Below are 144,179 nucleotides of genomic sequence, written 5' to 3'. Positions count from 1 at the left end.
CTGAATATTATTTGATTGATCATATTTATATGTATTTTATGTCAACTACATAATGAAAGGTACACATCACTTCACTTGTCACACATAAACATGTCTTCACCAAACATTATGATGCACACATTTAACTTTGAAAATGAAGAAAGCAAACAGCACACTGGTAGAACTGGTCTGCCTCTCATCTCTGTCTTATTCTGCCGCTCACTCTAAACACCTCCTCACCCCTTGCCTTTGCTCACCCTTTTACCCCTCCAGTCACCTCTTCCCTTTCCGATTTCACTTGCCCTCCTCCACCCTCTTTCTCTGCTTCATAAAATGGGGCGGGGAGACGGGGGGTATTACGCTGGGATTAGGTCTCAACCAGCTTTAATTCCAACTGCTGAAATGAGATCCATGCTGCAGCCAAAGAGACGGCTGCTCACAGCCCTCACACACGTACACACACACACACACACACACACACACACACACACACACACACACACACACACACAATGCAATAACCTACTGTCCTCTATTTATATCTATGCTAACGGTTTGCATATTAATTTGTAGCTGGACATGTCATCCTCACATCAGAATATTTCAGTCAAACTGTCATATAATTTAAAATCAACACATTTCACTTGGTGGGCATTGAAATTATTTTTTCTCAAAAATCATGGGAAGTTGACACTTGGACTTCAATATTCATATTGTCATATTGTCCCATCTACTGTATTTTTACAAAAAACAAAAGCAAAACTAGAGGAACAGCGCTACCATTGGTTGGCTAAAACAAACATATGGATGGTTGTATAAGTCACAATAAAATTGACCTTTATTTTATGTAATTGTCAAATAATGTAATTGTCATTTTATTGTAAATGTCTGATGAAAAGATTAATTTAAAAGAAAGTAACAAAACAGTGAAATTATGAAATTTCAAATAATTAAATTTGCCTAAATCCCAGAAAGAAAAAAACCCCTCAAACTTCTGTAAATAAAATGTTCTGCTACATAACACCCAACCTAAACAGCTGGCAGTTTTATGCTGATTTCCCTTTAAAACCATCCACACAGACCACTGCAGCAACTCACTTGGCAATACTCTGTTTAAATGAGGAATGGTGGAACAGTCACTTCCGCTTGGCTTCGTGATTTATGACGAAATTAATGTGAAGCTTTTAAAATCAGGCTGTAGAAAGTTAACTTTAATGGAAACAGTCGCAAAAATTGAGACATTGAAAAGAAGATTGAAGAAACTTTATTATTTTAAACTAAAACATTTAAAATACTTACAGACTACCATGTATTCAGTGTGTGTAAGTGTGTGTGCATGTTTGTGTGTGAGAGAATGAGAGGGAGTGGGTGTGGAGACGTTCATACAGTGTTATCATGTGTGAACATGTGGAGTTTTACTGCCCCCTAGTGGCAACATACAGATAGAGCGTTGACTAGTTATAAAGCGAGAGTGAGGGTGTGTGTGTGTGCGCGCATGTGTGCGTGTGTGTGTTTGTGTGTGTGTAGAGAAAGATGGAGTGAGATAAATTCAGGCAGAGAAGCACAGAGGGAGTGTGCTTGACAAACAGAGCAAGAGAAAAATGGACAGAATAAAAAGGCATTTTCAGAAGAGCAGCAGAAAAAAGCAGACAGACATTCGGGGTACAGGCTCAGTCACACTTGAAACAGCCTCTGCAAACCTTCACCTCGACTCTCATTCATGGACAAATGCAGGAATGTCTTTCCCTGTGGCGGATATAGTGAGTCCATTCAGTTTGAGAGACAGAGTGAGGCTAACCTGTTGTTCAGGTAAAATATTGATTGTTGTATCGTTGTTCATATGAGCGTGTGGTGAAAGAAACAAGCAGCAGACATGCTGTGTGGCTGGATGTGAGTGCAGAGACGCTGATAAGTAAAGTAGGCCTGAGCAATATGGCTTAACAGTTTACCCCGATTGTGACGCTTCATATTGGTAGATATTGATAATTATCAATCATGTAGCCTTGACTGACAACATGTTGATGCAGCAGAGGTTTGTTGTATAACCGGTCTTGATCGGGAAGCTATTCCTGCAGACATTCCTCTCCCCAGTGCTGCTTTACAGCTCCTCCACCTCCGCTGACTCTTTCTCCCTGTCCATGTCTGAGTCGCTCACCCTCCAATAGTGGTCCGACTTAAATCAAACAACAAAAAACTGCCATACTGGCGAGCTGACCTGTCTTTTTTTTTTCTTTTTTTTTTTTGTTAGCTGCACTCATTTTGTACACTGTTTGTTATCTCACGTGTGACTCCACGCTGTTTTCTCACATGTTGCTATTTGTGTGTCACTAAAAGTTCCTATAGGGATATGATTATATGACGGCTGTTTACGAGCCAGGGTGTATTTGTGACTTACTTTCATGGTGGTTTATGTATAATGCATTTCATTTTATCATTTTATCATTTTATCGTTTTGTCGCCTGGGCCTACAATAATTCTAGGAATGCTCTACCTGTGTCTGAGTTTTGTCATGTCAACATTTTGCTTGCAATTTTATTGTTCCCTGCCAGTTCTGACCATAGAATAAAGGCAGACGGATGAGACAGAGCCAAGCGAAAATATATAAATATGAGGTAAACAATAGAGGAAAACAAAGAAAGGAAGACACAGGTGCTGAGCCAGAAAACAAACTGAAAGTCAAAACTGAGAGTGAACCAGTGAAAAAAGTGAACCAGAATTGTTTATATAACAGAAGGAAGGAGAGAAAAAAAACCTGTACATGCATCTGTATATAAATACTGAAAGAGCTGAACCAAGAGTGAGGGAGCAGATGGAGGACAATCACTTCAAGGGATTTATACCCAGCAGTGTTGGTGACCCTTTAACTTCAACAGGCTGAGCAGCAGACACACGATACGATACGATACGATACGATACGATACGATACGATACGATACGATACAATACGACTTTATTGCCAGTGAACACTGAAATAAATTTTGCATCCATTGGCAGCTCAAGAGATTACACACAGATTAAACATACAGTGCACATACTAGACAGCAACAATAAAGACTGACATTTTAAAAAAAAAGGAGGGAAGAAATTGGTAAAAACATGAAAGGAGTCAGAAGAGATACTCAATACACCTCAGTATCCACTCTTTCTATTTTCTTGTTAATTGTGTTTAGGACAGTGTGAAGTAGTTTCGGGAGCACTATTCACAGGCGTTAATTGATGAGAGCAGGTGCAGACATTGTGTTGGGGTTTACGGTAAGGTGAGACCAGTGTCAAAGCATTCAAAGTGTCATGGCGAGGTGCCAGAAGAGGAGCTGAACTCATCTTTATGCAAATTTTAAGTGTCTGCAGCAATTACACGGATACAGTAGTGAGTGACCACTTGATTGATGTGTGTTCTGTCTAAGACCAGTGAGTTCAAACTTACATATTACTACCAATCTAACCTGATATGATACATCTCTACAGGGACACAAAGACATTAAGAGCAGCTCTACAAACACAGCTCTCCAAATCATGTAATGCTGCCTGGCTACAACTAGCATAGCTATTCTAATGGGGTTTTTTTTACACTCTAGTGTTGGTGTGTTTGTGATTTGCTTATGTTTTTAGACTTACAAATTGCAATTCAGATGTAGCAGATTAAGGTGTTAAAGTTACCAGATCTGGCTTGGACCAATTTGATGCCCTAAGCAAGAATTTAACAGGTGTCTGCTGCAAGATTCTAGTATATTTGGAAATAGGATAATGAAGGTTAATAAATTAAAAAAGGGAAAGAAAGAAAAGTAAAAACAAGAACACAACAGGCTAGGTGGTGCTCTTCTTGTTTTTCTGTCCTGGGCACCAGAAGGCCTTGATCCTTTTCACATGACATATGGCTGATGTTAAATGTAAAACTTTCACCAGCTCATACTCTTCCATCAGGTAACTCTAGCATGTTGACATTGTGACGTTAATTAGACAGAGAGAGAGAGCGTTCAGTGGTGAGTGATTAAGGTAGAGACTGAATAAAGTGAGGGAACGCTGGTAGCGAGAAATCCGGTAAATCAGAGAAATAAAATGTTATTTTCTGTGTGTTTCACAGCGGTTATGTTCTCAGCACAAATAATAACAGTAAACAATAATAGCCTATTAAAGTAGTGTTAGGAAAAGATACAAACAGTTACTTGTTCAGATTTTTTCTCCCCTCATTTGGGGTGCCTGTTTAGATGGTCAGCACACCTAGCATTTTATACTGCCTATACCAGGGGCCTGAAAGCCACACATTGCATTAAAATAAGAACCTGTGCTGACTTTGAGAGAGAAATATAACAATCCCATATGAATTTCACACCCAATCATCACTTATTTTGCATAATGAATTGTAAGTGAGCCAGTTTGAATGTATAACCTTGATTTATGCAGGAGGTGTGCGCTTGGGTAAATCTAAAAACAAGACTGTTAAAGCCACTTATTTATTTAAACTTTCCTTTTAGACCATTACCACATTTAACTTGAGAGGTCAGAGGTCAAACCCTGCATCGGCTTGTGGAAAACTGCTTGAGAGACACTTTGACAAAGATGGAGATACAGCACTGGCAGTTGTGTTTGTCCCATCTTGGATCAGCTTCTCTCTCTGCTGGGGCTTCCTGCCATCACTCCTTGTCAAGCTGTTTGTCGCTGTGGCGCAGCAGCAGTGGTCTGATTAGGTGCATAGGTTGCCAGGTTGAGTCGTGAAATACAGAGCAGAGAGCAAAGCCAGCAGACAACCTTTACTGGCTGGGCCAAGAAGCAGCTACAGCTCTGAAATTCCCATGTTGGCAGGAGGGGAAGCCAAGCTGCTTGTGAGTCTGTCAGCTCTGGATCTCTGGCAATTTGTTCACATGTCCAGATGTATGTGTTCGTCTACAGTCCTGCTCATTCAGATGCAAATATTGCCTCTGGATGTCCTGTGACTTTTAGCAGCTGTGGAATTTGTCAGCAATTTTGAATCTACACATGTAGTTTGCAAAGTTCTACCACAAATATTTCGGATTTAATAAGCCATTGAAAAACAAGAATCGATGTTGAGGTTATGAACATTATTTAAAGGACCAGTGTGTAGGATTTAGTGGCATTTAGTGGTAAGCTTGCAGATTGCAAACACAACATCTCACCCTCCCCCTCCAAGCATATAAATGAAACAAGAGTGTGTTTGCAAGTCCATTCTGGGGCAACTGTAGAAACATGGTGCCCTTGGAGGAAGATGACATTAAAAACAATTTTGAATATTATATGTCCAATCCACCATATTCTCCCCCCTACAGCCCCCTAAATCAGTGGTTCCCAACTATTTATCCTTGGAGTTTTTTTGTTTTATTTTGTTTTTATGTTTAAAAACCTGTCACCATTCACTTATAATGTTTGGGTGATTCTGCAACGCTGTTTTCCTGTAAAACTCCAGCAGTGTTTTGTGGACTACAAAACTAAACCCAACCTTCAATGACTATCCTTCAGAATGAGTACATAATGACTGAATTTTCACTTTTGGACGAACTAGCCCTTTAAAAGTGGTAATGGAAATGCAAATCATTGCACCACGGGATGACTCGGTGTGGTCAAAAGTATCAATGGAAAAGCTGCCTCCCTTAGTTTCCGAACCACTGCCATAAATCTTACACACTGGACCTATAAATGATTTTGAGAGGAAGAAAGAAGAAGAGTAACAACCAGATCACAGGACGGTCATTCTGCTACTGGGACGTTAGCGTACTTGATGACGTCACCATCTCACCTCTTCTTGGCTTACCCACTTCCAGTTATTTTCACCATTAATGTATATTTCAAATAAAACGAAATATGATATAAAACACAACCATGTATCTTTTGGTTTAAATGTGTGGAAAACGAATTATATCTCGTTTTACTCCTACACGCTGGGATAAGGCTGTTTTTAGCGGGGTAACATGAATGCTAACCGCCCGGTCATCTTGCCAGCTGGCGAGGTATGCTGGTCATCCTGTTAGCAGGACGACACATCTCCGAAAACTTTGGAGCAAATTTTAAACTATGCGCTATCATGATGAATCGACCACAGATTTTAAGTTTTAATGTCTACTTTCTCACATAAAATAATCTTAAAATTAGTATTTCAACACTTGTAACTTAAAGTTGTGGGTCCTCTCCTCTGCCATTGTTGCTACGAAATGCATTCTGGGATGCATAGCTGCCCCAAGTCCACACAAGTCACCACTCGATGCATCCTTGATAAAAAGGGCGGGGCAAGAACACATCTGGGTATTTGACTGTACTTGACGAGATGCAGACTTTTGAATTGGAACAGTACTTGGACTGAGACTGATGACGTTTCTCAAGTACACAAGAACAGAAATACAGAGAAGAACGCATATTGAGAAAGGGCTATGTCACTTCTGGTTCCAAAATCCAAGATGGCGGCAACCACGATGCCAACTTGAGGCTTCTAAATGGTCGTCCACAAACCAATGGGACATGTTTACATTTGCTTTTTATTGATGTCAGTTTGCATTAGCAATAGTTTAAGGAAGTTCTGACAGGGAAAGTGAACAGTAAACAGTGAGACGATTTGAATCCCACATGGGAATGGCAGACTCCGCCACAAACAGTGGAAACTACAATGTAGAGATGTAGTAATGGAATTGAAATGGAATATAAATAACACTGAATGCTGACCATAAATTGTATCAAAATAGGTTTCAATTTCATGGAAGGGATTACACTTTAAAATGTAGGTTCACCCAAATCACAAAAACACATTTTCTCACCTATCCCTGTTACATCTATATGCTGATGATTCTCTGTAAGCCTCACATTCAGCATCTGGTGAAACAAAACAAACCAAACAAAAGTTGAAATTGGGTTTTTACTTTAAAAACAAACACTACATTCCCTCAAGGCCAAAAAGGCTTGTTGCTGCCACCTTTTTTAAACTTGCTGGACTGTTGGGATCTTATATACATGCATGCATCCTCACACTGCTGATAAACACTGGACACTGTCTGCCATGGTGCTCTGAGATTCATCACAAACCTCTCGCTCACCACTTCTTTCTTCATGATTTGTTGGATGGTCTGCCTTGTCTATACATAGACTTAATCACTGGCACATTCGTATTTATAAGGCTGTCCTTGGACTGCCTCATTCCGACCTACAGATCCACATTCAACAAAAAATGTATGAGTTAGTGTCTTCACACCCAGGACATTAAGTCCACTTACTATCCCTAAAATCTGTAGTGAAATGGGAAAAAGGGTGTTTAAGTATGCGGCTCCCTGAGCTTGGAATCAGTGACAAAAATCACCTAAATCTTCTGGGGCTGGTCTCATTGGATACTTTAAAAGTGAGTCTGAAATACTTGGAAGTAGGTACAACTTGTGGTAGATGTTTTGAATGCTTTGATATCTCATAATTCTGTATTTTGTTCTTTGTTTTCAGTTTTGTTATCTTATCTAACTGTGTTATCAGTGCTACTGCCCGTCTCAGACAGGACTGTCTTGAAACAGAGATATTTATTTTCAATGTGTCTTTTACTTCTGGTTACATTTAAAAAGAAAAAAAAAACATATTGGTAGTCCTTAGATGTCACTGCCAAACAGAGTTGTAGTGATCCATAAATGCAGTTATGTATGCCGTTTTTACACAAAAATTAATGTATATGTTCTCATCATTACCAAAAGGCGATTTACCCTTCACCCTTGCCTGGTTAAACAGGTAGATCTGTCTGCCTTTTTTTTTGCTGATGTGCATTGGAAAGCAGAGACTCTGTGTGCTCAGCTTTCATTACTTTCATAGCCTTTAACTGATTCTCTGTGGTTTGACGTTTAGTTTCTTTCCTCTGTCGCTGTTTGTACTTTCAGGTATCTACTTTATTAGACCATGTCAAGTTTGCTGCAGAGGAGTTGTGTTTCCGCTGATGAAAACATAACATTTCCTGATTTTACTGCTTCACAATAAAAGTTCTTTGATAACAAAATTACAGGGACTTTTTTATATAGAATTTCCAGGAAATATGTTTATCCATCATTCAGAATCTCATCTAAAGACAAGCATTTTATCAGTAAATACACTAATTCTGCTGTGTGTTAGTCAAGTCAAGCCAGCATGTGTATGAAAAATGAGCAAAAGAGCATGCGCACTTGAATGATGATGAATGATGATGTCATGTTTCCATTTGTGTGGATCGGAGCTGAAGGCGATAAATACCTGACTACTGCACTTGACCAGGTGTCAATTGTACCCTTTCCCCCTGAAGAAAAAAACTTGACATTAGTGGGTGTTGGTGGGTTTTTTTGTTCAGTGTAAAAGGGGCTATGGTGTACCTACCTCTGGGGCTTATATTTCCCTAAAAATAGATTAAGATACAAATGGCAGCCAGAATATACACACCTGCCAAGACACCACTACACTATGCTGTCAAGAATTTTCACTGGGTGTCTTCCAATAGAGATCATTATCCATCAGCCAACTGTTTCACTGAATGCAGGAAGGAAGTTGATTAGTGAGATATTGACATATTGAATGAAAGATTTTTGACAGTATGAGAGGCCTAAAAATACGACCAGAAGAGCAGGCAAAAGATAACAGGACCTCACATCAAATGATCAAAAGAAAATATAAAAGAAATTACACTCCACATTTAACTCTCATTACATTTGAAACTTCTTTTTTGTGACCGGTCATATAGTTTCTCCTTCACATTCACCTCTTGTGGTCAACTTTAAAGACTATACAGGTAAAATTTCTTTCTTGGTAAAATGCTATCAAAGCAACTGTGATGGTGAGCAAAATTCAGCAGCTTATCACCTCTACTGTTTCCAAGCAATGCTCTTGGTTTAAACAGCAGAATATTCAGGAAGAAACAGAAGCAACATTAAGCTGCTTTGTTCTTTCATAAGGCAGGATTTGGGAGGTTTGGGGCTGGATTTTCCATGAAAGCTGTAAATTCCTTTCCAGCAGGATGTTAAATAACATTTTCATTAGAGCAGAGAGGAAAAGAACTGTGAGTGGCATTTCAAAACTGTTTCAAATGGTAAACAGGGCTTCTTTCACTTTGTAGCCTAAAAACATGAAGCTATAAAAGCATCTTAGTGGTGGCAGGGACTGGACTACACAAACATTTCAGACATGTTTGATTTTCAAGACAAAGTAGGAGTAAAATTGTTTTCTGGCAATTAAGGTCACAGCAGACCTGTGATTTCCTCGTTCACCTGCTGCCACCTGAATCTCATTTCAGCTGTGATTTATGAGAGGAGAACATGAGAAGTTCTCAAGAAGAATTACTTGTTTTACTAAAATATATATGAAGTGAGATGATGAAAGGTCTCATAGTCTGTTGATTAAAGCTACAGTTACAGATTTAAAAAAGTTTGAAAAATCCATAAAAAAAAATCTGCTGCTCAGTTTTCGATCATCATAGTCGATAAATTTTCAGAAAACAGGCCAGAAAATAGCATCACCATTTTCCCCCAAACCAAGGAAACATCTTTAAAGTAATTATTTTGTTCAGAACTCAAAGATGTTCACTTTACAATGCTAGAAAATATTTAAAAATACAGTATATTTCAATTATGTTTTGCATCACTACTATAAAAAATATTAAAACCATGATGATGTGACATTTGTTGGGGTCTGTACCCCCAAAAAAGCTTTCTTGAATCAGTAGAACAGATCAGCAGAAGATTTGTAGGATTTTGATTTGATCCTGCAGCCCTACAAAAAAGCAAATTATCTCATTCAAGAAGCTGGAACTAGAGAATGCTTCCATTTTTCCTTGCTAAACTTCTAAGAATGATTAATAGACCATCAAAATTGGTGTATATTAATTTCCTTATTGACTTTTCTAAGAATTAACCAAGTAGGCAGCTTATTATTTCAGCATTCATTCAAGGTTCAGATCTACACGGGCTCCTAGGATGGATAATTACTTCATAGACGTCACCTGTGGGCAGGTTTTAAAAACCCATGAGCTGTTGCTTTCTTCTGCTCACTTGCTGACGTCTCTCCCTCCTGTGCTGATCAGTTCACTTATCCCTTGCTTTGACCTTTCTTTTGTTTTGTATTTACATCGGCTGCGCAAACTTTCTTTATTGTTTATTTTGATTACTTTAGTCTGATTTGTTTAGAGCACTTCTGCCATTATACTTAACAAATCAAGTCAACCATTTTTTAAACAAGCCTAACAAGCATGTCTTTAGCTTACAAGGCCGAATTAAAGTAGCAGCTGTTGTCTGCAGTTAAAATAGACAGACACATCATCAGGCAGTGCACATCTCTGCATCATTTACAACCCTTATGATGAGGATTATTAAGATTGCATATCCAAGGTCTTTTCATGAATCAATGAAGCTTTATTTTCTGCCAAGAATCAAATCTTAAGCTACAGTCTGTAATTTTTAACCACTTTCCCCTTCTTATTCTGAATGTTAATTTGACATGAACAGAAAAATGTAATTAAATATTTTTTTTTCTGCAGAGTAGCTGTGTTTGCCATCTGCTCCTCAGCACCTGCAGCGGCTTTCAGGACACTGGTTAGGACACTGAGCTTCTGAGTAGAAAAAAATGAGTAAAAGTTCTGGGGTAAAATCTTAATCAGCTGAGAGAAGGGTGAAGTATCACTACACTTCCTGCCTCATGGAGCAGTCAGACTGACAGACTGAAGGCCAGGTGAAATGTACTTGTTACGTTATGTGGCCAAAAGCAGGAGGGGGCAGGAGTTGGTGTGGGTTGTAAACATAAACTGATGGAGCTAGCATGGCTAGCGGGCTAGTCATTAACCTCTGTCACTGTCCTTCCACTCATTGTTTGTTTTGGTTTTTTTTAATGCATGGATTTGTGCATCAATTTATAATGGCAATATATTTATGTAAAGGAAAACACAAAATTCAGGGTCAGCGAGGTGTCAGACAGGCTGTTCATCAAAATAAAAGTCCTCTGTTACTTTTACGATGTTGGGTGACACAAACGGACGTGTTCTAAAACTTGTATGGGAGCCCTGTCCCCTCCACACCACCCCCAAAATCTACACCTAAAGCGTGACACAAAAAAACAGATCAGTTTGTACCCAGAAGGTAATGGGTCAGGTTTTTCGACAGTGAACAGAGACAGTGAGTCTTAACTTAAAGGTAACCTATGGAGGTTTTAAGTACTAGCATGGAACAATATTTTCACAAGAGGGTTCTGTTTTTATTTGGTCTCATGCCCATGGGTGGTGCAGTGGCAATTTATTAGCTACACCTTTCTAATACTATGTAGAACGTCTCTTTCCCCCCAGAACAACCTGAATTCTTTATGGCATGAATTCAACAAGGGGTAAGAAATATTCAGTAGACATTCATGTTCACATGGTAGCTGCAGATTTATCAAATGCATGTTTATGTTAATTTCCTGTCCCACTATAACAGTGTGTTCTATTGGATTGAGCTCTTTTGACTGTGGAGGCCATATGAGTTCACTGAGCCCATTGTTATGTTTGTGGAACCAGCTTGAGATGACATGTGCTTTGTGACGTGACGTGTTGTCCATCTGGAAGTAGCCGTTACAAAAAGGGATGTAGACTGTGTCCATAAAGGGATGCACATGGTCAGCCACCACAGCCTGTGACATTTAAACCATGCTTAATTGGTGTTGAGGGGCATAACGTGTGCCAGGAAGATATTCCCCACGATAAATTCTAACCTCACCATCTGCGTGTTGCAGAAATCAAGATTCTTCACACCAGACAATGTTTTCCCATCTCTTTCCGTTGAGTTTTAGTGAGCCTGTGTCCACTGTAGCCCCAGATTACATACAGTGATCATTTCAGTCACAATTCTTCATCATTCTGATGTTTGGTCTGGTTTGCTTCCATGCATTGAATTGCTGCCATGTTGTAATGTTGCTACATTTCTGCCAGCCGTTTCATGCTACTCTACTAATCAGTAAAACAGTAAAGAAGCATAGCCATAGTGAAGGTAGAGATGACTGCAAGCGAGCAAACAACAATGTTAATAATGCAGAATTAGTAAATGCATTCAGCATGTTAGACATTTTGGTAAGAAACACATAAAAAACTTGCTGCAGTGATATAGAAGTGTACTCTAGGGTGTATCGGTATACTGTGCCATCACTGTTGGGTACGGTTATGGATGTAATAACACACTTTTGTTCAGTTCCAAGTCAAACTTGCCAGAGAAGACCAAAACCCAGATTTGAGTACTTTCTTCATTCTGACACTGTTAAAGTTGCAGCGTAAAATGCTTGATTCCACTATAGATTTTCTAAAAAAAAACAAAAAACAAAAAACATGGTGATGCATGTTGCATTGGTTGAGGTTGCAGGAGCAAGTGAAAATTGCAAAAGTTGCTTCTTGTTTTTTGTGTAATTCATTAAAAATGAAAGGCAGCTTGTTACAGGGGGAATACAACCGCACTCTGCTCTGACTGTTCTAAGTAACCTCATAAAAAATTCTCAGGCATACAAAAAAAATTAACAAAACACCCTTTATTTGTAAATGAAGAAGTGCACCTGGGGGGTATTCCACAAAGAAGCAAAATCTCCTGAGAGCTCAAACTTGGTCAAAACAGCAAGCACAAAATTATAAAATATGAAAGTGCACTGAGCCTTGATAAACATTAAGACAATGACAAACCTTGTTTTCTCTTCAGTGGCCATGAAAAGTAAAAATACAAACATAATAGATTGAATAGATAATGTGACAGAAGCAAAGACTTATCTTCTCAGACATTAAAAGTTTAATGTATTTGCGACTGAGACATTTGTGATTCAAGAAGCCTTTTCTCGCAGACAGACAGCATCACTTTCTGTTCTGTGAGCAGCCCTCTGCAGCACACGATGAGCAGTGTCCTGCTCTACAGCTGGGAGGGACGACCAGCCAATTACATCTTCTTCCCCTCTTAAGTCCATTAATCACCTCATTACAAAGGCCTCCCTTCCCTTAAAGGAGAGTTCCGTCTTGCTATAACACTTTATCACATTAGTGCTTAATTAAGAATTATGTCCTAGCATCTTGGTTTTAATTATGTGAATGCCCGGCTCCATTTGTAAAGTGTGGTGACATGCAGCAGCAGCAGCCACCACTGCAGGAAGGACGGGGAGGGAAAACAGGCTGTGGCCTTTTTTGTTGGAGTAATGAATTTAGCTTTAATGATGGAGGAATAGAGGGCAGAGCTTCAAGGCAACTGTGGCTTATTAGGAAGAGTGAACCTTGATGTACTCGCAAGTAAAAGGGGATGTGAAATATGTGTACATGTCACCATATGAGGCCAAAGCTGAATGTAGATACACAGGCGAGAGTTTCACTTGCTGACATTAACTGCTGTTATACTCTCAGTACGATAAAAAGGCTGTCGCAAAGAAGACGTCCGTGGCTCCTTCATCTTTCTTATATCAACATGTTTGTTTTGAAGAGGGAAGATAAGAGTTATTAATTCACAGGGAAGCTGATGCGGCTGCCGCATCTTTGTCAGGAAGGTCTAGTCCTTCAACACTACTCCATGCAACAAATGCTCAGAAACTGATTGTGTTTAATGTAGCAGACAAAGCAGCAGCAATAAGCCAACAAATATCTCTTCCTTCATACATTACATACCATGTCCAATTAGAGCTGTTTATTTCTTTGCATGGACGCCTTTTGTTCAAAAGCAACAATGATTTAGACAAACATTACAACTTTAATAGAAGAACAGTTTAACTGGTAAATGATACTCAAAATGAATCAATGCTCAAACATCCCATGAGTCAGTGCAGTAAGAACTCTAGAACCTCAACTGGAAGAGAGAAGTCTGGTTCCCTCCTGGAGCCTGCTGGCGAGCATCTGAAGGGCAGGCCTCGATCCACGAAGCTCAGCCAGACACAGCCCTGAGAGATGATATGCAAAATGGTGTCGAAAATTTCATGATCCCCAACCCTGCTGTGACAGACACATTTTACTTAGTCAAATATAGTCAATTAAGTTTCATTCATTTTAAAACAGCTGCAGCGGTAAATAGAAACTGAGCAACTTTTCCTACAAAAAAATACTCGCCTCTGATTGGACAGCGAGGTCCTGTTTCATTACAGATGTTGCAATATGCCAGTTACATAAATAAACATGGATAAAAATATATCAAATTATTCATGTTACTTCGGTAATAGCGGTGCTTAATTAGTATTTAAAATCAATATTGAGCCCAGATTTATTTATCTAATTTAATGCAGTGGTGATTTATTGATTAAGTGCTTCAGGATTGGAGCTGATGAGCTGACATTATGAAGGTTACGACAAAGTTAAAATCAGAGTTCATATTTCCAGACATGATTGAATATTTGTTTTTGTAGTTTTGTTTCTGTTTTTTATGCTGATTGTTTCAGTTTAGTTGTCTTGAAGTTCTTGTTTGAGCTGTTTTGCGCCAAAAATTTGTTGACTGTTGACTAATGGCGGCCTATATTTACAAGCATGAATCTGCTGAAGACTATTGACTGTCATCTGAGAACTAATAGGAGTCTAACTCAAAGAGTGAAGATGTGAGGCAGCGCGCTGTTTCCACAGAGAAATGACTACAGTCTCTTGAAGTTCCTCCACATAAAAGAATATGAGGTCCAGGCTTGTTTACATAAACTTCTGATGTTCTTCGTGATGCAAGTTTTAGGATTCCGTACCGGGAAAAAGTAAACAATAAGTTTGTAGTTTTAGTTTGAGGTGTTAGAAGAACCCACGAGGAACACCTCACACTCACAAAGCGAGGTGAGTTTGCATCAGAGGGGGAGGAAGTGTTTTTGTTACTTTCAATTAGCAAGAACAACAACAGGATCGTCACTGAAGGGAGCCAAGGTTTGGCTGCTGGATGTGATAATGATCCAGGGGTTGACGCAGGAAGAGACGGTCCAGGAGGGAGGGCTGATGAGGACAAGTCAGACAGTGAGGGGTGGTTTCTCCTGAGGTGCACTTCTGTCAGATGTTTTAAGGAGGGACAGCCAATCAGATATGGTGAAGGTTGATGTCTCCATTTTCAGTTTCCGCGCTGCCGGCTCATCATCTGTTGCATCAGCGCTGCAGATGTAGCTCTCTGCACAGATTGATGCTCACGGCGGCTTTGATAACAGCTGGAGTAAATCGATTCATGTATGGATCGGATGTTTCGCTTTGTGAAATGAGATCTGCCATTTGAATGAGATGTCACCTACGCTTCCAAAATGATGGATTTGGCCCTATTTTATACTGTTAATACATCAAACATGGTGTTAGCCTGATAGGTGTGTGTGTGTGTGTGTGTGTGTGTGTGTGTGTGTGTGTGTGTGTGTGTGTGTGTGTGTGTGTGTGTGTGTGTGTGTGTGTGTGTGTGTGTGTGTGTGTGTGCGTACTTGAAGGAAGATGAAAAGTAATTTTTCTTTCTGAAATGAGATTGTGACACCTGCTCTAACAAGTAAAACTGAGAAATTGTGGTTCATTTTTATGGATCGAAACATACTGAGGTCCTTTTTTCTGGCTTTTGGAAAAATGTTAGCACTTCTGCCGAGTCTTTTAATGTTTCAGAGTTACTAAATAATTAATTAAATGATGGTTGTTGCAATGGGGTGTAATTAAGTGTTGTAATAAGATGCTTCATATGTACAATATGTGTGAAGTAACCTGCACACTGGGAAAACTGAGGACAGTAGTTGTTAAATGTCCAGTTTTTTAAATTTAGTTTTTGTGGAAGGTATGTGAGCAACACATTAACCTGTATTGGATTTAAAGACCACCTTCTTGAATAAATGAGAATAAAATATTAACAAAATAAATAACATGACGAGACCAAAAAAAAGTGAAAAACTGGGCTGAGACACGATTTTGCCACATTCAACATTGTTTTCAGCTCAGCATCGCTGCCATTATGAATCCAAATTTAATGTATTCAGGGCACAGGTGTAACTTTGTGTTGAAAAGTGGTGGGGACACGAGGACTCAGATGCAGGCAATGTAAGACCACGCAGATGGTCCGTATAAGGACAATATACATGGATACGGTGAGTCAAGGGGAAAAAAAACCTGCACAACAGCGCATCCAAAGGGCATAGTGCTACTTCATAGTCAACAACACGAAAACACTTCTAAACTCCCAAAATGCAAAACATCGACAACACAAATAACAACCATTAACCACATCCACAGCTACAAACACCATGTCAATCAATCAATCGATTTCATTATCACATCTACTATAGAAACATCAGTACATGTCAGTCAGCTCAGTAATAACCAAAATCAACTGTCCTAAAAACATGACAAAATAGAAACAACTAAAGGAATCATTCTTCAGCACATTTAGATATAACAACAATTAGCTTTTTAATTACCAAAACAAAAGGTATTTTAATCTAAGCATTTGGAAGTGCCACTGCGTCTGTGGCTCTCTAGATGGCGCTCTAAGGCCCGTCAGTGGTTGAGAATTTCTGGCTGTAGAGTGTTTCTGGACAGACATTTTAAGGGAAGAACAGAGATGAGAGGTAAAAATGTACTTTACTTACTATAATGTTTTCCAGGTATCTGTACTATACGTGCGTATTTATATTTTGGGCAATTTTTTACTTATATATATTTGTTTATACTACTTACATTTTCAAAGCATGCATTTGAGGGGAAATAGTAATTATTTCATTTTGCATCGTCATCACTTTGCAAAATAATTCCTTGGTGTATCCATTAGTCAGTGGATGTAATTCAAGGCAGCAGAACCAAAGATGTTGTCTTTTTATTCCAGGCATTCTTCTTCCTTGTCAAACCTGGTGCTGACAGCTCAGTCAAAGGTTTGGGTGTGATGTGCTGGTAGCAACTAATTGATCTTCAAGCCGCTATCAAGCAGAGAAAAGGAGCAAGCTACAGAGGTCTAGTTTGCTTGCTTCTTCAGCTCTACATCCCCCGATTTTTTTTTTTTTTTTTCATTTTTAAACTTCAGACCCGACCGACGTTCAATTGAGGCAATTCATCAGACTTCACAGAGCTCCCTCTGGAGCCACAAAAGGCTTTGCAGTAGTACTCCCTGTCTGTAAACAGACTTTGATGTGTAAAATCAGTGGAGTTCCCCTTTAATTAGTTCCCTTGAAATAATCATTTGTGTGCACAAACATAAATGATCCTGGTCCTCAAATGACTCGTCGAGCTATTGTAGCAGTGAAAACTGAGGTTGCATTTCAACATAAAACACAAGAAAATGGAAACTATCAGCGAAAATCAGACATCGCAATCACAATTTTGACATATAGGCAATGTCACATTTAGATGAAAAAAAGAATTACCACATAATGGCTATATGCCTCTGCCAACTTACCAAGTTTACATCCATGTCTGTCCAGACTCATTATGTCTACATAAGATTTTGAAGAAATGCAATTAAAATGTGTTTAACATATTTTTGACCAAATGGAAATACTGAAATGTTTGAGTCCAGTGAATAATCTCCAATGAGAAACATGCTTTCTTCTCTTAGAGACTATTTCATACAGAGGACTGATAGTTATGTCATTGTGAAGTTGACCTTTTACCTTTTGGATGATATGAATGAATGAATTCCTGAGTTATTGGCAAAAACATCTTTTATGAGGTCACAGTCACCTTCACCTTTGAACTCAAAATTCTAATAAGTTCATCCTTGAGTCCAAGTGGACGTTTGTACCAAATCTGAAGAAATTCCATCCAGGCGTTCCTTAGATGTTGCACTCACGAGAATGAGGCTGTGCTTGAGGTCACGGTGACCTTTGACCTCCAAAATTTAATCAGTTCATCAGTAATTTAATCAGTTTCAGTCTGAAAATGGCACTGTGGGCTATGTCAAAAATAAAAAAACACAGATGTGGAAATAAAGCTGGAAATAAAGGCTGGTAGAATTTGTACAGGCTTAGAGAATAAAGAACAAGAATAACATCCACCAGAGGAGAGAGATTTGGTAAAATTAAGATTTTTTACAGGCTGTCCAATCCTCAATCAAATGAAATGGTTTAACAATGATTTTTTTTTTCTTTCATGGTGTACAGTTGATCCTCTGGCGCCCTCTGATGGCTGGCAGCCTCTGTGAGACTTAGTCCCCAATTAATCAAATAAATTTATCTGGTTTTGTTGATGAGAGAAACTCTGTCAATGGAACAAATCTGTTCTTCTGTTGTTGTTTGGTTGTTAATATTGACCCTCAGAGCCTCGATGGCACCCACACACACAATTTTATCTGTGACGCTGATTTAATTCTGTTTTTATTCAAATGAAATCCTTGCATCAGCGGCGCAGGTGTGGCGAGCGAGGAGAGGAGGAGGATAATTAGCGGCATTAAAGTGTTCCCGTTCCTCCTGCATCATAGCTTTTTTTTAATTATGGGAAAGAAATCTCTTCATGCTCACACAAACACACACAACTATGCAGGCACACACACAAACACAAACACAAACACATGGACAGGAACATAAGGTCATACACAAATATGCAGAAATACAGATGTGCAGTAAACACTCTAAAGTTCAGAGAAAATACAGACACATTCGTCACATCAGGGTTCACCATCATGACCGAGTTGGTGTTATGTTAGCTCTTTTTTTGTTTTGTTTTTTAAGCTGTGAACCAAAGGCACTAAAATAAGAACTGAACCCAAAGCAACACATCGCCACAGCAATCTTAAAAGGAAGACAGACAACCACAGCTGCACATTTTTCTACAGATATGAAAAGTGGTTAGGGGTGAAAAAAGGTGAGAAGGATGAGTGAGCCGAAAAAAAATAAATAAACAAAGACCCACATTTTTCTGATAACTTACAGGATTATTCTCATGCTGGACTCAAGTTAACAGAGTTCGGTGACTGAGCAAAACGGAGTGCAAGAAAGTAATAAATGTTATACATAAACACACTGTTTTTTGATAACAGTTGTTGTTTCTTCCGATCTGATCTCTTACCTCATGCTTTCCAAATGGCAGGTATTTTTGCTAAAAGCAAGCAGAGTTACTGTGCAACAAAGGACGGTTGAATTGAGTGTGCCAACTCGCTCTTTCTTGAGCACCTTAACAGTCCTTCAACATCTCCCACATTCATTTCTTCTTGCAGTTTTTGCTTGTCTTTTGTCTTGTTTGGCATCCCATACTTTGTTGGTGGCAACTAGCTGTGCTTTTTTCAATACAGCACGTCACATGATGGCCGACTGTCTGGGCTCACAAATTGATTGGCTTCATCTCTACATGTGCTTGCTGCTATTTTTTTGTTTGTTGTGTTGTTTTTTTTCCTGACAGTCTGCACATGCATCCACAGCAACAGGTGTTCATGCTCTATTGTCTTTAGGGAAGTTTTTGACTCAAAACAGCACATTTTGGCTGCCTGTTTCTATTTTGTATTTATGCTTCTTGACTTGCAGTCCTTACATTTTTTTTATCTTTCTCTATATCCACTATAAGGGCATCCAAGATTGGGGATGATCATCCACCAGTGCTTTGCTGATGATAAAGGTTTGCAAAGTATTTCCTTGGTGAATGACTCAGTTTTGTTCTTGACTAAATGGTTTTTTCATTTCAGGCTGTTGCTTAATGCCTGGAATTCTCTGTAGGATCTCGATGAGAAATTCTGGCATCAGGTCTGGACAGTTTATTTTAGATGGATCACCTCTGTGCAGAAAGATGTTTCTGGAGACTTGGAAGGAGATGTGCATCAGCTCTCGAGTCTGATCTGAACCTTGTGGGGTTTGGCGAGGAGCTGGTTTTGCCTCTTCTCCCCTGTCCCTATGTCTTTTTTCATCATGCAAAGCCTGAGGAGCACTTGGAGCGTTATTACTGCAGGTTGTCCAGGTCAGTTGGTTGTGCAGACAGATTTTTACAGGGCAATAAAGCTGATCTCAGAGGAGAGAAGTGGTATGGGGTTCAGATCAGCACTTGACTTGCATCCACCTGTTCTCATGACAATTTCACTTACAGCATCCTCAGACATCAACACTGCATCAAGTCCTAAAATAAACTTGATATTTCTTCACTGGCATGGAGTTGAAGGCTTTGAAAAATAATGTAGACAATTAAGTAAAAAGAATACATATAACAGTTCAGATCATCACCAACATGATGCTAAGTTACAAGAAGACCAAAAGCACACGTTTGAAGCTTTTGGCTTTATAATTACAACCCTCTGTAGTCCGTCTATTCTTCTGTGAATACACAGATCATTATTTATTCATAGAATATAACTTATTTATATATTGATGAAGAAAAACTTGTACTTCTGGTCAGTCTTCACTTTGATGCAATTTAGCAAACAAGACAAGTAGTACAATTTTTCTGCTCTTTCTCCTGAGCCACACAGGGCAAGATGAAGGAAAAGAAAGTGATTTCTCTTAACTTAACCAGCGTCTTTCTATGTTGGAATCCTGCCGACAACACCAAACTGACAAAGACAAACCTGTGGTCGGTCTTCACTTTGAACAAAAAAGAATAAACTCAAGGAGCCTCAGTAGTTCTTAATTGAAAAGGCACAAAAATTAGTGGGGATAAAATCACTTTACATATTGAATGTCCTGTTTTTAAAGACACCTGTGTCATTTTTCATGTATTTTGGGTTTTTGTCAGCTGTATAAATGATCAGACTTATAGCTGAACTTGTCCTGGGGGGAAAAATATCAGGACAGTTTAAAAGCTGTCTTTGCTAAACAAAAATGAATGTCTGGAAAGTTGGCAAAAGTTAACCAAAGTGAAGCTTGACTCCAGAAGTTACTTGCATCAGAAGTGTGCAGAAACTCGCCTTCTTCATATTTGGTGGCCCTGGGGGAAATTGGACTAATGACCTCAGTATTAATCTCAGCTACAGCCCCGTATGATGCAACATCTGCTCCTGACATTACTTCTGCCTGAAATACACCCAGTGAGCATCAACCAGGATTTCAGTGTTGATTTCTAGTTGAGAAATGGATTGATATTCAGTTTGAGGACCTCTTAACCCCCTTTTCCAAACATAGTTACAACATCAACATGTCACAAAAGACTAAATTTATTTAATCATATTGATAATTTGATAAACTGAACAAAGTTTATAATAACAAGATTTTTGCTTGTAGTAGTGTTAGGGCTGAGCGATATGAACAAAGTGAAATATTTTTTATCAAATACTTTGAAGCCCATATTGCAGAAATATTGTAGGAATTACTGCTCATGCTTTAAACACAATGATATTATTGACAAATAATTATCAGTAATGTGGATACAATGACTAAATGGGTAAAGACAAATAATAGAACAGTGTAGTGAGTTCAGAAAATTACATCACTTTACTGTAATGCAGCCTTTAAAACCAGGAAAACACAACAAGTATATCCAAAATCTAAGATGATATCTAGAGTCATATTGTGATATACAGATAATATCAATATATCGCCCAGCCCTACTGGGAGTATAAGAGCGACAAAGCAGTTCTTAGTTATGAATGAATAGACTGCTGTGGTGGATGAGTGGGTTTAACATTTTGATGTAGTTTCTTAGCGAGGGTCCAAAGTGATGATGGGATTTTATTTGCACATCGAGGAGGATGAAGAATGTCACTCTCGATCACTCTCAGGGAAATATGGTCTAAATGTAAACATTCAATTAATTTCTTCAAATAGTCGGTAATAAAATTTTCACTGTTGAACGAATTCTGAACATCTTTTTGGGATAAGATTTTGGGGTTTTTTAAGTATCTTTTGGATGGAAAACTGGGCAGAAACAATCGTACCCACCTCACCGCTGCTCTTTCTAAAAAGTTCACCCAAAACTGAATTAAATAAATCCTCTAAACTACACCATTTATGCCATTTCCCTGTCCTTTCTTTCCTCACTTCCCTGTTTCTCACCTCATTTATGTACCTGTCAGTATCTTCTTTCACTCTTTCGACGGAGCCTCCCCTCCTCTCTCTCTCTGCCATCTTCTGTGGTTGATTCTGGATTCCTCACCTTGTGGCAGCCGAGCTCTCTGTGCATAATTATCCTCATCTTTGCGAGCACACGCCTCCCAGCCTCCTCTCTGGATGTACTGAGATGTTCCTGTCTTGCTCAACACCCTGCACCGTACTGCACTGCACAGGAAGTAGCAGTAGAAGACCCGGGACGTGGTAGACTTTAATCTGCCGACTGCTCGCGCATGATGACCTGAAGCTGAGTGACGACTTTTAACTCTAACATTTTGCTTTATATCCTCTTAGAGTTTGCTTTCTCAAAGCCATCAGATCACAATTCCATGGATAGAAGAGACTCGCACGACTGACTGAAGTTACATGAAAGTCCTGGATAACTCTGTCAAAATCCAGTTGAGACTTAAACCGTATCCTAACTCTGTTCTAACCGTATACCAACCTTTTCTTTCAGTTCTAATAGTGGATTCTAGCTTATAGTCATAGGATTAACATTATATGTCAGATTGATTTGATTGATTTTTATAGCCCAATATCACAATTTGTCTCAGGGGCTTTACATTCTGACCAGTGTGCCACACCCTCTGTCCCATAGACCCTCAAACGTAAGGAAATACTCCATTGCCAACAATAAAACTTCATGGAGAACGATGGGGGGGGGATCCTTCCTGGACGGACAGATGTGCAATAGATGTGATGTGTTCAGAACAGAACAGCAAAAATCACAAACACAGATTTTCATGACAAAATACCTGATACTTAAAATCATGAAATGTATACAAACTTTGAAAGTATATCACTTAAATGAAATGGAAAAGTAAGAAATACAGTTTAGATATACACTAAAACGTTCTGTTTTACATTTATAACAAAACTGGGCTACAGCTTCATGTTCACTTCAGCAAGTGATAATTAAAAACACTATCATCAAGCACTTTATGTAACTTTGTTGTGAGTTTGCCTAACCCGAGAATGAATTCAGTGTGGGAAACCTGCTGTTAATGGATCTGGTGTGATCATTTTATTTAATTTCTTATTTCTACTTTATTTTGGGATGAACTGTGGCTTCAGGGTTGTTAGGATGTGTTAACGGTTGCATTTAATCTTCAGTTTCAGTTCTAGTTAAATGTACATTAATTATATTGTATTTCTCTCGTCAGGATTATCAGCAAACAAATAATTTGTGACCAGGAGTGACCATAAAGCAGGTGCAAGTTCTTGTTCAAGGACCCTTCGACACTGGCTGCTGTGAGACTTTGCACCATGTTAAAGGTAGAATCAGAAGGATTTGTGCTGTTTGAAAAGACGCCAGAAAGATAGTTCTTTAAGTCTCGTTCCCATTATGTCAAACCAACATTTTGGATTGGTAAAGCTTCCTGAGCACTGCAAAATACTCAACCAATTGGAATACACAGGCAGGGGCTCTGCAGATACAGCTACCACCACACACTTCTACAAAGTGAAAAGTGATAATTCAAAGGGATTATGTTCATATGAGCCTATACGTCTTTTGTTTTTTCTTTTTTCTTTTAGACAAATGTTGCTTAATATGCTCTTAAATTTACTAACAATTAAAAAAAAAAAAGACAACACTGGAAAACTAATAAAAAACGTTTAAATAAATGTTGATGTCATGTTCAATAATGCATCAATTACTCCCAAAATGACCATTTCCAGCCTAAACCATGTGAGGTTTGTCAAGATTTAGCCTCAGAAAATGCAATAGACATTCAGATTTGATGATGAACTGTAACGGCCATTATCAACCACACTTCAAAAGCCTGTGATGTTGAGGACTCTGATGAAAGTTGACAATAAATATAATCAGGTAGCTGAAAGACTTTCCCCTCAGAAAAACTTCAGACGAATCTGGTGAAAAAAAAAAAAAGTACACTTTGTGCACGTACCCAAACAAAAATTACCCAAATGTGCATTTGAAAAATAAACCCATTTAGAGGCAGCTGCAGAGCAGACACAGTAAAATTATGTTGTGACTAGCCTGCAAAATAAAAATGATGAGCGTCCTCGTTTTGCAAACTCTGCAGTTGAGAGTTTCACCAAAAATAAATAACAGCAGCGGGGCCGGGTTCTGCTGCAGTGAAATCTCTGCCTTAAAATGTAATTAAAAAAACTTGTGGCAAAGGAATGAATTAAAGGCTCCCAGTAGCATTGATAACCCTGGCGTGGCGTGGGCTTTAACAGTCTCCTAATGGGCTCGCTAAAAGGCCCTTTAATATGTTTTCTCCTGTAAATGATCAAAACTCCTTTTCAGTAACCGCAATAATGATCTTTATCGGGGAGTGAAAGAGGAAATGTTCACAAAGGATGAAAGGAAAAAAAACACCACAGGCGACGGCACTTGGATGGGCTAAAGGCTAATTGTGTCGGAAATGAGATTTTAAGCGGCTGAATTAGCAGAGGGTGCGGCGCGTGGCAGCTGAGAAATGGAAGGAAAATGGAGGGAAAATAAGCGCAGGTCACATACAGATAAGCATGGCAGCTCTCTGAGAGTCTGACTGTGTGTTTGTGCAGCTCTTTAAACCACACAGGACGCCGTCTGGTGATTAATTAGGCTGACTTAGACGAGCAAACCCTGTCATTACTCGGCGTATTCATCTTTCATTTCAGTCACTTAGACACACTGTTCTGCCGAGGCGTTTACAGTGAGTCACAGGATGAGATTGAATTCATAGATCAGCAAATAAAAGTCGCTGCAGCCTGACAACAGATGGAACAAAATCTTCCTGAAAATGATTGTGTGGGGTAAAGAAGAGCAGGAAGCAAAAGTATTACAGCAAGACAGGAGTGTTTTAGTGCAAGCAGAGAGAAAACAAGTGAACAAGATGTAACAGAGCTGCTTGAACAGATGAGTTTCCAGGTTACCTGTGAGGAAGAGGAGTGATGCGAGTATTTACACACTTAGAAGTGAAGAGCCTAACTAGAACTGTAAAGGGTTCTTCGGCTTGTCCCCACAGGGGAACCCTTTCTTGGTAGAAGTTTTTATAAAAGTTCCACTTGGAACTTATTCAGGGGGATTCTACTGAGAATCCAACATAAAGGGTTATACCGAGAACCATGATGATCCAGAACCTGTAAAAGCCAAAACCCTCAATAATAGGATATGAAGGAGAACTCCTCTATGTTGTAATGTTTCTACCCAGAACTCTCTCTGGTTGGTTCTATCCAGAGTCTTTCCACCTACTAGGGGTGCTGACAAGAACCCACCTAGAGGGTTCTACTGAAAACCCTTTCATATATTGAGGGTTTTATGTAGAACCCACCCAGAGGGCTCTACTAAGAACCCTCTTATATTCCATGGATTTTATCTCAGACCCATCCAGGGGGTTCTACTGAGAACCCTTTTATATTCCAAGACTTTTACCTGGAGCCCACCCAGGGGTTTCCAGATAAAAGAATCTGTTTGTATTCAAATGATTTCATTAAGAACACAACCCCGCGGTTCTACAGAGAACCCTCATATATTCCAGGGGTTTTATTTCATACCCACCCAGGGGGTTCTGGTGAGTAACCTTTTAAATCTAACATGTTTTATCTGGAGCCCCCCTTGGGGTTTTACTGAGAATCCTTTCATATATTATATTTTATGGAGAACCTACCCAGGAGTTCCACAGAGAACCCTTTCATGTCCCAAGGGTTTAATCTAGAACACACCCCCATGGTTCATCAGAGAATCCTGTCATGTTCCAGTCATTTTAGCTCGAACTCACCCAGGGGGTTCTACTGAGAACCTTTTTATACCCTTAAAACTCTTTCAAAAAGGGATTTGGATTAAAATGGTTCTCAATGGAATCCTTAGTCTCACAAAGAACCCCTGTTGAACCCTTTCTTCAAAAAAGGGTTCCTCGCAAGCAAACAGTTTTGGATAGAACCTTACCCCTTCAGAAAGAACCTTTTTGGAACCCTTACTTCTAAGAGCGTAGATGACGGAAGGAGAAAAAGAAGACGGGCTCAAGATGTGGAGAACAGTGTTTATTGCACAAGTAAGGGACTAAATATGATGTAGCATCTCCAGCTGTGCACTCAGCTCTGTCAGCGTGTGCGGTCGGCATGCAAATACGGTGTGATGGATGTTTTTGGTCTGGTCTAAAGGGAACAAGCCAAAGATGGGGGGAAAAAAAAGGAGGCTGCGGTCGCTCGAAGACTAATGGGCCGATTAAGAGCTTCAAGGGGGCGGCCATTTATTTGTTGTGTGTGACTGGATGAAGATTCACTTCATTAATAAGGCCCGGCACTTACCAACATTGTGTTTTTTTCCCTCCTGCTCTCAAACAAGCCTCTCTCCTTTTCACTTAATTGTGTCTGGAGCAAGAGAAAACAAATGAGGAGAAAACAGCGGCATTAAGACATTCGAGACAAAAAGTTTCCTTCTGAAATAAGGGAAAACTGCCACATTTGAAAAAGCGATGTTCGCTCTCTCGAACAGTGATGATAGATCAAACTGCGATGCATTTTAGAACAACACATAAAGGAACAATTAATCCATACAGATCAGTGTATGAGGTACAGCCACTTCTATCTATTAGTATCCCTGAGCCGACTGCTCACCTCAGTGACAACTTATGGTGCTCTTCCTGTAAAAAGCCAAACAATCCATTAAAATCCATCATCGTCTTCCATTTACAACCCTTTTAGTGGAACGTACATGGTCATAAAACATACTGTAGATACAAGTGCAAACAGTAGCCAATAAAGAGATGCAAAGAGGAGATACAAATGATAAACCAAAAAACATCCATTGAAACTGATGTACTCCTCATAAGACCCGTGTACTTTAGAAAGGCCTCGTAAACTAGCTGGTTAAGAAACAGGCCTGTCAACACGCAGGTTGTAGGTTCAAATCCTGCAGCTACAATCCAGATGTTTGCATTAACAACGGTTGTTCTATGTGTTGGTCGTTCTTACTGACGAATCCACAGAGAATTGTCATCGGACTCTGCGGTTCTCTTCATGGAGCTTCATAGCATCTTTCAGCTCATTGCTTTGGTTTTTACAACGTTTGGTGGCACAGTTTTAATGTTTTGTTGACTCTCACTGTTCTCATCGACAATGTTTTCAGCTGCAGTAGGCAGCTGTTTCCAGTGAAAAAGTTCTATATCTGCTGAGCAGCAAATGCCAGATAAAGCTGGCCACTGGTTTATGAATATAGTGGAGCATTTAACAGCTAAAGAACCTGAAATCACCCTCAAGAGGTGGTGAAGACTAAAACGGAGCTAAAAGGAGAGAGAATATTGAGCTTACCTTCATCAGGTGGCCAAAAGTACTAAGCTTCTATTTATTAAACATTTGTAAAACCTGCAAAATATGTAGTTGATCTATTTTAACTACTGTTGCTATCACTGCTGCTATAGCACACTCACTTATATTTATGTTTTATATTTTTATGTTTTTATTAACTGCATGGAGAGAAGACTTGCAACTTGCAGCCTTGTAGAGAAGATTTGTAATTTCACATTTCATGATAATAATCTTTCTGATTCTGAAAATGTGACTCCAAATCAACAATAATTCTGCTCTATATCTGCTGTGTGTGTAAATTGGCTTGTTTAGCTTGTTTCCACTGCACCCAAGTGGCCAAAAATTACTTAATTCGGGTTTAATTGCAAGAAGACAAGAAGAAGAACAAGAAGAAAATTCTCTGCAAATCCAACCAAAAGAGGAGAATGTAGATGTCTGGATGTAGATGAATTATGAGCATGAATTTATCCATTTAGTTTGAAGCATTTACATAATTTATCAGTGACAAACTGGTTTCTTTTGTTCACAAACACATGTACCATTACTATATAAATGACACTTACACCTAACATGACCCTGTACCAGTGAAACACTCACTTGCAGATGTCACGTTCAGTACCATCCCCTCACCAACACATCTGTCTCACTAGTGAAAAGTATTTGTAGTGGCTTGAGCAGTTCCCAGCAGATGTCGCCCCCCCCCCCCCGTAAAAGTGAAAAATGAATATGCCGTTGTGCTTCCAACATCTCTGCTTGACAAATGAACTAACATACAAACCAGCTGTGTCAACAACAATGCAACAATGGAGCTAACTAGACACAAACAGCAGGGAAAATTAACCCTTAAAATTCAGTTGCTTTTGACTGCTTTTCACTGTCAGTGTTGCCCGAGAGCTGATGACCAATATGGCGTCCAGAGACTGCTAATAAATGCACAGTTCAGTCATTTTAAAGTCTTCTGTCCTCTATGGAAGTTAATAAAGATCAGAGACCTCCAACTTCTCAGTCCACTCCCCTTGAACACAGGACAGTGTTGACAGACTGAGCTCCACTAAGTCATTATGGTAATTCTGCTTCAGTGATGTGATTTACTGGGCAGAAATGTAATAAAAGCTTAAGGCTATAATGGAGTCTGTCATATCAACCAGCTTGTCAACTTAATTGCCACTTCCATCTGCAATTAGATCCAACTGCATTCACTGATCTCCATTTCAGTGCGAGCCATTCAGCTTTCTGATAGTCATCCTGCAGGTTAGAGGTTTCATTCTCGTCCTCAAGGACGTTTTAGTGGAGGCGGAGTCACACTGCCCGTCACGAACTTTGAACTTACAGATATGTTCACGTTCTCCACAGCCACAAGGATTCATGCTACAGTAATAGTCTTGTGGTGGTATTGTAACTAGGTATGTCAACAGTTCCAACCATTAAGCAGTTAACCACCAACAATTTTTTGGTTACACATGTTGGCCTATAGGTTAATTTGCATACACACACACACTCTGCTGTCTGTTTCACCAGCTACAATTCTGAGGTAAGAATGAAGCTCAGTGTGGGTCCTGTCCCGGCCCAGTACTGATGAGTAGTGAAACTTGACTCAACATCTGCAGGACACGGGAGTAGAAAAAAATGTTAGCCTCTAGCTCCAACCACCAACCACTGGACAACAGTTCTCACAAATGAAAGGTACGTCGCAACTGCCTGTCACTTCAACAGTGCTGACTGGGAGATGCAGTCCAGCGTGCTCCTCACTCAGAGCCTGTCCATCTGCCATTTCTGTCAGGTGCATGGACAACTGTGGACACCATGGACGAGTAGTGGTCCGGCCTCTCCGTCTGCAGGATACTGTCTTGCAGAGAAGCTGACTATTGTGGTGGAGACACTGGAACAACAGGTGCTTCTTGTATTTCACATCATTTTGCATTTTTCTTCAAATTAAAGCTGCTGCAAGGCACTTTCTTTTTTTTTGCTGATTTTGGAGGCCCCTGTGGACAACATTGGTAGCATTTCCACTGTGATGACCACAAAAGATAACTAAAAAAATGTCTTAATATTCTCCTCCTGCTAACTTACTACTCACTGTAATGGGAAAATGTAAACACAGGCTGGCAGGAAATGATAATAACTTTACAGAAATAAACCATGTAATAGCTGATCCTCTCACAAATGGTCTTGCTTGATTATATAAGTCATATAGAGGCATCAATATTAAAATGAGACTGTTTCATAACCAGTTAAACTTCTTATAGTACCTTTAACAAAACTGACGTCCCTACTGGTAACGTTTCCTGTTCCTTTCTCAACTAAATTACAGCTGGGTCAGCCTAAACTTTTTTTTCCTTTGGAGTCCTTTTCCTCACGTTTCTCCTTAGTTTTACCTCTGGCTGGGTTCAACTGAATAAAGAAATCAAACGCTGGAGTTGTTAAAGTAATTGCCAAGCTGGCACATCCCCAGTTCCTCTCCAAAGACACAGCGGGCACTTCAGAATGTTAATGGCCACCGTGATCCAGTGAGGGCAATGTAGCCTTGGCATAAGCACAGCTAGTACTGGGTGTGTGTGTGTGTGTGTGTGTGTGTGTGTGTGTGTGTGTGTGTGTGTGTGTGTGTGTGTGTGTGTGAGCACATGCCCACATTAACGATTTGTCCATAAGACACAGATTTCTTGTTCTTTCACTGACCTTCTCTCTCTCCACTTCTGTCCTCTCCTCGTTGGGTTCCTTCCAGATTTAGAATCTCCTAACACTGAAGAGTCAAAGTGAATCCTGTTAGTCTGAGGACATGAAGGAGGAAAACACTGATGGTGTTAAAAACAGCTCCTAATCATCCCATTGTGTTGGTTAGTGGTGTATTTTTATCCTCTGGCAAACGTGGACGAATTGACGTCATTTTCTTTTCCAACAGCTGCAGTGGAGTCTGACATCAGTGAATGCTTCTGGAATATAAATCAGTTTTGTTGCAAGTTCCTCCGAATCAAAGACGAGGCGTGTTCGCTGTAGAGCCAACATTTCCACCTGAATTATTAAAAATATTACTTTTATCATGGATTTGTCACAGCAGAAGTGAAAACTACACATTGACTATCGGGAAATAGACAAGGGGCCAATTTTTCTTTCTTTCTTCTTGCTGATTTTGTCCCATTTCACTAATTAATTCCTTAAGTCCTTAGGACCAGTGCGAGCATGAGCAATGAGCATGTGACCGCCTTGTAGGACTTGAACATTTATTACCTCTGCCAAGAAGATTATGTTTTCGATGCTGTTAGTCAGTTTGTCAGCAGGAATACAGAAAAACTACTGGCCTGATTTTCATAAAACTTGGAAGGGTGTGGAAGGAGAAACCCACAATATTTTGGAGCAGATCTGAATCAAAGGCAGATTATTTTTCACTTTTGTAACATTGCGAGAGGCATTTGACCATGGTGAAATAAATGCCTTGCATCTTGAAATCCAGAACCCGATTGTAAATTTCAATAGTGACAAAACAGCTGTGGCAATATGATGACATTACAATCCACATTCATGGGTACCAGTTATTCTCTGGGGTAGCCTTTACATGTAGCTGCTCAAACTCCACACACAGAGCAATCTTTATGGAGCACTGGGAGCACTGGTTTCATGGGAGAACCAGTATAACTGTAACATCAACAAAATTGTAACAGCACTTTTTTTTTTTCCTGGTGCTTGTGGAAACGCTCGTCATGCAATTAATTTTACTCACATCCAAAAGTGAACTGCCTGCAATAAACTCCATCAGAGATATTATGGAAAAAATGTATGCTTCTTGAGAGCCGTGAATTTTTGGCTTGCAGATCTGTAGAGGAGTGGACAAATGGCACAGGAGGAGTGCCCTTTTAGTTCATATTGCAATTTGAAATCGCCTGCGGATTGCATTCATTAAAAGAGCCCAGAACTAAAACGGCCAAAAATACTGGTTACATTTTGTACAACATTACAGCAAGAAGTCATACAACCTGTGTGAGGACGTTTTCCACACGCAAAGCAGGCTGATGGTGTGTTCAGAGGAATTATGGACAGAAAGCTGGTACAGTGTTTGAGTACTGGACAGAGGAACAGGTCGTCCTCCTGGCTGAATGCACTGCTGTCTGTCACAGATGCATGCAGCCACACATGTAGGAGGCTGATGGAAGCTTGTAACAACCTTAAAGGTATACTATGCAGGATTTTCCTTAAAAAAAAAAAAAAGTTGTAGGGACAGTTTATTCTGCCTTCAATCACTGACCTGGTGCAGTAGAAGCCTGTCCTAACGTGATTGTAAAGAAATAATCCCTCTGCTTTAAAACTACCTATCGCTCAAAGTGTTTTTGAGTACCCAAAGGCACACTCTTAATACAATTAATTATTAAATGGCTACACGTAATGTGAAAGGTGTCACTAATAGCTGCAGTTTGGCACCGAGCAGTTAGAATACAGACGTACAAGTTAGCGGCTAGCCTACCTGTTTAAAATAATTGAACATTTAGCTGCGTAAGAGTCAAATGTTCCCCTTGGGAGTTGGTGGGGACCACAAATGGAGCACAAAGAGAGTGAAATTGGGACTTTTCACAGTTTCCCATTAACACGACACCAAATGAATGCTGATGTTGCTCTGTAACTGCTGAATGTAAAAATGAGCCAAACACAAAATTGTTATATTTTGCAGGTTTTGAAGTTACTGTTCTTGTCGTCCTTCTTGTTGTGGGACTGAACTTCCTGTCTTTGTTCTTTTCCCGCCTTTTTTTAAATTCTGATTAGTTTCAGCTGTGTCTCATTAGTTAATTAGTCCTTTGTGTATTTATTCAGTGTGTGTTCCCTCTTTCAGCTGTCAGGTTGTCTGTCTGCTCCTCAGTGTTCATGTTCTGGATTATTCTTTGTTTTTTGGACTCTTTGGACTGTTGAGTTTGTTTTTACCTGAAGTTCTCAGCTGCTTTTTGTTAGTTTTTGTCTTGCCTTCTTCAGTTTCTCCGGCAGTAAGTTTAGTAAAATTTCCTTTTCTTCCCATTACGTTGTCTTGAGCTTGCATTTGGTTCCACCTCAAAACTGAACTCTTAAGACAAGTTTGCCATAATTTAAGCTGCAAACACAACACTGACATTTCACCTGTGTTGTTTCCAAAATGTACATGTTTGTTGCATGAGGACACTGCACAGCTGAGAGTGTCTGATTTTATTGCTTAATTTTGCACCAGTTCACATGGGACAGTGAGAAAGTCGATCAAACTACTGACCAGATGTTCGATACCAATCTTGTTGAGTAATTATGAGGCAGACGTGCATGATGGCAGAGCACTTTTCCTATAGAGTTAAATAACTGATAGGTAAACCTACTTACCTCTCAAACAGTCACATGAAAATGTAAGTATAGTTCATTCACAGAGAAACTTTTTCAGTTTCCAAAAATACAAAATGTGGAATTCATTTGGAGGGGATGTCAGGTGGTATAATTAGCAAGATGGAACCTCCATCCAGACATCTGAAATAACTTGCGTGACGAACTCGTTAAAAAAAGCACAAAAACATACTTCCCCGCTGTGCGCTTAATGTGCAAATCCAGAATTCCTGCCAATGAGTCACTGCAGCGAGGGACAAACAGCAGTGCTGCTGTTTGCGGTGCCAATTATTGAAAATGCACTCACAATCTCTTTGTCTGAGCAAGAGGAGGCGGAGGAGGATCGTGTGTTTAAAAGGCAATTACACACCACAGACCTGCAGCAACCCTGGTGGCCTTAATTAAATTTCACCATCACTAAATGAATAAATAAAAAAAGTAAAATTTTCCCCGAAGGCCTGAAGAGAAAAGCAATTCAGTGTTGTAAAGTAAATGAAATGCTGAATCTGGTGTGATTTTCTTCAAGAAATATGTTAGATCCCCGCAGGCACTGTGATTGGTCCTCCAAACCAAAAGGTTGTGTATACACAATAAAAGATTAAAACATGTTATGGCTCTTTAATTGGTTGAAAGTAAAGTTGGAATAGTGGTGTTTAGTTTTTTATGGTTGATGATTAGCTAAGAGTTTGATTAAGTCTTCAGCATGTCAGACACTGAGGTCTAAATACAGACACCTACTCAGAGACTACTTAAACATTAAAGTTTCAAGTGTTGTGTTTCCCCTTCGACTGGCTCAGGTTAAGTTCAATTTCAAAATTACAAACACCGAGAGAACTCATTTCTCTCAACTGAATTCCAACATTTTGAGTGGGGTTTAATAATACAGTTCAATGATCAGGATAAATTCATCTTTTTAAGAGTCAAATTCAAGTATTTTAAAGTACATATACCAAATATTTTGTTTCTCTCAAAGCCTTCATCATCACATCTAAACTGCTGGTATAAATCCAAAATTCCTCTATACCCACTTCAGTGTAAATTGTCATTTACTTTACCTGCTATTCATATTAACTCTGTATGTTTTGATCATGATAACTTAATGTTTGTTCATTTCCAAAGTGAGGAATAGATGATGGACGGATAAATGAGTAATTGTGTTGATGAAACACCAGATTATGTTAAAAAATCAAACATTTTTCAAGGAGTATATTCAAATTCAAACATATTCTAAACTTTCAAGAGTTTGTACAAACCATGAATGTTATTTTTCAAGATCTAAGAACGTTGTGCCAATCTTGGAAAGTAAGCCTTGCTAACATGAAATCTTACACATTATTGAGAGCATTCTTTATGATAGGACACTGATGAGGGTGAGCTATCATAAAACAAACTGTTTCTTATTTACGCAGGTCTGCAGACACACCTGCTGGCTGGATTAGAAGATTAACATCACTCTCATATCTGTTGGGAAAATATGACGCTACAGCCAGGAGGCAGACAGCTCAGCATGAAAACTGAAAGACGGAGATAACCAGGCTGTTTCCAAAGGCAGGTGAGTTTATGTTCTATCATAGATCCATTTTTGTCGTTTCTACGGGTGGCAGCAGATCCTTAAGGGGAGATAGCAGGTCAACAGTAAATGCCACACAGAAGTGGTATACAACATCTGAGAGCTGTTAACCCGAAGATTCATTTAAAATGTTCAGTACTTAAGTTTTTCTAGTCATAAACTGTGACAAGTGGTTTCCTTTAGGCACTTATTCGAATTTTGAAAGTTTAGAGTCCATACAGGCTTGGAGCAGGGTCTCTCAAAGTGGGCTGCACCAGCTTTTGTTTATTTCCTCTAAATAAATCATAGATTGAACTTAGTTTCACTCAGTTGTCCTGGTCATCCACAGCTCCCCCTGCAGTGGCTCTATACGCCCTCAGTTTGAGAACTGCTGCTCTAGGGGGTGTGTGGGAGGAAAAATGTAATGCTGGTGTAATTGTGTAAGATTATTGCTACTAGGTTACTGGGCCCCCTCATGCAGCTCTGTGTCCAGTGGAGGAGCCTACTGTGTCTGCTGCCGCGCCTCTGTATTTGTCATGCTTTGTTCTTTATGTGGCAGATAGTGTGTAACTTTTATTAAAATTGTTCCAGTGTCTTTAATAGCATCTGAATGTACCGCTCTCACCATGGTGACAGCTATAAATAGGTTATGTTGCTTGTGTGTGTTGCTTGCATCAACCTGGTCGGGATTTAGAAAGGGGTGCATGGCCTTAAAAGGTTTGGGAACCACTGGATTAGAACATTATGATTGAAGTGATGGCCATGCTCTATTATGTCTCATAAGTTGCCGCAGCAGTTTTATTGGAAAAGCATTTTTGATCACTTCAGAATTGATGAGAACTGCTAAAAATCCTTCCAAAACACCACATTAAGACCTCAAGGAACACCACTAAAAATCACACTGTGATTTGGTATCAAAAACTTTCTGAAAGAAGTGTATTTTCTGGCGACTGGATGAGCACTTCTGTTTTGGAATTGCTCAGAAACCCCCTTACTGTCATTGTCTGAATGGCTCAGGTCTCTAGTTTGTGGTTGTGAAGTTTCATGAGGCTGTGATTATTCACTGTAAGTCAAAATGGTCTCACTACAATGAAGTGGCTACTGTGGGGACTAATGATTGGATAAGGATTATTATGTGTTAATTTATCAGCTATTAAACTCACTGGAAAAGCAAAAACAAGACATGATCTGATTAATTTATAGATAACCAAATAATATTCAATAACCAATTGTACAGAAAATTGACTATCTTGATTGATAAAACATACAAATGTAAATAAAAGATCCCTTTTAGATCCACAGCATTTATTCCTCCATATGAAATCTCAGGGAAATAAAGTATGCAGTACTGTGCAGTGCCTATATTTCAACTTCTGAGTCTTCTTCGTGCTTATATTGTTCTTGTTTTCTTGTCTCGTTCATATTTTGTTTAGTCACTCCTTATATCTCGTTTACTGTTTATTATTTTGCTTTTTTAAAATTGATGCTTCGGTTTTTATGCTACCCCTTTTGCTGCTGGAATAATGCCACATTTCTCGCTGTAAGACTCAAAAAGACAATAAGATAAATTAATGCTTAATAATCAGAAGGTGTTGGTATATACTGAAGATTATAGGGATATCAACGATTTATCATTGATTAATTGCATGAAGAAATTAACCAATTAAAACATATTAAAATCGACAGTCCGTTTGTTGAAAAAGGAAACTTAACATGAGGGGGGAAAAAAATGAGAAATGTGTTTTATATTTATTAATTCAGGAAAATGCACTTGCATTTGCAGCCCTAGAGGAGACCTTTTCCATTGTCAAATAACTTTGACCCAGAAACTCCTTTATGAATCTCTGGGCTAGTGAACACACAAACCACAGAAGAGCTGGTGACTAGCAACCCACTTTAATCCCTATGAAATAAGATTTTCTTGATGGATATCATTTGGATACAGGAACACAGATGTGTCCCAACATCTCAGTTGTGATGACAGAAAAAAAGGGTATATGTGCGACATTTACAAATTTAATTCACAATACACAAGGCCTACGGTATGTACAAGGTGAAGTGTTGAAGAAAACTCAGGTTATCAGTAGTTTAATATCTCTGTAGCACCTCTGTAGCACAAAAAAATGCCATAACCAGGAAAAGAAAGCTGTGTTTACCAGTACAAACTGAGAGAAATGTCTGTGACAATCTGTCAAAAATAAAGGTATTAATAGTTTGGATCGGCCAAGTTTGTGAATTAATTTCAGAAAACATATAAAGGGATACAGTAATAGAAAAAAACAGACAACATTATTAATATACAATATTGATTTATACATTTAAACCAAGAATGGTAGAAAACATTTCCAGATTTTAGGGTTCCTACATATTTTCCTTTTTCCAAATATCAGATATCATTTCCAGACTTTCTTCCTTTGTATTGAATTCACAGTTCATGTGCTACTAGGAAAAAATGTGACACTAAACAAAGATATCACTTCAGTTTGAAGGAAACTATTAACAGGACCAGATATGACAATATAAGCAATGGATATTCAAGTGCCAATCATGATTAAGGAACATTTTGAGGCTGTTTTCTGGGCTCTTCTGCTCCTCCTGAACTGTGTGAAGACTTTGATGCTAAAACTGAATTTATTTTCCACATGTAGGAACCCTGAGATAGATTAGGGTTTGAAAAGTGGAGCCACCAAAATGACCATTTGAATGACGTCAATACATAAAAGGTCTCATCTGTTAACTACTGTGACACATCTTCACAAAAAATTCATTGCATCCTGCAGACAAATCTACTAGTGTTTGCATTCAACAGGTTTCTTCTATTACAAATAATTCTTTCAATATTTGACTAAGACATTTAAATACTGAGTTCCCCCTACGATAATACACTTTTTTTTTACCCCCCATTCCCCCATTTACCTCTTGCAATCTGACAATAAAACACCTTACTGAAAATATCCTGTAGATGGACAACGTGACACTAAAGTTTCAAAGCCACGAGTGGCTGGCTCGAAAAATAGAGATTTTGTTGCTGGTTATTTTGATTTAAAAAGGAAAAAAAGAATTGTCCACCGGGGGCCTCACTGCTGAGAGGCAAAGTCCTAGTCCGAGTAATTAGCTTCCTGTACAAAGAAAAAACGGGAGTGTGCTGTTACTGAATTAATGCAACGAGGTATGGAGTTGACACCCAGAGACTTAATCATATTAAGATGGAGGAGAAAAGCGCAGCAGCTGACAAAAAAAGCAAAAAAAAGACTAAAAAAGAAACAACAACAAATAATAATGTTAAAAATAAAACATGTCCTCTTCAGCCGCTGCTTCAGAGCAGGCTAAAGCACCACTGCAAATACATTAAATCAAAAATAGAAAAGTAACATGCATTAAAAGAGTGCTTGTGTGTCTGTTTGTGTCCGTTAATACAGCACTCAGTAGAATCCACCTCCATTAGCTTACTTCCTATGGGCTCAGCCTACACTGGCTGAGTAATAACATAGCGGAGCCAGTTTTTAATACAGGGCTCCGGGGCCGTCATCCTGAGGGAAATGTGAATGGAGGAGGGTCTCCATGTAGGACACGAAGCCGCTGCTTGGTACGTAGCCGTCGGCCATGTGCTCGGGCGGCAGCAGGGGAGGGGATGTGGCGGCGGACAGGAGGGGATCAGAGTTTAATGTCGATTGAAAAGAGGTCGACTGTGGAGTAAGCACGGGGTCCGAGGCTGGGGTTGACTCCGTTGAAGCGTTGGTGAGGGTGACGCTCATGTCCATTGGGGTCTCAGCGTCCATCTGAATCCCATTGGTCGGGGCGGCAGCATCCTGCGGGTGCGCGGCGGGCTGGGACAGCGATTGTGAGGTCGGCGGTGTACTAATACTGTGATGATTTGCTGCTGGTGCTTCTGCAGGGGTTGTGGTTAAGGGGCAGGCGGGGTTATTGGTTGTATCCATGGGGGTTTCAGCGGGCGGGGCTGCACTCGAAGGTAAGCGGCGGCGTTTGGCTGCTTGAGCTTCATCTGCTGGGGGAACCTCCTCCTGTGGTACAGGTATAGCCTGAAAACAAACAAGTACACAGTTAGACTGAGGACAAATTATGAACAGGAGTGTCTTGTGTCTGAAATCACTCTTGTTCACTATATAGTACACTAGATTTACTGTCTGCTACTTTATTTCAGTGTGAAAGTCGATGGCTACTTTCTGCCAACAATACCACAATGAAATGTGCTGCATGTGAAAATTACGGTTGTGACTCTACAGGTGTTAGTAATATTTAACCACTCATGTAAAAACAGTTGAACACGCTGCCTGAGGTTAATTCAAGGTGATGCCAGGTTCAGACTACAAAAGCTGGTCACTGTGTCAGATTAGATCATTATAGAGTCAGAAATTCTTATCCTCACTAGGTCGAGAGACACGACTACACGTTGCTCCCCGATCATCACTCGCCATCTTCGTGAAGTGCGTGATGTCATTTGGAAGGAGGTGTTGGGGAACGACTTATAGGAACAATATTATAACCAAACAACAACAGCGTGTCTGATACCGGCTGTCTCATGTTGGGAAAGCTTAAAAAAGCTTAAAATCATCCACTATGACACACTACATGGGATAAGACCTGTGTTCTTCACGCCCAGTGCCCATTTTTATTCCTGATCTGATGTCCAGCTTCTGTCAGAATTCAGTTTATTTTTTTCATATTATTTTGTAGTGTTGATTTGTGAAGTGACAAAAAATGTAAACTGATTATCTTTTGGATTTTCAAGTAATTTGCACATCCAACCTTGAGCTCTTTTCAGTACAGTTTTACACTAATGACATTTTATAGCCTAGAGAATTAAATTGATCGATTAAAAACAACATTTGATAATGACAATCAATATGTGAACTTAGTGACCACGAATAGTCGATCAGAAACACTGGTGAACGGCGAAAAAAATAAAAATTGGGGCAATTGATCAAGATGTTTCAGTTTCATTCCTAGTTGAACCAGCAGTCAATAAGAGGTCAAATTACAGTAAAGGCAGTTGTTACCAACAAGAGGACATCCATTCAAACTCCCCCGTCCATCACTCAGAATAAGTTTGAGGTTACATTACTCTTTACTCGCCGTTAGCTTGGTTATTTTGGTTAGATTAAACAGTTCACAGTAGCAATTCTGTATCTACTGAGTATCCCAGTCTACTGTTTGCTTGCATTACTTTTTAGCGCTTGATGCAATAATGTCAGACTGCATGCATTCCTGCAAAGTTAGTGCTGATTATCTGTTTTACTTCATCAGTCAGTGTAGGATGATTTACGGACATAATCTGTGAAATCTGTTGTGTGCGTGTCTGACAGTCAGAATTGATTAGGACTTCAAAAGTCATCACTGCCGTCTTCTGACACAAACATTCACAGAAAGCTTCTCTGGCATTTCAGAAGTATATCACACACACACACTTTTTCTGCTATTTATTAAAACCTACACATTTTGGCCCACACACAGGCCTTTATCCTCTGTGGGCTGCAAAGCGTCGGCTGTTTGCTTGAACAAATAGTTGTTTTATCTGCAGCTACTTTAGTGTTGTTTTATTGAACAACACAAGCTATTGTTGGGCTGCCCTTTCTTATCATTTGCCTCTGCAGACAATTCTAAAATCTACCGTGTCAACAGAGCCACATATCTGCCAAACTAAAGTGTCTTCCTCTTATTTATTATTACAACAAGACTGAGTGCCCTATTGTACGTCGTGTGAGCAGAGTAGAAAGCAGAAAGTACTCACCAGTCTGGCTCGGACCCTCTTGGGCAGCTCCTGATCCAGCTGATAGATCTCTGAGGGTTTCAGCATCAGTTGACTCTGGTCTTGAAACTCGACCTGGGCAGATGTGGTGAAAATTTGGGTCAATAAACTAACATTTCCAACTGTTTTGTCGCATACACTCGACTGAGAAGGAAACATTTGTAAAAGGAGACATATCCGTGGGTAGGGAAGAAAGAGTAGCAGGGTGGCTTAGTGAGCAAAAATATAAACTTGTACCCACAAAGTCACAGATGGGATCTCAGCTATTATAAATGTTTCCATCAACAACCATGTGTTCTGTCAAAACGCCCTTGACCGTGGCACTGAACCCCAAAGCTGCTCGCTGACTGGATGGGAGCATCAGCTTAGTGTTGAAAACGTATAAAAAGAGGGCACGGTCAGGGTTGCGGCTCAGACACAGTGACCAGCTGGAAGCTTGTTTTTAATTCATTGTAACGCCTCCTCGTCTCTAACAGGAAGATCAGCGCTACAGCTAGTGGACCACACAGGGACACAAAGAGAGCAGAGAAAGATATGACGTGCAAAATATTCTGTTTTTTTGTCCTTATTCTGAAAAAGACAATATTCCGACTAAGCTGTCAACATGTATAATGAAAATGAATATTCCACCAATATTCTCGTTCATATGCAGCCGTCCATACTGACTTAGATCTGCAGTAATTAGCCGATTAGTTGTCAGCTATTAAATTAATCACCAGTTACTTTTAATCTTTAAGAAAAAAATGTCCAAATGTAATGATTTCAGCTTCTTACATGTAAATATTTTTCTTTAGTCCTCTATAAGAATAAATTGAATATCTTTGAGTTGTGGACAAAACAAGACACTTGAGGACATCATCTTAGACTTTGGGAAATAGTGATCAACACTTTTAATAATTTTCTGACATTTTCCCAACATTTTATGTACCAAACAACTATCAACTGATTGAGAAAATTATCAACAGATTCATCAATAACAAAAATAAACAGCTCCAAGTGGAAGTTGAAAAGTGGAATGGCTGCAGAGAATAAAATATCCAAATGGTACATACTATTTATATTACAGAATTCAGTATTCAGAATACTGTCATATTTTGAATAACAGTGGAAAATTAATGTGCATAAATGCTGCCCCTGTTCTCTCTGTGTGTGTGTGCATGGGTAAGAAATACACAGATGTGCTTACATAACCAGCGTCATGGTGGCAAAATCTATGATTAACAGCTTCACTTAACCTCATCTGCAAAATACATTTCTTCATCTGTGACTGTATGTGACTTTCAAGATGGCCTCCCCTGACACCAGTCCCAGAGAATCATCTTCTTCAATTCTGCATTTTCCACTTTGTAAGCACTCTGCATATTTGCCCCATAAATTCCCCAGCATGCACCAGTGATGCTAAATCTCTCCACTTTATGTTTTAATGCCACACTGTATCAAAATGCTCCACCATAATCTACAAGGGCAGCCAAGCTTTTCACACATTGATAAATACCAGATCGGGGAACCAAACCAGAGGGTGGCAAAGCAATTAGACCAAAAGTTCACAGGTTCAATCACTTCCAAGTCGCTCTGCAGAGGAGCAGCAGATGAAATATGGAAATGATGCTCACAGAGTACCCGCCAGTGAGTACCCCTCACCCTGAAAACTGTATACGCTTTTTTACAGATTTTATTTGACTGCCGCTGGGAATTTCAAACTGAAGACAAGAGCAGGTGCTCATGAATATGATTGTTTTCAGTTCCTTTTTTTCAACATTTTACCTATCAGTTGTGCAATTCACAAATCTAATCTGTGGATAAACTGTCAGAAAAAGGATTGAAAACAAACACATCAGCCTGTTCAGAGATTCAGAGATCTAAAGTGGTGATTTTCTAGCCTCTAACCTGAGTGTCTACCTCCAGGTGACTTTGGAGTTTTGATCAGATATTTTAGCAAGTTGGACTGTAAATGAGTGAGGCTAATATCTAGGGATGCATAATAATATCTGTCATTGCTATCAGCCTTTACAGGCTTTAAAATGAAACATTGGTACCGGCCCTAAATGAAAGTTTTTGCCAATATGAACGGCCGTTCAGATGACGCCTAAAATTATGTGCATGGAACACAGGTATGTCTGCGGTGTGGAGGTTTTTTGAAGTGTCTGAAACAGATAGCAAAGTTTCTATTTGCAATAATTGCTCAGCATCAGTTCTGTGAAGAGGACACTACAAATGCAATTACCCATTTAAAAGGAGAAATGTGCAGTATATAAATATCTCAAAAAATAACCATGATCTGCTCCTTTAAGAGCACCATACCAATCATTACAGTGACTTTGTGAAGGGAGACAGGCGCAAGCAAAAAAAAAAAAAAAAAACTATCAGCGGTAATTTTATTTTACTAGCTGGAATTGAGCTGGACTTTTTCCTTACCTGGTAGAACTTATGGGTGTGCTCTCTGACAAAGGAAGCGTTGAGGACCTGACCCTCAGGTGTGCTGACCACAATCAACTCCCCCACCTCAGGAGGACCGTTGCGCAGACAGTCATGACTCTGAAGTAGGAGGAGGATGAGGATGAAGAGGAACAGAGAAAGTGAAGGCGATGGAGAGAAGAGTTACAGAAAAGTTAGAATTAAGAGATCTGCATGTCATTTTACTAAACACTGATGAACTCTTGATTTGCAAGGAATATTACAAAAACTGAGGCAGCTAACATACGGACTCAGTAAACAGAACTTAAAGTAATACAGATTTTTGGGCAGGATTTTCAAAATGTCCACTGAACTTTGACTGAAGATTTACACAAACTGCTTTAAACTATTTTAGTAGGCAGCAGAAGATCCATGATTGCATAATAAGTTTTGTTATTTTAAAATTTCATTAATTTATTAGATTACTTAAGAAGAGGAGGTTGAACTACAAAAGATGCAAGAGCTACATTAAGTGAACTTAATCCTTTCTCCTTTGTTATTAAAGTTATGTTAGTTGCCAACATATGGCAGTGAGTCATTAAAAGTTATTTGCAGTTACATTTAGTCATTATTTTTTCATTTGCAAAGATGCTCCAGCTACAAAGCATATGGCAGTTGCTAAGATATTTCCCCTTGGCTTTAAAAAAAACAGGGAAATAAATTTGTTGATATTATCTTTATAAATTGTACACAGGTAGGTGTTGAACCAGGCTGTAAAAACACTCACTAATATGTTCTCCGGGTGCAGGTTGTCGCAATATGAGCCGTCGTCAAAGTTGACCTCGTAATACACCTGCGTTGCCATGCCGATGATGTTGCAGTGGTAGAACCAGCTGTCACTGTTGCGACCGATCACCCTCTGGCCCAGGCTGACACCCTGTTGGGCTTTGGGTGCTGTTCGAGGCTGCAGGGAGAAAAACACGGGAAGAGAGTTTTAGGTTAAGACAAAAAGACCAAACTTCACTGCAGCTTATGTGTGTTCATCCAGCCCACACGGCCGCACAGACAGTTCTTTCTCCTGGAGAAAAACACTGAAAGGTTAAATTTCTTTTATTAGAATTCTGTCTGGATAAGATCAGAAACCAAATAACTAAAACCTAAATAAAAAGAGGGACTAAAGCTTCCATTAACACAAAACATGAGTGGTGTTGTGAAAAATCATTAGTTGCAGCCTCACTTAAAAGTAAACACAGATGAGAGCAGACTTCTTTTGATTTGCACTTACTTTTGGCGGCATCCTTTTATGCTTGTGGCAGGTGACCGACACCACGTAGGGCCAATCAGCTGGCATCATTGCGACTGCAGCAATTTGGGCACAGGTGACGTGGAACGAGGTGGCACACTTGTCGTATGAGCACTGGATGCAGGCACCGCGGTTCTGATTGGCATTCTTGCCGTGGCAGAACACACACTTCTACAATGAAAACAGAAAACAAAGACTTCGGTTGGTGATTCAGTTTGGAGACAATTTCCCCTCGACCTCCTAAGCTCATTTTTATCTACTGCTTTCTCTTTTGTGGACATTCAAGGATCACAGGAATGGTATCATGGTCCTGTTGTTCAGACTATGAGAAACAACTGGTTTTGGCTTTTGATGCTAGTAAGCGTAAACGTCTACTTCAACAAAACATTAAACTGTTTTTTAGCTAACTAAAATGTTAACAAAATGTTTTGTGATGGCTCAGCAGAGAAGCTACTTTCTCCTCTTGAGAAAACCATGTCGGCCAAATCAATGCAACAATATGGCCACATAATAGAAGACAGCTCAATAAAAAAAAAAAAAAAGAGCGATTGCTTGGCAGCAACTGGCAGACTGTTTTAATGGATCGATTGGAGTGAGAGAAAGAAGAGACACACCATAAAACTCAAATAGGTTGAATTTTTCCAACAACTTTCTTTGAGGAACTTGATTATTTTGCTCTATCCATCTCAAAAAGGCAGCCATTTAAACGTTAAATCTCAAATGTATATGTCAAATGTGTTAAGTTTAAAGAGGTTTAAAAAAAAATCTTTCCTCTTTTTAAGAGTTTAAAAGTTTGGTGCAACATAAGTTTTAAACTACCCAGGATTTAATCAGGCTTAGAAACTAATCGTTGTTGGTGCAACCACACCTTAGAAGGTTAAAACAGGCCCAACATTTATCCACAAAAACTATTCACTCTTCTAGTCCGGCTCATACTCAAAACTGCAGGACCTGTAAAGCATCTTAGTACTCTAACAGGTTTCTACTCATGTGTCAAACTGAAAACATCCATTCTGTTTTTAATAACATGCTTGTGCAGTCATCAGTGTCTTCTCTAAGAGCCTTCACTGAAAATGTCAACACTTTTCTTAAAGAACAATATTATATTTGCTAAAAAACAGTGGCCTGAACCTGCACTATGACGTTCAAAACTTTTTTTTTTCATCTTTCCTTTTCCCCCTGCATCCATTTTGGTGTCTTGCATCACTTGTTCAACTTCTACTCTTTCACAATCATACAAGGAATTTGCCATCCTCCCCTGGGACACTTCCCTTTTCAAATCCCTGCATTCCATCCCCACATCCTGAGTGTGAAATTACCACCAGTCAACCAAATCTTTGCTTTTGGCCGGGAACCTAGTCGACTCGCCACTGAGACACTTTAACATGCATCACCCTGCACATGCAAAGCCACAGCCTTCATCCTTCATTTTCAATTCACTCCGAATCCTTCTAACCGCCACGTCTTCCCCTCTTTGTCTTTACACTTTCCTTCTCCGTCCCTCTTTTGTCCCTCGATTCAGGTAAAATGAAAGAACAAGGATGAAAAGCCGAGATGGAACAAAAAAAAGAGAATAAAAGCATGTGCTGGAATTTGGCCTGTCAAACTGAGTTATCTTCTCAATACACAGGGGTGGGTGGTTTCAGAAACATTATCTCCCTTCAAAATCCTAATGAAAAGATCTATCTATTAAGCTATAACCTGCCAAAGTGGAATTATAAATGTTTAACTACTGACAACATGCTTCGATCTAACCTGTTACCCCAACAGCCTTGTCAGCCGTCCCACCTTATGTGACATGTTGTTATGTTTTTGTGCACTTGTTTTATTGTGATTATCTATCATCACACACTGTCTGCTCAATCCCTCATGCTTTCTCTCTCATCCTTCCTCCTCCATCCTCCTCCTCCTGACAAATCACACAGAGCGGCTATAGTGCAGCGCACGGCCGATCAATAAAAAAATAAAAATTCTTTATTAAAGTGCCAATACTTCATTTTTGCACTGGTGCAGGAAGAAAATGTACAACAGAGCTGTTTGATATTTCACTGGCTGGTATGGTTTACAGTTTTCTCCAGGCTGGTCTACTTTTCCACTGCTGAAACCACTGGCAGGCAGTGACACCTGACACCAGAGATGCACCACAAAATATGGCAAGAGACATTAGCTGCATGTCAATTTGCTTGTTCATATTTAATTCAACCTTGCTGTTTTATATGTATATTAAATGATCTTCAAACCCCAATGATTCATATTACTGTTTCAAATTTTAATTAACTCTGAAACAGCGTTTGATTCCGATTGCTTTGAAAAAAAAAACACAGTAAAGACTGTCCAGCATCAGCCAAAGTTAGCAACAGTCTTAAAGACAAAGGCACATCCACGTTTTTGTTTTGCACCAATGAAGACACTGACAGTGCAAAAGTGATAAATAATAACCAACCAACCACTTTGTTTCTCCTTTTTTATGTGGAGCTGCCTCTGAAAAGTCAACCAACCCATAGTTGAGCAAGTTTTAATCAATCCATTAGCTGCAGACAAAAAACACACCTGAAACTCCGTTCAGGAGATTCACCTTGTCAGTAGGGCCAGGACGAAAAGTATCAGGGGGACAGTTGCAACATGAACCTTTTCTTTTGTACCACAGAAGCCTCTTATAATACGGGGCGCTTAACACTTAACTGGGACCAAGGGAGTCGGGAGTGTCGCCAGAATGAGTACTGGAACTGGAGCTGGGTGAGCGGGCAAATAAACCAGACTCAACAGCCTTCTAGTGAACACGGCCAGACCGGGACTGAATACAGCCCTCGAGACCAACAGAGGCCAGTTTGATGACACGGAATACAGTATCAAGGTGATTTACAGTGGATACGGGCTGAACTCTGACTCCAGCGACAACGACAGACATGTGGGGATTGGCGACAGGTGTTCTGTGAAGCGGCAGAGGAGTGAGTCTATAGTTAGTTAATTTGTAAGTATACATCAGCCATTGTGTTGATTAAGTCAGTATCTATTTTTGTGAAGCTGGAAGATATTTATTCCTGTGTTCTGTGTCCCAAACTTGTATGATGTTATACTGCTAGCATTCCTTTTTGCCCCTTGTAAAATTGATATTGTAAAGGCTCATTATTACTGTTTTATAATTCTCTGTAATGCAGCACAGTCTTAACAATGTTACTTACAACATCCTCTCTCAGTCCTGGAACGCAAACCATTTTCTGATGCTTGATATATACAGTATATATTCAAATAATTAATTGAATATCATAAATGTGCAGTGAAAAGTTTAAAAATGGCCTGAACTACTAGAGAACTAGGAACACATTTAGTCAGAGGCAGCCCTATTTCTGTGCATTTCAAGCCTTCAATTGTAGAATTTTAAAATTACTTTTGCCCTGGCCTCTGGTAGCATAAAAGAAACATGGCACATTCCCTCTGAAGTAAAATGCAAACTCCAAAATTAGAACAGTGTTTAATAACTTATGAAATTATGGTTTGGTTTATGTGTCATTGCCTGTAACAGGAGAACAGACCTGGAATGATTAGTGCAAAGTAATTTTAAAGATCGTATGATGATTTATTTAAGCAGCTCTCCTTTCCAAGCTTGAGGCAGTTTTCTCACAAGAAAAGAAATCACAACACCTCGAGGTGCAAGTTGCAACACCACGTTTGGGAAAGGTACATCTTTCGAGGACTTGCACAGCGTTTCTGTGCCTGAGAAATTCAACAACTGAGACAAAAGAAGCTTGTGTGAAAGCTCTCCGTCCCTGAAAACCAAACGTTCAGAGATGGAGGGAAAAACACAGACTGCCGAACATGGTGCAATATTAACTGGTTTCAAGGGTGCGTGTTCACATTTGATCAGCCCAGTCATCCGAATCATTAGACTGCAGAGCTTCTTCTCATGGCCTTTTAAGAAGACATGGAGGAAACCTGCTTTGACAGCACTCGGATGCAAATGTCACATAGCTTCTCTGTGATAGATTATTCATAGAGGAGGGGAGGGAGAGGAGTGACATTATTTGTAGATTTGTGATAATGCACCAGCAAGCAGTGCCGCTGCCTGTGAAGTGGGATCAGGTGAGTGGAGGGGGAGCAGAGACTGGGAAGGAAAGATGGAGAGAAAGATGTGGGGGCAGGAGTTGTGTTCAAAGACGTGGCAGCGATGGGGAAATTGCCTCCTGCCCGTGGGATCGATTCAGTTCATTTGGCACAGTGAGAAATGACAGCTGATTATTCAGCCATTCCCTTAAGCACATATGTTTTACCCCATGCCCTCCACAACTCGCAAAAAACATGATCTATACATCTGCCAGGGAAGGAGGGAGGGTAACAAAGAGTGACATACAGAAAGACAGGGAGTTGCTTCAACATGCATAAAGGCTGTAGGAGTGGAAGAATGAGAGAGGGAGTAAGAAAGAATTCCATAACTGAGACAAGACAAAAGAAATTAAGCATGTTGGAGTAAATAAGTTAGTAACTTGGTGGTTTTCACATTACACCACAATGACTAACCAGATTCTTGCGTGATTCTGGAATGCCACTGACATCCACCGGCTCCCTCTCGATGACGTTGACGAAGCGAGCTTCAGGCACAGCGATGGCACAGATGACATGGACCCACCTGGTTATTGAGAAAGAGAGCGACACCGTAAAAGCTTCAGACATTTGGGGATCCAAGAGAGGTACCACACTGTGGCTTTCCTGTGTTTTCTTTACAAGCTTTGCTCCAACAGCAATGTGCAGAACTAGACTGAAGTTCTTAGAAAAAGTGTGAATCTCATATTTTAAATTGTCATCTATGTGTGATGGGGTCCACTTCTACTCCCGCAACACCACAACCACAGTGTCAATTTTGCTGATACTGTAGCTGATGGTTGTGCTTTATTTTTTTTCCAAGTATTTTAAAGAGAATTTTTTAAGAAAAAAATCTGCAGAGAAATCCTTTATACCTGAGATGTCAGTAAGATTGAAATGAAACTTTTCTTGTACATACATGTACATGTTTGTGTATGCAACAACAAACAAATGGGTGTATTGTCAACCAAAGCATACGCTGAGGCACAAATGAAAAAAAAATCACAAAGGGCACCTTCTCAGACATGAAGCCACCTTTTGCACATTCATTTAATCTAAAAGCATGTTCAAAATGTATTTCATTATCTTCACACAATTAAGCTCAGATTAACCGTATTGTGAGGTTTCCAATCTGAAGTGCTCATTCGTCCATTTCATCACCTTATTTCACAAAAGCCACAAATGGTCCCCAGACTTTTCAAATGTATCCTGTTTTCCTTTTTGTATATGCGTCTCTCTTTCTAAAAGAAACGTTATTGGTATTTGCCTAATCCATATTTGTGATATTCTTAGCTAATTTTGCACAATAGACAAAACTGCCACAGTAAAAACCAAAGCATATTCCACTAACCGTTTGTCTGTGGTAGTCTTCAAAGCTCCTCCCCGCAAGTTACAAAGACAACACTCCTGAAAAACAAAGCAAATAAGGATTATGTTAAGGCAGTGAGGGAAACAAAAGACACAGTGACACAGATCTTCTGAGCTCTCATACCTTTCAATTCTTTTTCTAGATGATACTTTGGCTTGGTACTGTAACAGCTGGGGAACATTATCAACTAATCTTTACTACAGCAGATTTATCTATATCTATATCTATATATATGATATATCTATATCCAAGTCCAGTCAACTCCTAGAACTTCAGACTACATTTTTAACGCTTGTAGTCCCAAAGAAGTTGTTTTTTTTCTAGTCTTGTGTTGGAATCATAAGGATTTTTTTTATTTTCATAAGGTACTGCTGCTACTCACCACTGTCCAGTCTCCTGCTGTACACCTGGAGCACATCCACGATTCACTGACAGAGTCTGGCTTTACACCGTAACAACCTGTGAGAAACGAGATGAATATTATGTTGTTTTAAGGTTCAGTAACAATGGGCTTTGTGTCAGCCTGAGTCAAGCTCTGCCATTACTACAATTATTGATTAAATAATTCCTGATTTTTATAATTGTCTTGTCTTGTCTTGGGGGAATATCCCAAATCTTCACCATCTCCATTTTGAGCTCCTGAATCAAAAGGTATGCACATTTATGTACCACCTAGAAAGGTCTGAATGATCTTTAGTTGAATGTCCAATCCAAAACAATGAGGAGCAAAGGGATGGAGCGCAGCGCTGTGGTTTTTGACAGGAGTTCTTTCTGCTTCATGTCCTCTTATCAATAGCAGCGCTGCTTTCCCAGCTGAGCCCAGCTCATCCCTGGATGACTAATGAACTGGCCTTTCTGAAGGTGCACTCCAGCTTTAGGGATAATAAGAACCCAGGAGGGTTGGGGTGTGTATGTGTGGTACCGACTGAGTACATGTGCACACGTCCAAGCTGTAATTATCTGGTGGTACATGCTGCATGACACCAAAAATAGCACACGTGGACATTTCGACAAGCAGATACACAGGTCTCTAACATGTTACTAAATGAGCATTTACTTCGTTTATCTACACCAGGATGGATGTTAACATTTGGTAATGAGAAGCAGAGACAAGCACAGAGATCCCAAGGCTCATATACAAAGTTAACAAGCTGCCTGTCCTTTCAGGCTTTGCTTCAACAGAAGCCATATGCCCTTAAAAGTCGACTTTCTTTGTGAAAAATGTTTAAGTGCGGAAAGCAGAGTAAATAAGACCTAAGGAAGTTTATAGTGCACTGCCTTCAGAGGCCGTCGCATTGCTTGAGCAGCCACTTAGCTAGTTTAACCTGAGTCAAGGAGAGTTAAACTGGGAAGCCTCGCTGAGAGTGGCAACAGGGGAATTAAGCAGACAGGTTGTAGCACTGCAGTAGCGGAGTCTCATCTTCTGTGCCTCCGATTTCTCCAGCTCTATTCTCAGGGGTCAGGATTAAAAAAAATGTTGTGAATAGAGTAAGCAGTGAAATGCCCAGTAGAGCCTGTCTGTAAAGCTTGTCAGTCCATGTACGGGTTTGTAGCTGGCTGAGACCAGCGTTATAAATCAAACGGCAGTGTGGCCACAGCTGCTAGTCTCCCAGTTCAACAGAATCAGACACAACTTTTTGCAACAATACACAGAAGCAAAAATAATTTCCCAGTTTTTTAAAACCCGAAAATAATACAATGAAAAATAGGGATTATATACTTAGGCATTTTATGGATCTTGTGATATGAACTGCATTGTAATGTCTTGCATTTTAATTGTATGTTTGCAGCTACAGCCATCGCCTTAATAGCTCATTTTTAAACTTTACTAACTAAATAAACGCATAGCAAAAATGGCAAAATGCATTTTTAGACCAACTTCTAACATCCTTTAAAACCTGTTAAAACCCGAGGCTGCTCTCACTGACTGTACTCACAATTCCTGGAGGTGCTTAACTGTAAAAGCTGTAATTAAGCTCCCTTTGCTGGAAGCTTCCTGCAGCTGCAAGAGTGTTGACTTTTCATTAACAGCATACAAACAACGTGTTATGCTTGGATTTATTTTCACTGCTCGTCTTTAAAAAACCCATTTAGATATGAAGGGAAAACCCCATCTTTTTAACTACTGCAGCTGTCCCAAGGTGTTATTACAGCACTGCAAACAGGGCTTAACAGACGATGTTTGGTCTCACGGTTTCTCAAACACGGCCAGCAAGTCTTACTGTCTTTAAGGGGATTTATACTTACTGGCATGGACTTGCATTTGGCAGGATGAACAGCAGAGCAGAAGACTGGTCCCATCCTCTCCGATGTGATAGTTGGCGGGTGGGGGTTCAGTGTTGCATGCACCAACGCTGAAGCACATCTCTGGAACGAGTGGACGAGTCCAGCTGCCATGGCGGGGAGTGGAGGTCCGTTGGGCGTCATTCGAAATCAAGACCTCTTTCTGCAGAAGGAGATGACAGAGGAAAGAAGGTAATACAGTTAGCATTCATGCTGATAACTGATCGGTCTTTCCAACAGTTGGCATAAAAGAGGATAGTTCTGACACACAAAAAAAAAAACACTTAAAAATGGCTGACTGCCTACTTTTCCATTGCCAGCATACGAGTTTGCTTTTTTTTACCTTGATGTGTCACATTTGATGTCACAAAAGCGGTGGGGAAAAAAAGTTAGTAAAAAGCAAGGATGGTAACAATGTTATGGTTTCACTTCAGTCTCCCTTTCAAACTCAACACAGACTAATTTGTAAAATTAGTATTTCCATCACTGTTGATCCGAACTGGAGCTGCAGAGTCATGTAACTCGGGAATGAATGTCTATTTGTATCATTTCCCACTTAAGACAAATGCTGCTGCTAGTGGGTGTTACTGTTTGTTTGTTTTTTGTCCAGTGTAAAAGTGCGCTTAATATCACAACTCACTTGTTGAACTGCAACAACAACAACAGGGTGTCTTTACAATTTAAAAAATTAATTACAAAAGCAATTGATGAGATACGTTAATCAAATTTGTTCTATGTACTCAGTGGTTATCAAACTTTTTAATCACATTCATGCTTCACACATGAAGCAAAAGATCACTGATGCCATTGCCACCATCGATGAAGCGATGCTACAGTGAACACAGCAAGAAATCAAGTACCGTCTTGATGTGCTTCGTGCAACTAATGGTGCCCATATATAGGTGTATTAAATGAGGCAAAAAAACTTCAATATCTACTTTTCATTTTGTAATAATTTCCACAGATGTGTCTATTCATTTGCTTTTGTAATAAATCTGTTAAATTGTAAAGTTCAGCCCCGAAATAGCCCTACTATCACTACCATTACTCCTTCACTGACATGTGCACTCCTGCTGCATTGTGTGGCTGTACCTTTATGTAGGGACAGAAGAGTGAACAGACAGCACAATGTGGTTGGAGTGCTGCCACTGCAGCATTGAAGGCCTTTTCTGCGAGGAAGTTGGGTGACTGATTCTGCCACAGGTGCTCCTGTTTCTTCATGTCACTCTCCAATGGCATAGGGGTAGACAGCTCTGTAGGGAAAAAAAATAAAATGCATTAAAGACGTGCTGCTCCAAAAGGAAAGACATCTACAATCTGAAGAAAGTGACTACTGTAGAGATTTTGGCGGATTCATTATTGGTACCGATTTTATTTCTCTCTGTAAAAATGCATGTGAAGCATTTTTGGAAAAGCACGGGGATCTTTTTAATAAGGGAGCCCTTGCCAAGAGACAAAAATAGCACACTCCATTCCCGACAATAACAGCACCACTCCTGATATAATTGGCCGATGAGCACAAATAGCACAGGCATCAACGACTTGCTGTTGTGAGTCTGGAATCAATTTTGCAGTGAAGCCCCTGAAGCTACTGATCCAGACTGTTTGTTAAATCTGGACACAAGGCAGGAGGAACTCTTCAAAAGCTTGCCATTTAACTCTCTCTCATCTCCCTCCGCTGGCCCTCTCTTTCTCCTTGTACTCCCGTCCACCCTTCTGAAGGACAGGCCCTGAGTCGGGTCCCCTGCTGCCGACTTAAAGTGACTTTGAAAGCAGGTAATTGGAAGTCATGATCCCCGGATCAATAAGTGTCAGTCAGAAAATGAAAAGAGAAAGACAGGAGGGAGGGGAGTGAAAGGAGGCCTCGCAGTCTTGATTTCATTATCCCCACAGGGAGCTTTACTACTGCTTGTTTTCTTTCTCCAGATCGATAATCAAAACAAAAATGGTGTCTTCTTCATTTTAAGTACCGTGATGGAGAGCACAATGAGCAGGATGAATAATGTGAGGGACAGAGGGAATGAAAGCATGGCGATAGATAATTAATCAGTGTTCAACTAACATGGGTTTCTTGCAAATCATGTTTTTGGTATATTTTATGTGAATAATCTCTATTTTATTATGCAGTTGTAATCCCACCCTTGCCCATTTTATTCATGTCAAGGAGAAATTTAACAGCATTTACACCACCTGACTGTGTATTTCATCAAATTCGTGTAGGTGGGTTTACACCTCATTAAAGAAGGGTGACTCCCCTCTAGTAAAACTCTCCATACAAATGGTACCGAGTTCAGTATTAGAAAATATTTACAACAGAATACTCTGAAGGTTAAATAAATGTACAATGACAGATATACACCTTTGTCGCTGGTTGGATCTTGCTTTAAGATGGACAGAGGCGAGCGCATAGGTGGCTTGCTGAGGGGGTGACGGCGACTTTTCTTCACCTCTGTTGGCATCTTCATCTTGGAGTAGCATGCCTGATACAACAAAGATTGTTTTATTCTTTATTCACCATTTTTAACCTTCCAAAATCCAGCAGCAAATAAATACAATCTTTTCGTCATCAGTGATATATTCAGATTCTTTTTGAAGAATTCATTTGTGCATTAAATTCTGAGATCTTATCCACATACTTGTGCAGTAAACAATAAAAGTTTGCTACCCTGTTGGATATAACTCGTTACAACTCCAATGACAAATCAATAAACTTTGAGCTGGAAAAGCTAACCTGGGTGGCGCTGATATCTGGCTTGATTTCTGCTGGGATGTCAATCGGTCTTTGGGTAGCAGGGCTGACCACCGCTGGAGGGCTGACCACAGCTTTCTTTTCTTTCTTAATGCCAGATGTGGCAAACTGCTGAAATGCTTCCTCAAACCCAGTCATGGGGTTGCTGGTAGGTGATATCTTCTTCGGCTTCTTGTGCTTCTTTTTCTCAATGTCCTCTGTCAAGTTCTGAGGTTTGGCTTCAGGTTCTTCCACTAGCAAAAAGAAATGGGGTTAAAAAAAAAACTTCAGAAAAGTAGTAGTGGTTCATCAAAAACTTTATGGAGGGAAAGAAGGTCTGAGGAAACACTTGTAATTCAAAGTGAAGCCACTGTGCTGCTTTTGATCATGTTCACATTAATCTAGTGTCATGCTCTGTAAATAAAACCCCTCATCATCCTGGTTTGTGTTGCAGTTACACAGACACAGAATGAGAAAGTTACACTCTGCTATAGTTTCATTTCTGTGTATGGATACATAGTTTCTCTTGGCTTAAAAGCACGCATGCACTAATAGAACAAATTCCATTACAACACACATACAAACACAGACATCCTCACCCTTTACAACCGGAGTCTCTGCTGCTTTGGCAGCGGCCTCAGCAGCCGCTTGCTCCTCACGTTCCATGGCTTCCAGGGTCAACATGGCCTCCCTGGCCAGACGCTCCTCCCTCTCCTGCCTTCGCTGGGCCTCGCGCTCCTCCACCTGACGCTGATAGTCAGCAGCATTCAGCTCAATGCCCTCCTCCGCCAGCACCTTCACCTCCTCCAGCTTTAAACGACGGACCTGCTTCATCTTCTGCATGGCTCTGGAGTGGGAGATAAAGACTGGTAAATAATTTCTTTCATATTACGTCTAAAAACATAGTCAGGATTATTTATTGCTTGCAAACAAGATGCACATTATAATGAAGAAAAATGGTATATTGCAGCTTATACTTGAATACAACTCTTTGTACAAACAGGTGCGTTTATCACCAGTGTCAGAACACAGGATACCCAGACTCATGTCTCTCCAGATTCGTCACAACACTCTCTTATACTATCTGTATTTGTCTTCCTCACTCCATGCGAGCAAGGCCACTTGCTTCTCTCCCACCTTTACATGCTCGCAGTCTTCACCTGGCAACAGTTGTCATGCAGCTGATATGCAAATCTGATACTTACACAGACACATGGTAAGGTGTCTAATTCACACAGAGACCCTGAGAGAAGCCTAATATTTCTTTGTTTTTCTTTTATCCATACACCATAACATTACAATCTCACAACAGTCACTCTTGAGTCATATTTGCATATACAACATGCATATATGTTATGTTTGGGCAGCTATAAGCACACGAGAATTTTAACACAACAATTCCTAGAACAACAGTTGTGCAACTAAACACTTTACAAGTGCATTCGAATTGCTGATGTGCATAGTTGGATATGTTACTTACTAGGTGGATTTACACAAGGGCAGCATGATCAATTGTAAAATAAATCCACGTCTCGATTCATACATCTATGAGATCTTGTTTCTAAATGATGACAGATCACACAGTCCTATTTCCTTAAGCATTCACATGTTCACTTACTTGCTTCTGAACAATCCCAGTTGCTATATCATTCAGTCTTTCCCACACCACTGTCTTGGGTGACTTGCCCAAAATCTTTTTTAGAAAATGTTCTAACCCAGTCACTGTCAATTTAGCATCAGCCTTTCAACAAAAATTAAACATTAAAATATATTCGTAGGTTCTTAGTATTAATCAACTTTTTAAGCCAGCAATGCAGTTTAGTGTTACCTTTTCAACTGCCAGCATTCCCATCTGCAATTTCTTAATTTATCTCTCATTTATAAATGTAATCCATCTAAAGCCAAAGATAAACGGATGTTGACTCCAAGCTTCTCCCCTCAAACAAACATGTTGTGACTCAACTCATGTCTGTGCAAGACAAACCAGAATATTTGAAAACTCCGTGCTCAGCTCTGTCATTTTGTAGCTTCTTGCTGAATCTCTGTAGTTTGAAGTTAAGCTTCTCTCCTGCGTTACTATACGAACTTTCAGATATCTGCTTTATTTTACAGTTTCTGCTGATGAAAATCCAACATTTTCTGATTTTGCTGCTTCATAATAAATGTAGTAATAAATAAATTTATAGGAAATGAAATTTCCACTGTTACAGCTAGCTAACTCAAGAAAAGTGTATCACGCATGGGTCAGTGGGTTATTTATTCTTGAGTTGTAATTTTCCATTCTATTTTTTGATGTTCAGCGGCATTTAAGTTAAGAGAAGAAAAGAGACTTGTGGTATTTGTTAACATTTTTTACAGTATTTAATATCTGTGATGTTTAAGTCAAGCACTTTGATATGCACTGTTTTTTTTAGGGTATAATAAATGTTTTTGTTGAAAAAATAAGAATTGTGTGAGAGAATCATGATTTCACTTCTTAGGGAGAAAATCCATGGTCCACATTTTAGCCAGAATCATGCAGCCCTAATGTACACATGTAACATGCGTATCAAACCTCAAAGTTTAGCCAATTTATGTAGTTTCACCTTCGTAGGAGGTTTGCTCGTTGGGTGACACGATTCTGCCTCCAGCGCTCTAGTTCAGGGCTGCTGAGCTCAGTGGCCTTAAGGTGGTCCAACACTGTGACGTCTTTGCCCTGCTTCCACAGTTCGTAGCGATCTGGCTGCAAGCAGCGTACAAACACATCCATGGAGATCTTCACCATGTCCTTACGACAGGTACACTAGGGAAGTACAAGCAGAGAAGGAAGAGATGACTGTAAGTTAGAGAATAGCTGCAGGTAGTGTATGAAGCAAACCACGTTCCACAGCAAACAAACAAGCTGAATCCTCCACAGGGGTAGAATGCTGCTGTTCGTCTACATATGGAGCAGATTCTACAGATGACACTTTTAGTTACACTTCACAGATTTCTGACAGAAAACTCTGCAGCGAGTGATCAAAAGAGGAGGTAACAGTCTGTGGCAACCTGATGAAGAAGCCCAAACAGCATGGAGAGGGACTGTAACGAACAGCGAGGGAGAGCAGCAGCAGAAATCACACTTTACAGACACTTTACAGAGAGATGGTTCTTCAACTTTAATTATATGTATTCATATAAAGAATTTGTAATGTTCCATAATTAATACATCATTAGATTCATATGTATGACAAGTGCGTTATTCACTCTGCCAAGAATGCATCTTTATTCTCCTTGCTGAAGAGGTTTTATTCTGTGCAATGAAAGAAGTAAAGATTATTAATGTGCTCCACTTCTGCATTTTAAATATTTTGTGTGCAAATAGCATTAATTATACACCTTGCATAACTTGAGCTTGCCCTCATTAGATCTGCAGTATGGAAGGAGAGATATCAACAAGGTTACATTCATGCAGCCACTGTGAAAGTCTGACAACCGCATTCACTAATGAGAGTGATTTTTAAACGATATTGTTCATATTACTGCAGTGTGGAGTGAAAAGAGCAGTCTGTGTACAAAGAAGTACACAAGAGTCAGCTTTGTTAGCTGATCTCAGCTGAGGACAACGCCTGTTACCAAGCTTTGTTCGTGTGATGTGGTGTTTCCTGAAGGCATCCTGTTCCTGTTACCATTAAGACAGTTAGTGCACACCAAACATGGAGACTGTTGTGGTCTTCACTTGTTTTTTACTGTAGAAACAACATGTGCTTTGTTTAAAGAGCAGCATTTGGTCAATTTTAAATAAAAATTAAAATAAAATGGCATTAACTATGCTGAAAAGGTGTGCATTACGTTTTTCCAGGCCATGAGTGTACCGTGGAGTCCAATAATTGGTGTCTCTTGAGATTGTAAATTTACATTTAAGAAGTTTATTTTAAAATAATGATACTGAGTAAAATATGACAGGTGTAATAAGACTAGTAAATGTGGTTATGTGCAGACAGTTCAGAGGCAAAGCTGCATCCTATAAACATATCCACCTCAAGATGACTTCACTAACTTTCATAATGGCATTACAGGTCAATGAATCATTCTGCTGACTGAAGAACAGAAGTGGCAGAGCTGTTAAATGAAACCACAGTGCTGAATATAAAAGAAAATGGCAGGTACAGCAGAAAGAAGTTTGGGAATGAAGGAAACAAACGGAGGGAGATGAAACAAACAAAGATGGGGGCGAGAGTGAGAGAGATGAAAATATTTTCTTTTGTGCCTTGCTTGCTGTATAACATTCTGGCCCTATTATTTCCTGAGCTATACTGAGAGCCTTATGTTCAATTACTGGAAACATAGCAGCTCACCCTCCCCAGCAAAACAATATCCAGCCTACATCTCATCTAGACACCACTTGACAGACGGAAACATTAAAATATGGTGGGGGGGTGTTGGAGCAGAAAGTGGGAGGGCAGAGGGGGGCAAGTGAGCATGGGTACAACTGATTGCTACCATCATGAAACTTTTAGTAAAAAACAGCACCATGCCAGGAAACTACAAACACAAGATAAATGCTGCTCTTGCACTGATTGTACCTGGCAAAATGTGCTTTTTTCATTTGTAAAAGGATATAAAGGCTCTTTTTATTTTTATGAAACTATTAAGAGGTTACAGATATTGTTACCATCCTCAAGGGTCCAGACAAGTTACACTTTATTATCATATAAAAACTTAATTAGAGGAGGGAAACAGATTTGGAGATGCACAAGATCTGGGAAAACAAAAACTCACCCTGAGGCAGGCAGTCAATGAGCCCTGAAGTATACTTGGGCTCCTAATGAAGCTAAATTGTTGGAGCCACAGAAAACCCAGAGCCTGGGGACTCTGTATGGATCAGTGGACTCAGTGGATGTGCCAAGTACTAATAGCAAAACAGGGTTTTAGTCTGACCTGTGTGACCCAACCTACAGTAGCTAGAAAATTTGATTATCCAAAATCCTGTACACTGGCTTTGATTCCACTGGCAAGGACAAAAAATGACTAGAAAGACGATCCTAAAAATGAAGAATGATTGGAGAGGTAATTAAAATGTGTAGAGATCCAACATGCAGAATACACTGCACAGCAGGGCTGTACATCATCCAGCTGCTCATGCTGTTAAAACCTACTGTGAGATGAGACAAAAACTAATCTGAAGCTTTATTTGCTTGTGTTTGTTCCACAAACATTTCTAAGCTTTTTAATGAAGATGTGCACTGCAGAAAAAATTCTGACCAAGTTTAAATAATGGCTGAATTTCTCTCAATTGTCTCAACGCCACATATTTCTTTACCTTCTTTATCTTCTAATACACATGCCCATCCAAAAACAGCTGTTAATATGCTGAACAGAAAGGGGGAGATTTAAAAGAAAAAACAGTGAGCAATGTGGTTTTCAAAACTGTAGACCTGACTGTGTGCATAACAAACAGTATATACAGCACAATCCTGTATCTGTCTAGTTTATGTTGCACCAAGTTTTCTGCTGTAAATGTCAGCAATATTTTAACTGTGATGAAACTGTTCCCACTACTCTCACAGTGCAGCCACAAGTCTCTGATCTACTCTGCTCACAACTAAAGACTGTCCTTCATTACAATATGGCTGCCCTCTAATAGCAGTGTGTGTTGGCAGGGCGGACTGGGTATTACTGAGCTTGCCTTGAAATTTAAGGGATTTGATGCATCCATTCTTTAGATGAGCTCATCAGTCAACTACATAAGACGTAAAGGAACTAGAAAGAGAAACACACAGCCCCTCCTGGAATAGTGACTGTCACCAACGAAGACATAGAGGAATGTTTCCAGGACATCAAAGACTGGATGTCCCAAAACGTCCTGATGCTGAACGAACTGAAAAGTGAGGTGGTTCTCTTTAGTCTTCCTGAATCCACCAGCAATCTGTGTGAGATTACTCATCCTTTGTGAAACCCTATGCAAACTAGAATTGAGGCTGCAGTTGTATGCCTCCGCCAACCAGTCAAGTTCCAGTTTACATACGTCTGTCAAAACTTATGTACATACATTATGCATGGAAATAAATTTAATAAAAGATAGAGCTTGTTCCTGAGATCATTAATTTGGGAAATTGCACATTTAAATAGCTTAAGTAGAGCTGTAATGATAAACTAATCGATTATTAATAGATTATTAAATTAATTGCAAACTATTTTGATAATCTGGTGAGTAATTGGTGAGAAAAGTGTCAAAATTCTCTGAATTATGTGAATATTTTCTGGTTTCTTTACTCATTTATGACAGTTAATTGAATATCTTTGGGTGGTGGGCATTTGAGGACATCATTATGAGCTTTGGGAAAAACTGATCAACATTTTTCAGCATTTTTCTGACATTTAATATACCAAACAACTATTAATCAATTAATCAAGAAAATAACCAACCGATTAATCAACTATAAAAATAATTGTTAATTGCAGCCTTGCACTGGGGTTCAATGTGGCAAAGGCTGCCTGTGGGCCGAAATAACAGGTTACTAATGTCATTATCACATTAGTCTGAGTAAAATGTTTTTTAACTCGTAATAATAAATACATGATTAACTTTCTTTGTGTGTGACATATATCCAGGAAGAGAACAGCAAATGTGAAGTGCCCTTGTAAAGTCTCTGGACAAACGCTGGGAATTATTTTCTACTGATAGATTGTGTGGTAGATGTTTTTTTTTGTCTGTGGACACAACTTGTCTTGGGCTCTAGGCAGTGTTTTCCACAAGAACAATCATACTCTTTTATCTGTTTAATAATGCAGTAAGCCTACCACCAGACTAAAAGAATGCATTTTATTTATTGGTTATCATGGACATGGGCTGCGTGTAAACAAAGTCTAATAAAAATTCAGTATGTCCAATCACAGCATGTCTGGCCTCGCCTAAACAAGACACGTCTGCAAACAAATATCAAAAAGACGAAGTGAGTCCTCTGCAATTCACTTTCAAGATGAAAAAGTGATGTGATTTAGTCTGGGAACTGGGAGGATGATTTCTGCTCCTCTCCCAGACAGAAAAATCGCCGTGGAGGCCTGCGGGAACAGCAGCAAAGTGTGACTGAGCACCAAACGAAGGGAGAGAGGCTTTCATTGAGAAGACTACAGCCCCACAACACAGAAACTGTTAACATTCAGCAGCATAATGGTGCAGCAGACATAACTATTTTCAGAAATAATCTGCAAGATCTTTTTTTTGCCAGCTTCAGTGCTTCGGTGGGCTTATTGCCGAGCTGTTTTCAACCACACTCTGCAAAAAATTGCATGCACGGTATGTAAATCAGTGTGCCTATTAAAGCAATGGTACAAACTAGTTCAAGAGAAAGTTTTTTGAAGCACTGGACAATGTTTGGTGACCACATCAAAAGGGGGTTCATGTTTTTGTTCAAAATAAACAAGAGACCTATGGCCTTGGCATCTATTGAGAAGATGATGTTACGTGAATGGATATTGTGATGATGCTCAGTACGTTTTTCTTTTTCTTTTTTGTTTAAGATGATTTCTACAATAGTCAATTATAGTCACTGGCCACGTCTGTTTGAAGAATTCCAAGTGAAATGTTGAACACCTGGATTACAGAAGAGGAAAATGGCTCGTACCTAATGCATAGTCAGAAAGGTTGAGGAGAAGGTTAATTAAGACGGCAATGTCTGAAATAATAGAAGTCTAATTACATGCACACACAGCACGGAAGGAGTGCTGACAGTAGGCCCGCTTTGACTGCAGGGGTGTGTTCGCTTAGTAAGTCAGACAGATGGGTCAGCAGTTGGGGAGCCTGTATTTAAGAAGACTGAGACATGAAGCACGCCCAAGCTCAATCTCTCCCTCTTTCTGTCGTGTGCTGGCAGCCCCCGAACGGTGACAAATTTGATCCCGAGCTCCATCGTTCACTGTCCTGTTTGGTGCTGACAGAATAAAGCCCAGCAGGGGGAGGGCGGGAGAGGGAGGGGAGAGGGAGGGGAGGCAGTCAAACGAGTTAACAGATGACTGCTTGAGTCAAAGAGAAGAAAGACATGAAAGATGGGGGGAGTTAACTTCAAGACCAAGAGAGAATGAGAGACTTCATTGTTGCTAACCATGTGGCTGGTGTAGGTGAGATTTATAAAAACTAACTATACATGTATAGACTACCACAAACTATTGAAATGAAACTGAAGTGGAGTGCAAGTAAAACTAAAAAGCTAAATTCATGCAACAACAACAAAGACTAAAGTTAACTGCCTTATATAAAGTAAAATCTCAGAAAATGGTCTCTCGTCTTCATATTTGAGAGGCTAAAACCATCATTTGCTGCCATTTTGCATGAAAAATTACAAAAAATACTCTATTAATAAATGAATTATCAAAATACTTTAACAGTTTCATTCTTTTTACCACCACTCCTTATTGCTGAGCCCTGTGATGTAAATCCAATGTCCGAGTCAATTACGTTAGTACCAGCCTCTGATATTGGATTGGTCTCATATCTATTAAAGAATCCTTTCAGTTAAATTGCAGTATCTATCTAAAGTTTGCTAACAATCAATAACATTATTCAGCACAAGCTACAGGTCATTCCAGACCAAGTAAGGCTGCAGCAGAAAAGGCCCCGAGTGTATTGAATCAGTCAAGGTTTAGTTTCATTTCTTAGAAATTCAGCTTTTTATTTTTTAGAAGGAGAAGGGATAATTTCTTATTTCAAATGTTACATGGTCTTGCTTTAAGGTCAGAGTTGTACTCGAATGTATCCAAAGACTCCTGGACTTAAAAACGGGTGATCTCATTTGTTTTCAGGACCTGCAGGCATTTGGAATTAAGATATCAAAAGAGGAAACTAATTCAGTCATTTTATTGGCATTGTGTGGCACATGTGTTTTCAGTAATTGTTCACTCCTGAGAAAATGCCAAAAAAGCCACTTTAAGTTGGCAAATGTTGTCACCTTCTGCAAATGAGCTCAAGAGGGAGGGCCATGGCAACCAAAAAATTGTCTTTTTCGACATTATTTTTTTGATCATCGGAAAGACTGGTTAAATATTTCATAATAATTTATTACTTCAGCGGCCCACTTATTCATGAGGATGAGAAGAAAGAAGATAAAGGCAGGAAGAAATAAAATCTCCCCTGTCGTGTGCCATTTTTGACAGCCATGCCCAGTAAAGGAGTGTTGAGCTTGAACGGGTTTAGGGTCTTGCTCGAGAACATACGCTACAGTGAGACTGCTGTTAGGACTGCATTTAAGAAGCACTGGTTATGGGACAATCTCTGTAACCACACCACCCCAAGAGAATGAAATGTCAGTGTGAAAGACAAAAGAGGGAGAAAGAGACGGACTGGCAGAAAGAGCCTCATCAGTCGAGCTGTTCGCTTTCACATTCCTCTGACTGTGTGCGGTGCTGCGCTGTCGGTTTGTCGACTCGGATTAGCAGTGCAGGATGGACCACTCTTCTTTATCAGACTGAGACAAGTGTAGTGGAGATGCTCCCTTGAGCACTGGGCTGGATGGAGGGAAGACTGCAGGAGCCTGGACTACTGGTTCTTAAATTACAAGCGGCCACACGGGTAAAGTAGGAAGGCCGAAAATGAGAAAGAGGGAGAGAGATGTACTTCTGCAAACTGGCACCTCATAAATCTGACATGCAGTCAAGTAGAGAAAAAGCAGGGAAAGGGGACACTCACACACACGTGAACACTCACACGCAAAGGAAGAGAGGGTGAACTGAACGGGAAAATGAAGTGGAATGTATAGAAATGAGACAAGGAGGAAGGGTTCTTCCAGAGGACATTGTAGTTGGGCTCCCGTCCACAACCAAACCGAGCCCTGTCAATTTCATGCTCAGCAGCCCACAGGCAAAGCGGCAGTTTGCGTCAATGGATGGATGCGAGGGTATGGTTAGTGTCTGTAACAGATGGTGTGCAGCACAGAACCAGACGCTGCTTTTATATTTCGATATGATCTATTACTTCATCCCTTCAGAGAACCAAACAGCCAGAGCGAGAAGGCTCCAAAGTTGCTGCTGAATCACACATTGCATCAAACCTCTGCAAGCGGAGTGTTAGATGTGTGTACCACACCATATGCAAGACGTTGTTTTCTTCCACTTCAAAATTTCATACCTTGTTTCAAACAGATTCACTCTAATGATGCCAACAGTTTACAATTTAGAGGAAATATTTAAATATTTTTCCAGGCATGTAAGTGTTCTGTAAAATGTCCAGATTTTACTACATGGAATTTAGCACCGTTATCTCTGTTACACTGATTTCATCATATTGCCACAGGACTGAATATATACCCAGTGTGATTCTCTCATCTTACCTGGGTAGCCATCTTGCCGTAGTCCACCCAGCGCAGGGTGGCAAAGTTTGTGGACTCTGCGCAGTTGAAGCCATGGTTGAAGCCAGCATGGTAGCCATAAGGAAAAGTGATCATAAACTCCCCTTCATTCTGAGTGATCTGTTCATAGAGAGTGAAAAAAAGATTTACAAATTTAGGATTGTGACATATTAGAATTCTTTAAAGCTACTACATTGAAAGAATTGTCTATTTCTATAATGTTATTCTTAAAGCCTGCGATCAGGTCGGATTCTCCATGAAATCAGATGAACGAACTTGTGTTTACATTTTTCCAGGCAAACTTAAGGTGAGTAGTAAATTAGCCAGTTAGAATGAAGCAGGAGAAGAATTTTAATTGGATAGTTTTTTTGATGTTATATTTTGTGGAGGAAGAAACACTACAGCTTCTGTCCACAGTGGATCCCAAAATCAATACAGTATGGAAAGTTCATTGTAGCAGCTTTTTTGTTTAACTAATTACAACTGAATCATCATTAAATTGACCTTAAGATGAAGAAAATGGCCAACTATGCAGCTCATTAACTAGCTGTCTGAATTAAGACGAATTAAGTTTCTCATCAAGGACACTATTAAATTTCTTTTTAATTAGTTTGGAAGCCAATGCTTGTTTTTCTTCAGTCATTATAAATATGTTCAGCTCTGGATATGTTTGATATCCTTTATTGAACATTTTATTTTATTCTGTAAAGGTGTCCTTTAATTTGAGAAAAGCTTTGGTTGAGTTGATTTTTTTACACAAGTCACTGTACTTTACAGAAATTGTAATTAAAAGTAATACTTCTTTTAACTGTGTTGACTACTCTATCCAACCAGGCCTTTATTAAGTTTCTATTTTACTCCTAATCAGAGGTTTTCAAAGTGGGAGGCGGGCCTCCCCAGGGGGCTCCAAACAGTTTCAGAGTAGGCTCAGTGAATGGAAGTGAAAAAGAATTACATTAGTTATGAAAAAGAGATCACACAGAATAGTCACAGAATGTGTGAGATTTGGTTAAAGAGATACTGCAGAGTTATAGTATTGAGGAATTTTTACTTTTTCACACTTTCTAAGAGTCAGAAATTAATAAATGATTTTGGACAGACCTTTTGTACATATGTGCTTAATCAGTGCTCTATGTCAATGCTGTCCCCTTTACTTTTGTCTCATTTACGATGTATTGTTTATTTGCCAAATCATTACTTGCAGCTATGACTCACAATTTTCTGTTAAAATATCATCTTATCTATTCCTAAAAATATGCTCTATTATTACTTTAAGTTTTACATCCATAACAATAGTCATTGAGGTTTTCAGAGTTCAACTCCTCAGAAACAACTTTTCTCTAAACTTTTCTGACTTGCGAGCAAAATTAATTCAGCCTAACATGACTGCTGCTCCTGAGTGTCTTCCCATGAGCTCAGTGTTATTCTGAGAATGTTTAAAAATGTGAGGACAAGTTAAGCACACTCTTTTTTTAATGTGTTGCCCCAAAACTTAAGCCCTGTATGTCTGGCTGTGGATCTCAACTTCTTTGTAAAGCCTGGATCCAGGCAATCAAGAGACACATCAAGCCAGACAAGGTGACAGGCATGAGGCGAGAAACAGGGGGTAGAGGCTGAGTGCGGGAGATAAACTTCCTCAACTAAAGGCAGTGGTTCAGATATCAAACGTCCCTTTTTGCTCTTGCAAGAACGCAAGAAGACGGTTTTATTTTTACACATGAATCGAGAGGAGTACTGTAGGTGCGTAACAAGTAACATGTTCACTGTGATAATGACGTCCTGAGGGGGGAGTGAGGAGATAAATGGGGTGGGGAAGGGGAGGGGCCTCTGCTGACAGTGGAGAACTTTATATGCCTGCTCTGTGCCAGTTTTTTCCCTCAATCTTCCATTATTTTTTTTTTGCACTGTGAGAAGTTATATTGCCTATTGAACAGAAAACAAAACATCAAGGTGAAAAAAGGCCAATTAATTTCAAACAACAGATTCAACAGAAGATCATTACTCTTGTTGCGTCATTACTACAGCCTGTAGCCTGAGTCGCTAACATCCTTTGCACTGACATTTCTCATTCAAAATAAACCCACTTCCTCTGCCATTTACACAAGGCCCCCAGGCAGTAAGAAATGCATAACCTCAACTCCTCTTTAAAACATCATACAGTTCAAGCCCCTCAATTATGTGTTTGTAGATGTTAATGTGGAAGTGTACCTACATGGGTTCATGCAAGAGAGCATTAGAATCAGTTGGGAACACAAAATATAGCTTATTAAACATTAGAGTCACAACGACTAGTCAATTAATTGATTAGTTGATTGACAGACAAATAATCGATTTTTCACTATCCATTACACTGGTTATTAATAAAAAGACATTTCATGTCACGCAACATGGACCAGTAGCCACTCACCCTGTCAAAGGGAATGCCATATTTCTTCAGGATGGATGGAGATATCAGCGTCATCTTGTGGCGAAGAAAGGCATCACAGCCTTGGGAGCTGCCAGGGAAGAAGCCTGTAGGGGGAGCACCAAACACAGGATGTTTTAGATACTTCACTGACAATCCAGAGAGACTCAAATTGTCAGATAAAACACGAATTTAAAAAAAAAAAAAAAAAAAAAAAAAAGACCAAAGGCTCTATGACAGCAAACATTATGTAACCATATGGGTTATACACCTATCTGAACAAAATATCTTTACATCATTTCAGATTTTCAGGCAAGGTTTGGTAGCACATCCTATGCATTACGTGCAAATATGGTTTATCAAACAACTTGCCGCAACTCAGTCTGCGGTATAGCATTCAAGAAAGGATTGTCCACCATTATTAAATAGATGAGTGGGGTTAGGGACCACAATATTTGCACCTTACTCTGATACTACCTGAATAAGACACTGACAACACTACAGTTTAGTTTCAATACATCAACAATACATTTACTTAAAACTGAAAAACAAAAAAGTACTCTGAGAAACATAAGAAACATAAGATACAAAAGCCAGCAGAAAGTCACGTAACATTTTTAAATGTGTTGTGTTAGTCTGATTACTCACCAACCCCAGTTCACATTAATCAGTAATCAGATTTCTTTGCTACCTTTATTTTACTATATTTTAACATAAGTATTTTGATGTTTCAAATGTAAGAAATTAAAAAACTGTTTAGTGATGGGATGCTGCTTTACAAGTTTTTTTGGCAGTTTGGAGGATGGTTTTCGTTGGCGGGTAAGTATTTAAAGAATGCCAAATAAGCATTGCTAATTAAACTGATTTCTCCAGCAGAACTGTAGCTGCGTTTACGATATTACTGTTAATCCCACAACCTGGAAAGGGAAATCCGGTTTCCCATTGACATGGGTGTGAATTAATCTATTGCCCAAAGTTTGGAATAATCACATTACTGTGGTGCATGTAAATTTATTGTTTGTGTGCCTCCAGGTTGGATTTCAGGGAAAATCTGCTGGATTGTTTTATGCCACAAAGAACGACTGCAGACTACACAAAACTGGGACTGGATGCTGTCACTTCCAAAAATCTGTATACCATTCAGCATGAATAAAGATAAAACCTTTCCTTGAAGATCTGCTTTGCAATGGTGGAAAATTGTGTGTATAGATATTGCGCTATTAATTTTAAGAACAAGCAGCACTAACAAAATTGGAAAACAGGCTACCAATGAGGCTACTCATCTGTGTTGTAATTAGTCCCCAAACAATATCAGGAGGTCTAAAAACTGATGTGCTTTAATTGTTGATGTCTATGCCCCCATGGTCACTTGTAAAAACTTGAATTACTGCCTTCTGGTTGTCTGTCTCCACTTTGCAGTTTCGATCCATGTCTGTAAAACATATGTAGTGAAGACTTTGAAGGAATTTCATAAAATGTATTAAGTATTTCTTTTTAAATCAAAATATTGACAGGTATGGTTCCAGTGAATAATTTCTAGTGAGAAACACACCGTCTTCATTTACAGACCATTTTTAGAGCTTAACATTATGATGTCACACTAAGGTGGATCTTTGACCTTTTGAATATAAAATGTGTATCCTATTTCTTGAGTTATGGTCAAAACCATGTTTGTGAGGTCACAGTGAGTTTGATTTTTGATTAATGTTTTTACCAAGTTTGAAAAAAAAAAATCCTTGAAGGTGTTTCTGAAATATCACATTACCAAGAATGGGATGGTCATGAGGTCACAGACACCTTTAACTTAGATTTTGGTAATCAAAGCTCAAAGTCCAGCTGGACATTTGTGCTGAGTTTGAAGAAATTCCCTCAAGCCATTCTTGAGCTATAGCATTCCAAAAATGGGAAGGATGGATGGAAAACCCCCAAAATAATGCCTCCAGACCCAGCTGTTGCTGGCGTGGAGGTATTAACACGTCATACTTCACAAAACCACTCAAATTGTGCGTTGTAGTAGCAGTAGTTGCAATCATACATTTACACAAACATGTAAGCAAAACGGCACTTGCATAGCTGCTGACACTTTGCAATGTTACCTTTTCTTTTTGCAAAACAACAAGCCCACTTTCTTAAAAATACAGACTGCTTTGAGATCATAATACACCCCTCTGACATTTTGGGTTTTCAAAGGCCCGACTCTCGCTCTAAAACAAAGGCTCACTTTTGCTCTTGGAGACAGAGAGACTCAGACGGCCTCTGCATAATCAAAAGCAAGAATTTCTCCTCCATCACTCCCACTCTTTACTGTCTGTACCCGCCAGAGCCTCAAAGGGGGGTCCGTCCAACCCTCCACCCAGTTAAACTTTAATGTGACTGACAGTATAATCGGCACCCATTTCATCCTTCATTTTCACTGCATTGTTTCAGCCTCTGTTCCACCCTACAAAGCAAGAGAGGAAGAGAGGGCCTCTATTCTCTCTTCGCCTGCCTGCTTGTTGGAGCTGATAAAGGTGAATAATGTGCCGACAGAGCCCGGGTATTAATCCCCATTAAAATGCAGCTGGCTCTCTGAGCTCTCTGCGGGGTAATATTAACTTAAAGGCTTCATTCTGTCCTTTTGAGTTTGAAAATTAAGTTCCTGCCTCCAACCCTGCACCCTCCCCTCCCAGCCACCACCCCCACCCAATAAGTCTGAAGCCATGACTAAAATAATGTGGGGATGAGGAGCGATAAGAGCAGTGGCTGTCACTGTGTCAAATGTTTGGAGAGGAGTTTTCAAGTAACAAGACCATTGTCCCAGCCCCATTAGGCATTCCTACTGCGCTCATAACTGTCTTTTTAGGACCTCGTAAACAGTTGGCTACCTGTGCCGACGATGGCTTTGATAGGTCAGCGGGTGCTTGTTAAATAACGTTGGCATTGCTTTCCTCCCACTGCCAGCTGCTTAGCTAGGAGGAGAGAGGAAGGCTGCAATCTGACTGTGACTGAAAGCTCAATGCCAACTTCAAGAGTGATGAAAAATGTCTGCAGTGTGCATTTTAAAATCCAGTACTGAATTTTCTATCAAATCAGACGAGACTTTTGAGTCTCTTAGCAAATTTATTAAGGTTTAGTTTTCAACAGTCTCATTGAAAATCCCCATTAGTACAACAAAAAACATGATATAAAGTACACACAAAAAAACTTCATCTTAAATCTATTTTGTACTTCAGCTACTGAGGAAAAACTAGGCTGACTCAGACTACTTGTTACGATTACAAGAGACTAAATAGAAAGCAGTTATAATTACTGTTATTAATGTCCACTGTGAAACTGATCTATTTTATCCAAGGCAGTGGTTCTTTTTAATACTTGTTCATACTGATTTCTGTAGGGCTTTCACCAGGTATTCAACTTACATGTAAGTGTGAATCCAACACTGATTAGAGGGCTAAAGTCAAAGGAAATAAGGCTCTCTTACTCTTAATGATCAGCATTAAGATGAATAGTGACTGCATGTCACTCAGGTGTACAAGTTCTTGTAAGTCTGTCATGACTTACTGACAAATAAACTTCAAAATGGCATCATTGTTTTACGAGTTACGCTTCCACATAGTTAAAACCATAGTCTCAGACAACTGTGATGTAGTTACATGTACATATAGCTAAAACTCTGATCATTCCAACAGCATGATTTAACATCAGTTACACTCTAAATCATGTGTTTAATATCACCAGGACACTAGTGATATTGTATTTCCCTTTGAAGACATTTCCAGACTAAATGTCACATGTTGTGCATTACACAGTCTAGCCCCTCTGGTACAAATGGAGGGTAGCAAGTGGATTTGGTGGTTATCGATTTGTTCTCAGCTCTTCACAACAACAAGGACAAACGGTGTGTCTATATAATGTAGTTTGGGATTGGGCAACTCTCCATCATCATCATCCCCAGATCTCATACCACACTCTGAGCAACATGCAATACACAAGTTAATCCTCATTGATCAAAACGGGGGAGAGGAGGAGGAGGGGGAAAACACCAGTGGTGGAAATAAAAGGAAGAGGTGGAAAGAGGCAAAGTGGTAAAGGCTATCTCACTTTGGACCCTATTAATCTGAGTCACACATTTTTCAGAATTTGAGACAAAACCCTTCTGTCAAAGCCAATACTGGCTGTACCATTCAGCCAAGCATGTAATATTGAAGTAAATTAGAGATCCAGTTTGACACTCATTAAAAGTAGTTCTAATGTATTTGATTTTTTTCAAAACGTGTAATTCTATTGAAAATATGGCACATATCAAGTAGGGTTGGGCTGATGGTCGATGGCAATGTCCATCACTGATGGCTGAAAGTCATCACCCGCTGAGCCTCTACCATTGTAATATTGTGATTTAAAGCATTCTGGATTTGAGGTAGTGTGTCCCCTCAGTTGCCATAAGACAAGCATTTCATTTTGTTTTTGACTTGTGGGAGAGGGGAAAAAAGCAGCTGTTGCATGTTATGTCTCATGTCCCATTTATCATTTTCTTATTAAACTTGGCCAATTATGCAAACCCAAGATGCTCGGTTGACGAAGAGGTTTCTTTTCTGCTGGGCTGCTGATGGTCATGCCATTATTGTTTTCATAGCTAAGTCAGCATAGCTAGTCAGCTAACTTTGTTTCAAGCTTAATACAACTAAGTTATCGGCATGTGGTGCAGACACAAAGGCCCTTTTTTGCCATCTGAGCAGTAGGGAGAGGCAGCAGTGACAACAGTGGTGAGCAAGTTAGCTTTTCTGTTATGACACAGCTAGGTCCCCACCCTCCCCTATAAAACACGTCATAGTCCATCGACAATGGTTCACTGTGGACGTTGTCATATGCCAATTTGGTAGACACTGCCCAACCCTAATATGAAGTTAACATAACAACCAGCAACAGCCAACGCTTGCTCTGTGGGCGCCATGAAAAATCCATTGATGCACCGTCCAGACGGATTAGACTTCATTGCTGGGTTTTGGAAGTTTGCTCCAACTCTTTGTGTAGAACGCACAGTTGATGCTGCTGGCTCCAGTTCAACCAGCCTCTCCTCTACCTCTCCTCCAAATTCAGCATCCACAGCCCTCCTGATCTTTTTAGTACAAGTGACTGCGCACACTAAGTGCTTCAAGCTGCTTCTGCTTCTCAGGCTCCATTTAAGCACAGCCAGGTGACAAAGAAATCTATGTTTTTGTATGTGGTGAGAAAGTGGGATATCAAAGTTTCTCACCCACTGAGTACATGCAAAAGATTTTTCAATGTGTGGCCCACAGCGCATACCACACTGTTCACTGTGAGGACCACTGTGTCTGCCAGACAAGAAACTGCAGAAAGGTTGTTTATTGTGAGTGGTTAAGAGTTTCTTAACAGTGTTGTGCATGCTGTGCTCAAGAGGAATGAGTCAGGGTGTAACTGAGAGGTGCTACTTTATTTTCTATTCTCCTGTGAAAGGGAGAACAAGAAAGTGTGTTTTGGCTGTGTGCTCGAGTGTATTCTGTGTATGCAGTTGTGTAGCATGTGTATGATTTCATGGTGTATGCTGAACAGTGTGAAGCACTTTCTGTTTCAGATATTGTGTAAAACAAAAAGCCAAGGCACAGCATCGGTGGGTAAAATAGACAAAAACAAATGCATTTTAACTGAAAGCATCATCAGGGCCTCACCTTGTGCCAGCCGCTCCAGCCTCTTGCCATGCTCAGGAGGGACGGCATACCTGCAGACATGGGGGGGGAAAGGTGATCAGTTTAGTAAAAAGTAGGCCCATTATTGAGGAAGGCTGCGGGACACAATTTTGACATGTGCAGCAACACAGAAAAATAAGCTGTAGTGCACCTTCTTCTCTAACCTGTTCAGTTCCAATTTCTAAATCTTCCTCTTCCACTTACTCCAATATTCTTGTCAAGAAAAATACAATTCCTTCAGAATATTTTGCTATTATTTCTTAATTTGTCATTTTCCTAGACCTTCTCATGCATGTATAACATATTCTGATATTCTCAAAATTTTGCTGATTTTTTTGGACTGCACAAGTGGCACAGTAGACACCCACTGAGCTGGAGGACGAGTGAGAGGAAAACAGCCTGTTTTCACATCGCTTTGAAGTACTTATTTAACCATTAACCTAAACATTTTTGGTGAGTTTTGTTTTTCTGCTGGGCAATGAAGATTGTCTTAGCTGGGTAAAAGACAGAAACTTGAATTCTGAAGGTATTTGTATTTATATATTTTCTTTTTGTTTAATAATGAAAATAGGTGTAGGAATATTCATTTTCTTTACAGCACAGGTGCACCCCATGTGCTGAGGCTGTGGGTCTTCTGCAGCAGCCACTGGTTTGAAAAAAAACATCACCAAACTCATTCTTCTTGTTCATTTTCAATTAAAAATTTACAGAGATGAGAGCAAAATGGCAAGACACTTGAAGAATAGTATAGTGACAGTGGTGAAAATGGAAGTTTCTGTTCATTTTTATAGAACTGTCAGACAAACACAGCAATGACAAAGTCCACAGAGACCTAGTCATGTGTAGCTATAGCTAACATGTGTACAGTTGGTACTGTGACTGGGAAAAAAAATATATGGACTGTAAACATCCCTACAATCAAATTCAGGCAATTAACAGGAAATAGAAATGTTGCTGAGTTAACTCAGTTGTATTATCAATTAGTAAATGCTGCCCTATGTAACAGCAATGTGTACTTTCTTTAAAACGTTACAATTTGAAAGGGAGAAGAAGGGGAAAGAGAGGGTGGTGGAAAAGATTAAATGGCCAGTGAAGGGCAGGACAAGGAGAAATTACTGTTTTGGGAGTGCTGGGTTATTTCACTGCCCTCAGTATTCACCGTTTTAAGAAATGAAATTACCCATGACGTCCACCTCACCACATCTTCCTCCCCCTTCTCTTTTGCACATGCACACATGGAGCAAACTAATCGGCATTTTTCTTTCAAGTTTGCCTCCAGGTTGCTTTGATCTGCTCTAGTTTGTCTCTGTCCATTACCGCTGTGTTTTTAAGCTGATGTATCTGAGCAGTTAATACACACTTTTTTGTGTTTTATCATATCTTAGTGTTTCCTTCTCTGACTTTGCTTCCGTTTTTTACTGTACAAATCCAGTGGCCCTGTGGAACTGGTTCAGTGTGCTTCACAGGTAGAGCAAGGTACTAACATTACCAAGAAGCCAATCTAATGAGGTAGGCAGTGTAAAGTATGTATTAAAACAAATGTCAGATCCTACATTTAGAAAGAGAGTCTATTTGTAAAACAGAGTGGGAAGGAATCAGCAAAGCTCAAATCTGATCTGTTCATTTGTGAAGTTATTACAATGTTCTTTATTACAGCAATTATTTCCTCTGGGTTGCTGAACCCTCCAGAGACATCAGGCAATGAACTACTGGTGGGGGGAAAAAAGCCGACTCAAGCCTCAACAACCAGATGGATGTTTGAAACAAAGGGAGAAAGAGAAGTGAAAATGAAAAATGAAAGAACAAAGATGGAGAGATGGTGAGAATCAACAACACTTAAGGGGAGACAGAAAGGGGATGAGACAGAGCATAAGATGGAGAGAGAGAGAGAGAGATAAAAATAATAAACACAAATAAAGTAAAAGAAAGTCGATTTCAGTCAGAGGTGCCAAGGCATGGTGCCACACTGCCACCTGTAGACGAAAGCTAAGAGCTTCACAGAAGTGCAGCCTCCTCCAATGTGTATTATTCCAGCCTGGATTCACACAAGTATCCCACATCACAGGCTCATGACTCAAGTCATTCAGGCCATCTGGGAGCAAACAAGTCACATTTGACAAGGAACAAATGTATGAATATTCAGGTTGCTGTCTCAGAGTTGTAACTGGCCTGTTTTAGTGGGTAAAAATGCAGTTAACTACCCTCTATATCCTTGTCTGATTTTCAAACCTTGCAAGACTATAATCATTCCCTACATGTTGCCATGTTTTGATCTGTGCACTTTGCTCTTAAAAGGTTATTCATGATTAGTAATGCAATAGTAATGAGCTGAGTTATCAGATCAGAGTTGTCACTTATTCTGTGACACAAAACAAAGAACAACAGGACAAGTAATAACGGACTGTTTGCCAGATATTTGATTTTTTTTATTACACCACAGATGAACAGGAATTCTTGTGAGTGACCAGAACTCTGACTTTGTCTCCTATGCATTGCTGTGCTTTCGGCTGCACAATTGATCAAAATATTATCAAAATCACAATGTGTGAAAAAATAGCATTTTAATGAAGTATTGTAATGCTGCAGAGCCACCTGACCTACAAATCTTGTTCTCCAGATGTAAGGAAACATGACTGTTATTATGTCACATAATCATGATTTTAACTTTTGTTGAAATAAAAACTGTGATGCAAAAACGATCATTCCCTCTAATCATTAATCATACAACCTGTAGCACTTATCAATGGCCACCAACTCCACCACACAAATTGTCCTGTCCTGCAAACTGTCAGGTAATGGTTCTGTGGTTGCTTTACCAAAACTCTGTTAAAAAGCATTTTTGTGTCATATACTTTGTTTTGTGAACACTTGTGAATTAGTAGCATGTGCTTCTTTTAGAGCTACAGTATGTGTCTAAAAATGCATTTTACAACTTGTTGAATATGTTCAAGCTATAATATGTAACATTTCTGCATTAAAATGTCTGAAAAAGCTAGACAAGTTTTATATTTTGCAGCGATGGGTACTTTAATTGTCCCAAATGATTCCTACAATGGCCACTTCATATATTACCTCGTCATGCACCTGATTTCTGCTTGAATCATGTCAGATAGATTGTCATCAGCAGTGGCGGTTATTTAACAATGAAGAAAACAACTCCCATGATCCCATGCTACTTCAAGTGTTATCAAACTATGTCTTTTGTGAAAGTCACCTAGCAGCAGAATTTACATATTGTGCATTTTAACTTCCACTGCACTCATCATTATGATGCTAGGTAGAAAGTTGTGTAGCCATATCAGGGGAATAAAACACGTTGGATGTTATGTAATGTGTGTTATAGTGTTGGTGCTCAGCTAGACTAAACACTTGGGGGATATATCTCAGTTTTGAGGATGAGATTAACATCGATCTTCTCAGCTAACTCTCCATAAGACAGCAAATAAGTACAAGAATATTTCCTAAAAGGGTGGTTTTATCCCTCGGAAGCATCACATTGCAGGGTTTTCTGTATAAATGTGCACACATCAAAGCAGCTTGCACCAGAGAGCATCCTTGAGATGATCCCTCCAATCCCAGCATCAAACTAAACAAATCAGCCGATCAACGCGTCTCCTCCTGTGTGCCATGGCAGCAACACGTCTGTCACTTCGGCAGCAGGGAGGGAATCACACAAATAAAACAACACAGCAAATGAAGGTTTGAACTTTTCCACCTCTCTGAGGAAGAGAATGATTTATCTGTGGCCAGGCAGCTTTCCTGGCAGGTGGAACTAAGCTGTCACGACAGCATGAGAAGCGGCACAACACATGTTAGTGAGCTTTACACCCTTACAGACATGTTACATATATGAATTCTTGGAATTTGGTCATTCCTGGTTAAATGATACGTGTATGAAGAGGAACAGTAACTACTGCTTGCACGAAAACTGTGACAAGTACAAGTTTCTCTTGTTTAAAGTGATTTATAAGGACAAGTACATGTAATTCCAATCCTGGCTTTACAAATACCTTAAATGCAATTTAAGTACATGTTCATTACTTGACGAGCAGGTACAGCTAAATGTAACACTTGACTTTAAATAAAGAACAGATATTTTAATTTCATTTTCTTCTACATTTTACTAACCACTTTTATATACAGTCTAGTTCAAGGTTTTGAGAGGACAGTTTTCAAGTTCAATTTCTTGTGTGAAAGATGGTAATTTAAAGGCCTGCATTAATGCTGTCTGCAGTCTTCATTTTGGCCTAATGTCTTATTTACTATTTTCTAATGGCACAGCCCGATGAGCAGGAACAGTTCAATGTAGCTATTAACTTCAAAAACTAGTTTATTTCCTACTTTTATATGCATAATAGCATTGATGCTGCTGAAATAAAACTAGGAAAGACTGACTGACATTGTTTTTGAAAATATCAGGCCTGATACAAATCAAACACACTTAAAATCTCTTTCTAATTGTCTACATTATCTACACATACAAAACTCTTCTGCTGTACATGTGTGTCTGAATAGAAATATGATAAAGACATACACACACACACACACACAATTATGCATCAGAAGGGCTCATTTTGACAAGAGAAATACTCCCGGCAGCAGATCTCACACTATCTTAGAGCTTACTTGAAAGTCATTAAAAACAACCACTATGGGACCTCTAAAAGGAGCCTTCAATAACTGCAAACACTAAATCAAAGCCCAGAAGACCCCACCCAATATCCAAAGTGCAATTACAACCCAACTAATGCTATATGCAGATCTTCAGCTCTCCATTTCTCTCCTCTGGGACAAATAAACTGCCAAACGAGAATGGTTCAAAAACCTTTGGACTACAGAGGAGCTAAGGACTGATGGATTCATAATATACTCCTCCCTACCCGGGAAGTTGCAGCCGGGATACACTTCAAAATATCCCTTTCAATTCTCTTTCGTCAGCCTTTCCCTACCTTCCCTTCACATGCTCTGAGGCTAATCTTTTATCTGACAGCAGATCCACTGGTGTGTGTTGGCGTAGAGGGGTGATTGAGAGGGTTTCAGCAATGAAAATAAAGAGGAAAGAATGATGGAGGGATAAAGGCAGGGAGAAAGTGACAGACAGGCTGAAGTCTCTTACAGATCTGCCTGTGTGTGTGTGTGTGTGTGTGTGTGTGTGTGTGTGTGTGTGTGTGTGTGTGTGTGTGTGTGTGTGTGTGTGTGTGTGTGTGTGTGTGTGGGGTGTTTGTGTGCGGGTGTGTAGCAGTAGTAGTCGTTATGGTGGGGTCTGACTTTGATGAGAGCTGAGTTGCAGGGGGAATGGACTTAATTTCACAAACGGCTGCACTATGAGAGAAGAGGAAGAGAGAAAGAGAGAGAGAGAGACAGTGTGTGTGTGTGTGTGTGTGTGTGTGTGTGTGTGTGTGTGTGTGTGTGTTTTAACGGGGCATGCTCTGTTTAACAGCCTGTAATTACCCCACCACACACAAGTGTAAAAGTGAAAATGATTCAATTTCAGAAAAATGAAGGTAGGAAGGCTTGGTGAACACTGAGAGAGTGACAGAGTGAACAAAACCAAGCAAGAGAATTAAAAGAAGGTGAGGAAAAAAAGAGAAGAAAAAGAAAAAGCACGTGTTTAAGAAAGAAATGAATGGTGTGCATCCACCCATTGAAGAGTAAATTAGTCTTAACAAATGACAGGGAAGATGGGCAAAGTAAGTGGAAGGAGAAAGAGGAAGAGAGCGGGTTCAGAAGCAAGAAAGTTAATGTGTTGGTGAACTGCAGATTCAGCATGGACTGATATCGGCTTTAAAAAGCCACAAAGGCAGCGTAATATATCACACAAATAATCTGTCCAATTAATAACAGAAATAAAACTACATGCATATTTCTTTCTAAATAATATTACTTACTGTTGATTATGACTGGCATGTTTGAAAAGCTCGATTTGTTTTTCTCATTTGTAAAACAATCACCTGTGTCTCTTGAGGGAAACACACTGGTGGTTTACACTGCGCGTCAAAACACCTGCACCAATTGTTTTCTGTGTAAGACAATACACTCGACAGCAGCTTTAAATGCATGTTAAAGCTCCACAAGGTGCATCTGTCTTATTTCTGAGTGTCACAACACACATAAACGTTTCAGAAAAGCAACAACTATCACATTTGCTGCAGAGCGTAAACACTGTAACCACTGACTACTTCTACCGTTTGTACGGTTCATCCAGTGTTTGTTTTGGGTGTCAACATGCATCAAATGGCACAATCATGTAGTGTTAGATATGGACTGATCCACTTTTTCAGTTCCACTTCGATACCTGAGTGTGGATATCTGCTGATACTGATACCCTGACATGTTACAAGTTGCTTGACTCTCCAAACTAGGGAAATGTTGAGTTAGCCAAGTGTTACTAATTCACTCTGTTGCAGACAGACTCATGCTACGTTACAGCCATGGATTTATATGGAGAACTGGATACAGCGTTTGAGGCATGCCTCCATTTATTCCTGTGAGAGCTGATCAGTGGAGCAGGAAGCCAACTTCCATGCTAAATCTTCCACATATGATTCTGTTTCATGTGGCCGACAGGGCAAGCACACTAGAGATTTTTGCCTGTTGAGTAGCAGACTTCTGGTTTAGCCCTCTGCCAACTTGAATGGGGATAAAATGATTTAATCATGCAGCTTTTCTGGACTTTCTAAATGTCATTGGACCAAATGGATCAAATCCTGATCCTGAAATGACAACTTTTGGTTTAGCTTTTGGGTTGTGACACTTAAAAACAATTATCCACCATTTTAAAGCTGCATATTTCACAATGTAAGCATACAGTGAAAGTCTTTTTGGGCCTCAGAGTTTGAATTTATCGCCTGTCAAAATTAGAGTTGTTGCTGAGTGAATTATGTCAGTATCGGCACCTGATACCAATATTGAATTGGATTGGCCCCAGATGTAGTAGATGTTGGCTTTAACAAAAAAAAATGAAAAAAAGAACACCATATTGTTAAAGAAGGGGGAAACACAAAAATAAATCATAGGCTATAAAGGCAAACAAAGTATTTCTTCCCAACACGTACCAGGAACCTCCAGAGCGAGAAATAACGATGAAACCTCAAATTTCACAACATTTGTAAAAATCATGGTGTCATGCAGTTTCTCTTTTGTTTGACTTTATTTTGATTGACATAGGGATGTGCTGTAAAAAATACAATTCATAATCATATATACCCAACTATTTTGATGATTGATTAATCATTTACTCATATTTTAAGAAAAACAAACTCCAAATTCTTGAGCTCAGTAAACTGAATATCTTTAGGTTATAAACTGAACAAGACATTTAAGGATATCACCTTGGGCTTTGGGAAACAGTTTTCATTTTATGGATCAAACAACTAATCATATATATAAGTTTTTACGATATTTTAATTTTATATTGCTAATTAACATAAGAATAGTTTGTTCAAATAAAAAATAGAGTAACATTAACTTTTAAATGTGCATGGCTACTGCTTGAATTAAAATCTAGTTTGTGATGAAAGAGTATATTAAATATCATCAAAAACATTCTCTAAATATTTAGCTGTGTAAACATGCTTTAGCTGCCTTAACAAAACAGTACAAATTAGCTTGCTAGTCTCAATCATTCTCATTCATTCAAAGGAATGATTTGAAGGATAACTAGAATGCACTTACAGCACTTTATCATAATTATCTCCATATGACTGCGTAACAGAACCAGTACTAAGACAGAGCAGCAAATTACTGCAGGCAGAGTTTGTGTTCGGCTTGTTCAGTAAGTAGCTGATAACTTGATCATACTGTCACCCTCCTGTTGCACTGATGCATAATGTATATCAGCATTGTTGTAAAATAAAGCCTGTGTCATTCCCACCACTGAGAACTGAAGCTCAAATTCTTCTGCTTCCAGTCAGGGTCCCTGAAGTATACATCTTTACGTTGGCTAGCTTGTTTGTGGTGTAGTCATTTTTACAAACACGCTTCAGAAACTATGTAAATAAAATAGCTAGAAGCGATAAACTAGCAATAAACAGTCAATATTTTCAAAAATCTGTGGGGAAAGTAAAGCTTGATTGGGGATCTGATGCCAACTTTGGCCATCCAGGCTCAATGCAGGTATAATCCTGTACTGTCTATAAGCATGGTACTGCCACCACCAGGCTCAGCCCATTAAAAACCAGACTGAAAATCACAGCTTGATGAATAGTATTTTCAGGCACACACATGCGCACACACACACAGACAGTAAATTGTAATGATACATCTCCATTCTCAGTGAGAAGTGTGAAAACGAGACAAGACAGGTGATTTTAATGAGATCACATCACAGAGATGGGGAACTGGTAACAGACACACTAACACACACACCACTCCAGGAGGTGACAAGAGAGGGAGAAAGGTGGAATCATGCTGTGACAGAAAGGAAGACGGGTGAGAGAGCAAGTGGAGATGCACACACACTTACATACACACACAGGTAATACTGTATTTTAGAAAGCTCTGAGGCTGGGTCGGCTCTGCTCACCCCCTACAGCGTCATGGATGGAAAACAACATGTAGATAAAGAATGGGAAACAACACAAAAGAAAATCATGGGGAATAAAACGAAAAGAAAAAAACATTTTTTCCCACAGGTACGAGGGACCTCCAGGGGTGACTGTCAGAAACTGAGGGAAATGTAATAGTGATACACAAAATAGAAAGCTAGAGGATAACTAGTTCCTATACAGCAACTTCTACAAATGGTTTTAGCAAACGTTTTGTGCATTCAAAAGCGTAATGTTACAATGAAACCTCAAATTTCACAATATCTGTGAAAATCACAATGTCATGCTATTTCTCTTTTGCACAACATTCTTCAGATGTGCTGTAAAAACTGTAATACATATGGAATCTCAGGACAAATAATAGTGATCTGAGAGGAAAAGTAAAGAGGGAAACATGCAAAAAAAAAAACACATTGAACATAACAGCTGGAAATGGCAGAAGAGAAAACAAACAAAACTGAATTCTAATACTATTCAATAAGTGTTTGCTCTAATATCTAAAAGGTCAAAACACTATTCCCATACAAGAAAACAATCAAATATCTCTATATATTTGCCTAACAGGGAAGCCTCAGAATGCATGTGCAACATAGCAAAATAAACAGAGCTTCCCAACAAATCTTTAAGAATCTAAAGGTTGCTGCTCCTGAAAAACAAGCCTAAAACGAGAATCTAAGAACTGTGAATGATGTAGTTGGTATAAAGTTGTGATGTTTAATACCCAAAAGAAACTTCCCACCCTCCAGCCTTGGTCTGTCATGAGTGCTTTGGACTGATTCACTGAGATAAATGGGCTGAGAGTCCCTGGTGTGCGATACAGAGCAGATGAAAAAGCAGGAAAAGTGACAGAGGAAGAACATGCGCCACAGGGACAGGAGCTTCAAGTGGAAGCTCCTGTCCTGACTACTAAGCTTTGATGATCCTTTCTGTGTGTGTGTGTGTGTGTGTGTGTGTGTGTGTGTGTGTGTGTGTGTGTGTGTGTGTGTGTGTGTGTGTGTGTGTGCCGCTGTCCCTGCGTGCGGGTTTGTGTGTGAGAAACAGAAAGTCTGTTTCTTCACACCAATACCTCCACTATAACTCAAGAAAGTTCCAACCAACATCCCGTTTACAAGTCATCTTTTTTTTTAAAAAAAGCCAAGAAAAAAAACAATGATGCTCAACAATATAATTTATCATCAACTATTTTCTATTCAGCCTTTTTAAAGCAAAACTGAGAAAAATTCTTTGGTGCTTGCTTTTCCAAAATGAATATTGGCTTGTTTTCTTAGTCTTCTACCACTGTAAGCTGAATATCTTTGGAATTTGGACAGTCAGTCAGACAAAATAAGAAATCTGAATACCACACTTTGGACTCAAACACAATTTCCTGACATTTTATGGACTCAACCATTAATGGGTGTATGGAGAAAATAAGTGACAGATTAAATTGAATAAAAAAAACATTACAATATGTAATGAATATTTCCTTTATCAATAAAGAACTGCATGATAGCTAACAGTAAAGTTTTGAAGAACTGTACCAACCAATCAAAATGAGCTGGTATTAATTACAAATTACTTTAAATAACCCTCACGAAGCAGTGTTTTCTCTGCCTGATTCATCATAGCCACCCTTTTCTACAACACAGGCAGATTATGTTTCTGTTAGGCTCCACATGGACTTTAGATGGTGTTGTTAATCACTTTAAGGCTTCAGGTTTATCTTCCAGCTGTTAGTAAGCCCACAGATCTGGCCAATGTGTCAGCTGCTGCTTGCCACACAGCTCCTGATCCAGTTACTCTCTTTGAGGACAAATATACTAACTGCTGCAGTGTTGTCTATGCTTTAGCACTTTATCCCATGTGTCTATATAAAAATGTGTGTTTTTATTATCTGATTTTTCGAGCTGTTTTATGATCATTTGAAGAAGCGTGCACTGTAAAGTAACCTGTCCAGATTATAAAAGCAACTGCTCAATATACTAGTGTAAAGGGCATCGAATCCCCTTTGAAATGTGTAACCAGTGGTAGGGAGGAATTACTCTTAAATACTTTGAAAATAACTTCAACACTTGGACATTATGTTAAGTATAGTTTTTGCAAAGTCCCTTATGCAAGAGTATTAGAAAAAGAACCAACTGCTGATGAAGACTGGTCAGGTATCATAGAGATCAGAATTAACCCTAAGAAGTCTAATCAGAGCAAAGCCCAAAAGTGGTCTGGAGTATCCTGAAACCTCCACTGAATTATCTATGCAGCATGAAGTTTACACACACACTACCCTCAAAACTGTGCTCTAAGCAAAGGTTTTTAAACCAATGACGAGCTTAAAATTATAAGTGACAGGACTGAAGCTGTACAGAAAGCCTCAAAAACTCAAAAAACAGCCACTCACCAGGACTTGGGCTGTCCGAAGTGCAGGTAGTTGATGCTGTAGAGGTCCATGTCCTCAGTGTGCCAAGCAAATGTGGTCTTCCACATGCCAAAGTAGAGGTAGGGAGTGTTGACACCCTCGATAACGATGCCACACTCCTGCTCCACCATGTCCAGCAGTGTGTTGAGGTGGCCAATGTTCCACTCATGAACATCCTGGATGGAGACAACAGGCCTTTGTAACATGTACTAAGTAGTCCTCAAAGTCTATGAATGTCCACCAGATGGTGCTGTAGTCAAACAAAAATGTACTGGTCTATCATTTGGTTATTAATGTCTTATTCTCTCACTGAGCAAGATGCTAAATAACACAGTTTGGTGAAGAAACCTTTTTTGATGTTAGCAATCTTTAAAGTAGCTTTTTTTATATTAGGTATTTTTATATTGAGGCATATTTTTTATCCATTAATCAATTTATTTAAATGAGCATCCCTACAGTGGATTAATAAATCACAGGGTGTACTTTAATTAAGGTTCCAGGATCATCCAATAATATTTTTAAACCAGAAATTCTGAAATGGCAATTAAGGCTCCACTGCCACAGAAAACAGTTAAAACATGTAATGTCAGAAGTGCAGTAGATTATTTTTTAACCTAAAATCAATCAAAATATCTAGCAAATAAGCAGGATTAGTAAATCAGGTCTGACCAGTGGGAAGTTATAAACACAACCCCTACCTCATCGTAAATGGAACCACTGACATCAGCACCATAAATGGGTGACACAAATGTGAGGTTCTTCCAGTACTTCCTCTCTAGATCATCAAAGTCTTTGTGCCGGGGTGTACAGTACCTGAAAAAAAAAAACACAGCAGTCATACTGTAAGCAGTGATCAGAGACATGGCTCTTGAAAAGTACCCCTAATTTATGTTGCAGGAAAAAGCACGAGCTTTGATGTTTTTAAATAAGAAGTTTTTCCAAATAGCTTTAACTTCACAGAAAAGAAAAAAGGAAGACAACATGTTACTATATGTATATACTATGTACTATTATGTACTATATGTAATATATCAACATTATTATTATTTCATCATATTAGTGATTCTTTACATGCCCACCCCTAGACATAATAGTGATAAAATATAAATATGATTGTACTATTGTCTTTATTGAACTTTATTTGTGCATTTTATGACCACTAGAGGGCAGAAAAGGCATTTCAAAACAAACCTACAGCAACAAGGCTCCATACATACAGAAGTACTGGTTTCTAACTTTGAATCAATAAATTGATTTTTTTTAAACATTGATCATCAAAAAAAAAAAGACTCTTACACACATGTTCAAATCCTTCCACTTCCATTTACACAAATCAGAGGAAATCTCCCCTAAGACAACGCCATCATCCTCAAATGGCAATGTGATTGATATAAGTAAAATCTGACTTTGTAAAATAGTATTATCAAATATTGACCAAACTCATTTCAACTCTAGCATGAAACAAAAAAATGTTGTTCTTGCAGAAAGAGTTCCATGCTTATCACAAACACAAATGACATACAGATACAGGCTTAAACATTTGTTTGTTTGTTTGAAGAGGTAGACCTTTTTTTTTATTTTTTATTTCACAGGTGTATCGATAAAACAATCTATCTTAATCATAACACTAATATTTGATTTCCTAAAAAGTCTTAAAAGGGTAATGTCAGAGGGATAATTCTATCTTTAGCACTTCTGCTTGGGAAGAGTTAGGGTCAATCATAAAAGAGCAACCACATTGATAAGAAGTAAGGCCTCTGCACAAGGAACTTACTTCTTGCTGTTAGCCATCTTGCGATACTCGCCCACAGTCATCGACTTTTTCTGGATATTGTACTGAGTGAACAAACCCGACTGTCCGGTCACCACCTGCGTGATAGGAGCTGGAATCACCATGTCCTCAATGGTGTCGTAGGACTTCCTTGGCTTCCAGCCCTCTGGAGGAATAACCTGGTGAAGGAGACAGATTGTTGGTATTTATATTTATGTTCAGTAAGCTAACACTTGAAATCGAGTTTTACAATGACCTGCAGACCACATGTAACAAAAATATTCTCAATAGCTCATCCAAGTTTTGCTGTACTTATTAGTCATTTGGGGTTGGTACAGATATCTAAACTTGCAGGACAATCAAATCACCCATTAAATTCCACTGTATAAAGTCTGAACTATCAATACCCCGACAAAATAAATGATTTGTCTGATAGATTGAGGCTTGGCTATGCCAAGTTAAGTGGGAATAGACAGCAGCTTTAAGAAGAAGCTCTAATAAGATTCAAAATGTAATGTAACAATTAGACGTTGCCATAAAAGGACTGCATATGTGTGAGAGTGTCATGTCCTCACTTTTGCCAGGCCAGCACGGTGAGCTCCTTGACTTTCCATGTAGACGATGTATTTAGCAAAGTCTTTAAACTCCTCCATAGTGGGCCGGAAGGTCATGATCTTGCAGCTGGGGTTCTTGGCACTGACTGGTGGAGGTGGTGGCTGCAGAGAGGTCGGGGGCAGTCCAGAACCTGGAACGGGACCTGAGGCCGTATCTGGAGCTGAAGCTGGAACTGCAGGCTGAGCCGGGGTGAGATTTGGAGCGGAATCGAGAACTGGAGTGGCAACAAGACCTGAAGCAGCATTGAGACCTGGAGCGGCATCAAGAACGGGAGCAGCATCAAGGTCTGGAGCAGCATCATGTCCTGAGGTTAATGCTGTGTTGGGAGTTTCAGCCATTTCCGCCATTGCTGGCTCCTGGGGGGGAATCTGGTCTTGGACTGCGCTAAGAACAGGAGGGGATGCTAGGGCGGTGTCAGGGGGTGAGGCTGTGGCGGGTTGAGGAGCCAGCACCGTGTCCATAGGCGTGTCGGTAGCCATTGGGTCTTTTAAGGGTTGCAGGTAAACCTGGAGAGGAGAGCATGGAAAAAAAACAAAATATTCAGTTTATTTCAGCATTTTTCAAACTGCCAGCAATGTTTTTGTAAACCACATTGGGAGCAGCTACAAAGTGGATGACATGTAAATGTTCAGAGAATTAAACGAACAATGTGTAAAAAAAATAGCCATTTGTCAAAAGTAACTCCAAAAACAGGGGGCAGGTCATCACCAGAGTAACCACAAACTGCTGCTCACTACACTCTCTGCTCTAACTATCTTTGGCTGTAGCTAGCTAACTAGCTATCGTTAGCTCAATTAACCCTATAAGGGGAACCCCTGTTGCATCTGGCTGGACCTGCAGCCCAGAGCACCAGTGGAGCAGAAACCAGGCTCAGCAGCCTCTCAGTGAACACGGCCGGACCAGGACCGAACACAGCCTCCAAGACATATGGGGTCAACCTTGATGCCAGGAAACAGTCTACTCTACCAAGGTGATTAACAAAAGCTCTGACACCGAGAGTGATGAGAACAGCAGGCTGGGAGAGGAGAGATATAAAGCGGAGAGGAACGAGGAGCGATGGTCGGGCATCAGGGGACAAGAATATTTTCTAATATAATGCAGTGGATTAAGGATTTCCTTTCAACTAAACCATACTTATTAATTGCTGAACAGTGGAAAGACTAAGATTTTCTGGCATTTATAAATCAAATTATTAATATCTAATTGACCCTTTGCTAAGTACCGCCCTCCTTTGTAATTGTTGCTACATCTGCCAAACTTCATTCTAACATTCTTGCACTGCATTTCTGCAGTTTTGATGATAATGGTGGCAGATGTAACAAAAGCAGCTTCTCATTCCTGGCTGATGATGGTAGATTTTGTCAGCTAAAATGACTCACAAGCAGATTTCCTGAGTTTTGCTGGCTGATGCAAGCTAATGCTAACTCCTTAAATTGGCTGAGAAGTCTCCAGCTGACATAATGTTTCCATCTGACATGTTTCAAAACAAAAAACCTGTGAAAGTATAAATGTAAAGTTAGCTAGCAGCTGCGTACATGATACCACATTAATGCTACAAGACTGAGGATAAAGTTAGTTTACATCTCAGCAAACACTGGTTGGATGTTGAATATGGCAGATATATCTACATGACAGATGACAGAAATATACTCATTAATGTGGAAAAGGAAGTGCAGCAGACTTTGACCCAGCTGGAATGTGAACGCAGAAGACAGCCAGGATAAGAGCTAAGCTAAGCTAACACAGCTTGGACATGTGACTGCGAGCCAGAGTGAGATGAATCATTGTCAGCCCATTTTGATTCTGTATCTGCACACATCTTCCTCCTCAAACCCCCAGATGCAGTAGTATCTAACAAGTTTGGCTGGAGGTTAAATATTTTAATCCATTCCCCACACTTGTGCTCTTTTGTTTCACGTTTTTGAGACTTCAAAAAAAGACGCCACCATCCAGACTCATGAAATGCTGAGCATCACTTTTCTCAGAGCCTACTGCACACCACTTCAACATGTAGAGAAATGCAATGCTTGACAGCTCTAGTTAGGGTTGCTAAGCTATGATTGGACAGTTGTTGTTTGGAGGTGGAGCTCACCGAAGGGTCAAGTGAAAATGAAAGTCATTACTAGCAGCCATGCATTCATTTAAATGACACATTTCAAAGAATACAGGAACACCATACTTGAACATGCCACTTATTGTAACATTTAGGAGGTTAAAAAAACAGTTTACCTCCTAATAGTTGACCAAGAGTCTTAGTCAACCACATTTTCATTTACGCTAGACGCAGAAAACAATAACAACAACAAAAAAAACACCTAAAATTCCCCCGAGGACCTGCACTTTGCCATTAGTCGCAGGGGCTGTTGCAACAGGGATCTCTTTCTCCAGTGCACTGTTGCTAACTGCGCTGTAGCTACCATTAGCAGGTTAGCTCATTTAACAGTCCTATGGGATAAACCTCAGGGACCAACAGAGGCTGGCTGACAGGGATTGTGGCACCTGAGATTTAACATTACAACAGCTCTGAACAGGACTCTTGACACTGTGGGCATGATGAAGACACAGTGGGTTAAGGCCAGGACAGGAGGCATGAAGCAATTGAGGGGTTTGTATCTTAGCTACTTAAAAAGTAAGTACACATTATCCAGTGTCGATAAGCCTGAAAGAGTTGTATGAGGTTATACTGAGTCTAAATAACCTAACTAAATGTTCAATCTCCGTGCTGGGTGTTCAACACATTCAGAGTCATTACCCTTTTTGCCATCATCTTATGTGGATCTGACCAATGAGACTTCAGTCTTTAGTCTGTGTTTCCAAGAGTAGAATAGGGGTAAGTGATGTGGCCCTAAAATAATATCATGACATTTCAGGGAGTGATCATATTTGCATCACAATTTTCACTGGAAAAAAAAAAATCAATTGCAATAAAGCAACATTTGTTGGGGGTTTGTACCAAACATACATTTTCTAACATATGGAGAACAAGAATCATAGGTCTGGGGCATCTCTACAGCACTACAGTACTAATGTCTAATGCTGTCTTGTCACAAAACTGCAGCTTATGTGATTTGGATATTGCACTTGGCCATATTGCAATTTTTTTTTTTTGACCTAATGCCATCTAGTGGTTGTTGCATTTTCTGCTTCAAAGGGAATTACAATGCGTCTAGCTGGATGTAGTCCCAATAACCCACACCTGATCACATCCAAACCAAAGACAGGTGCACTGTAGTCTACTGCTGTGCAAATGTACTTGGATGTTGCAAATGATTTAATTTTGGTTTTGCATAAGCATTTTAACAAACAGCAAATACATTACATTCTGTTTTTCTCATCTTGGTCACAACTGCCACACTCCATTTCTATCTCTCTTTGTCATCCACACACTGTCAAGAAACTTATTACCTAACTTTGTCTTACAGGACATTTCCACCCCTAGCCCTAATATTGACACTACTGGCAACTAGTGTTGCTTGCTTACTATGTGAATGAAAGCTGTACAACTTGTAGCAGCCCAGAGGCTTGTGTTTGACCAACGAGTAACACCAAGTACAGCACATAGCACACAGGTGGCTCCAAGGCCCCCTGAGAGAACTAGGCTACCTCTATAAAACACAGACTTTGAGGGCAAACACTTCTGCACCAGGAAATTTTAGAGCAGAGACAATTAGTCAATTTATTTGTTAGTGCAATGTTAGTTTCTGTCCTACTTGACATAAGTGAGTAAAGACACAGGTGGAGTTCTTGACTTACTTAAAATATTCCAGGGTATGTTCAAAAACTTAACTCTAACATGTTCTGTTTTAACACTTGCTTGCCATTTCCATGTTTAACATTAAAACCACAGGTTGCGCTTTCCCTCTTACTCTAGAAACATTTAATGCAATTTCAAATTTAGTTTTATTTCTTAAATATTTTCTTTCACAATGACAAAGCATAGGCCCACATACCATGTGGTTCTTATCTGGCTTCCTTTTCCTCATCCACTTCATAATACTCAAAAATGTGGCCATATAGTAGGAAAAAATGCTGTAGTCTCTGTTGTGTGGATGGAGTTTAAAATCAAAAACTAATTCTTGGTGCACAACATTTCATTGTTTGAACATCAGTTTGACAGTTTTGTTTAGGGTTTTGCATGTAATTTCCATGTCTTGATATATGACAAAATGTGAAAAATCATTATTAATATCATTTCATATTGATATATTTGAAATTTGAATAATTTCAAACATATCACCCAGCTCTACATGCATGGTAATGGATAGGTTTGATCCAACAGTTATAACTAGCTGGATCAAAAACATAGCCATAATGAATAAACACAGAGCACAGCATTTGTCTGTTAAGAGAATAAAGTTGTGTATTCATCAACAAGGCACATAGTATTCTGCCACCAAAATAGGGCTGGGTGATATGGACAAAATATATAATATCTCAATATTTGTAACCAAATTCTTTGATATCGATATTGCAGCAATATTGCAGAGAGTACTATTGGTGCTTCCACAAAATATTACACAATAAAGTTACTAAGTATGTAATGTGGATATAATGAATAAGTGGATGAAGGCAAATAATAGAATAGCTAGAACAGTCTGATGAGTTCATAAAATTTAATCATTTTACTGTAATGGTAATGCAGCCTTTAAAACCAGAAAAAAGAAACCACTTAGGGCATATCATGATATAACAATATCTAAAATCTAAGATGATATTTAGTCTATTGTCACAATAACATACAATGTAATATGAATATATTCCCAAGCCTACTTGAACGCTTCAAGAGAGAATTGCAATACATCAAAGACCCAATAGTTTTTGTAATTTTCCCCATCTTGAGACAAGTGATTAAAAAAATCAACTTGTTCCACACATGGGTGACAAGACATTATCTGATTCAAGATGAACTTAAATGGCATTAGCACTGTCAACCACACAGCAACGACACTGAATCCTGTCCCCACCTGCAATGAATTACCACTACATACACACATATATAATATGCACAGCTTTCATCCATTTCTCTCCCAAAACGCAACATCAACTCTAAACTGGACTTTCTTATTTGTACTGTGAGTTCAAACTACAAGGTAAAAGCAAATGAGCAAATGGAGACGATCCAGCAAGTCATTTGCATGAAGCCTAATCACCCCAGAGAGCAGGAAACATGTCGTGTGCTTAAAAACGACAAAGCCAGGTTTCAAGCAGCTGGATGAAAAGGTAGGTATGTTTTGCTGAATTTACTATGTCTGTAAATAAAGTACACTCCAACATAATACTGTTTCCTGCTCAGTGACTGAGATAGCCCTGCCTTCCAAAATAACTAGCCATTCATAACCAGACCCAAATAACAACTTACAGGTAAGTGTTACTTTAACAAGTAACTCTAACTCATCCAAAATTTCATAATCTTGTTTCATAAGCAAAGACCCTCTTTCTAACCAGGACTAACCAATTCAGATGATGGAAGGCCACATGACCCCCAGCTGTCTAACCACAACAAAATAGGGGCCTACACAGCCCCTTTAACTCCATCTGGGCCTGAAACTAGTTTCAATACTGCAGCACGCTGCTCTCCCTTAATAAGTAATGAGCTGCTAGTACCGCATTTGTCCCCTTTATAGCGAATTCATTTCACTGACTTGATAAGAGTAAAACGACGCTGCTCTCTTTGAAAGGAGCCGTTGTTACAAGCTGATCCTGCTGCAGCCAAGGGCGAAGATGGCTCTGCACAACTAACATTAACGTTGACTGTTAGCATTCTATCTCTGATGGCAACGAACAAAAAGCTGTAAGCTGAAGCGCTTTAAAATGTGTAGCTACAATATGCAACTCACATTCAAATGCCTTAATCAAAGGTGTAAAACTACGCAAAAGCAACCGTTTAAGCAGAACCACACTTAGCCGTGTCTTCACGTTTATGTGTTCTTAGCTAACATCGGCTAGCTTCTAGCTAGCGTTAGCTACTTCCATATCTGCATTTAGAAAAAACAAAACACCGCGACGACGGACAGCACACATCACAATTACACGAGAATACGCTCTGTTTAGTTGAATAAAATGAATCCCGTTAGAAGAAATATTACCTCCTGCGGCAAAGTATCGCCCTCTCCCTCCTTTGATCAGTCAATTTGGTTCGGTTTTGTTAAAATTCCCTGGATCGATTTTCCTCTAACATTAGCAAACTGGGGCTATTCGGAGTCACGCCCACCCCAGAAAGTACGCCTTGCGATTGGTTGCCTTACCCGGATGATATAATGCTTTGTCACAAATCCGACGCTGTGGTTGGTTCATTCTGTTATAGACTCTCAGACAAACCAATTAAAATAGGCTTACTACTACTATGCGTCCCAGGTGCTCGTATGTGCACGCTCCTCACGTAGACACTGCCGGGTTCGCAAACGGCTGTTATGCCCCATTGCCCATAAGAAAAAGAAAATACCCCGGTGCAAGTAAACATCTTTTAGTAGGAAACCTGTGAGTTTAACAGTTTGTCGAAAACGCCGAACATTGTGTTCTATCTTAAAATAAGATCCAACTTTAAAAAAAAAATCCGATTTGTTAATGACTGCAATTAATGATTATTGTTGATTAATCTGACGATTATCCCCATTATCCGATTGTTTGGTCTATAACAGACCTAAAAATGGTGAAAACTGTCAAGTGTTTCCTAAAGGTCAAGATTACATCCACAACCCAGATTCAGTTTACTTTCAGGAGACAGGAAAATATTCACATTTTTGAGAATTTTGACTCTTACTCAAACCAATTACTCAAAAGCTCTAGTTGCATACTTAAAATTAGAACTAAAAGGCACAGACAGATCATTACTTGAATCAAGGTCATAGCTAAACCCTTAAAGACAGGTACAGAAGATCAGTTTCCATCAGTACACAGTCATTTTCACTTTTTTATTGAATAACACTGAAAATGTATTGACAAATCTTTGCACCAAACATGTGCAAGCAATTCTAAAACTACATATCAAAACTAAAATGGACTAAAAATTATACAATTTCTGAAAATATACATTTCCCAGTCTATGCAAATCTTTGTCTCCCTATTGAAACTCAAAATGCTGGCATGTGGATGGACACTGTCACACACTGCTGTTGAAATTCAACACCATATATTCATAAAAGACAAAAGAAACAGCAGAATATATAACAAATTCAGATAATTTAGCTGACTCAATATCAAATTTCAGGAGCACTGTGTGGAAATACATTAACGCTCTAACTTAATGCCAGCATTTTGTTTAGTTTTTTTTAAATGGAGGTCAGATATCACAAGTGACCACAGGAGACAAAAAGAACAACCCCCCACACAGATGGCAGTGATAGATTATAAAAAGATGAAAAAGTACAAATTTTAATTTTATCAAAAAATACAAATAAAGTTTCTAAACTCAATTATGTTCGAGTATCAGGGACAATGTCTAAAGAGCTAGATAGATGGGAGTTCTACATTACACTCTTGGTTAAGCACTTGTTTCTTTGGGATTTATAAAAGTGAACCTTTTTAAAAACGGGGAAATCCAAATCTATCAGCACAGAATATAATTGCCTTAAAGAATCAATTGTGTTCAGCTTTCAAGGTTATATTAAAACCATTTTGACTTTTGAACCAACTCTCTCAAGCGTCATATACAAATATAGAATTACTGCGTGAAAATATTTGAGGAACCGATACGTGTTAGGAAAGCCAACCTCATTTGATGACACCGCTCCCCAACAAGACACTAACTGGTTCAGTTCGTGCTTCTATGCTTGGTCTCATCTACATTTAATAGAGCAGCTTTAGTTTCAGAAAGGCGCTTTTCTCACAAAATGTCATGTTTGTGCAATTTCAACCATCTGAACATGCCAGGACAAACAGAAAATGTCACATTTGGATGCCTGTCAAGACAGTGTCATCTCGTCTAGTTTGTCAACTGATTTAACAGGAAATTGAGCAGATTGTGTTTGTAAACAGAGAAACAGAACAAGCAGGAGACTTTTTTTAAGTACAGTACAGACCAGTTTATAGCTATAAGAGATGCATAACGGCCTTTAAGGTCATATCTGACTATAACAATGGCATGATCAGATTTTTTAAAATTGCATCAAAATGACAACCAACCACAGCCAAACTAATGGCAGACCAGCTAATTTCCAGCTTCTAATAACAACCAAGAACAAAAAAAAACTTCCAAACAAGTTGGGCACAAACAGCTAAACCACTTTTGATGTAATGCTCTCTTAAGGAGTGCTAAACATGGAGGGATTTAGTTAAAAGTAACAAACATTTTACATTATGGATAATATTAGCATTAGTTAATGGAACAAAACGAAACGCTGGGAGTAAAAATCACGGGTCAAGATATTAACGGAGTAATGGTACAGTTACAAAGGAATTTTCAGTTCATTAACTACACATCATGGCAGATCCAACGTGAAAAAATGGTAGCACTGAAGTCCACAAAAATTGTAGTTTTATAATCATAAAAAATATATTAAGAGAAACTGATTCTTTATTGCCTCTACTGAAAATTCCCCTTACAGTTTACATCGCGTTTCCTCAAGGGCTGGGTAGGCAGAACCAATGATCATCGCCCGTTGCTGTACCCTGGGAAAAACTGACTTAGAATGTCTTGCAGGGATTTGTTGACGGTCATGGAGTAGTTCTTGCCCAGGTCGTGCCTGCAGGCCGGGCAGGTGTACACCTCTGCTTTGAAGGACCGCTGAAGGCATTCCTGTAGGAAAAAAGAAATAACAGAAATATCAACTTATGTTTCATAACCTTCTTTAGTGGGTCTTTACAGTCCATTTGATAGTTTCAGTGACATTTGACAGAGGTGGGTGTATAATGGGAATGTGCCAATAGATTGAAAGCTACTATAGCTTAAGGGTGGAAGGAGAAGAAAAGATTCTCAAGTACTGTGATTCTTTACTTTTCCTAAAATCAATTTATTAATTTAGTAATAATAAAGAACATAAAGAATGACTGGCATATGATGTGCATTGCACATGCTGTAAGTGTATGATTCACTTTTCCCCCATGGTCTAATGTAAAAAATAGTATCAAATGGGAGATAAGCATATCATCTGAGCCCTACTACAGCTACCACAATGCTTAAGGTAACCATTCTTTGAAAACTGGAAATCAAATGAAGTATTCCATTGGCATCAGTATCACATCCCTCTATTGTTTTATAGATAGAATATAGATGAATAATTGATAATTTGTAAAAAAAAAAAAAAAAGTTTACAGACTGAAAGCCCATCATTTTGAATTGCAATTTATCCATGGAGCCCACTTTAGGTTTTGCAGCTGCTACTGAGTTGCAAATCCATCAACTTTCCAAAGTTTACAGTCACGCCGGATCCCAAAATTTGAGACAACGTCAGTTTCTTACCCTGCAGACATTGTGTTGGCACTCTGTGGTGATGGGCTGAAAGACCACTTCTTGGCAGCAAATGCAGAGGAAAACTTCTTCAACTTTGTTCAAGAATTTCTGCAGAAAAACAAAAACATTAATATTTATGAAAACACATTACAAACTGTTCTGAAAAAGCCCAGAGCAGAAGGTTTAAAGCACAGTAGCTTTTAGTGACAGACACAGCCTTCTGCTATTTCATTTTGTGTTTGTAATTTTTCCTGAGCACTTCAATTATTTGCAAAATTTTCAACAAGCTCCTCTGTTGCTCCTTAACAAAATACTCATGTGGAGAAAACTCATTCACACTGTGTCAGTGCTAGACCTTTCTACCACTTGAATCCAAAGTTCCAATAATCACACAAACCAAACCTTCAGCTGCTATAAGCAGCACAGTCTTGTTGTCAATAGACCTTTATATGCAGGAACACTGTTGCAATAGCATGTATTCCTGACAATCATACTTATTTGTTTCCAAGGTATAACATGCTGGACATATTTGTCATCAACTTATATCACACTAATTGGATGCATTAAGAATGGCTTGTTGTAAATATGTTATGCTGGGGCTTCCTTTAAACTCTACACCACTTATTTATCACTACAAATTATTATTGCCTAAATGTCACAGAATTTGAGTTAGTTTCAGTTTTACATTGCATTCCCCTGACACTACTTTACAGCATGTTGAGGCTGATAATGATGGCACAACACAGAAAATAGGTTAAGCATTAGCAAATTCCTTGAACTCTGCATCACATTTGTTCTTCAGATGCGTTATCAGATGGCTCGTGTGGAAGGAGCTACTCTTCGTGAAGTGATACTGGAGTAGTTTTACAAGTATGAGCACATTAGCATAGTGTTGGACCAATACTGTATGATACTGTATCAGTGCATCACTACAACCCTTCCCTACAAAGCCGAACTGCGGTAGCTTCAAATGGTACAACTAAGAAAAATGGCTTTAAAGTTATTTCACTATGCTTAATTTTTGGTTACAGCAATTCTAAACCATTATTTCTGTAAAACAAAGCAAAATTGAACCCTAAGGGGAACCCCTGTTTCTCAGTTGGTAGGTAGCTGTCAAAAAACCCTGAAACTTTATCACAAGATCAAACAGACGAACAGGTTCACTTCCAGTTTTAACTCAGTTTCAACCAAAAAAATAATGTAGTTACTGAGGCTGAGGCTAGTCTTTGGACAGCAGCACAGCCCCCACCCCCACCCCCAACACATAACCTCAAACTTCACCCAACAAAAAGGCTTCCTCACCGGTCCAAGTGACAGTGACCCCATGGCTTCATCCCACACTTTCTTATTTGCCTCATCGTTCTTGATGAGGGCTTTCTGCTCCTTGGTGAGCTTGTACACTTCTACTTTTATTTTCTTCGGAGTCTTGGCTGGTGAGGACTTGTTGGAATCTGACAGAAAGAAACACATTTTAAATTCACAAAGGAGTTGTGGAGTAGACAAAGTGGCCGATTATATGCTTAGGTATGCATGTCTCATGGATGATTCACAGCAGGCTTGTAAGAACTTCTGTTGAACAATACAGTAGGTGAAAGTGAAAGTAAACACACTGACACCCTTCTACACACGCAACTTACCGCTGCCCTGAGATTTTCTCTTCCTCTTTGCTTTGCTTGGTGTCTCCACCTCCTCTTCCACTTCATTTTTGTTCTCCTTTTCTTTCTGATAACCAGCAGGATACTGCAACAAGATCAAGCCCATATACCTGAAGTTATGCTATTGTTTAGGATCAGCTCAAAACACATCGAATGCTTGCATTCACTTTAACATGTTCTTCAGCAGGTTAACATGGACTTCAGAGTTTCACACACTACCACATAATTAGTTTAAGAGTTTGAATATTAACATGCTAAATTTACATGTTAGTTCATTGTTGAGAAACTATGCAAACAGTAGCATAAGTCCAAGTTTTATTGTTTGATATATATGTTCAGTGAGACATGTCTTCCTTCAAATTATGTCAAATTCATTTAAAATCCATTAAAAATCTAAGATGTATGAAAGGTTTTGCACAATTCATGCTTAAACATGAAAGAGGAAATAAGGATTTTTCCCCTGTCATTTTATTTTAAGTCAAAACTGTGTTAAAAGTATCCAGTTTTTAGCCATGAACCTTATATTTTGTTTCTAATTTAATTGGGAGCTGATCATATCCCAGCATCACTGAAAACAACCACACATGTATATCAGAAAAAGTGAGTGAGTACAAACAGCTAGTAGTTTATTATGTAAATGAACGGTTTTGAAATCGTATATGCCATCATGTTGCCAAATAACTGAGAGAAGATTGTAGCTAGATAACATAGCTCATACGAGCCAAAAAATTTTTTTACAGCAACTGTGCAGCCTCATTAAGTCAGTGTGTGCATGGAAAAGATGAATGTAGCTATAAAGTTGTGGTTTCCTTATGAACTGACAAACTTTTCTCCATAACAACATCAGTGCATAACCACACAAACACACACAGACACACACACAGACAGACAGACAGACAGACACAGACAGACACACACAGTGACAGATGAACGGAATACTCCGTACTTCTATGATCACTTTTTATTTTTAGAAATACATTTTAGAAAACACAATAGGAGCAATAGTCTGGAAACAATTTTTTTTCCATACTCTTTTTTCTGTACTTATCCAGACTTAAAAATGACTGAAATCCACTTCAATACATTTTCATACTGTGTAGAAACCCTGTATAATTTAGACTGAAGGATCAGCTCTACCTGCATGGTGAGGCCGAGCTTCTTGATGCGGTCCTTGCCGTCTCTGGTCCATGGTGCCGGCTCATCATCATCACGCTTCAGGAGATACCGCCAGACCAAGAAGCCAGACTTGCCCTTGTCTGGCCAATACTTCACCACCTGAAGGAAGTCAACGACACCAAGTAAAACTACAAATAGATACCCAAAGGTACAAGATCATTAATCAAACATTTAAGTTATTCAAACTAGAGCTAGCCGTTGGCAGCACTGGTGAGGATCACCAATTCATCGTATTTCTTTTAGCAGATCTTTGCAGTTGAATAGTCAACACAATGAATTGTCACACCCCATGATTCAATAGCTGGTCTAATGTTGTATCTTCAGCCAGTTTTACAACTCCAAAGCACATACACAAACACATTCAGTATTCCTTCATACCTTATATATGCCATCATAACGGTTTCCTTCCTCAGGGGAGTATTTACTGTGCTTGCGACCCTTGCAGCTACGCACGACTCTAACAGATTTACCCTCCTTCCAGTTCTTGGACTCGGCTCCGTGTTTGTCATTGACAGGGACATTGCAGTTCAGAGCCAGTGCCCTGGTGAGAACCAGACAATTTAGGTATGCAAAAGAATTCAACACAAACTGAGACATTATGTTGATTAAAGGTAGTTAGAATGTGATGCCCTTTAGTATCATACCTGTTCATGTGGGTAAGTGTCTGATCACATGATTGCTCCGCAGTCCTCTTGTTTCCAGAAAGATCTCGCCCTCCAGAGCCCGTGTAAGTGAACTCATTACCATCATCCTACAATGTAAGACACATGGCAATTATGCACATTAAAACTACAGGGAAGTCATAATTAGACTGCAAATTTGTGATATTGGGCTACATAAATAAAACTGACTTGGCTTTATAACCTCATTAAAAGTTATCCTCCCCAACTTTTATATATTACTGAAATTAAAATAAGACAAAAACATACCACATCATCTTCATAACCTCCTGCCAGGACCAGAGAATAGGCACCATCATTGCTCCTGCCATGAATTCCAGCAACATGTGGCCTGTGGACGCCAGATTCACTGACCTAAAAGAGTCAAAGAGTTGAAACAATATTGTTGGCCACTGCAATAAATGACCACACAAAACCTTTGTATCGTTTATGCACTACATATGTTGCAACAGCTACGATTCAGATGTGTGTACTGACCTGCACTCTGAACTTCCACAGGGAACCTACGGGGATACCAGGGATCGGGCCGTAGTGGTTGGATGGGACGATGGTGCACTGCTTGGTTCGACCAACACAGGCCATTCCCTGGAGGGGGCGGAGTACATCATTTGTATATTAAAGTGTTGGTGTTAAACATGAAGTTTGGTGTTGTATCTACTTGTTTACAAGGACAGTGAGCACGTAAGCTCCAAGGTTATTTCTCACAACACACTATTCTACTGTAACTAGTGCCAACATAAGATTATTTATAAAGTTGTGCGTTGGTAGACAATATTCATTGTTTCAATTCAACAACAGTAAGAACCAACAGTTTTAATGTCTCTTAAATCATAATTTAAAAGACCTAAATACAATTTAAAAAAGTTGTTTTGCATGTTTGGCAGCACTCACCTTGCCCCAGTCCCTCTGGCTGGAAGAGCTGGCAGAAGCCATCTTAGCTTTCTTCTTGCTCTCCTTCAGTTTCTCTCCAGCCAAAACAACCTCACTGGAGTCATTACGGCAACCTGGGCAATACCTGAGACAGAATGATATGCACAGTAAGGGTCATGTCCAGCACAACAATTCGATAACAGAAGAGAATATTACAAAGACTGCCTGGAATCTGGGTGCTGGCCTACTGATTTACAAAACAGACTCATGAGTGTTTTGATTCATTTAGACACCTCTGACACTTCATGACTTGTCTACACTGAGGTAAACAGTGAGTGCATAAAAAAAAAAAAGCCATTACAATTACGTGTCACCATTGCGTCATATCGCTCTTTAATCATCAACATATATCTACTCATTTCCAAAGTTCAAACAAATGTTTATATAGCAATATATTTAATGAATACTGACCAGTCCTCGTCATCTGGGATGGAGGTGAGTGGAGGGTTCAGGCAATAAGTGTGAAAGGCCATGTCACATTCATCACACAGCAGCTGTTTGTCAGGATCCTGCTTGATGCCACAGATGTGGCAGTTACACCACGTGCAGTTCTTTTTAGGATCATCCTTACAGCGCTTGCACTCAGGTCCATTTGATCCTGAATAAAGACACACATTTATATCATGTTATAAGGCAGGTGTCATAAACTAATTATCAACTGTTGAAGTTTCAAAATCTTGATGATTCACAAATCTAAATTCCTTACAGTGCCAATAGCTACGAACATGCTTAATTTAAACATTTCATCCTTCAACCTACTTTTTAGTGGACTCTCAGTTCCGAGTGGGGTGTCGCTCAGAGACCCAGGCTCCTCAATTTTGTAGATTTCGGTCAGGAACATGATGCGGCAGTCATTAAGAGAGTCACCAGCATCACTGCAAAACAAACAGGCAAATTAGCAGGGAACTGCACCGACAAACAAGTTTCTCTATGCAAAATACTATCGCAAAGAGAGAAGTACATATTTTTTCCTCTTTGTGAATGAGATACAAACACACAGACAGTGGTGAACAGCAACTTCAAATGTTACTAGTACATAGTATCACATTCTGCAATCTAATTTGATACTACAGCAGGAAATAACTGTCTGCCCACCTGCTCCTGTGGCATGCAAAAACCCAACAAATTTTGATATACAGATAAAAATGAGAGCACAAGATGATCACCTGCCAGACAGCAGGCTCAGCAGATTTTTAATTTGTGGCAGCTCCTGCACAATGCTACAACAAAGACATGCAACAAAGCTCCTACCCGAGGATAATCTTGGCATAGATCTCTCTCAGGGTGCGCGTCTCCCTCTTCCTCTGGATCTCAGCGTCATACCAGTAGCCGCGCTCCTTGGGGTCATCCGGGTTGTAGTTGACCATGACGATCATTCCAGCCTCCAGTTGGTGCCACTGGTACACCGTGCGGGCCCGTGGACGAACATCCTTGGCCAGCAGCTGAATCACCCCGTTCTCCGGGTAGCTGTGATAATAAATGTGATGGCATGTCAGTTTGCAGTTCAGAGGTGAGCCACACACCACCCACAGGTGCTTCCTACACCTCCACTGTGCTGCCTGGAAGTGCAGTAGGTTTGAACAACTACACCACTCAGATTAATGTTCCTCCAGCACTAACACACTTGCAAGCTTACCAGTACAAGAGTGCCTTTCAAGGAGGGTTAAGCCAGAGATACCACAGAAAACCAAAAGCCTCAACTGTTAGGGCTACTCACTACTTAAAAGTTACATTTTATTTCAATGTCAATTTAGCTCACAATGAAGATTTCAAAGCCATTGCCATGTTTAGTCATTCCGTCTGACGTCTGACCACCATTTGTAGTGAACAAATGGACTACTGGATTGTCATTGTTATCAGTTATAATGTTGTGCTGTGTGATTGTAGTCTTTAACATTTTCTCTGATGAAACCAGTTACTTTCTCTTTCTGCAACTATAATTCCTGACAAACAAAACAAAGATTTACATGAGGATGTTATTGATTTATGATAATCATTTTGGCTGGGCTTAACAGTTTGATTTTCACAATAACAACAATACTAATATTAATACTAATATTAATACTACTACTACTACTACTACTACTACTACTACTACTACTACTAACAATAACAATAACAATAACAATAACAATAATGTGACAGTTTTGTGAGACAAGAATCTAGTCAGAGTGTTTACTGATGGACATAGTTTCGGAAAAATTGATTAGGACTAATAGAAAAAAGGATTCTTACTCTTCATATTTAACATGGTACAGTATCTCCTCCTCTGCTGGCTGTTCCTCTGCATCCTCCTCTTTAGGTGTCTTCGTCGTCTTGGTGACATTCACAATCTGGGCCTCAAACCATGCCCCCATGTTCAAGTCCCTTGCGTCCACCATCTCATTTATCTTCAAAACCAGACAAGAAACGGTTAGATCTTGGGGGACATTTTAAGTCACGTTTCAGCACAACTGCTAACAGCATAACGCATCTCATGTGTTCTTGAAAAGCTGAGTTTGTTTATTGCCAAATGGCTTATCAGAATATCTCAAGTCTTGTCAGGCTTTCATCTTTACATGCAGAATTTCAAAACATGGAGTCAAATTACACATTTTCAATGTCTGAAAGAGGATAGGAGAAGAAAAGGAGACAGAACACATTCCAGCAACTATACCCCCATTTTATACAAGTCTCCTCTGTTTTTACAGCCACGCCAAGTGTTCACCATATGAACAACCACCTCAGCCCTGTTAGTTGGACGATGAAGTGGACAATAAAAAGACAAAAAGTCTGCAAAGGTGCCAAACTACTGGACTTCACATTTTTGCAAATATTATTGTAGTCATTCACACAAAACTCTACTGCATTTTCCACATGCAGTCATAGTAAATTTAGACAAACATCACAAAAATTGACATCAAAATAAAGATGTGGGAATGTTAAACGGTTAACTGCTCACACAGTGATATAAATCACATACATAGTATGACCGCAAATTTCTCACATACATTAGTAGTAGTTCATGCTCTACCACCTCACAAATCAAAAACAGTTATGTTGTAGTCACACTCAAACTTGGAGTGTAAAGTCAGCCATCAGAGAGGGAGGAGGTGTGATATTGTTTGAAATGTGCACAATTATGTCCAGATTCACACACACTCTCCTGGAAGGCACTGCACTCACTATGCACACAAAAGTTCTATATATAATAAAAAAAAGAGAACTAGGAAGAAGTTCAAACTCTGGCTCCTTTATCACCCCCACACAGCGGGCCAATCACCGTATGATGTGTGTGAATGTTAGAGCCTCCATTTCCAGACATTGCTGTCAGACACAGCTGTCAGAAAGATATGGGAGGAGGGGGTTTCCAAAGGTATTCAACAATCTGACAAATAATTCTGAAGAACTATACTGACAGCTAGGGACGAAACTGTTACCACTTTCAAAATAAACCACAGTAAATATTTTCCAACGGTTTGTATTGTGTTTTTTAAATTATAATAAAACCCATATTTGATTACCGTTCTTTGAACACCTCATTGTAAATAGCTACCAATAACAGTAATGATAATTTTTGGTCACCATCATGATGTTTATACTGATTTATGTCAACTGGGAGCTTAAGTATCCATAGTGATGGATATGTCCTACTTATAGTGAAGGGTAGCAAGAGTAGCCAACACAACTGAATATAATAACTTAATGTTAAGTGTTGCACACTGAAATAAAGATAATTATCTTGAGGTATCACAGGACTACAGTTGTTATTAGAAGCAGCAATACAAAGAACTTTTTTATAATCAAACCTCGAAATTAAACATGTTCAAAAGTACAACAGAAGTCCTAGATGGGCCCCAGCATGTTAAACCCACACCGGTCATTGATCTAATTGGGTCAACACGTGTAATTTGACCATGCTTCATTACCTCTTCCCAACTTGGACTGAATGCAGGTCGTACACTACCTCTCACCACTTAACTACAGAAATATTCAATATCCCCCTTCACCACGAAGCAACAGTAACAAATAACTACTAAATATTAACACTTAATTTGATCCAACCATTGGCTTTAAAACCCACCTTGTAAAATCCAAACCCCGGATCAATGAGCTCTGGGGTGTTTATCTGGGCAGAGGTGCCAGCGGCCTGACTCTCGACCTCGCCGTGAGTTGAGCTCTTGTCAGACTCACTCTGGGTTGAGCCACAACCAGAATCAGAGTCGGAGAGCTCAGCTTCTTTGTCCTTGCTTTTGATGACATCAACAGGGGGCGCCTTCTGTCTAACAAGCAGCTGCACTATGTCGTTAAGGCCCACGTTGTAGTCAAATATGGTGTGGCCATCCTCCATCTGATTAAAAAAAAACAAAAAATATGACAAGGTTATAAGAAGAAAAGTAGTGCTTCCCATTTTCCTTTTCAGTGGTCACTCATTTTTCCTGATGGTGCCTGTGCACTCGAGAGATATTTTTCATGATAGGAAATTTAAGTTTCTTTAAAATGCTTTGAAGTTAATGCATGCTTTGTATTCCATGAATTTTATGTCTTGGTCATGAGTAAATGTTAAAGCAGAAGTCAAGAATGAGCCAGAATTATCACCCATATTCCTCTCATAATGAATATTTAATGTTAACTGAGATTTAATAAAAACTACAACAAATTACCTCTATTAACTATGGTGAAGAGGTTGCTTTTTAAAAAAAAAACAAAAAAAAACGAATACTTGGCGAGGCTTTCTGAATTGAACTTATCATGACAAAAAATAACACCATGAACATCAAAGATGCATCTCTGAACAAAATTTCAACCATGTTGCCTCACCTGCTTGCCACGGTAGAAAAGCCTCTGTCTCTCTGGCTCCACGTTGAAGAGCTCCGAGATTTTGAGACGCAGCTCATCCACCTTGGTTAGTTTGGACAGGGAATCCACCCGGTGGGTTTCTTTCCCATCCATTGTGCGCACTTGAATCCACATTGCAGCTGCCCTGTGTAAACAGCCAAACAATGACCAGTTATAGCCACAATAATAATTGTAGTTGTTTTACTAGATGCTTGTATGTAATCACAGTGGTCGGTTTTGTTCAACTGGTCACTTGATTGTACACATTTTCACCTCCGGTGTCAGTGATTAGAAGCAAGACAGTTTTGTGTACTTTCTCAAAAGTCTGAGCAGCAACAAAACAAAAGTAATAGACGAAGTAAATGTAGGCCTATAGATCAAACCCAATACTTTAATTTTTTCCCTCCTGGAAAAATAGTGCAGCAGTGCTGTTTTTTGGGTTGGTTTTGCAACAAAATAAGTCATGACTCTTTGTTATGTCAGCATGTATTAAAAGAGGAATATTAAATGATACACTCAATTGTTTATTTTGACTAAGATTTGAAACAAATTTGATGAAACGTGCTCTTACTCTTTATGAGCTGTTTCTATTCTACTTTAAGGCTGCAACTAGCAAGTATTTACAATTTCAATTTATCTGTCAGTCATCATCTCCATTAATTAATTAGTTGCTTGGTTTATACAACGAAAAAAAAGTGAAAATTTCTCATAATTTCCTAGAGCCAAAGGTGATGTCTTCAAATACCTGTAATTTACTTGTACTTCGCGTTGTGTTTCTTTTCTATGTATAATGTCAAAGGTAAATTTCCTTGTATTCTTGTAATGGACAATAGACATTGTCCCTGCAACTGTAATTACGAAGGCCATGCACACACTGAGCTGATCAAACATAGAATTAATATTTTCCTCCTTTTTTTACACTGCAGTCCATACGAAACCAGCATTTTAATACCCTTATCAAAAGCTGCCAATTCCACCATTAATGCTTGGGTCGTTTTTCTTTATGGTCTACACCAAATTAAGTCTAGTGAAAGAATGAATTAAAGGATTCTCTGTAGCAGAAATATGATTATGCCAGTGCGTGGTCCGTGTATTGTAATGCTGTCAGCACTGGGCTGTCACTTCAGCAGAATATGAGAAAGGGAGGGAACAAGCTGATTTAAATACAGTGCGGGAAACTGAGCTGCAGGCCACTCCCAGTTCTTTTAAAAGCAAGCACATCCGGACGGGAGGGAGCGCTAGCAAACAATGTGCCTGTGCTCTCTCACAATAAAACACACCGAAATACTACATTAGATGCAGTTTGTAATCAAATACTAGCATGCTAAAACGATCTTTTGCTCGTATAGACCGTGTTTTTTTATACAATAAGTGGTAAATAGCGAGGCGGACGGCTGCTTTGCTTTTACTTTTTCGCTCTCAGCTGAGGTCCTACTCGCTCTGCTGGCTCGAAATAAACCTGTGAACAAAACATGAGCAATAACATCGAAAAGAAACTACTTCCACCAACACAAGAAGATTTACTTCACCGACACCATTCATTTTTTTTTCAAAATACAGACGAAAACAGCAGCTACTTCCCCGCAAGCCAGTGCGGAAAAAAAAGAAAATAAGCGATCTGTTTAAGGTTAGCGTATTTGTTTTGCTTCACAGGAAGCGGTGGGGTGGCAAAGCTAGTTGAAATGTCACCATGTGCTGCACATTATGCAGCTATACTGCAGATAAACAACACAAGATAACAGAGCTCGTTGTAGTCAAGTTCATCACCCACCCATCAATGCTTAGCCACAGCAAACCACGTTACAACTTATTGTTAGGGAGCTTTCAACTGGTATATTATTAATTAAAAGAAAACAGGGAACATTTAACTGCAAGAAAACAGTCCCAGTGACTAAAAATGTTGGTTTATTTTGATTTTTATATTTAGCTTGCTAGGAAACTTGGTGTATTACCATTCATGAAGTCAAACAGAAACGAGGTAGGACTTTGTCAAGTTAGCTAACCATAGTAAGCTAGCTACTGAGTGAAGATATCAATGAGTACAATTCTAAAAGTTCTTAAAACATGAGAAAAAAGATGACTTACCTGTTTGTTCGTCCAAGAGAAAACAATAAATTGACGTTTAGGCAGTAAAAGCGCACGTTTTACCCCGAATAACTTGAATGCAGGGTTTGCACGACCAACTCTATGCCTTGTTGGAGATCGATCAATGAGTTATTCTTCAAGACTTTCATATCCCGCCTGCTCTAAAAACTCCGCTTCGCCATTGGTTGAGTTCCTCTAAGCAAAATTAGCTCATTGGCTGCCAGAGCTGTCAATCTGGAATGTGACTGGAGCTTAGCCTCAGCGCGCGAAACGACATTCTCGCGGGTGCAGCTCGCCTCCAGGCAGTTATCGCGAGATTTGGTAGCACCCAACCGGTAAGCCGGTAACCCAGAGAGACAGATGGTGGTTCTGGTAAACAACCTCACTGTTAGCTGTTGGGGCTGTTTATCATGTCTGGCGCATGGCTGCTTCGTTATTTTGTTTCACAATGAGCTTCATTCTTCAAGCTTATCGTCTGAATATGTTCAACTTTTATGTACAATCAGGGGACTGTGCCAGTAATGTTGTTTAATTAATGATGTGCAATTATCTCCTCTTCAGTTTGGCGGGAGCTGAAAGTGGATGAGGCCAAGTCAGTTCAAAGTAGAGCAGTGAAAATCAAAGGGATGTGTTGTTTGTGTGAGAGGAGCATCTGTCTTTTGGGTACATAGGAAAGATTGGGTGCTTTCCTGTAGAGTTGCTATTTATACACAGTGCAACCTACATTGCCTCTATCACTTCCTTATATATGTCTGATTACTGTTTTTTAGTGATCAGGCAAAAACACACTTGTTTTTGAGGTGTCCTTTTGGCTCTCTGATACAGGTCCTGTCAGTGTTTCCTATCATTTTTAAGTGACAGCCCGGTGCTGAAAGCTGTGTTCGTGCTTTTGTTTGTAGCCGTTTTAACTACTGTACTATCAAACCAAAAGCAGCCATTGGGAAAACTACAGACTATTTAGACTGCTGCTGCCATGGTTTTAACAAAGCAAAAACGAGAATCATAACGCCTGTTTTATCCAACCTACATCAGCTTACTGTATCTGTTGGAATTAATTTTAAAGTCCTTCTAGTTTTGAGGCATTAAATGGCCTTGCCACTTCTATATCACATACACTTCATGCTCTTCCACAGTTGCTCTTTTAACTATTTCCAAGGTCACCTCAAAAACCTTTAGCTATTACAACCTGAAAATATGGAACACTCAGCCGTTAAATATTACAGCTCAAAACATATCTTTTTGATGTAGTTTATTACCAGTCAAAGACTATATCTTATTTATACAGCCTATAACTGTTGTGCATTTATTCTTGTTGAAACTGCTGTAATTCCTTGTTACAAATAATGCTTTTGTTCTCCCGTCCTCCTCATGTATGTGCATGGTTTTCAACTTGTTTTTGTTCTGAACTGTAAAGCACTTAGAGTTGTATTCTGTGCATGAAAGGTGCTTTATAAAAATAGATTAATTCATTCATTCATTAAAGGCAACATATCATAAAAATAATAATTAAAACATCTAAATTTGTTCTCCCGGTCTTGTATTGGTGGACACAGCTTTTTCATCTGAAGTGTATAAATTAATTTCCTACAACCAGACACATTTTGCCTTTATTTACTCACATGTCCTGCCAAGACAAACAAAGAAACTTACAACACAAGTATACATGTATTTTTGATTGAGTGAGTAGTGCAGAACAAAATTTTGAGGTCTGGAGGGAAAAAAAAGTCTTTATTATCTGTGGTATCAGTATTAAAAAGAGTTAAAGAAAATTCTGTGACTGCTACAAAAAGTTTTTAAGTATTACAAGTTATACAGTATCTCTATAATGTCTGAAGTACATCATACACACATCCTAAAATATTAATGTTGTGCAAAAGGCCAGTGAAGCACAAGCAAAGGTTTCAGAACTATGATGTTTCAAAGTTATTAAGTTTAAATAAATTTAATTTCTACTGCACATTTCTTAAGATTTGTAAGTTTGCAACTTAAAAATATTGAAAAGTTACAAGAAGCAGCAAATCAGCATATGGAAATTAGGTCTTAAATGAGCACAAAACAAAAACAACAACAACAACAAAACGAGGATGTGAGTAGAGTAAACGACAAAGGCCCTGGACACAAATAAATGTTAGACCTTCAGGAGGTTCTAAAGAACGTCTAAGGTCTCGGTGTCCTGACGTTACTTTCCCTCTTGGCTTTAATGTGGCATTTGGCATAACCACAACAGTTTTGTTTGACCATCTGAGACTACACATAACAGCTCTGAAATCTTTACTGCCATCACAAGATTATTGCTTTAAAAATAATCATCAACAGTTGACAATCTCTTCTTTTTATGTCTCATCACCTCTCTCAGAAGGAGGACCGCATTTATTATAACATGCAGAAAAAATATCCTAATGGAGTAGGAAAAATGACTCTTGGATATAAAGAAACAGAAAGATCTGAATGATTTGGGGGTTTTTTTAAAGTGACTTAAAAATCGTTTTTTGTTGTTGTCGTTCTGGTCAGTCTGCAGCAGTCTTGACAAACTGCAGCACACGTCTTCCAGTTAAGAGTATTCTATTTAAATGTTTAAAACCTTAATAGAAACCTTTCTTGTTCTTTTGTTACTGCTCTGCTTGTTTTGCAGATTCACTCATCCACTTTACACAATCTCATCCACAAAAGGGAAGTTGCCTTTCTCATCATTTTCATACCCAGTTCAGTTCCCACTTCTAAGGTGACCAGATCCCTACAAAACGAAAGAGTAGATTTGTGACAGCGTTGGGCACATTGCCAATGATGACACATCTAAAATTTAGATGTCTATCTAACTTAAAGAAATAAACACTTTGTACTCTGGGTAGCACACAACAGACAACAGATAAGTACTTTCCCAGTCTTTGTTGTAGCTTTATATCCTTTTCTTTGTGGTAGTTTCCATCATATTCCACCTAAATTTGCAAAACTTCGGTGGGACCTCCAGTTTTCCCCAATCCTAGTGGTTTGACTTTTGAAAAATGGGTGGGACAGTTGGACAAAGGATTAAAATGCTGTGCATTCCCATATAAAATGGGACACCTGATGAGACAGACAACCTTTGATAATTAGTCATCAAGGCTGCTTATTTAGGGAGAAGTTTCCAGTTCCATAATGCTAGATTTTCTGAATTAAATATTGCAAGATAATTGGTTATCTCATAGGTGTTCTCAAAAAAAATTGTCGCTGTAACTCAGCAACTCCCATGTTCTGTGAGGTAAAATGACTATTTTTGCCAAAAGAGTCTGGTGGCTTTGAAGACAGCGATATTCGGATTATATAACAGAGCCCTCCAGTTGCTAGACATTCTTTGATGGCAAGGTAAAGAGGTGAAAATATTCTAAATATAGTGTACACTTAAACTGATACTGTTTTTTAAAACATTTTTTTTTCTGCTGATGCTGTCCACAGTAGCACATTGCTTTGTTCCTACACTAGTACTCCTGCTGCTTCTTAAAAGTGGGACGTGTTGACTACCATCTACTGTAGGTAATATACTGACTATGGATATACCTTATTAAATAAGTACCTTATTCAACCCCACTGCAAAAGATCTAAACTATGATAATCAGTTTTAATCATAGATTTTATTGACAATGACTGTTGTATTATAATTCTCTATGAAGCCATGTGTTACAAACTAGGGCATAGTGGGGCGGTAAACCCAACTAAACTCAGTTTATTCATCTCTTTGAAATGAGGCTGAGACTTAACTCATCTTTTTTAGATCAACTGTATCAATCAATGATAGGAAACTACAGTTTACTCACCTCTGTATTTAACACTACTAAACCCCTACTTAAAAATCATCTTCCTCTATAAATCAAAGGAGGCTCTGTGACTCATGTTTGTATATTTGTAGGTGAAAGCCTGCTCTCTGTACTGCCTGAGTAGAGGAAATGAAGGAATAATGATCTCCCCTTCCTCTAGAATCCCCCAACTGAGGCACTTCCTCTCTTGCTGGAGCTGCTCAGTATGAGGCGGTAGCTGTAACTCCCAGGGGTGAATGTGTGTAACTGTATGAATGTGAATCAGAGAGCTGCTACTACAAAAACAGAGTGTGCATGTTGAGAAAATCCTTCCCAGCGTGAAAAAGGTTGCAGACTAAGAGCACTGAGTGAGGCCTAGGAGCTGTGTGGTGTCTCTGGTGTGGCGGACCCTGGACAGAGCTGCCTGACAGGGACTGAACAGCACTCAGAGCTCAGGGAGGATGACAGGAAGTGGACCCGACAGGCCAAGTCGTCCAGGAAATCCTTTTGTAGCTTTGTTATTGCTTGAGAAAGCACACCGGGCAGCGACTGCACACTGAGAAGGATGGAGTCCAGTTTCTCTTCCAGAGCTACAATCCTCCTGTCCAGCTCCTCGCTCCGATGCTGCAGCTCCAACACCAGATCATACATCATGTTCTGAGTCTGGACACACAGAGAGGACAGATCACACGTCTGACTTTACATCTTGGGGTCCATTTGAAGAGACATCAGAGGAGTGAGGAACCTCTCTACTCAATGCAGAAAGTTCTAAGCCAGTGGTTTTCAGAGTGGGAGGCGGTCCTCCCCAGGGGAGCTCAAAACAGTTTCAGGGGAGGCTCAGTGAATGGAAATGAAAAAATATTACCTTACTTAACAAAAGGAACTTAAACAGCCTAATTGTGTGTGATCTGGTTAAAAACTGAGTTCAAATAGTTCCACTCAATGTGGCTGTTCTTCACACTTTGCAAGAGTAAAAACTAATACACCTTTGGACAGATATTTTTTTATTTGGTGTAGTCTGAAATCATGTTAAAGAGCAATATAATATTGGACTATCTTGGTTCAACTGTTGATTGTCTATGGGATCAAATAACATAAACCATGTAAGCATAACAACATAATTCAGTAAACATTCAGGAACTGAGGAAGTACCAGCTTTGTCTGACAAAGTCTCAGACTTTGAAAACCCTGTTCTAGGTTTATCTACTTATCTAATCTAAAAAAATACAAAATGTAAGTTTTCACCAGCAAAATAAACATAGGTTTTCTAAAAGGTTATGATTTGTCAACTGGCATAGAAGAATAATTATTGGTACATTTTGTTAGAGGAACATGTAAACCCCATCTGTTTTTCATAATATGGTGTATTTATTATTGTTAGTAGCAGTAGTAGTATTGATGTTGTTTTTGTCGTTGTTGGTAGTAGTAGTAGTATTTATTATGACGTCATAACAAAAGGTAAGTAAACAACATAAATTCTCATAAAACATCATATGTCATTGAAAAATTCTGAATCTATAAATACATGTTTCATTTGAAAAGTTCAGCTGCTTGATACAAGATGCCTCCTGCTTCATGTCATGTCCATTCCTAGTGTGTACTGGAGGCTTCCAGTCAGGGGCGCCACCAGGGGGGGACACGTTAGGACGATTTTAAGGGCCCGGGCCTGACAGGGGGCCCTTTGAGGGCTATTAATATTATTTTAATAGTATTATCTATGTAATCTTTCAGGGGGCCCAAGATTTCTGGCGGCGCCCCTGCTTCCAGTTGCCCCATCACAATTGTTTATGCTGCATATTGGACCACTACTGGCTTCCAAACTAGCTGTGATATAACAAATTCTTGCTGGTGCATACCCGTGTTAAAGAAAGATTTAAGGTGAGCACAGAGACACTTCTGCACTTTGATGTAAAACACCCTTCTAGTGTCAAACTACACACAAGCTACATCATTCAGCGCAGTGAGTGAGAGTCAAACATCCAAAGGATGTTTCTGAGTGGGGAGTTTTTAAAAATTATGAAAGACACCACATATACAAACCTTGGCAAGGTCAGCAATTGTATTGGCCTGATCAGTCAGTTTCCTTTGCTCCATTTTGACTGCTCGCAGTCTAAAATAGAAAATCAGAACTGAAGTCATTTATGTGTCAGATAAAATAGATGCAGAGATAACTTCCATAAGTAAATGCATAAACATGTCATCAAACTGCCCTATATATCTACATGTTGTTATTATGATAACCTGTGATGGTGACCTGTGGAGGAGTGTGAGTGACTTCTTTTTGTTTGTCTGAACTCTGCACTCATTGCTGATGACAGATTTACACCTACTGGTGGATGGCTTGCAGGAATTTACGCTGGTGGTGGCGTACTCTGGCTCGGTCAATCTTCTTCACCAGCTTGGTGTTTTTGTAGATGAGCCACGTCTCCCTCAACACATTGGCTGCTGTGTTTTTTATCTAAAGAGGAAACACCATCACGCAGAGGAACCATCAGAAGAGGAATGTAATGCCCTGTTTCCAATAGCATTTACAGTCACTAATATTTTGCTAGTATGCTATATCACATCATTTTGTTGACTGACGGTTGATAACATTCCTCTGTAAAGCTCTTTGAAAACCAGACAAAACATAAACTGACCTAACGTAGTAAAATAAACAAAATTGTGTTACTGGTCAGACTGAACATTTGCTATTAATAATTATTAAAAAACAACACAATAAATTTGCATGTCTGAATGCATGAGACCTTTTTGTAGAGCTGAGTGTCCATCATAAAGTTATGGACGTGCTTCTCGGCTCTGGTGAGTTCTGACTTCCTCGCAACAACAGCAACCACCAAGGCTGTACAACCCGCTCCCTGAGGAGGAGAGCAGTGATTAGTAACACTAAGAACACAAGTATCTATATATCCACTCATTTTAGAGTAGGCTTTATACTGGTATTTAACATTATTATAAAAGTAGAAAAAAATGAAGCTGCAATAAGCAGAAATTCCATGGAACTACAATAATCAAGTGTGATAGGCAGGTGTTAGGTACAAATTCTATAATTATATGTACAGATGTTTACAAATATTTACAAATTATGAGGTAATTCTAGTATTTTAAACCAGGGCTCAATTTTTATATATTTTGGGTATCAGGTGTTGGAATTTGCAGCTTGCATTAGCTGCAACTTAATCCTTGGGGTCCATTAAAAGTTTTTGTCCTCGTCGCTGACAGGATCAGCTCGTTGTTTTAAGTGTCGAAATGTAAGATAGACCTTTTCAGACAGCCCTTTTCGAAGGGTAACTGAAGCCGTTATATTGCTCTCTTCAAACCCACCAGACTCCTTCGACAAAAACAGCAATTTTACCTTGCAGAATATGGGAGTTGCTGGTCTACCACAGCTTTGATCGGCATGTTGTTTGTGTTATTGTGTGACTTTGGTGTTTTAGCATGTAAAACTAAACCTTTACCAAAGTCACACAATATAATTAATGAACTAAATGATAGAGGCAGTAGTAGTCTAGCAAATCCTGTGTTCTGCAAAGGTAAAATGTATCGGTCAAAGAAGTCTGGTGGCCTTGATGAGAGTGATATAACAGCTTCAGTTCCCTATGGATGTACCAGTACTTTAAGAGGCAACGCTCAGTGTATCCAGATCTCACCATTATTCCTGTCAGCAGGCAAACACCCTTCCCGCAGTAGGTATGAGGGACCATGTCGCCATAGCCGATGGACAGGAAGGTGATGGAGATCAGCCACATCGCTCCAAGGAAGGTGCTGGTCACTTCCTGTGCATCATGATACCTGCAGAGACATGACACCTGGCTGTAACAGGAGGTGATTACAACTAGTTACTAGAGGAAGAAAAGGTGGGAGGTTGAGAAGTCTGCAGCTGATACCTCTCACATACACGCACGGTCCACGCTGCTATGATCCAACAGGACACGCTGAAGACCAGCAGGACTGTGCCGGGGCAGATGGTCATCAGTGTCTTCATCACAAAACGAGTGTCGAAGCTGATCTTATTGAGCGCTCCAATGCTGCGGGAGGACGCGTCTGTGAACAGCTTGCTGTGGAGCAGCATGACCCGGCCAATCAGGTAGAGGCGCAAAAACATCGGCACAGAGAGGATTATGTCAACGTCAGCGTCGGCTACTGATGCCGTGTAGCTGAAGGCCAGCCGAGCGGTCCAGGTGAACACGTACTGGCCGGGTATCGGATGGATGGCACAGATGAGGAGCTCCAACATGACAAAGAGGACGCGCTCAAGGGTCATAGCTATCCTCCAATCGTCTGCTCCGTTGTCCACCATAAAGAGCTAGAGAAAGAAGACAAGAGAAGAAGATTTTCTAATGATGAATGAATGATGAATTCTGCATAAGCTGCATTTCCATGCAAAGTGCCCAGAACCTTTAGTCCTAAGAACTACTTTCAAATAACTACAAGGTTCTTTCAGCCTGTTGTTGTCTGTGTTTCCACTGTGGTCTAAAGATTATGCGTCAATAATTTTTGCGAACGATGACGCCAAGTAAAGTGATGAACAGGCATCATTATTCCTTTTTCCCTAACTCTAGCTTCATGTTGACATGTAGATGATCAAAAACTTGCTGCAGATTTTTAAAACTTGTGGCTGAAATAAAAAACATAGTCTCTGGGGAAGGTTCCTGCAGCGGAAATAGCTCTATTAAAAATGACCGAACTGACCACAAAAGAATAATGAAGGAATATTTATTTGCTTTGATGGTAATATTTCATTGATGCAGTTGAGATGTTTATCACTAACATTGTTTTTTTAATTCAGCTTTAAGTGGTGAAGTGATTAGTTAGGCACTGATTGCCTTTTGTTTTATGAATGGCATTTTATTAAACGGAGCCAATAAATCATCTATGTTTGTGTCCCAGGATGTATCACAAATCATTTGTACTCTCTTAAGTCATCCACATACCTGGATTTCTCTGGCATGGTACATCACAATGAGCCCAAGTAGAATAGCAGTGGAGAGGCTGATCAAGCCTTTCAGTACATATGAATATATGGACTCCTGTAAGACAAAAACATGGAGAGTGCAGCCCGTTGTGAAGACATGCTGAATGATCAAAACAAATCACACACATATACACATATCAGCAGTTACAGTTGCTCATGGGGGTCCAAAAACTTGCCTCTTTTAGAAACACAGCTATTCTCTGTTGGCATTAATAGGATCATTTAAAGGGTCAGATTGGTGACAACTGTTACTCTTGTACAAAGTGTCAAAATGCTTTACAGCATGAAACATATTTCCGCTTTACAGTACAGATTTTTTACATCTTTTATGCTTAATGATAGGGATGCAAAAACTCACTGTACAATAATGCTATGATAAAAAGCCCAAAATGCGATATTTATCATCAAAGAACAAAGAAAAAAACAGAACAATTATGTTGTTATTAAATAAGAAATCTGATTCGTGCTGCATTTGTTAGAGCCATGATCTAAGCATGTGCAAAAAATTGGCACAAATTGTCTGTACAATTGCAAAACAAAACCAATGCAGCAGTCATTTTATAAAATAAAAATAATAAAATTAAAATAATTAAACATGTGATATCTACAGGGGCTATTGTCACAGTCAGTATGACATTGAGATATCACGATATTAGATATATTGTTGCATCCCTTCTTTATGAATAAAGTGAGTCTGAAGAGGACTGGTGTACCTTGTTGTAAAATTCCCTCGACAGTTCCGTCTCAACCACCATGACGATAATGCCAAACATCCCACAGACCAGTGCGTAGTCGCTCAACTGTTTGCGCTTCCCAAACAGAGCTTTTCTCTGACCCAGCCGGTAGCTGATGTCCTTGCTCTTCTTCTGTGGTACGTTGCCCTCCTCTCTGGTCAGGTTCTCGCTGTTGGCCTTGCTGGAGTCTTCTCTGATGACTTTGGAGAAGGCGTCCTCCAGGATGGCGCTGTGGAGAAGCTGAAGAGGCTGCTGGCCTGAGTGGAGACTGGATCTAGAAGTACCGTGGCTGCTCAGAGGCCGCACTGCATCCCCATTAACTACATCACCAGTTCCTGAGGTGTCAGAAGGTGGAGGAGTGTGTTTGGGGATGGAGAGTCTTAATCCACTGAGGTGCTGAGAGTTTGTCTGCAAAACAAAGTAAGACAGTCAACACAGGGCATCAAATAGACCTTTTTCACAGCAGCCACAATGACATGAAAGGCAGAGTGTACTGATACTAATTAATAAGGTCCCCAGTGAGCCAACATACATAATAGCAGCACCCCGACTCTGTTTGACTTGAATGGAACTGAACCTCCATTAGTATCATTGGTAACACCTGTGTTTTAGCACTGCTAAAAAGAAACAAAACAAGAAAATATCTTTTGCTTTTACAATAAGGAACTGGACTTTGTTAAAGAGGGGTATACAGCATAATAAATGCAAACCACAGCAAACTGGAGAGAACTTAATTAGAAGGTTAAAATGAGGTTCTTTAGGAGCCTGCTGAAAGTTTGCGTCTTTAATTACAATCCTACCAACAAACGCTGGAGAAACCATAGCATTTTTGGGGAAAATACTCATATTTTGGCCAAAAATACAAACAATTAAAAAAAAAATATCAACAAGAATGGGGAAAATTGTGCAAATAAACATTCCCCTTGTAATAGTTCTTATTTGATATATCACCTGAACATCTGTTTACCACAGTCGAGTGTTATAAAAATGCCTTTTGTGAATAGAATTAAGCCTCACCCTCCCATGATTGTTTAATGATTAGAAAAAGTCAAACATATCTGCATGGGGGAACACATGACTGCCTTGCTACAATGGCAACTGCCTGTGTTTAACGGACATAGACTACTTTAGCTCGGTATCTTGATATATACATTTTGTATGTGTACATATAGGTCTGGGATCAGCAACCTTTACAATCAGAAGAGACAATTTTTCCCAGAGAAGAGAAAAAACAGTTTAGAGATGCAACCGCTCTTTATTTTCCTTGGAGAGTCGCCACTAGCAAAATTTAGAGAGAAAGTCGGCATGCTGTTGGCTATGGCACGCATTAGTTGACTAAAATATTAAAACTCTTTTTAAATTTGGTGCATTGGTTCCACGGTTTTACAACTGGGAATGTAAGAATTATTTTAGACCTACAACACTGAAAGTAGTTAAGTTCAATTACAACACTGCCATTTGACAAAGCTACTCAGCATTTCCATAAGACTTCTTTAAAATTCAGGAAATGACCTCCAACAACAGATCAGGAAGTTCCAGCATTTAAAGAACATTCATGTACCTGACTTTGTCGCTGTCTCACTCTGTCCTCCACTAAATCGTGGTTCTCCAGTGAACTGTACTGACTGATGGAGAGGGACTGGACACTTTTGTTACTGACTGGAGTAGACGACCTCTTCACCCTCTGAGTGCTGGTTAAAGGGTTGTGAGGGAGGTGACGGCACTTGGGGACGATAGAGGGATCTCCAGACGACTTGCAGGTTTGATCGCCGCTCATCGAGCAGTGAGAGTCTTGCGTCTGACACTGCTGAACCAACAGTGGTTCTTTACCAAACAGCCCTCTCCAGCTGAGGTCTGTGGTGACAGCAGGCTGGTGGAGTTTCTGATTGGTCTCAGCACACTCGATGGACTCTAGAGGGATGTTGAATAAAGTTGCTTGACCGCTGTCTTTAAGTTTAAAGTGATTGCAAGGCTGTTGCTGCAGGAGCTCCTTTCGACCTTCTCGGTCGCCACACTGGAGCATGAAATTATCCTGTGGACGCTTTGTTGTAGGTTTCACAAGATCCTTTTGGCTTGTTTGCTGTGGTAAAACCTGGCGAGTGCTCAGCGCTTGGGTGCTCTGAGAGAAAGGCAGGACGTGCGGTGAAGATGAAAGGCTTCTCTTGTTTGAAACTCTGGAGAGGCAGTCTTGGACTGGGCCCGGTTTGGATTGAAAACTGGAAGCCTCTGAATGTTGGTGGTGTGCATCAGGACAGGAACAGCCACATCTGTCATTGTGGTTTGGATGTCCCATGCTGGTCCCTGCTCTCTCTACTGACAGTGAATCATCTCCTACACTGCTGACCTGGCCACAAAGCAGCAGCCAGTCCTGATCGTTCAGCTGTGATAAGGTTAGGTTTTGGGTTTTCAGTGGTGACATCTGGGTTGAAACTCGAGGTGGACTGATTCTATTAGATCCTTCATGGGGTGAAGATGGACCACAGCAGAGACTTGTGTCCAGTGGGGAAGACAAGGCTTCCACAGAGGAACCTGAGTAGCGATCACACCTTCCCTCAGGAGATTTTGTCAGAGGCGATGGACCTCCAGAAGTACAGTGCTCGTGGTCTCCATCATGGAAGACTTCGCCGGTCGAGTCAAAACGTCGCGTTGCATTGGTGGGTTTAACCAGAATCAACCTCATGGCATCACTGCACAGCTAGAATCAAATCACACACACAGATAATTTTTTACATGTACATAAAAAGAAAGAGAGAAGATGAGGACAAGGAAGACGACATGCAGGAAAGGTACTGAAATATCTGACTGCAGGTTGAATGTTGAGCACACATTATTCATAAATTTAGATTTCTACAGTATACTTTGTGATCAAAGTTTTCTGGCTTTTTTATGGGTTTGTAAACTACTGAGTCACACATGCCGTGCTTATAAACTAATAGTTCATAACAGAGGTTTTCAGGAGACATTCAGTGAATGGAAATGAAAAAATAGTTACTACATTAGTTATCAAAAGAAGATCACATAGAAAAGTGTAAATGTGTAAGATCTGGTTTAAAAGATAGTTTAGAGACACAGTATTTGGGGATTTTATTGTACTCTCAGGAATAGAAACTAATAAGTGCCTTTTTGATATACTTCCTGTAGTCTGAAGTTATGGCAGTATTAGGCTGTCTTGGCTGAATTGCTGAGTGTCTATGGCACGAGTCAAACGCAAAGCCCACGGGCCAAATCCAGCCCTCATTTAATGTAGCCCGGGGAGCTTGCAAAGAATATAATTTGCATATTACAATTTTATGCTTTATGAAGGAAGTACAATATCTCAATTTCAGTGCAATAAGTAATATCTTAATATCAGTTAACCAGCTGTGGTGCTCTTGAGGAGTCTTGAGGAGAGTTGTAGATGGTAACAGTAACAGTAGCAGCCTTGCAAAATGTCCAGGAATGGAAAAGCTGACACAGAGGAAAGGCAGTTTAAATAGAGATGGGAGAGCGAATATATATTTGTGCTTAAAGGAGACAAACCAGTGTGTCTTCTTTCTATGGCTGCAAATTTTATCGCAATAATATTGAAATAGCAATATGTCTAGGTGTGATATCCAAATTGCATAACCAGAACCAAATAATAATTTTTCTAAAAAAGATAAAATTCATGAGAAAACAGCATTATAATGAAGTACTGTAATGCTGCAGAGATGCCCTGGAATAAAAATTCTGGTCCCCAGATGAAAGAAGACATGTTTGTTTTGGTAAAGACACCAACTAATATTGCATGAATATGATTTTAATTTGCTTTTCTCAGTAGAAATGTAAATTGTAATGCAAAAAAGATCATTCCCACTTATGGTATCACATATCGCAATTGCTATTCCACTGAAAATAATAACAATATGACCTTTCCAACATATCGTGCAGCCCAACTTCTTTCTTATTGTATATTAATTATTCTACAAATTAATGTACTAATTTGTATCTTTCATACATTTCATAAACTGTGTATTAGTTGTAACATGGATGTCTGCTTGCCATTATTTTCAGAGCTAATTATTAATTATTCAATTATTTCTAAAACCAATAATAATTGAATAATAATATTATATGAAGTAGATACATTTACACAGTCTTACATTTACAACTGGCTCTTTGGGGGCGGCCATAATGGTGAAGTGGCCTTGACTGAAACTGAGTTAAACACCCGTGGTCTTTGGGATCTTTTCCCTGACGAAATTGTAGTCCATAAACGAGCATAAGGTATAAACCATGGGCGGCAGAAAGATCCCTGAATAGCCTAAGAAGAACAGAACTTCTAAACGTGCACCCTAATTCCCAAAATTCACAGGCCTTCACAGTCCACAGAAGAAAGATAGAGACTACTCTGATTTTGCTGATCTGGTGGCATTTTTATGATTGACTGCTGTGTCTTTTTTTGCTTCGGTAATGACCTTTGTTACAGAAAAACAGTTAATTGACAGCAAACAGAACAGTCGGTTCTTTGACAAATAATACACACTGCTTTGCTGACATGTGGTGTATTTATTCAAGGCAAAACCATCGCTGTTATAAAAGCAGTGATTTGTTTAATCAAACTGTGTTCAGCTGCTTATGAATGTGAAACACTGTCAGAAACAGATGTGAGGCCCCTCTTATGTTTGTCTACTGGACATGGAAATAAAAAAAAACCCTCAGATTTATACAGTTTCACATATTATTTAACTAATTTGTAAGGTAGCAATTCATAATTTTGAATTATTGTCCTGTTTTATCAAAGGCCATAAATTACTAGAGTTTTAAGATGTGGATGCAGTTTTGAATGATCTGTTTTATCATTTCATTTAATCACAAACTAAGACCTCTAATCAGTGACTATCTTTTAACCACAAAACCTACAACACTGTCATTTAAAAAAAAAAAAAAAAAAAAAGAAATATTTATTCTATTATGTTGACAACAGAAAATAGAGTATATTTAAAAGGAAACACCTTTTTAATTGGGCTTTTATCTGGTGTGGCTTATTTTTACTTGCACTTTACTTTTAATTTTTATGTGCTTTACTTGATTCACTAAATGTTTTATTCATATTTAAACTTTATCTCTTTTAGCTATTTTTATGTCAAGCACTTGGGGTTGCATTTGATTTATACTGGTGCTATATAAATTAAGTTCATATTTATATTGATTGATGTGATCTTAATCAAACATAAATGATGTGTACGCTTAAGTCCTAAAGACAAAAAAAGTTGAATACTTTATCATATTACAAATAAAAAAGTGAGCAAAGTATCTAAGTATGTTCACGCTTACATAAACCCTTAAATAAACAAATATTCAATGATAACATCATAATTGCAAGAGTAAAAATATAATTTTTCACAGATGCTAAACATTTTCTAAGAGAACTAGCCCAATTGTTCCAAATGGTGGTTATCTTATTTTGAAACTTAACTCTTCAGCTGCAATTTAAAATCTCAATTTCCTTCTTAATAAATAAAAATAACACATGAGCAAATTGCCACTATTCTAATACTGATGATCCTTACCTTCTTCTTCCATATGTTATGTTTCTCCAAACTTAAAAAAGCAGGTTCCTGTTCCTGGTGTGCAGATCAGAAGTGATAAGTAGAAGAAGAGCAGCCTGAGTGGGTGTCGTACAGCGGCTTGCCGCCTCCCAATACGGATACTTGATAAAGGAGCTTTGGAGACGCTTTCCTTTGAAAGTAATGATTAGAATTCAACATGAAGAAAGAAAAGGGCAGCAGCAGCTGGCCTGCTAAAGGGTTGCCATGCAAATGGACAGGGAGAGGGAGGGTGCAGCAGCAGGTTAGGATGCAGAAAAACAAAAAACTGGAACATCAGACCAGAGTTTTAAGGTGGAACATCACACAGACAAGCTCAAAGAAATCCCTACAAATTGGGAGTGGACTGATTGGTTGCTAGGGGGGAAGAAAAGGAACTGGTTGCTTTCAATTTAAAAAAGGAAAATAAAAGGTCAGCTGAACTTGTCATTGAAGCTCAGTGGTTCAAAGGCCTTCGCACAGTCTCTTATCTCCTCCGCCACAAGAGCCGCGCCGGACAAAGGTGGCCATTTTTAAATCTGGTTCTGAATGGATCAAACCAGTGAGTGCAAGGCCTCCTCAGATGTGTCCTGGATGAACCAACACATGTAACAATGTGAACAACTTTGCAATAACTCTGTTAGAGCTGCAACGATCAGTCGTTTAATCGATCAAAAAAATAAATGCCAACTATTTTGATAGATCAGTCAATTTTCAAGCGAAAAGTCGAACATTTTCTACTTCCAGCTTCGTATATGCAACAATTTGCTGCTTTTCTTTGACATTTACAAGAATAAATAAAGAGTCTTTGGGTTTTAGACTGCTGGTTGGGGAAAAAAGAAGCAATTTGAAGATGTTACTTTGGGCACTTGGAAATTGTGATGAGCATTTTTCACAATGTTTGACATTTTATTCAACTAAACAATTAATCGCTTAATCGTGAAAATAATCAACAGCTCAATCGATAACGAAAATAATCATCAGTTGCAGCTCTAAATTCTACAGAAAGATATATTTTTAGAGTATACAGAAATGAAGACCTGCAAACATACAGGTCTGATGCCTTTCAATGTGATGTACATGCCATTTATAAAATATAAAGTACTTCCAGAAAGATAATTCTTGTTTTGATTACTGGCCAAAATATATATATATATTTATACTTCCTAAGCATTTTAAATGACTGGTAATGGCTAAACTTTCTCTGTATAATTTCATTTAATCATTAGGCATTGTTGTGTTGATAAAACCCTATTTCCCAAATACACTGTAAATATTTTACTTTTGTTTTTACCTATATGTTACTTACATTTAGGGAAGCTAAGGCTCAGTTTTTATCTCTGCTTTCTATCTCTGACTGGCATCAGACAAACCTACAAAGCCTCCAGCTTGCTGCCTCAGCAGGACATAAATGTTGCTGCGCTGGAAAAAACCTTTGTAACCAACAGCAGCACTGGACACCATTGCTGGACATATAAATGAATACAAAACTGATTCAAAAGCAAAAACTACTGCCATATATGTGTTAAATTAAAATCATACACATACAAGAATTCTGGAAATGTTAGCAAGAAATTCCCAAAGAAGTTAATTTAGTTTTGCAGCATTTCTGTTGTTTTATTTTGGCTACCAGAGAAATTTCTTCAAATAGCAGTTTATATAATATGACTCATTTTAAAAACAGGGTTGTGACTAAAAGCAAAGTAACACCTATGTGCACCACAGCACCAACACAGTTCTGAGTGTTTGAGTCCTCTGTTTTCAGTCAGTCGTCTAACCCAATAAATTCATGAAGATAATGGGACCTTGAAGCCACGGCGAGCTAAAGGCCATGTGGTCTGCTGGAGTAGATAAGGGAGGCCAAATTCATCCACAGTTTGAGGCCTGGAGATGGTTAAAAAAAGAAAAAAAACCATCTTGACTATTTAGCTGACTCTACAGAGCCATATATGTTGTGTAAATGCTAAAGTTTTTCCAGTACTAATAAAATACTATAGAGCATCTGTTAACCTGTAAGCACAGCTGAGTTACTTCTCTATTTCTGCAGATGAGTTATGAGGCAATGAAGTGACCGTTTCCTTTATTGGCAAAAGTTGATATACCAGGCATCTGTGGAGGACGACACTTTAAGATACTGGAGGAGAGGCATCAGCTAACTATTATATCAGGCATTCATAAAGCTGAATAAGCTGTTAAGAAATCATACTTGTGTGAATACTCGAGCTTCAGCATTTGCCTAGGAGGTAATCAGACAACACAGTCAGGAGTGTCACATTTTATATTTGCAGCATCTAACAGACTCTATCTGAATTTTTTTTAACCACATTACTGAAATCACCCCTCTATTACTAACTCCCCCAACATGGAGCACGGAGCAATGTTACTTTCACTTTCAGTCATGTTTTTTTGTTGTTGCTGTGTCTACCTATATGATGCCATATCAACAAGTCAGAATATATCCATTATTATAATAGGATTTTCTTTTTATCATATCAAAATGATACCAATATTACTGTGAACTATATGAAATGGTAAACCTCTTCTTAGTATGTGTGCATTTTCATTGTAAGATGCAAATGCAGTGTGTTTGCACGTAGATCACAGTTTGGTCAGCAACCCTGATATATGGCCATGTTGGAGGTGCCAGGATGTAAACAACACAATGGATTACACGCTGAATACTCAATTCAAACCGACGTGAGGATGTCTAAACAACAGAAAATTCAGGAAAACTAACTCACAGAGGAGGACTTGGTCAGCAGGAAAGGCTGCTATATTTTGAGAAATTAAGATCAACAGGTGGTGAAGATCAGTACAAGTTGGCTCCCTCTTTTTGGGATGACTAGACATAGAAACTACCTTGATTTTTTGTTTTTTTTACCAAGCTCAAACACAGCTGAAGAACTTAAATGTTACCTAGGTTTAGAAGTATAGAGCCAGATGGTGTGTGGATGCTGAGAGAGGCACAGTATCAGCTCATCAGTGGCACATATATTGTGAAAGCCAAGGTAGGTGATCGGCTGATATTTTAGAAATTATAATATCTAAGATTTCAATACTAATAGTGCAGTCCCTCTTTAACCCCTTTATTAAAGGGATCAACTGAGGAGAAACTAGGTTGTTATTCTTACAAGCTTATATTTAGTTGACAAAAACTGACCATTTTGGGCAACAATAATTAATAACAGTTGCAAGCTCGGTTGTGTTATTTACATTCAGTGCCTCCAACATGGTTGACCTCTAGATTAATGATGTGTCATTAAAACGCACCGCTGAAGCAAACCAATGACTCATTTGAAGATTTTTTTTTTTTTTACCTGGACACAAAACTATAGTAAACTTTCTCTGTGAAAGAAAAGTAAAGTTTGAACTCTGTAACTCAGCCATCTTTTCAGAAAAAGCAAAGCACAACAGCACGTGTTGGCTGAAATGTTTGACTTCATGTTTGTGTGACTTGATTCATGCACCTTCTCACAACAAGACAAAGGTCTGGTATTTAAAAGCAACAAGAGATGTTGATGATCGAGTGGGGAACTTTAATAAGTTATTCTCAAAATATCTGACTTCCGATCGCCCCAGAAGTGCTAGAAAAAAAAAATGCTGCAATTAAATTTATTAGATGCTGAAATGCCTTATTAGAGGCCACGTGCACAGAGATGATGATCAGTTGTGACCTTGATTAGGGATAATTAGCATCTCCCTGCTAGTGAATGGATCAACAAAGCTGAGTCCTCTGGCATTAGAGAGACTGTTTCTGAGCACCTAAGTGGTGAAGCGCTCATCTGCAACGCTCATTTTTAAATGAAATTATTTAATTTTTCAATGGAAGTCTCCGATGTGCATAGGCAGACAGTTTTCAGATGGAGTTATGGGGGCAAAGAGTGCGTTCACTTTGAGTTGTAGGTGGCAAAGCGTTGGTTCAGGGGGTTCTCCGGCGCCTTCATCCACTGCTTCTTCAGCAGCTGCTTCAGCTGTGACAACCTCATGTTGGGGTTCTCCTTTTTTAGGAGAGCCATGTTGGCTTCCTCATACGCAGCAAATGCTGCTTTCATCCTCCGCTCCGGGTGGTGGTCCAGGTCCTCAGGCCCCGTGCTGGAGACAGGAAGAGAGAACGCAATGATGGGTTATTACTAAGGCTGAATGAGTTATCTGCTGGAACACATCACATAATATACTTTTTATGACTATCATCAGAGTAAAGTGAGTTATTATCTGCACTTGTGACAAAGGGAAATCCTCATTGGGTAGCTCATATTGCAAGTGTTATGTTCATTGATTCACTTAAGTTCATTCACTCAAGTTTACAAAAACCTCGTTCTGTAGTCGTTGTTTTACTCTCGTGATCAAAAATATTTATATTAAGTCCAGCATTAAGGCTACTCATGTCAGATAATTTAGTTGGTTGGACAGACACCGATCAGGGCCTGACTGATGCTGTTTGGGGATGATGTCAATAATGATATTAGGGAGTAAAGAAATTTGGATAGACAGATACTGGCCACATTACTTAGTCATATATATAAAATCCAAAATTACATCAGAGCACTCAAATAGTAAATCTTCACTGGTATTTCTAATAGTTATAAATAAAGTGCACTAACACAAATAGAACAACTTGAATTAAGAAAAAAGTTCAAATATACACAAAATGCTGCCTATAACTAATAAAATTTATTGGGCCGATAGAACTGGTTAGCTGGTATATCAGTCAGACTCTAATAAGGATACTGATACAGTGTCTGCTTATCCCTACTTGTTAACATTCACACGTTTTATAGGCCTTAAAAGCTTAATTAAGTCAACATCAGAGTAACCAGAGGATAAAAGGGTGTCACACACAGTATAAACAGTGGACACATGATACCTGAGCACAGCGATGGCGTCTTCTATTGTTCTGGCTTCCACAGTTCCTTCATCAGGGATAATTCTGTTCACATTCTCCTCCAGTGGAGTCTCCAGGTGGCTCTTTTCTGTGGGAAGAAGTTTTATTTGGAACATGACAAAGGTGTCCCGGCTTAGAAAATGTACTCATTTGATTCTCCAAACAGCCAATGCTGCTGGATTGTATCTAATCTCCACTTAAGTTTCATCTTTCTTCTAACCAGCGCACTCTGTCGTCATCTCCAGCCTGAACTTTACCTTTCGGCTTGATCTCCTGCTGCTCCTGTTGCAGCCGCTCGTTCTGAAGCACCTCGTCGATCTGGGCACGAGTCACTTTTCCTCCAGATCCAGCCTCCTTCTGGGATTTGCCTTTTATCTTCGCACTCTCCTCATCCAGAAGTCGCTGGTTCTCCTTTTTCCTCTCCAGAGCCTCTAGTCTCTTCTTCTCCTTGTCGTCCTGCTCACGCAACAAAATATTTACAGCATTCTGTGACGATATCTACCGTGATACTACAGAGTTAATTATTTTATTTTATTGTTTTCCAATTTATAAAAGGACTCCTTCTGAATGCTATATTGTTTTGAAATGGAATATGCATAATTCAAACATTCATTGTCGTAGACAATTCATACCATTTTTTTGCTTGTCCTTGGGTCATTTTGTTTTATTTAATTTAAAAAGGAACCCAAAGCTTTTGGTGAAAGAAAAAAAATATTTCAGACAAACAAAAAATGCTCTATGCCTTATGTTTATTACTTAATAAAGGACAATTTTTTCAACTCATCATGTTTCTTTCTCTTTTTATTATGATGATAAATAAAATATCATGGACTTCTGCTCATGGTATTATCGTAGCTTGACTTTTCATTGTTGTTACATCCCTAGTCTTTTCACTTCTGCATGTAACTGATAAGTAATTGGAGATAGGTCGAGCTCCAACTGAGGAAAGGACTTGCTTAAGTCAAGTCTAGTTTTATTTACATAGCAATATCAAAATTCCTAAGAGAATTTAACAACATTTTTTTGTATAATGTGCAACAAATCCTGTCCTGTTAACCCTCGTACTGAGTCCAGTACAATCAGGACAGAAATAATAACCCCTCCACTCCAGAGGCAAGCATGAATATGCTTTACATTTACATGGTGATACTTGAGTTTACTTAAAAATGGCAACATTGTAATCACTTCAATGCTGATTAAGTGATTTTAGTATTATATAATTAGATTTTAGACCTGAAGGTAAGTGTGTGTGTGTGTGTGTGTGTGTGTGTGTGTGTGTGTGTGTGTGTGTGTGTGTGTGTGTGTGTGTGTGTGTGAGGCCACAGGCAGGGTTTCTGTCCAGATCAAAAACAATGTGATCTGTATTTTCTTCCTTCTTCTAAATGCGACAGTTCAGTGGGCATCTTCATCTTGTGTTTACATGCATTTATATTTACTTCCTTATTTAAATTTTAATTAGTTCATCTAAAAACAAACTCGCTGTACACACATAATACTAGAAGTAGCAAGAGAAGTAACACAGAGACAAAACTTCCATCAAAATAAACTATAAAAAAAATGAAAAAAAGGAATGGTATTCAAGTTATATATAATGTATGTGTAAGTTGATCAGACATAAATATATATATATATGTTGAGCTTGTGTGTTTATGTGGAATAAATATGTGTGGTAGTTTTGTTTTGTCTTTCTGTCTTGTTTTGTTGTTAAGATAGTGGGTCTTTGTTTTGTTAATGTGGAGTGTGAATATTGTGTATACACAGAGAGAACATCAAATTTTTAAAAAGAGCAAATTCTTGAGCCCAAAAGAAGCAGCACAACTATGGAATTTCTTTGTAACTTTGCCTATGACACCACATTGAAGAGACAGCTCACCTTTCTTTGCTCTTTTTTGAGCACATGTTTGTCAGTCTCCTGCCACAGAGCATCCTCTTCCAGTTGCTTCTTGCGGGCGTCTGCCACAGCCTTGGCCTCGGCCTTGCGGGCTCTGGCTGTGGCCGCCTTGGAGTTCTCGCCTTGGAACTTCTTTGGCATCCCAACAGCTGCTCCTCAGCTAAAAACAAGGAAAAATACAGAACAGTTTGAATGACAAGACACTTTTCATGGCTGATGCTAAATACATACATATATAGCTACAGGTAAATAAACATGGGGCCGACAAATGATGATGGTTAATTTCTATTATTAGTTATTATCCTGATAAGGAAATTATAGCTGTTAAATAATATCTGATTTGACAGATTATGTCTTAGATTTTAGAATCTGAATTCTTGGCAAAAAGCTCTATAAAGTCAAAATATACTTGTCATGTTTTTTGATGTACTTTCCAAAAAAAATAAATGAAGAGACTTGAAGAGTCAGTACTGTTTTGTTTTTGTTCTTATAGTGATGTCTATTAAATCTTCTCCAGCACACACCGAAGATTCTCAATGGGGTTTAGGACTCTGTGGTGGACAAACCATGTGTGAAAATGATGTCTCATGCTCCTTGAACCACTCTTTCACAATTTGATATAAACCTAGTAATTCAGTATATTAAGGTAGTGATCTGACTTCATTTTTGGGCACATAACGTCGCTGAACCTCGACCTGACCAACTGAAGCAACCCCAGATCATAACACTGTCCCTACAGGCTTGTATGGTAGGCACTAGGCATGATGGGTGCATCACTTCATCTGCCTCTCTTCTTACCCTGATGCCCCCATCACTCTGGAACAGGGTAAATCTGGACTCATCTGACCACATGACCTTTTTCCATGGCTCCAGAGTCCAATTTTTATTGTACTTTTCTAGTCTTTTTTTCTGATTAGCTTCACTGACAAGTGGCTTTCTTGAGGTTACACAGCTGTTTAGTCCCAATCCCTTGAGTTCTCCTCACATTGTGTGTCTGGAAATGCTCTTACTTTCACTATTTAACACAGCCGTGAGTTCTGCTGTTGATTTTTTACGATTTGATTTCACCAAATGTTTTGGTGAACTCTGATCATGATCGTTCAAGATTTTTTGATGACCACATTTCTTCCTTCAAGATGATGACTCACCACTATCCCTCCAGGTTTTAATAATGTGCTGGGAAGTTCATAACCCAATTTTAATAGTTTCAGCAATGTCCTTAGTTGTTTTCTTTGCTTGATGCAGGCCAATAATTTGACCCTTGTGAAACAGAATAAATTCTTTTCCACAACCACAGAATATATCCTCCGACATGGTTGATTAAGAAATGAGAAGCTACTCACTGCATCAGTTAGGGTTAAATAACTTGTTGCCAGCTCAAACATATTAATTACTGCAGTAATTAACCAATTGAGGACTCACCTGTTTGCTTAATTAAATCCATCTGGTGACTTTTGGGCAGACAATTAAATATGCAGTATTGGACATGAGAAGCAAGTAATTATCAGATATTTATATTGGCTGGGGAAAAAAAACACGTGCACCCCTAGATATAGACAGTTTTGAGTATCGTTTAAAACAATCAACCCAATACCTTCAAGTTTTCATGTAGTTTTGTCAAAGACTAGATTGTTTAACTAAAATTGTTTAAATGATTGTTAATGTTCAGCAGGTCTTCTGAGATAGGTGGGTAGGTTGGTTATCTAACAAAACCTGAATTCATTTCCTATAACGTGTGCATTAAGTAACCTAAAACAATTAATCTTGCTGGATCGCACAATCTTGCACATTAACATCAGTCTGAAAATGCTAGTTAGTAAACACACAGGCGAGTTCTCAAAGAGGATGTTAATCAAACTATAACTGACTCCTCTAACATTATACAAACGGCTTGACAGTGTAGCTAGTTAGCAGCAGCTAGCTGATGTTAGCCTGATAAACAAGACTGTTAGCTTGCCAACGAGGCGCCGTTCACTACTGCAGACATTTATTCAAGAGGATAATTATCACAATACACAAATGTTCAAGTGTAAACGTGGTTTCATACCAGTATGAGAGGAAAAATAGGTCGTAAGTAGACGACAGTTGACTGTTGTTTCGAAGAGGCATCTGCCACCTCCTCCTCCTGAAACCACCGCGCATTCTGATGACGTAACGCAGTCTATTACACTTGGGCACAGTTATCATTTTCTACTCCGTTACATTTTAGGGGAAAACATTGTACTTTAAACTCTAGTATCGCATTGTGATAAATACTAGTTGCTGCTACATTCATATTTAAATGTGATTAAAACTCAGTTATGCCCTTGATCAAAAGTTCTCAGTTTCCCTCTCAGGATAGAAAATACTCCAGGGAGCCCTCATGTTTGCCTCTTGGAATAATTTGACATGGTCATTTTTTTTTAAAACACTTCTGCTTAGTTATGTGAAAGAACAACTCAAGAGAAATGTTTTTGAAAGATAAAAGACGTATTAAAAAAATCAATGTTTTTTCCTCTTGATGTTTTAATACATACATACATAAAATAATTTTGATTATTTTAAATGGTATACATTTAGTATAAAAAAATATTTTTATACCATGAAAACTTAAATGAATGAAACTATAACCTTCCTTATTTGTAAAAACATTTTGCATCACTGTAAACTATCCTTGTTTGTGTATTGTGTATTCTACATAATTTTTAGTTAACTTGAGAACAGATTGCTGCAAATCTTCCAAATTGCAACCATTATGCATGTAAAGTTTGTTTTTCTTGATATTTCTCATTCCAAAAATCTTTTCTCCCTCTAAAAATGGCTTTTCAATTGTATATTGAGCACATAAAACAGTTTAAAACTATCAGCTTCTTTTGTGTCAAAGAAAATACATATCTCATTTAGATACAGATGTAAAATTTGAACAAGTAATATTTATCTAAAGACTACAACCATGTTAAAAGTACCTTTAAGAAGTATAAAGTAAAAAAAATGAAAATAATCAAAGTACTCAATCTGAATGAATGACTGTAAGACAATTACATTTTATGCTGCTGTCATACTTGAGTCAAGAGACACAGGAGAGACATTAAAGATATTTAAAATATTTTATTTAGATCAACAGTTTATACAAATATTCCAAAATATGAACTATATTGATGCTTTATGTTGAAACAGTAATACTATGAAATGTACTAAATGAATGCATATTTCTGAGAACTATTGATATGGTCTAAAAGCTGGAAATCATCTGTGTGTGTGTGTGTGTGTTTGTGTGTGTGTGTGTGTGTGTGTGTGTGTGTGTGTGTGTGTGTGTGTGTGTGTGTGTGTGTGTGTGTGTGTGTGTGTGTGTTTTCTTCATTCAGAAGTCATTGTCGCTCTCCTCCAGCAGAGGTGGTCTAATGCCCCCCCTGGTGGGCCGAGCACCTCTGGACACTGGTCCCTCCAGACTGTCATCCTCCAGTTCCTTGCTCTCCTCCTCCTCGCCTTCCTCATCTTCCTCGTCATCCTCATCCACATCTATCTCACTGTCATCACTCTGAAACAGCAGGCGAGAAGGGACACATAATTATGCAACAGTTACAAAAAGCTCATGGTTTTCCCGGGCCAATTTTTCGACACACAATGTGGAGCTACAACAGGACAAGTTTTCATTCTAACTAAACACTGAACCAGGTGAAGTCTCACAAAAACATTAAACAGACAGGACGATCTAATCACTGAATCATCTTTTCTGCTGCAATGAGAACACACCCAGCCCAGAACTGATTCGTCAGTGAATGAATGAACTGGAACATGTTCACGTGGGGCCAGATAACTACAGGGACCAGTTAAACCATTTACCTAATCTAAAGGAAAAATCCATTCCAAACACTTAGACAAAGACATCTCAGCTGATGTCACACAAGCCAAAATGCATTGTAGAAAAGATAGAAATAATTATTTTTTACACCTGTACAATGCCATGATGCAGTATTTTCTCTCCAGTTACTCTGCCTTTCCCTCAGCAGCAATAAAGTGTTGGTTTAAATCATTTGAAATGAGGCTGTATGAGATACTTATCATAGTCAGTGTATTAATTACAGTAAATGCCTGTTGACATGTCCCCAGTTTGGAAAAGCAGAAGCACAGAAGCTAAATATGTACTGCTGTGGACAGGGTCAGCTACAAAATATAGTTTATCCACTTAAAAAAAAGACCCACCTAAAAGAAAAATCGATATGAAGTGTATGCTATATTTAGATTTAGATATTATTCTCTCCAAAGCAAACAAACTCCATAGGCGAAACCAGTCATTTTACCTCTCAGAACACAGGAGTTGCTGGTCTCCCACTGCCTCAATCTGTTAGTTTGTTCGTGTTAATGTGTGACTTCTGTTTTAACAGGATTGTTTAGATTCACCAAAGTCACACAATAACACAAACAAACTAACTATAGAGGCAGCAGCAGACCAGAAACTGTGAGGTAAAATGATTGATTTCACCTATAACTGCGGTTTCCTGTCAGAAAAGGTTGTCTGAAGGCAAAGTAAAGTGGTGAAAGTATCATTGACTTAAACTGATATTGCTTTTAAGTGGACCTTTTTTAAGTAGCTAAAATATGTTTTGCTACTGACCCTGTCCACAGCTGCATATTGCTTAGCTTCCATGCTGGTGGTTGTCTCTGCTTCTCCAAACTGGGGGTGTGCAGACTGCCATTTAATGGAAGTAATACATTGCCTACAGATAAGTACCTGAAATAATCAGAACTACACCTTTCAATGGCCTGACACCATTGCAGCAGGTCTGCAAACTATGGGACAGTTATTTTAGGAGGACACTGGCTAAACTACACAACTAGCAAGGATCCATTCCATGTCCTGTGTGAACAAACCCCACTGTGTCAGAGAATTTTAGAATGGATCTTTTCTTTAAATACACAGAAGAACAAGGAGTGGACTAGATCCTGGTCCTGCACAAACCTTTCCTTTCCGTTGTTTTTTGCCATGAGGGATTGACCTTCTGGAAACAGCTAAAGAGGGCTTTTAAAATACAAGTGAATAACAGAGAAACATAAGAGTACAAGATGGAATCCCAGAGGAATGTGAAACTGATCAGAGCAGGTGCAAAGGACACTAAAAATGACAAAAAAGTAAACAGAATGTCATTATGTAGTGAAACAGGCAGCAGAGAGAGCACCATCAAGGGTCAGTGGGAGCAGAAAGAGTAAAAAAAAAAAGGTCTTCAAAAAGGAAACAGAGTCTTGTATCAATGTTGATATGACAGCACTAACCTCATCAGTGTCACCACCCTGCATGTTCCCGATGAATCGAGCTCCTCTTCCTACGGGGCAAACAAAGACAGCATGCATTTTAAATGAAGGGAGGTTGTTAGGTTAAGTTGATGATAGGGTTTTGACAGATGAAGTATTTATTTTGATAACTGCAGATAAAAAAAAAACAATCAGAATTATAGAAGGCATTTTTACAAGCAAATAATAATTGATGATAATAAGATAAATCCTATCCCTTTTCTGTGTACCTGCCATGATGCCGTTTCGGGTGGGCCGGGGCTTAGAAGGTCGACACTCTTCCATGTCGCTGTCTGAACCTTCGTCCTCTGGAACATCCATGTCAGAATCCTCATCTTTTACTGCACAAAACACATTATGTGAAACAAGTGTGTTAAATTATAAAAAGTGGTTCAGATTATGTGACTATTGCTTTGCTTTCACAGTGTATGTGAGTGGTTGTCTCACAGGAACTCCTCATCAGATCCTTCTCCTCCTCCCTCAGTTTGTGCTGCATCATCCTCATGGTGTTTTCTGCCTCCTGCAGCGGAAAGAAAAGCACTGTAAACAGAACTGTTGAGAGAAGGGAAGCATACATTTGCATGAACCTTCATACATCTGTCAAATCCAGTTTGTTTGATTTGCACAGAATGTCTTGAGATGCCTTAGTGTAGTAAGCAACGTCAAATCATGAGAGAGATGGATTGTGCTCTCGTCAGATTGCTATACTGTACTGTACACAATTTTCAGTCTTATATTCAGAAATCTTGAAGTCATTGTGCTTTGAATCAGTCTGTTTGCTCTCCAAACACCATTTTGTCATAAAAACACGAGAAGTGACATTAGATTATTAATACTGACGAATCAATGTGCAGCATGTTATTGTTGTAGCTGCTGTGCTGCTTTTGAACTACAACATAACTTAATAAAGACTACTTTACCACTACTACTTTATGACTACATTTTGATCTTTTTTTTTCTATATTTCGGCTTTTCTAGCTGCCTCTTTGGTGTTCTTCTGTCTCTCGTCCTCGACACAACCAGCCGAACAGCTCATCACACATAGCAATTGAGCACTCATTTGCATTAGCTGATTTGCGTCTGACCTGGGGACTTTTGTTGGCAATCTCAAAAACTGCCAGCAAATTGAAAATCAGGGATGCAATCCTGTAGTGTGAACTTGACATTAGGCCGACAGTAAGACTAAAAGGGCAGCAAGTGAAGTATTTTCACAGGAAAACTGACTAGTTTACATATTTTTGTATTTACATTTTTAGATTTTTGTATTTTCAAACCCTTTTTGCAGACCAAAACATGTCTGGAAATGGTTATGCTGAGGCAAAGTACCATGTTTAAGTACTATAAAACCTTTGAGAATTACTGCTCTTCATATCACACACACCTCAAACCTCTCCTGCTCCAGTCTGTGGTATTCATCTAGCTGTGACTCCAAGAAGCAGAGGTTCCTGAACTTCTCCACATAGGTGTCATATTGCTTCTGCAGATCTTCCTCAATCTTCTCATATTCATCCATGAAGGCCGGCCTAAAAAATGAGAGAAGAACAAAAGAAAAAGCTCTTACAGACATACTTACTTGTCCGTTAAAGTGTTGTTTAAAGACTTGCAACAAGTCAAAGAAAGACAACTTTAAGGGGGCTAAAGGCTCAGGAATAGCACAACTTGAATGACAAAAAGTTTGAGCAAAGAGTGTGATTAATTCAAAATAACTCACCTTATTCAGTCTATGCTTTGTTTTAATTTACCCAGCGCATTGGGGGATCATTTCTGTTTGTTACCTGTCCAGTTGTGAACTGACCTGACACTCTGCAATGTCTGTAGCCTTTTCCGATTCCTCTCCAGCTCCTGCTTCTTCTTTTCTATCTTATTGTCCAGGCTGGTTTCATCAGAAACAACATTACCCAGCATGTCTTTGGTCTTCTCCACACTTTCCTTGACAAAGAACACAAATACATGGTGGCAGATTCAGTGTCAATTCACAGATAAAAACAGGTCCTGTGTGGACTTAAAAAATAAAGATTGTCGGGATAAATACGTACCAAAACCTCCCTGACGGAAGCTCTCAGGGCCTTTTCAGTCTCATTTATCTCTAGAGGCCTGGCGATGGCCGCAGTTCTCATTTCCTGTGGAGACATTGAATAGAAGTAAACTCCAACAATGTGGCTTTTATCAACTCAGTTCAGTCTTGAAGAAATAAGTTCCTTTAAGAAGAATGAGATCAAAACATCAACACCAGATTAAGTTTTTTTTATTGTGAAAGATTATGACAATTCAATGTGAAGGAAAAAGGAAACAGGTACTTGTGCCTCTTAATATCTGTGTTTTCCCTCACCCTCAGGTCCACCTCTTTTCCCAGTAAATCATACAGCGATGCTCCTTGAGATGTGACCTCGGATGCCAGCTGTCGAGCTGCTTTAAGATCCGAAATCTAATGTGAACACAGAGTGAGACCTAATCAGTAACAGTCTTCTTTTCTCCCAAGAATTTAATAAAACACAGATTAAAACAAGAAGGGAAACCTGAAACAGGAAATGTAATAGAAAGCTGGAAAATGACAAAGTTTTAAAGAAAAGGGAAAAAAAAACACCAACATAATAATAACATGGTGTTTTAATTTGTATTGACTACACTGAGTTAACATGCATGTGGGTCAGACAACAGTGTCCAAACAGACGCTATTCAATTCAAGTAAGTCATATAACAAAGTTAATGCAGTAGTTCCCATACTTCTTCTAGTGCGTCCCCCTTCAGAAGCCAAAAAAAGTTAAGTCCCCACCCCACAATTATTATCAATCATTCACAATAATTGGAGGAGACACTGACAGAAAATAATTCAAAAGTTGAATTTTCATGAAATAAAGTTCTGCATGATAGCATCAGCAAGCACTCATTTGTTAATTTCCCATAAATAATTCACATTCATTCAGCTTTGTTTCACTCTTTGTTTCTCACCCGTGAGCCGAGGTCAAACTTGAATTTGTTGTTGTCCTCCTCGGCTCGGTCTCCTGGGGCCATCTGCTTGGTCTTCATAGTGTTGTACAGCACTGAGGTGATTTTTAGCATCTCTTTCACTGCATAGCCATCAGCCTGGTAGAGACGCTTGGTGTTCAGCTTGATGTGAGCCTTGGTTGCCTGTAACCACATGAGACGCTGGTTAAGAAAGACTGACTAACAGCAGCAGCTCCAAAAGCTGAGAGTAATCTGAAAATTCTGTTTAAACTTAAGTAAGGATATCACCATAAACTGGGCCATGGTCTTGATGAAGAATATTCTGTCTGACTCAGTATCTATATCAGTGGGGATATCCATCTGAGGCTCATATCTACATGTAATGGACAAAGAGTGGTACAAGGGAGAAAGAGCAAAATACATTACAGTATCCTTCATTACATACAGGGTGTGTACTTTTTGTCTAATCCAATTACAAATATAGACATTTGATTCAAAACACAGGGCAGACAGATATCAAAGTACAAAACAAAAGCAGAGGATGTAGAGGAAGGAGATTTGCTTCCAGAGTTAGAAAATATGCTTACTGGGCTCTACGTATTACAAAGTACAACTTTTAATTCAATTAATGAAAAATAGTGTGTTAACAATAAAACAGAAAACAAAGAATATTAAATGATTATTTCTTGATAAATCAGTAGACGGTGTAAAAATTCCAGATTTTTGGATTGGATTTTTAAACTCGAGGAATGTGGGATTTGTTAAATTCACACATACCTCTTTACAAGCCATATCAGGATTTCTGCAACTAAAGTGAAGTTTGGCGCTCTGAAGTTCTCCATAGATATCAGCCGGGGATAACCCAAGGCCCTCATCATTTCTGTGAAATCTGTCAAATGAAATGCAGCTTCACTTACCAACATGTATATAAACACAAAACAATGATTTTCAATTAAGTAATAATGTTTACTATTATACATCCAACAAGGAGCAGCATCACTTACTTCTTAAATCTCTGAAGGACATGTTGACCTGCGAGCACTAGATGGCAAATTACGTGCTGGTTCCACTTCTGGCAGCAAAGAGGAGAAGATGCAATTACAGACAGCCAAGCACTTTGCTGTGCATATCAATTTGTCTTTTGGATCGAGTCAGTTGGTGATAAGGATCAAGAGTGTCGTAGTTATGTTGGCCAGACTCAGTCCTCTGAGACAAATTTGTGATTTTCTGCCAGCAGTTATATGAATTTATTACATGGCTTTAATTCTAGATTCTGATTAGTCAATTACAGCACTGTAAGGAACAATAAAACCATCGTTAAATCACTAAAAACATTTTAAAATTAAAAACTTGTGCCAAATTATTGGCGTCTTTTGGTACATAACCATCTAACAAGCAGGACAGTAAACTGCTCATTATTGTGAACTAACCAAAGCCATAAAATCATTTTAAAAGTAATATTTTAAATGTGTCACAGATATTTATTTATTTTTTGTAAGTAACCATACAATAAGCGGTACTCCAATGTATCGCACACTGTACATTATTCCTTACTCGGCTGACTTGACTAACGTTTGGTATCCTGACCGCTCCATCACCATTTTGTGGTGGTGGAAGCTAAGAAAAAAACCTTAGTGCGATATAACAGAATCATTAGTGATTTATGCCAAAGCTAATTAGGATGACAGTGTTGGGGGTTGTATCTTTAAATAGACAGTTTGAAAATGAAAGAACGAGAAAAGTGTTTACCTACTGTTACAGTTGTCACTAAATCGCCTAGCTAGCTTGTAGCTAGATGGTAGAAGCTACGCAAAAAGCTAACGGTAAAGCTAACGGCAGGTTAATAACCTGTTAATGTTACGAGAGAATATTTTGTCTCAACTGCCTGAGTAGCTGTAACTAAACGTGTTTGTGGACCTAATAAGTTTTCTTACCTGTCGTTGTTCTGCCTGCTAGTGCTAGCTTAGGTGTTCGTCTGCTTCTACCACATAACACTATATCGGTGGTCAACGAGAGACGGTCTCTATGGAAACCAAATCTTGTTGTACGGAGGCTCAATACGACCAAAATAGACTAGCGACGACCGTTTTATTACAGTGGCACACAAATATCAAGATAATTTATCATCAAACAACACACAAGTTTTAGTCCCATCATTCTACACACACACACACACACACACAGAGAGAGAATATATATACAGATCATCAATAGTCTGAGATAGTATACAATAAAAATAAAATGAAAATGTAAACAGTTAATTTTATTTACTTATACACCTGCAGACACAGCAATAATCTGTATTTTATTTCTGGTTATGATTTGTTTAGATGGATTTCTGAGTATACACTGTGCTTGTTCATGAGTGTTGTTCCTTTTGTTGTAAATAAAGACCGTTTGAAGCAGCCTAATATACACCGGTATTACCAAAATTCATTTTAAAAAAATCAAATTAAATTTCCTTTATTATTCCAAAAGCTGCACTCACATCAACCCAGAAGGGTGTTCAAATTGGACTGTGCGGGAAAAGTACAAACATTGGCAGAAAAACTACTAAGATTAAATAAAAATAGCAATACCACAGTGCAAAAATACTCCTAAATCCTAGTTTTAAAATAAAGTTGATATGATTAACTCATAAAATACAATCCAGCCAATAGTATACAAATAAATTTAAAAGCCCAGTAACATTTTTGGTATTTCAGGTATCAAAGTATCAGGAAGCTTGCATACATCTGCACTTTTACATGGATAAGATTTTGTATACAGTACTTTCACTTGTAAAATTGTTGCACTGCCAGAGTAAATATAGTTTTGCATTCTTTATTTACTTTTTGATTTTTATTTAGGTTTTCATTTTTATTTTCAGTTTAGTTTGGTTTAATTTAGTTTCAGTTAGTTTGTTGTCTAATTTCAGTTTAGTATTTATTATTTAAAAATGTATCGTTTTAGTTGTTTTTTTTTTTAAATGGTGTCAGTACTCATATAAACATACATTCATTTCAATCATCACTTATGACCCACTAGAAGTGCTGGGTGGTGGTTGTATCTGCAGAGATCCTGCCCTCTGCCTGTATTTCAGTATTTCTTTATTTTTCTCATTAGTTTGCTGTGTTCTGGATGCGATACCAACCCAAAACAATGTTGTTTGACCTCCTGGTATCCTTCTGGTGTATTTACTAACAGGTCAGACAAATCCTACAGATTACTTTAAGGTTTAGTTATTATAATATGGGGATTATTTTTCATAAGTTATTAAGTATAATTATTAGATTAATATTATAATACAAAGAGAAGATGCTAAATGAGACCTGGCTGACACAAACTAAAACTAAAGATGTTTCCTGTATATTTTAATGCTATGTCTAGTTTTTGATAACTATAATAACCTATTCCTTTGCTCCATGAGTAAAGGAATAGTGAACAGTTTTCTCCCACTTTCTTCCACTGGCAGAATGCTTCAGTGTCTGTTAATGCTGCAGTAATATCTGTGGCCAGAGGGAGGCGACACCTCTCAGTCTGCACCACACGAGTCTTTCATGTCTACGGGCTGCACTTCTGACGCAGAGCATGATGGAGCAAACTGGTGAGGCAGCTCACAACAACAACAACCCGGCTGGAAATGAACCCCCTGCCTGCGGCCTCCACAGTAAGCGCCTGAAGGAGCTGGAGAATGCCGCCCTGCAGACCACTTTGATATCGCGGATGGAGACCGAATCTGGGGCGGACGCCGGGAGCTGGACGGAGCAGCAGCCCGGGGAGGACGAGCAGTCGAACGGCTTGTCCTTGAACCACCGGGCGGCCCCTCCGCAGCTCGGCGCGGACACCGAGGAGGAGGAAGCGGATTCGGGTGGAAACGTCGCTAAGGAGCGGGTGGAAGAAGAAAGGACCCTGACGGACCATTTAAACAAACGACTGCTCTCCTCGTTTCTGGAGAAGCTTAACGAAAGGGACCTGGCGCTTCCCGGTGTGCAGCGCCTGGACTGTGCTGTAGCGGACGAGGACTCTAACAGGGCCGCAGATGAGTGGTGAAGCACCGGAGCAGCTGCTGCAGCAACATGGAGGAAGTGTTTGAGGGATTCAGGACCAATGTGCACGGAAGCACAATCCCACAACATTAAAGACAGACCTTCAGTTAGGCCTATAGTGATTTATTGTGGAAGATAAGAGTGTCTGCAAATGTTTTGTACAGTAAGCGTGAGTGAAAGATGAAGAAAATGCAATAAATGACCATCATGCGATATAAACTTCTTTTGTACTCATTGGTTTCATGTATCTGGCAGCCATAATGGTTGTGTGGTAGCCATGTGTGGACAGATGATTTTTTTGAAGTGTCATTCACTCAGCAGCAGATGTCGGTATACACCAAGGTGTAGCCTATTTCAACACAGCACACCGTTATTAATAGCATAATATCATCACACACTTTTTCCATTTAAAGGGCATTAAATTGAGAACTGCAACCATAAAACTGAATGTGAAACTGGTATAAAGACATGTCCCTCTAAAGTATGTCTTTTTTTATATATATAAATAACAATTGTGTTAAAGCACTTAGGCTTAAGTCAAGGAATTACCTTTTGAAAAATTAACGGTCATAACTGGACATTAAAAAACGCCTTCAAATAAGTGATGGTCTCCAAATATGTGACCATCTTTTCAGCATCAGTAAGAATTATCATAACTTAGAAAGGAAAGAGACAAAAAGTATAATATCTCAATTTAAAATACAACATAGCAATGTATATAATATATAATTAAGCAGAAATTAAATAGTAGTTTGATATGAAAGTATAGCACAAAGTATGAGACATAGGGCTGCAAGTAAAAGTTATTTTCATTATAGATTAATTTGTCGATTATTTTCCTAATTAGTTGTTTGGTTGTTTGTTTGAAAGTAGAAATTAAATACTAATTTGATAAAGTAGATGTGAAAGTACAAACAACTTACACTGTAAAATCTAAGGTGAGTACTCAAAAAATATGCAAACTCATTGCCTCAAACAAACTAAGTTGAGATTTTAAAGTAAATATTACTTGTGTTGAGTCCACAGTACTTAGACAACTTGTGTATTTTAAGTCCACAATACTTAGACTAACTTGTTTACTTTGAGTCCAAAATACTTAAGACTAACTTGTTTACTTGAGTGTGCAAAACTCATATCTACGCCTTATGTATCTACAAACATCTGATCGCACTGGCCAGATAACTAGCTACATAAGATAATACTGTGAAATGAACACTCTTCATTCTCAACCACCCACTCAGTTTCTCATCAGAGCCACACTAATGTAGTCGCTGACTGTTTTTTCTTGTTTTGAACTTGGAATGGTGAGTTTGCCAAAAGGTGAGGGATTTTCATGAAGTGTTCTGTGTCTCATTGCAGCAGTATGACCACATGTTGTTGGCGATATAACGGATAAGCTAAGTTATCCCCAACCAGCAACCACATAAACCTGGCATTGAATTTCTACAAAACAGCATGAAATTAATTACTCATCAAATCAGAGTAGCAAACACAAGAATCACAGTAATGCTGACAGGAATTGTCACTGCTGATGAAATGACATCCATGTGCAGCTGGGCGTGTCCAGGCGTCTTTAAGAGTGAGATAATGCACCAAGAGTGATCTGCACGTGTCTGAATGTTAAAAAAAGCAGATCACACAGTGGCAGAGGAAGCAAATCCTTCACTGTTCTCTTTGATAAAAGATGTCCACTGTAAACATTTAAAAACAGACAATTCATGTGTAAAACGTTGGTATTATAATGCCTTAGGAAAAATGACATATTCACAATAATTTTCTATTATTAGGCTGTGAAATAAAAGGGCAAAAGTAGATGCCAAATCTTTCTGATTAATTAATGAACTGATCATTTTAGACGCACTTAGTTTAGTTTATGATAAAACATGATCATTTAGAAGTTCTTACAGTATTTTGTATACAAGATTCTTAATTTGTTAATAACACTATTGCCTACATTTAGGCTTACTTAAAAATAAAAATTTCACATAACATAACACATAACACATAATATAACACATAACACATAACATCACACACTGACATCAGCACAGGGGTGAGTAGATATTGAGTGAAATTTAATTTTTGGGTGAACTATCGCTTTAAATACAAGTTTGAGGTACATGTACTTGATAACTTACTTCTACTCCACTACATTTTAGAGAGAGATATTGTAATCCCTACTCCACTACATTTGTTTTTAGTTACTAGTTATTTTTTCAGATTCCATTTTTTATGCCCCTTCTGTCCAGCGATAACCATGTATGTCCAAATTTTGTGATTTTCAATTTGAATTTTACTGATCAACTGAAGTATGAGTGTTTCTTATGGGTTGATAATTTTTTCCTATTTCTTAAGCTAAAACCTTAAACAATTACAGCAGTAAAATGCAACACACACATTCATGCAGCAGTGATATAAATCCAGAAACAGCACATGCAATAGATATAAAACACTGGCAGGGACCATTTTTTCTGCAGAATGAGAACTTCTTCTTTTGATTCTTTAAAGAACCAGTGTGTAGGATTTAGTGACATCTAGTGAGCTTGCAGAATGCAAACACTTTGTTTCACTCTCTCCTTCTAAGGTGTAGGATATTAGATAGATATTTTTTTTTTTCCATTCTGGGCTATTATTGAAACATGGTGGTGCAACATAGCAGATATTTTCAGGTAATAATACACTTATGAAAACATATTTATTCATATTTTACTAAATTTCTGCGATATTCTGCCAGTAAATCCCCCTAGATCTTACACACTGGTCCTTTAATGAGTTGTCTTCCTGTGGAGGCGTCCCTAAAGCCTCCATGGGCCTTTGAAGCGCCACACAGGGAAGTTTACACAGACTATCATTTTTTCAGGTGCCACTTCAATCTTACTGACAGCAAAACCTACAAGACACACTGAGAGGAGATGATTTAGACCCTGTGCATTTCATTAACATTAACATTAACATTTCCACTAAAGTGGGGGTTTGAAGTCACAGACAGACAAACTTGTAATCTTGAGCATATTTTATTCATTGTTGTTATAAAAGTTGAGCATCAAACATGTACTATAAAACCTGTTTAAAATAGAGAGAAGGTGTTTCTTTCAACTGTGGCAACAAGTGGAAATTATATGATAAATGCTAAGACATTAGCAACAGTAGCACAAGCAAAGAAGGGCCATAAAGTCAGTTTATTTTATTTAATGTAGCACAGGTGTTTTAATACTCATGAGCTCAACTTTTCATTTCTAAGAGGACGATTGCATTATTTCTTATTTTGCAATAAGCTGCGTAGTCTCACTTTAATGTTCCCCCACTGAAACTGCAGCCAGCGAGTGGCTTACCAGACATTTGGAGTGAGGCTGAGCTCAAGGAAACATTTTTTAAAATCCAGAAAATATCCTTAATTAATGAAGTATTCACAACAGAAGATGCCTTTCATGTTTTTTCCTTTACTTATTTAGATCCAATCCAGGATATAATAGAGTTTGTGCACATATAATGCTGCTATTTATGGTGAATTGGATATATCATAGATATTAATGGTGCTGCCTACTGTTATGTAACAGGTCCATACTGATACTGGCTGTGTGTGGATTAGATGAGTAATGACCTATGAACCTGTTAGCTTTTTTAAAATACCTACTGTGTCAGAAAATGCTTCTGATATATTTATGATGTTTTCTGCCCTTCATATTTTATGTGGAAACTCATAACTGGCAGACAGAAGCACTCTTTATCAAACACACACTTTCCCTTTATTGTACATTTAAGAGGAAGCTTCAAAATAAAGACGCTGAACTCACAGCGGATTACAAGGAAACAAGAAGTGAACA

The 144,179-nt window shown here is 39.0% G+C and overlaps 6 protein-coding genes across 8 annotated transcripts in view; all 6 read right to left on the bottom strand.

Annotated features, from left to right (window-relative positions):
- Window positions 1-35,826: 35,826 nt before the first annotated feature.
- Window positions 35,827-91,826, bottom strand: kdm4b (lysine (K)-specific demethylase 4B). Its single transcript, XM_084723203.1, has 22 exons — window positions 91,670-91,826; window positions 85,544-86,089; window positions 84,972-85,147; window positions 83,896-84,010; window positions 83,180-83,373; window positions 72,242-72,291; window positions 66,579-66,682; window positions 64,154-64,291; window positions 56,456-56,652; window positions 54,470-54,717; window positions 53,874-54,124; window positions 53,502-53,622; window positions 52,235-52,395; window positions 51,107-51,305; window positions 49,242-49,318; window positions 48,842-48,897; window positions 47,929-48,037; window positions 43,396-43,584; window positions 42,898-43,074; window positions 42,132-42,251; window positions 39,699-39,791; window positions 35,827-37,989 (listed from the first exon to the last, which is right to left on the bottom strand). The coding sequence occupies exons 2-22, from the start codon at window positions 86,060-86,062 to the stop codon at window positions 37,453-37,455; spliced, it is 3,831 nt and encodes a 1,276-aa protein (XP_084579329.1). The 5' UTR covers window positions 86,063-86,089; window positions 91,670-91,826; the 3' UTR covers window positions 35,827-37,452.
- A 654-nt stretch (window positions 91,827-92,480) lies between these two features.
- Window positions 92,481-106,454, bottom strand: uhrf1 (ubiquitin-like with PHD and ring finger domains 1). Its single transcript, XM_084723204.1, has 17 exons — window positions 106,316-106,454; window positions 104,213-104,375; window positions 103,476-103,742; window positions 101,648-101,802; window positions 100,664-100,879; window positions 100,172-100,287; window positions 99,824-100,010; window positions 99,374-99,497; window positions 98,960-99,067; window positions 98,732-98,836; window positions 98,447-98,553; window positions 98,181-98,343; window positions 97,764-97,901; window positions 96,609-96,711; window positions 96,274-96,422; window positions 94,981-95,079; window positions 92,481-94,317 (listed from the first exon to the last, which is right to left on the bottom strand). The coding sequence occupies exons 2-17, from the start codon at window positions 104,363-104,365 to the stop codon at window positions 94,171-94,173; spliced, it is 2,337 nt and encodes a 778-aa protein (XP_084579330.1). The 5' UTR covers window positions 104,366-104,375; window positions 106,316-106,454; the 3' UTR covers window positions 92,481-94,170.
- A 2,320-nt stretch (window positions 106,455-108,774) lies between these two features.
- Window positions 108,775-122,045, bottom strand: kcnn1b (potassium intermediate/small conductance calcium-activated channel, subfamily N, member 1b). 2 transcript variants are annotated; one of them, XM_084723202.1, is made up of 10 exons: window positions 121,326-122,045; window positions 117,356-118,489; window positions 115,774-116,202; window positions 115,020-115,115; window positions 113,973-114,391; window positions 113,736-113,877; window positions 112,833-112,943; window positions 112,416-112,543; window positions 112,126-112,195; window positions 108,775-110,748 (listed from the first exon to the last, which is right to left on the bottom strand). In XM_084723202.1, the coding sequence occupies exons 2-10, from the start codon at window positions 118,472-118,474 to the stop codon at window positions 110,461-110,463; spliced, it is 2,802 nt and encodes a 933-aa protein (XP_084579328.1). In that variant the 5' UTR covers window positions 118,475-118,489; window positions 121,326-122,045; the 3' UTR covers window positions 108,775-110,460. The 2 variants fall into 2 exon arrangements, 1 of the variants encoding a protein (XP_084579328.1); XR_014771211.1 differs by lacking the exon at window positions 108,775-110,748 and having other exon boundaries at window positions 112,308-112,543.
- A 2,822-nt stretch (window positions 122,046-124,867) lies between these two features.
- On the bottom strand, window positions 124,868-130,267 carry ccdc124 (coiled-coil domain containing 124). The gene is made up of 5 exons (XM_084723201.1): window positions 130,161-130,267; window positions 128,096-128,273; window positions 126,480-126,678; window positions 126,205-126,310; window positions 124,868-125,432 (listed from the first exon to the last, which is right to left on the bottom strand). Exons 2-5 carry the CDS (start codon window positions 128,252-128,254, stop codon window positions 125,228-125,230), a joined length of 669 nt encoding a protein of 222 aa, XP_084579327.1. The 5' UTR covers window positions 128,255-128,273; window positions 130,161-130,267; the 3' UTR covers window positions 124,868-125,227.
- Window positions 130,268-131,420: 1,153 nt separating this feature from the next.
- On the bottom strand, window positions 131,421-138,410 carry ift38 (intraflagellar transport 38). 2 transcript variants are annotated; one of them, XM_084722237.1, is made up of 14 exons: window positions 138,262-138,410; window positions 137,332-137,399; window positions 137,105-137,216; window positions 136,616-136,700; window positions 136,331-136,510; window positions 135,711-135,806; window positions 135,418-135,501; window positions 135,177-135,310; window positions 134,763-134,904; window positions 133,829-133,901; window positions 133,612-133,722; window positions 133,364-133,413; window positions 133,053-133,112; window positions 131,421-131,630 (listed from the first exon to the last, which is right to left on the bottom strand). In XM_084722237.1, exons 2-14 carry the CDS (start codon window positions 137,351-137,353, stop codon window positions 131,454-131,456), a joined length of 1,326 nt encoding a protein of 441 aa, XP_084578363.1. In that variant the 5' UTR covers window positions 137,354-137,399; window positions 138,262-138,410; the 3' UTR covers window positions 131,421-131,453. The 2 variants fall into 2 exon arrangements, with proteins under 2 accessions (XP_084578363.1, XP_084578362.1); XM_084722236.1 differs by lacking the exon at window positions 133,053-133,112 and having other exon boundaries at window positions 138,262-138,408.
- A 4,940-nt stretch (window positions 138,411-143,350) lies between these two features.
- slc5a5 (solute carrier family 5 member 5) overlaps window positions 143,351-144,179 on the bottom strand; it is a 14,926-nt gene continuing 14,097 nt past the window's right edge. Inside the window, exon 16 of the mRNA XM_084723199.1 lies at window positions 143,351-144,179. This exon is cut by the window's right edge and continues 559 nt beyond it. The gene's annotated coding sequence lies outside the window, so the exon portion shown is untranslated.

Source organism: Lutjanus erythropterus, chromosome 7 (genome assembly GCF_056507025.1).
Source record: "Lutjanus erythropterus isolate fLutEry1 chromosome 7, fLutEry1.hap2, whole genome shotgun sequence".
NCBI classification, from domain to species: domain Eukaryota; kingdom Metazoa; phylum Chordata; class Actinopteri; order Lutjaniformes; family Lutjanidae; genus Lutjanus; species Lutjanus erythropterus.
The sequence above is the reverse complement of the archived record's forward strand: the minus strand, read 5'-3'. Positions and strand labels throughout refer to the sequence as shown.

Coding starts and splice junctions, on each gene's coding strand:
- kdm4b (XM_084723203.1), bottom strand. CDS start 86,062: ATGGCTACCGACACGCCTATGGACACGGTGCTGGCTCCTCAACCCGCC. Junction 83,374..83,895: donor GTGGTTCCATTTACGATGAG/GTAGGGGTTGTG, acceptor GTCTCCATCCAG/GATGTTCATGAGTGGAACAT. Junction 42,252..42,897: donor TGCACCCGGAGAACATATTA/GTGAGTGTTTTT, acceptor CTCCTACTTCAG/AGTCATGACTGTCTGCGCAA.
- uhrf1 (XM_084723204.1), bottom strand. CDS start 104,365: ATGTGGATTCAAGTGCGCACAATGGATGGGAAAGAAACCCACCGGGTG. Junction 100,288..100,663: donor TATGCCAAGATTATCCTCGG/GTAGGAGCTTTG, acceptor TTTGTTTTGCAG/TGATGCTGGTGACTCTCTTA. Junction 100,011..100,171: donor AACTGAGAGTCCACTAAAAA/GTAGGTTGAAGG, acceptor GTCTTTATTCAG/GATCAAATGGACCTGAGTGC.
- kcnn1b (XM_084723202.1), bottom strand. CDS start 118,474: ATGAGGTTGATTCTGGTTAAACCCACCAATGCAACGCGACGTTTTGAC. Junction 114,392..115,019: donor ACCATGCCAGAGAAATCCAG/GTATGTGGATGA, acceptor TTCTTTCTCTAG/CTCTTTATGGTGGACAACGG. Junction 112,944..113,735: donor GCCTGCTGACAGGAATAATG/GTGAGATCTGGA, acceptor TCTCCTCCTCAG/GGAGCGGGTTGTACAGCCTT.
- ccdc124 (XM_084723201.1), bottom strand. CDS start 128,254: ATGCCAAAGAAGTTCCAAGGCGAGAACTCCAAGGCGGCCACAGCCAGA. Junction 126,679..128,095: donor TCAAAAAAGAGCAAAGAAAG/GTGAGCTGTCTC, acceptor TTGCGTGAGCAG/GACGACAAGGAGAAGAAGAG. Junction 126,311..126,479: donor GCAGGAGATCAAGCCGAAAG/GTAAAGTTCAGG, acceptor TTCTTCCCACAG/AAAAGAGCCACCTGGAGACT.
- ift38 (XM_084722237.1), bottom strand. CDS start 137,353: ATGTCCTTCAGAGATTTAAGAA. Junction 136,701..137,104: donor CTGATATGGCTTGTAAAGAG/GTATGTGTGAAT, acceptor CATTACATGTAG/ATATGAGCCTCAGATGGATA. Junction 131,631..133,052: donor AAAAACAACGGAAAGGAAAG/GTTTGTGCAGGA, acceptor CTGCTGTTTCAG/AGTGATGACAGTGAGATAGA.